The sequence below is a fragment of the Manacus candei genome, unplaced genomic scaffold, assembly GCF_025592945.1.
Source record: "Manacus candei isolate 608988 ecotype Guabito, Panama unplaced genomic scaffold, ASM2559294v1 h1tg000011l, whole genome shotgun sequence".
Taxonomy (NCBI): domain Eukaryota; kingdom Metazoa; phylum Chordata; class Aves; order Passeriformes; family Pipridae; genus Manacus; species Manacus candei.
Window position 1 is genome coordinate 10039742 of NW_026138059.1, and position 144179 is coordinate 10183920.

Genomic DNA, 144179 nt, shown 5'->3' on the forward strand with positions numbered 1-144179 from the left:
CAAAATGCACCAGGAAAAAGAATTTTGCTATGCACAAGGCCTTTAAATGTTTTCTAAAAATTTCTATCCATGTCCATGGATTTTATATTTAACATATCTATAAAATCATAATAAAAATTTCCAAAAACCATGTGAAAAAATGTACACTCAGAATTAATCGTTCTAAACCTTGCTGAGAATTGGATAAATGGACTGCCACAGAGTTCTCCTTTGTGTAATAGAATGGTCCCAAGAACCATGCAGAAATCTAGAGGCGACTTCAAATAAAATATTGCTTTTATTTCTTCCTCCTTATCAGGAAAAAAAAACCCAAAACAACAACAACACAGCAACAACAAACACCAAGAAAATGAACCTGAAATTTGCACAGCTTTTTCAGGACTGCTTTTAGTAGTAGACTGGCACTGAATTTAACTATAAAGTGTAAAACTTCAGTTGCATATATGCAGTTACTTTTCCTCCGTATAATCAAGGTGATTCATTTCCTTTGAAATAAAGGTCAAAATCCTCCTTTACTCCCTTGGGGGTTGGATGGCACTTAAGGAAGGCTGTCACACAAAGTGGTGTTCCTATTAATACAGTAAGTAGAGAACAAATAACCAAATGCAAAAAGTTTAACCCACAAACCTTACTGGACAAACTCACCAAAAAAAAAAAAAAAAAGACTGATTCTTCAGTAGGAAATGTGAATTTAGGGATTACAATTACATGGTGAGCAAGACTATAAATAATAATCCCAGAAGTATATTGTCCTGTTTTTTCACAAAATACATTATTTTTTTAAGACTTCCTCTGTTTAGTGCTTTCAAAGTGAAGTCTTTACTACCACAGATCACACTGGATTACAAATCATGAGGATTATTAATGATGAGGCATAGAATTACTGATCATGTATTAATCTCTGATATCTTTAGAATAGTTAAATTAGTTGTAAATATACAATGGATGGACCATATATTATAGAGTAACCTCTATAGCAGTCAACCTTCAGGTTTTTGTTTTCTTCATTAGAATCACTTACATTTGCATCTTTCCAAGAAAGGATAAATTTATTCTGAACCCATCATTCCAATACCTTAACAACTAAAGGCTTTGGCAGCTTCCTTGCTGTTTCACCTCTGGGTCAGATTGGCTGTCCATTGGTGTCACTGTCATTCAGCAGCACTGCAAATTACTTTATTGAAAACAAACAGCATTATGTTACTTATAATCAAAATTTATATCTCAAAAAAAAGTCTAGTAGACAAGCTTACATGTGCACAAAAACTAGATAAAAACACTAATTTCCAGCTGCTGAAGGTGGTTCATTTTAAATATGACAGTGACTCCCTCTGGCCAAAGCCATGAAAAGCCTGAGCTCAGGAGTGAACAAGGGCTTTGAAGCAAAAGCCACCACAACTCAGAACCTCCTGGGAAAGGAGATTCTGTTTTTATTTCAGCATCTCCTCTACCTCCTTGTGCCACTATCTCATTCCAGCCTCTTTCTTGTCTTCACGTTGTCATGAATTGCTTGAACACAAGATGTGGAAACTGAAAACTACAAAACCTTGAGAAATTAAACATTCAGTTTGACATGCAGAATTTACTGGAGAAAAATTACCAAGAAGAGAAGAAGATTTTCCAGTTCTGAAAATAACATATGCATAGTATCAAAGTAGTTGAAGTAAGAAATTGGTTAGCTTGTTTTAGAAATTTCTCTGGGGTCTCTTATGCCAGTGGAAAGACACTTGGTCTTTAACAAACTTCAAGCAGAATTTTTATTGTACAAGACCTTTTCTTTTTCCTTACTATGCAGCTTCAGTTCTCTTTAGAAAACAAAGCTGGAACAGGACATTTAGTAAGCCAGAAACACATTTCTTTGACACCACTGAGCTAAAGTGCAGTAACTCAGTGCAACTGTAAAACAAGAATATAATTATTTTTAACTTGAATTAATAAAGTTAGGATTCTGCATCCCATGTAGATGAAAAACTTAGATTAAAATGTGTTTGTTGGCTTCCATTAAGATTTTGACAAATCAGAAAGCCTGATTTGATTCTCACACTTCCATAAACCCCAACATAAATTGACTAACACAATTATTATTTATGGGTGTTTCATCTGTATGAAAAAGTATATATAAAAGCTAAGTAAGCTTCAGTCTTGGCTTTTTTTTCTTTCAGTATACTTTCTTTTTTTATTTCCTCACTGGTCAGCTATATCCAAATAATGCTGCTATGATATCAGATACAGCTTCTGCTGTTGAGGTAAAAACAGTTACTGATCACACTAGTAATTGAGTTTGTTTTATGCAACTCCATTAAGTCACGGTTATATCATAGGCACAGCTAAATGAGATAGAAGCACACTATGGACAGATGTTTTAATTATGAGTAGATACAAAAAAGGTCTCTAGGGAATTCCATTCTGTTTTTCAGACCACTTCTCCAAGGTCATTTTTAATTCTTAGCATATTTTTCCACATTCTTCCAGTTTCCTACCAGCTATCAATTTGACATGCATATTCTTTATTCCAGCTCACTAAAGAGATTATGTTAATATCAAATTTTTCCACCAGAAGCTATTTAAATTTACAAATTATAATTGATTGTGTGTATTTTTCCTTTTTTTTTTTTTAAATAGTTGCTGTATTTGGCCTTTTGCAGTTCTGTCACACTTCTCCAATCCTCTATATGTTTTCCAGCAGAACTGCTGGTAACTCAATTTATCAGGTCCAGCCAAACTGATTAACATCTAATTTCTCTAAACGGTCCAGCTATCATTCTCTTTCTCTTTCAACCCATATTTGTCTCTGGAAACTTACCCTTTGCATCTAGCACTTCTGTCAGCCATCTCCTTTAGCTGAGCATTTTAATAAACAGCAGGGAATTTCATTTTGTAGAACGGCATACTAATAGTTTAGTTATTTTCTTATTCTTCTCAGTATCTCTAGTAGTTTGCATTCAGTTCCCTGCAGTCAGATTCAACTATATCAAATAGTTGAATCTTCCTCTACTGATTAAGCTTCTCTGTAAAATTAGATTTCTTTGTTCCAATTCTCGCTCTGAGAAAAGCTGAGAGAAACAAGAGAGAAAAAGAAGAGAGAATCTTTCTCCTTTAGCAGTTAGATATCTTCTCATTTACAGATTAATTTTATCTCTATTTTAATTATCACGACATTGTCTTCAGTTTCAATCCATTTTTAACTTGAGCAGTATGTCCCCAGCTTTTGCTGCAGTAATCACTTTCTCTTAGAAACATATTTGAAACCACTAATCCAAATGAATTTATAGGTTCTATGGATGCATAACAAATATAGTGAAAACAGATGGCAACTTACCAATATGGGAAAACAAACCCCAAATTGGGGTTTGTTCTGATTAAAGGTTTCAAAAAGATTAGAAAACCTCTCACCATCCCTCAGCAGCAAAAAAGCCATGAACCTCCCTTTGGTAATACCAATTTCTGTAGCTTGGATTGCCATGAAATTCCACTCCATACTGGAAATTCCTAAACTAATTAATTTTCTTTCTTAGTTATCTTTCTCTAATATAAGCCAGATCATATTTCTTGAAAAATGAAAATCTCTTCTCCAAACCATAGTTTTGAGCTCACATTTCCCCTATTGTGAATGAGTTAGTTGCCATATCCAACTTGTCATTGATCAAATGGTGCAATTTCTGTTGGTGTCCCAGCACTTTCAATTAAAGATTTGTTTCAAGATACGGTACATGCTGTTTTTCAGATTGTTTCTCTGGAGTTATCTAAAATCATGTTTTTTACTGCCACTCTGAAACTGCTTCTATTTCTCCCTTAACATTATTTCCCAGCAAACTGTTACTGATCTTTTCTCTAGAATAATTGTTTTCAAAATTCTTTGCCCTATGCTACATACTGTTTGTTCCAACCAAAATAAACCTGGTTTTACTTTCAACAGCAAATTATTATAGAAGAAAACACCTTTCACACTAAAATTCTGCAACCAGCACTGATTTTCTGAAAATAATTACTTATCTGAATGTAGTTGTTAATAACCCACTGTATATCTGTGAATTCTTTTTTCACAAAGCTCCTATACAATGTTTCTCTTCATAAAGTCTTTCCATTCCCCATGGTCTTGTTAAATATCACAAAATTTTTAGACATTTAGAATGAAACCTCATATACACTAAGTCTTATAATAAGTGGGTCTGTACTAAAAAAAAAAATTAAAAAATCACATTCTCCCTGCTCCCTTTATTGTATAATTAATATAAATATGCTGAAGCCAGCAGGTGAAATATTGTAATAGCTAGGCATGAGTAGCAGTGATCCTGTGTGTGTTCTCAAAGGAGACAGCTGCATTATAGATGGTGTGTCTCCAGACCTCCTGATTGGAGGCCAGAGTAGACCAGTTATGGTGATCAGTATGGCCAAGGCTGAGATGTTGTTTCAGGGAGTCCCTGTATCTTTTCTTCAGGGCTCGTCTCTTGAGGCAGCCCGTGGCAAGTTCACCATAAAGCAAGATCTTAGGGAGGTGGTGGTCCTTCATCCTGGAGACGTGCCCTGCCCATCACAGCTGTGTTCTCAGCAACATGGCCTCAATACTTGTGACTGCTGCTTGTTCTAGAACAGATGTATTGGTCACATAATCTTACACAACTGTAGTTTCCCTAACACACTTAAATATTTATCTTCTCATATTGAGGAGAGTAATAAACCTAATGAAGGAAGAGGAGCAGTATTACCTCGTTTTGACAGTGTTGATGATAAATATTTAGAAAAAAACTATGCCAACCACAAAAGAAACTTCTGAAGAACTGTGTAATACACTGAAAATCACACATTAAGTAATATTTAGGACACTGAGGCTTTTCTCCAAGGGTTGTTGGGGTTTTTTTACAGGTTGTGAGTTTTTTCCTGAAAAAATGAAACTATAAGCAACTGGCTCCTTGGGAAAAGGCCAACTGTTTGGATTATGTGTTCTTTCCCATTTTTATTTTACTTATTAAATGAGTTTTGTCTTCACTGTTACCATGAGCTCCCTTCTGCTATCTAATGATTTTATTGCTGCTGCATCACTTTCCTGTTTCTTTTTGTTAGCATTAAATGTTGCTAAGTAACTGAATCTGGATGTGGTATTCTTTGGCAGAACTGTTCTGTTCTTTGAAATATGCATAGAAATTACTCAGCAAAATGAAAACTACTCTCCCAAAGGAAAGAAGGCCATTTGCATGTACCATAACCCTCATTTTCAGATGATTTTTCAGAAAAAATTGAAAGTGATTCCTATAAAAATAATGCATATTTCCAAACCAGGTAGTTAAGGAAATATGAATATTCATGAAAAATTGCTTTTCCTTCTCGATGAGGTTATCTTTAGCTACACCAAATAACACCATTCATTTTGCTTTTTAATAATGTGTCTCAGCTCTTACAAGCTAAGTAACTTAAAGGCAAAATAGCTTGGTTTCCCATCAGTGCAAGCTCATTTAGAGAACTCACCTTTGCTGTGAATTATTAAATAGAAATCCTATTAAGTAATTTAGTAGCAAAGAAATGGGAAAGATGGAATTTACCATTTTATCTAGGTATCCTAATTTCATGTTAACGTGGCAGTGACCTAGTGTCTCATCTGTGCACTCACATGGACCTGCAATCAGCAGTAAGGGTAACTATCCCAGCTGCAAAACTCATTAAGGTTTAATGCAATTTTCACTTTACATCTTTCCAAAACAATCAAAAACACTAACAGTCACACTGCAGACCAGTTTGTTCGATTTCCGCTGTAAAGGTTTAAACCGTTTTAGTACTAAATAAAACATAATAGAGGACTGTGACACCAGAATAAGAAAATTACCATAGAACTTTATGAAGAATGTCTGAAACAGAACAGTGTCAATCATTATTAAATTATTCAAGAACTGCTCGATCTGCTCTGTGTTGAGTAGAATAGTCTTAAAAGCTTCCACGTTCTATTTTGCTATTTTAGAGTTTCAAATCCCCCCAAAGTGAACAACGTGTTTTCTTTTGTACATTTTTAATAAATACATCTTTGAATACTTAACAAATACTTGGAATGAATAAAAAATATTTTAAAATAAATTTCACAGTCATAGATGAATTTTTTATAGGTCAGAGCTTAGACTATCAAGATAGCAACTGTACATGGGAAATATCTCTAAATTTGCTCATTTGAAAATTTATCATATTTTTTAAAAAAAAGGCAGACGGACAGGCATGATAAACATTAAATAGAAAAATGACTTCATAAACATTAAATAGAAAAACTATTTTGGTTATGAAGTACAGAGATATAAAATTAGGTTTGCAAGAGAGGATGGTTCAGTACTAACTATGGGCAACAACCACTTTACATCCGCTTGTTAAATATCATAAGATTTTTAGACATTTAGAATGAAACCTCATATACACTAAGTCTTATAATAAGTGGGTCTGTACTAAAAAAAAAAAAAATTTAAAAAATCACATTCTCCCTGCTCCCTTTATTGTATAATTAATATAAATATGCTGAAGCCAACAGGTGAAATATTGTAATAGCTAGGCATGAGTAGCAGTGAATATGCAGGAAAGAGAGTTGTCACAGAAAATCCAATTACTTACATACCTTAGCTATTAATAATTTTATTAAATTTGAAGCACAAGTCGAAAAGTGTGACTGCCCAAGCTGGGAAGGCACACTTGTCCTTGTCCTTCTAGAACCTATATCAGAAAAAAAGAAAAAAGCTACAGGAAACACATTACTTTCTCTGCGTCCTCCTTCCCTATTGTATCCTTCCTAAAGTGTAATGTATTCACCCAGGTAATATTCCCTAGATTGGCTTCATACCAGCAGGTATGACCAGCAGGTGGAGGGAGGTGATTCTGCCTCTCAACTCCTCTCTCATGAGACCCCACCTGGAGAGCTGCATCCAGCTCTGGGGAGCCCCAGAATAAGGACATGCAGCAAGTCCAAAGAAGGGCCACAAAGATGCTCTGAGGGCTGGAGCACCTCTCCCATGAAGACAGGCTGAGAGAATTGGGGTTGTTCATCCAGGAGGAGGCTTCAGGGAGACTTTCTACACCTATAAATACTTGAAGGGGGCTTACAAGAAAACCAGAGAGGGGCTTTTTACTAGGGCATGTAGTGATAGGACAAGGGGGAATGGCCTTGAACTGAAGAAGGGTAAGTTTAGGATACATATTAGGAAGAAATTCTTCCCTGTGAGGGTGGTGAGACACTGGAACAGGCTGCCCAGAGAAGCTGTGGATCCCCCATCCCTGGAGGTGTTCAAGGCCAGGCTGGATGGAGGTTTGAGCAACTTGGTCTACTGGAAGGTGTCCCTGCCCATGGCAGGGGGGGTTGGAACTAGATGACCTTCAAAGATCCTTTTCAACCCAAACCATTCTATGATAATTAAGGAAGTGTGGTGGGTTGACCTTGGCTGGCTGCCATGTGTCCACCCTGCTGCTCTCTCACTCTTCCCCTTCAGCAGGATGGTGGGGAAAAAAAAGACAAAAAAGTTCATGGGTCCAGAAATGGACAGAGAGATTTTTCACCAATTACCATCACAGGTAAAGCAGACTCTACTCAGGGAAAATTATTTTAATTTATTGTGAATTAAAATTAGGGTATTTTTAAAATAGGAAAGAGAGAAACTAAAATAAAACAAAATCTACCTTTTCCTAAATCCCCTTTTCTTCACAAACTCAACTCCGCTCTTTGTTCTTGACTTTTCTTCCCCCCCCTGCCCTGCACAAGTGTCACAGGGAGATGGGGAACAGGGGTTGGGGTCAGTTCATAACAGTCTACGCCACTCCTTCCTTCTCGTGCTATTGCCCTGCTCCAGCAGGGAGTCCCTGTCATAGGACAAAGTCCTCCGCAAACTGCTCCAATGCAAGTCCTTCTCAAAAGGCTGCACTTTTTCAAGAAGCAATCCCCTGGTTACTGCCCCTCAAGGTTTTAGTGCTGCTTAGTCCTCAGATAAACACAAGAGAACTGCATAACTTTTTCTGAACTGTATCACTTTTGGATTAGACGCCTCACTCATGATGTTTTTCTACTCAAATCCTACCTGCTCTAAAGGATCAACCTCGCCAGAGCTATGAGGTAACATTTATGTCCACACATGACAGGATACCTCAAAGGCAGAGAGAAAGTATAGAAAGAACCTAGAGACAAAAGGATTTTTGCCACATTATGAAGTAATTTTGTAGATTTCCATGCCAAAGAGTAAAAAAGACCCTTTAATGGGCTGGAAAAGGAGCTTTACAAGTTCCTGATAGTGTGATAGAACTATTAATATTGACTTATATCCTTTTTCAATGTGAGGCTGTGGCCTATAGCCTTTTGCTATGTAAAGGCAGCACCTTTGTCTTAGATGTCAGGACAACGGGGTCTTGAAAAAGATTATGGTACTGTATTTTTTTCTCTTTTCATTACAAGAAAGGAATCCAATTTGTAAATTTGTAAATTTGTAGTTTAATTATTAAGTGACATACTGATAGCACAATGAATCTCAGGCAAAAAATAAGTACTCATGTAATTTTTTCAAGACCAAAGACTGAAAAGAAGCCCTTCCAATGCGAGCCTGCACCTAATTCTGTGCTCTTACAGAGCTGAAATTATTTTATAAGACCAAAACCTCCAGTTTCTTATGGCTAAGACTGGCAAAAGGATTAGGGAATGCTTTCTGAAGGGGACAAGTTTCAGTAATTGCAGTATCCTCAATACCAAGCATTCAGATAATTGAAAGTCTACAGCATATGTTCTACAGCATAAAATTTAAGACTGATTACCATGCCTGAAATCACAATTTTAATTTTCTTTTTAGCTCCTTGACCTTCTATTTTTTAATCTTCTCTACATTCATATGAGGGAAAATGACTGATTTTAAGTGAAATCTGAAATGTTTATACAATCACATATTAATGACTTAAAGTTTAAACAAGGCACTCCATGAGTTTGGTTTTCCGGACACACCAGCACACCCAGGGCACAGAGGGACAGACCGGCAGATCACCCGGGGGTACATGGGGCACACCAGAGCACACAGGGACACACTGGTCACACCGGGAGGGGGTCTCACCGGGAGGGTCACACTGGGTCATACTGGTGGGGTCACATGGAGGAACCACATGAGGGGGTCACACCAAGGCACACTGCTCACAGCAAGGGGTGTCACAGCGGGGAGGGGTCACACCAGGCATACCGGAAGGTCACACTGCAGAGATCACGCCAGAGGTGGAGTCACACGGGAGCACATGGTGTCACATCGGGTGGTCACACTGCAGGGAGTGGGAGGGGGTGTCACACCAGGCACACCGGTCAGCCTGGGGGGGTCACGCCGGTGGGATCATACGGGGGGTGGGGGGGGAAATCACACTAGTGGGGGAAAGGGTCAAACTGGGGTACATCAGGTCACACCGCGGGGTCACACCGGGGTGACGTCACACACTCAGGGGTCACCCGGGGGAGTCACCCGAGGCACGCCCCGCCCCGCGCGCGCCACGCGACCCGCCCCCGCCGACCAAAACATTGGCACGTGCGCGCCGCGCCCGCCGGTCACGTGACGCTCCGGGCCAGCGGTGGGCGGGGCCAGAGCCGCCGCTCTCGGCCAATGGCGGCCCGTGCTGCCGGGTAGCAACAGGCGCGGCAGGAGGGGACCAATCAGCGCTGCGTGGGCGGGCCCGGCGCGGCCCATGGTACTTCCGGAAACAGCGCCGGGCCCGGTCCGAGCGCCGGGCGGGGAGAGGCGCTGCTGGGAGGGGAGGTGAGTGAGGGGATCCCGGCCGGGAATGGTGCTCGGCTCTGCGTGTGAGCCCCGCCGGCACGGGGCTTTGAGGCTGAGCGTGGACAGTCGTGGCTTGGGGGGTTGGGGACTCGCTCTTAGGGGCATGTGGAGCTGAAGGAGTTTGGGACTAGCTGTTGGAGTCAGGATGAGCTGATGGGCCTGGGGCAAGGGGCGGGACCGAAGGGTGTGGAGTGTGCCTGGAGGAGTGAGGTGTTGGGATCTCAATAGGGTGCGTGAGGATGGGAGCCAGCGTGGCTTTGCTAAGGGCAAATCCTGCCTGACAAATTTGGTGGCCTTCTACGGTGGGGATACAGCGTTGGTGGATGAGGGAAGAGCAACTGATGTCATCTAACTGAACTTGTGAAAAGCATTTGATGCTGTCCCACACAACTTCCTTGTCTCTAAGCTGGAGAGACATGGATTTGATGAATGAATCACTCAGTGGGTAAGGAATTGACTGGGTATTTGCACTCAAAGAGTTGAGGTCAATGGCTCAATGTCGAAGTGGAGATCTGTGATGAGCCATGTTCCTCAGGGGTTGATATTGGGACTGTTTAGCACCCTTGTCAGGGACATGAAGAATGGGATTGAGTGATGAAGAATGGGATTGAGTGCACACTCAGCAAGTTTGTGGATGACAAGCTGGATGGTGCAGCTGACATGCTGAAAGGAAGGGATGTGACCCAGAGACACCTTGACAGGACAGAGGTGGGCCCATGTGAATGTCATGAAGTTCAACAAGGCCAAGTGCAAGGTCCTGCAGCTGGGTGGGGCAGTCCCAAGCACAAATACAGGCTGGGTGGAGAATGGATTGAGAACAGCCCTGAGAATGACTCAGGGGTGTTGGTTGACAAGAAGCTCAATGAGCCAGCAAAGTACACTTGCAGCTCAGAAAGCCAAATGTGTTCTGGGCTCCATCAAAAGAAGTGTGGCCAGTGGATCAGGGGAGGCGATTCTCCCCCTGTACTCCACTCTCCTGATACCCCACCTGCAGTGTCGTATCCAGCTCTGGGACCTACAGCATAAGAAGAATGTCAGTCTGTTAGAGTAACTCCAGAGGAGGGCCATGAAGATGCTCAGAGCACTGGAGCACCTCTGCTATGAACGCAGGCTGAGAGGTGGCATTGTTCATCCAGGAGAAGAGAAGGCTCTGGGGAGACCTTTAGGGCAGGCTTCCAGTAGCTGAGGGGGGGCTACAAGAAAGCTGGAGAGGTACTTTTGAATGGCATCAAACTGAAAGAGGATACGTTTAGATTGGGTTTTAGTAAGAAATTCTTTACTGTGAGAGTGAAGAGGCACTAGCACAGGTTGCCCAGAGGAGCAGTGGGTATCCCATCCCTGTCAGTGTTCAAGCCCAAGCTGGATGAGGCTTTGAGCAACATGGTCTAGCGGAAGGTATCTATACTCATGGCAGGGGGGGTGTAACTAGGTGATCTTTAAGGTTGTTTCCAACCCAAACCATTCTGTGATCAGTCAATGTGAGGGGAGTTGAAAACAACTTGGAAAAAAAGTATGTTGTGTTCATATTACTCCTAGGAAGCAATACAAGGATTGGAAAAGCAGATAGGCATGAATGGGGTTTGTGGTAACTGGGGGAAAGGATGTGGTAAATTTTGGAGAAGGTTCTTGTTAGATGCAGAGGAAGGCTGAGTTATGAGTAGGAAGGGGACTTTAGTCAATGCTGAGGCCTAGACAATGCACTTTGTTTTGTGTAGTGAACAGATTTTTAATTAAAGAAAAACTCAGCTGGCTCACTCAATTTGTATTTCTTCTGGCTTTTTATGTGCCTGTGCCCTCTCCTGTTGTAACTAATATATTGGGCAGATGCTGGTCAAGAGTGCAAATGGGTAAATAAATTCAAAGTGATGCTTGACTGATGTGGCCTAATATTTTTTTCAATTTGGAAAAGTATTAGAAAATGCACACTGGTTAGGACCAAAGCTGTTCGTATTATATATTAACATTGTTTCAAATATGATAATGTTACCTTTCCTCTATAGCCTGCATGTGAAATCTCTTGTTAAACTAAGGAGCAACATGTTTGTGTGACTAATGGGAAGAAGACGGCAAAAGCTGGCAAGGTCATACTCTTCAAAGTATAGAAAACTGCTTTGTTCACATTCTTAATGTGTCAGAAGTGAATCTCACTTTTGAAAAAACGTAGCAGAACACTCTTTGAATGACATACCTTGCATCTGTTTGCAGAGATTTTTGGGAGACATGTCACAATGGACTTTATGTTGCAGTCTTCTTTTGTGCTGGTATCTGGTCAATAGCCTGGTGTGGGAGGTGACCTTCAACAACAAGTGAAAAAATGTTTGGGAAAATGAAAATTCCCTTACTGAAACATCACTATACAGTGTAGCACAAACTCAGTATATATAAGCCTTAGAAAAAAATAAAAGGATTAACACTGAATTTGTGGGCTCTCAATCTCTTTAACAACCATTTATTAGTCATGTATAAAAATCAGTAATCTGTTTGGTCATGGCAGAGCAGATTACACAGGATACAAGTTTGCTTCTTTTGGAATAATTTTTTTCCTGGACTACCATTCTTTTCCTGTTCTCTAAAGAACTAGGTAGGAAACGTACCTTGATCTAATAAATGCTTAAAGACAGGAAGAATGAGGTTAGAGAATAAAAAATATACTTAAACCACTGAATCTGTTTCTTTAAAGGATATTCTACAGAGAACTTTAGTCAAGGTATATTTTTTTTAAGGTTAAACAGAAAGCTGAAATAATGGCAAGAAGTTTTGCAACTTTTATTAATAAATAATACACAAGGAATCTCTTCTTGCTGCTTATAGAGAAACATGCCATTTTTGGGCCAAGACTGGAGATCCCCTGGATGGAGATGGGTTAAAACAGAAGATGGATGGAAACGATGTGAGCCCTTTACTCCTGCACTTGAGGATGGGAATAATCAGCTGAATGATATCAGCCACACTGTGTAAGTTAAAAAAAGAAGTAATTCTGTGTGAGTTAATGGCAGGTGGGAAGGCAACAGAGTGCAACTGTTTGTGGTAGCTGATATCTTCTGTATACAAATGCATCCATGTATTTTGTTTAGTTAGGCAGACAGGAAACCCTTATGGATATTGTCTGTCTTTTGTCATTGCTTCCTGAGTTGCTTATTGTAGGCAGCCAGATCCCTTCTTACGTTCTAGGTCTTTAAAAATAACAAAATAAAAAATATGTAAAAAAACCCCAAAGCAAACCAACCGACCAAACAAACAATCAAAAAACCACCCCAAAACAACAACCAAAAAAACCCCAAAAACAAATGAGAAAAACAAACCAGAAAAACAACAAACCAAAAAACCCCACCACAACAACAACAAAATCCCAACAAAAAAACCCAAACCAAAACAAAAAAAGAAAAAAACCTGTCTAGTACTATTTGAAGATAAAAGTAATACATATAAATTGCAAGTGCAACAGGCATATTGAACTGTTACCAGGAAGTGAATGAAGACTTTCTGGTGAGTAGGCGTTGGATTAGTTCTGTTTATAGCAGTCATATAAGACCTTTGCTCCAAATATACAATCAGTAGTAGCTTAATGCTCATTCTCTTTTATACAATATATGTCTGTATGTGCTCCTGTAAAACGGGTGGGAAAGAGATTAGATAAATAAAATAATACTTGTGGCAAATGCCCACAGACTGGTGTGATATAAATAGCTTTGTCAAAACAAATTTCTACTCGGTTTCTCCACAAAGAAGTAATTCTGAGGGATAGCATTCTTGGTCAAAAATTCCATCATAATGTGCTCATAGTCCAATAAATGATATGATAACTCATCTGATTTAGAGGGAATTTACTGACAAGCTGGGGCTTGCTGTAGTCATACACCTGTTTTTTTCTATTTGTGAAATAATCCTCAAGGGAGTTATTAAGCAGTGAAGAATTATTATTAAGCTTGTCTCGACCTATTGTTTTCTTAATGCCCTTTTCCCTTTTGTGCTCATCTGTCACCGATCATATTCGGGCTTCTTTTTTCACACAGTCTGGCCATTGTGGATACCAAACACTGGAAGAATGTTCAGTAAACCTCCAACATAAAAGTTTCCTTAAATACCTTTGCAAAAAAATCTTTTCTTTCCTCTTTCATACCTTTAATAATATACTTGGCAAATTAGAGGAAATCTAATTTATTTTTGAAGCTATTTACACAGTTGCTAAATAATTACATCTTGTGCATTGCTTTAATTAATATTGCTTGACAAGTATGAAATAAATTATCATTGTCTTTGTGAATACCATTAAGACTTCTGCTCTTCTGCTTGTAATTGTATGTCTATATTTATATATCTTTTCTCCAGAGAGCAAGGTGAGGTATTTTTATTGCTTCTTTGAGCGAAAATGCTGGATTTTTAAAGTTCAGGACTAAAATAAATACTTCAGTTTGAAGGGACTGGCCATGAAATGCATTAAGGACGCAAATATTTTCCATGCAATCTGCATGTCTCATGATTTGGGTTTCTTAGTCTAGCTTGCCAATTTGTCAGAATCTCAGACTTAGGGGCCAGCTTAGTCTGCAGCAGGCATCCTCATCTGCAATGGTTCTCCATCTTCATCTTAAACATCTCCTACTTAGCAAAGCCAAACTTTGCAGCTTTAATTTTTTTTTTTTAATTCTACTTCTGTCTATTCAGTTAAAAATGCGTGTTGTCCAAATTTAGACTAAGGAATTCAAGTTGATACTTCTTGGCATAGTAACACTACTTTGGAACAATTTCACTACACCTTGAACTTTGAATCTGACTGCAGCTTGAACTATTTGTCTGTGAGTTAACTTCTGCTGCTAAGCAGCAATTAATGTCTATTTGCACAACTTTATAGAACAATTTAGGGTGTAAATGACCTCTGGGTGCCATCTGGTCCAAACACATATCCAAAGCAAGGTCAACCTTTGCCCAGTTCAGCTTTGCCCAGTTCAGCGTTGTGTATTTCCAAGAATGGAAATTCTTCTCTGGGCTCCTGTTTTAAGTTCTGTTACTCTCAAAGTTATTTTTTTGTTTGCTGTTGTCCTGTCCCAAGTTGTGTCATCCCTTCTTGCCCCCCCTTCAGTCTAGTAAGAATGTCTTATCACAGATTGTGTCCGTTACCACTTGACTTAGCACTGCCCACTTTGCCATACCTTACAGTCCAGCTCTATCTTATTTATACCCTCATATTAGAAGTTGACAGCAATCAGATTTCCCTCCACCACCAGCTCTTAACACTGAACAAGGTCAGTTCTCTTACCCTCAGGCATCATGTGCTCCAGTACCTTGGTAACTCTCCACTGGACTTATTCCAGTATGACAATGTTTTTATTGCATTGGGGAGCCCCAAACTAGACAGTACTCCAGATGCAGTTTCTCATGCCAAATAAAGAGGGATGATTACTTCTTCCAGTCTGCAGGATACACTTTCGTTGACTCAAACCAGGGTGCAGTTGGCCTAATACAACACAAGGGCACACTGCTGACCTGTTTTCAGCTACTTTTCCACAAGACATCTGGCTCCTTTCCTGCAAAACTGCTTCCTATCCAGTCTGTACCCAGCATATACCCAGGCTTGGGGTTCTCCTATGGCATGTGCAGGCCTTCATATTGTGGTACGCAGTGTAAAATATTTTGGCAAATACATTGTCATGTTATTTGGTGCAGATGCTTATTTCAGAATTTGCCATGCATGGTCAAGCTGTAACTGGCTTTGAGTCTCTTGTAAAGCACTTAGTGTGTCTCTGTATGTAATTGCGTGACTTGAGGGCCGTGTGAAAAGAAGCAAGGGGATAAGGAAGAATAGCTGGAGCTCAGATAGCCCTGTCATATGTTCCATCATTTAAGTGTCATACCCAAAAGGTTATTTAAATACTGATATGAAATTATTTTTTTTTTTGAAAAAGCTGAAGTTCTTACATGCTTTATCTAAAATATTATAGTTCTAAGAACAGCAGATAGTTTGCTTTTAGAAGCTTTAGAATAATTTTTTTGAAGTGCATCATCAAGACAAGAAAGTAAGAATAGCTGTAAATTGGCAGTATTATGTATGTATTTAAATCCTTCCAGGTGCACGCAGATGTCATGGGCAGTATTATAATAAAAACATTTCATTAAGGCTTCTGTTACACCATATGGCACGTGCAGCTTTTGATTTGGTTTATTGTATCTTAGCTTGGTGTTTGAAGGGGGCAGGGGTTGCTTTTGTGATGGTAGAGCACCTTTATTACTCGCCAAGCAGCTCTGCAGGTTTCTGGAAGGAATGGACGCTCGTAGTCACTGGGGAACTGCCTCTGTTTCTGTCCCATTCTTCCAATGTCTGTAGGACTCTTGCTTTTATTCCTTGCTTTCAGACTTAAGGTTTGTCAAGAAGAGTGGTGGTGTTTACAGATAAGTAGGGAAAGACTCTCCACATGAAATGGGACAAAACATGAGGAAATTAACCATCATATCAGGAGATCCTCAGAAGGAAGAGTCCAATTTGTCTTTTCTCTAAAAAGACGTGAAGAATTCCAGGAACATCACAGGCAAACCTTATATTCTGTGCAGGTTTGGGCACTGCAATATAAGAAAGATATCAAGCTACTGGAGAGTGTCCAAAGGAGGGCAAGGAAGATGGTGAAGGGCCTTGAGGGGAAGCTGTATGAGGAGCAGCTGAGATTGCTTGGTCTGTTCAGCCTGGAGAAGAGGAGACTGAGGGGAGACATCATTGCAGCTGCAATTTTTTTGTGAGAGGAATAGGAGGGGCAGGCACTGATCTCTTCTCTGTGGTGACTGGTGACAGGACCTGTCACCTGGAATGGCCTGAAGTTCTGTCAGGGGAGGTTTAGGTTGGATATTAGATAAAGGTTCTTCACCCAGAGGATGCTTGGGCACTGGAACAGGCTCCCCAGGGAAGTGGTTACAGCACCAAGCCTGACAGAGGTCAAGAAACGTTTGGACAATCCTCTCAGGCACATGGTGTGACTCTTGGGGTTGTCCTGTGCAGGGCTAAGGGTTGGACTCAATGATCCTTGTGGTCCCTTCCAACTCAGTGTATTTTATGATTCTGTGATTTATTAACTGTACTTAATCTGCCTTGCTTGTTTATCTGATGCTTGAGGAATTCTCTGTTGTTGGAAGGCAGGAGTGGGCTTTAAATCACTTCAGGTATGTTACTGGTCTAAATTGCTTTCTAGGGATGCTTCCTCTCCAGGAGCAAAAGAAGGAATCTCTACAGTTTAACTATCCTCTTCAAGATAGGCCTTCAGGAATACAGCCTCCCATACTCTCCTTAATGCTTTCCCTGGGTCAATGGGAATGAGTGAGTTTCTGTGCTGCCTGGATTATGTTGCAAAGTATCAGGACATATCTCTCTAGTCTTCTGTCTGTTGTTAGGATGATAAAGCTCTGGGAGTATTGGCCTCTATTTCTGATTCTGCAGCAACTCTTCAGATTCTGCAGTAACCTCTCACATGACATGGCGATGCAGCCAGTATGTTGAAACATAATTAAATTAATTTTTAGTGATCTTAAAAAGAGATTTCCTTTATGAAAGCTTTGGAAAAAAAACCCAAACCTGATGGATTGGAGTGCTACGTAATCACATAACTTGGTGTTGATGTTGTGCTTTTGTCAGTTGCTTTGCTTTTGCCTGTTGGTGATTTCTTCTCTCTGAACTCTTGCTGTTTGACCAGAGGTGATATTTGGCACTGTTGCATAGAATATTGAAGGTGTTGAATCTTTATCCTCTGCTTTAAATATATTAAGGCATGAACTAAGGTCCTGACCTTGGATTGAGCAGTATCTGAATGCAGTGATATGTTAGGTTTAAATACCAGAAGAGAAAAGCTAAGATGAAACTAACTTTTGATTTCTGAGTCTTCTCAACTTGTGTATCTTTAAGCTGAACTAGCATTTACTGATAGGAGCAATCAAAAATCCAGAGCTTTTTACAGTGTTGTTTAGTTATCCTCCCTAACAGATGGTTCAGGCCTGAAAACTGTATAAGCTAGTAGCAATAAACTAAAATAATTTAAATTTTGCCACTTAATGGCCAAATAGAGGTTATTTTTTAATAAACTGATGTCATTCATTTTATAGTGTTCTGTTTTTTTAATTTGGAGTTCAAACTGACGTTGATAAATAGCTTCATCTGGCAAACTGAGATTAAAAACAGTAACAAATGTGAGGGGTTTTGTATTCAACTTTGTTGTCAAAGAACAGTAATGGGGAAATAAAATAGTCTTACAGTTAAACTTCACTACCACATATCCTTCATTATTCTGGTTATCTGGGCAAGACCATAGCCTTCATATGAAGTATCTTCCTTCTCAGTGCTAGAAAAATGAACACCCATTCTTATCTGTCTTGCTGGTCCTTACAGATATCTGCAAAAATGGAAAGAAAATTTTATGAAACTGTGTAGACTCCCTGTAGCATGGGCAGTTTTTAAATGTATGTAAATTTTAGAAAGGTTACTTTATCAAAAAACCCTATTTTAATAGTTTATTGTCCGTATATTTTTTTATGTATATTCACATTGTCTGTGCACTATATACATAATTATTTGGTATAGTCCTCAGTGTTGGGTTACATAGTTATCTGTCAGAAGTGACATAGATATAATTGAGTCTCTCTGGCAGAGACAGACCACTTGGTCCTTGATGCTGTACAAATCATGTACAGCATGACACCTATACCATGGCACCTATATTATGTACAGTGTTGTGGTTCAAGCATTTGTTAAAAGAAAGACTTTCTTTCCCTCAAAAGTGACAGCAGTAAGAGATGTCTTTCTTTGCTGGCTTTCTGCCTATGCAAGGGTATGAAACAATTCTGCACTGACTTTTATACCTGTGTGCAGTTTTTCAAGGTTCGGTCCATTTCAAATAATGAGTTCTTGTACACCAGAGCTTTGGAGAGCTTTGCAGTTGTCCAACTGGTACTGACTTCTTAGTAGTCCTTCCTAAATGTCAGTAATGACTTAGAAGATACCTTTAGGTATCCCAAAGATACTGTTGTGTACTTAATCACTTTGACACAAAATTCAACTGCACTGGGAAGAAAAGAATACGACAGCTTCTCTCAAGACACACATTGCTATAGACAATCAGGTAGAGGATCTTGATTAAGAACATGGTGGGTTTTTTTCAGCTGGTAGACTTTAATGCAGAAAATTGTAAGCTGTATGCATCTTAAATATTTAATCACTGCTGTTCTAATTAGATTTTTTTATTTCAGCATCATAACTGGGGATGATGAGAAAGAAGTATACAGTACTGAAGACTGTGAGTTTGCAGCCAAGAAAAGGAAAAAGGATCATTTTAGGAATAACACGGATTCACAATGTACGCCTGAGTTTTCTCATTTATTTTAGAAGACTCATGTAGCTTCAGAAAAATGTTGCTATAGTTGTTCATTTATATTCACCCATAGAATAGCCTTCCAAATTATGTTTACTTCTGTATTGGTAACAAATTCTCATGTCAAAAGTGATATGTCTCAATTGAAGCTGTGGTATTGATCACTTCTTGGTTTTTTTTCAAAGATCCAAAGGTAATTCACTCCTGTGTTTTTTGTTTTTTGATTTTTTTTAATTATATAACTCTTCCCTTATTTTCTTGAAGTACGTAACTTGTAAAAAATTTTAGTCATCCTTTTCAGCCTTTATAAACTTTCTTCATTAAAACTGTTCTGCCATCTCTCCTATCTTATGAAGCATTTTATTGTCTGTTTAGTTCAATTTCTTTCTAGAAGGCATTAACTAATGTGGAAGCCTAAAATCCTTGTATTTTGATTTTATTTTAGGTTTTTATCGTGAAAAGTGGATTTATGTTCATAAAGAAAGCACCAAGGAAGTAAGTCTGCATGCTCTGGGTCAATTCCTGCGATATTTGTGCATCTTAATTGACAGACTGTATATTGAAAAACAGTGTTTGTGCTGTGTGTCTTAGGGGTTGTATTTAACTCTTCACTGGCAACATAGCACACCTGTATGTGGTGAGGCAAAGGCAGCTGGCAAAGTGGGAACTTGCAAGGATGGACATACAGTTCACTACTTATCCAAGCCCATCTGTCTTTGTACTGTCTGTCTTTGAACTAAAATCGAAAGTGCAAAACCAGATAATTGTCTCCAAAGAAGGTGCTTGCAGGCAGTTACCTGATATTTTGGAATTTTGGTGTACATTTGAATGTAAGTAAGTAAAATTTCAGTTTCAAACTTTACAAAGAGGACCTTTATATTCAGTGCTTTCCATTTGGGATATAAACTGTATCATGCAACTGTAAAAGGAACATGAAAGATCTTGGAATGAACCCTTGGAAAGCCATCCATTTTATGTAGAGATAAACTGTCTTGAAGTTTGAGATTCATTCCTATATTGATTCCTGTGGTTATCTGGGATGGGTGGAACTTGAACACTAGTAAGGATGTTTTGCATCCACATAGTAATGCCATGGAGAGAAGGAAGCAGGTGAGTGTAATGACTGCAGTCATGCAGGCAAAATTTGGCTTTGCATTTATGAGCTAAGAGAGACCATACAGAACTTTGTACTCAGGAAGACCGTGGTATTGTGGAGAGAGCTTAGGTAGAGGACACACCAAAAGACTTCACCTTGTAGATCAGTGACCCAGAGACTGCCTTTCTACATCTGAAGGTAATTGTAAAGCCTTTCACCAGATTCAAAGCCCTCTTTCTGCTCTGTCTTCTTGATAAGGTTACTTACACGGGTCTACAAAAGTCTCAAGCATGCTCTTTCCCTTGGTGCCATCTCAAATTTAGGGTAAGAAGGAAGGGGAGATGACAGATTGTCACCAATCATTATGGTGTTTTGAATGATAAGGTTGTTAGGCTGAGTTTTCAGACTACATTCAGGCCAAACCACAAATTTCCTAAAATCTCTCACTGCTGTCCTTCATAACCTATATGTTGGGATTACTTTTTCTGCTACTCCTGTAGAAGTTGGTGTACTAGTGATGTGTGGTATTTGCTTGGATTTCTTGTCCATTAAGAGAGTGAAAAAAATATTTTGGTTGTCTTCTAATATTTGACCATTGACTTTCCTAGGGTTTTGGGGGGGGGGTGTTATAAAAAACTAACCAGAGATTGTTAGAATTAATCACTAATCTTTTCAAGAAATTCTTCATGTAAATTCAAAAGCTTATACTAAAAAGTTAAAAAAAGTAGCAGAATCAAAAAGTAGCAATAGCAAGGAATAAGCACAGCTGAACAAAAGAATTCAGAACAATTTAAGCTAATCTAAAACATAATTTACAGAAGCTCTAATTTTTCTTACAAGTTGTAATCTTACTTGATTTTGAAATTGCTGTCTCACAACCAGGAAACATTTTTTTCTAAACTGGATACAGCTTTTTAGGGCAAAATGACAAGAGTAGGAAGGTATTGATAAGAAACCTATGAAACATGCCATAGGAGAGCACTGAAAATAAAGAAAGCCAAAACAAGTGCAGGTGTGTAGCTGAAATGAAGCAGGGGATGCTTTTTGAGTAATTTTGTCATGATGGTGCATTGGGAAAGGCAGAGCTTTCATAGAAATCCGTTTCCAGCTGTTCAAGGAAATGGGTCTCTCATGTTAATGTATTTAAGCTGACCTTTTGATAACTCTTTAGCCAGAGAATTATGTCTGTCTCGTATTGGCCTCATTAGCCACCAGCATACCTGTAATAAATGTGGATAGAGCCTTCCTTAATCTTCATTCACAAAGCCCAGCCATGATGATGGTGAGGCAGAGAATAGACACAAATACTTAAATTTCAACAAAAGTTTTGTTGTCTGTAAGTGTTAATTTACTGCAATTAGCCAACAAAGGTGTGCACATTGGGAATTGTGCAGCACACTTGGATCTGAGATGTATGAACTGGATTAGCAAACAGTACAATCCCAAATTTGGTCACTAACCAATAGGTAATAATTACCACCACTCTGCAGCAAGTAGATAACTGTCCCCTGTCCCACTGGGATGCACCCGGGGTAAGCTTTGTTTGGGTCACAAAAAGGAATATTAATTTGTACTGCCATCTTGTCACCATCACATAATTCACCAAGGAAGTCTGTCTAGGAATGAATTTCAAATAATTATTTATCCTTCTCCTTCCTGGGCTAATAAACCATACTAGCACACTGCTCTGCAAAACTCTCTTTTCAGTTAGGGGGTTGGGTTTTTTTCTAGTATCATATTTTGTTCTAGGCTCCCATGTGGCTTTGTGGTTCTAAATGTGCTCAGCTTATGTGATCACACGTCATTTTGGGCTGCTACTGACACCTTAAGTAGTTCACAACACCCTCTGAAACTTCCATATTTACCTTAAGATACCTATGGAGAAATACCAAAAGAAAATGCAAGCTCATGCTTTTGGGACATAAAAAAAAGGTACCTAAGCTTTTAGCACCTGGAAAATAAATTTTAGATGTTGACACCATTTGTTCTTCCAATCCTAGGAGCAACTACCTGTGCTCTTACCCTCAGATGTGAATCAGATAATTCTGGTTGTAGGCTCAGACTGCTGTGCAACTTGTGCTGAGGCAAATGGGGAGTGTGATATCCATGAGAGGGTGCCAACATCATGGCCGTGCAAGAATGGAGTAGATTCCCAGGGCACTCAAATACCAGTGATTCCAGACTGCATGATTAGTATGAATTGAAAGGCCTTGGTTATGTACCTGTTAGTTCCAGACAGCGTATCTGTTTTCATTTGTTCTACAAGAAAGTAAATAACTCTTCAGTCCAGATACATGGTATTTTCAGGGAGCATGGCATCCATGCTCAATTTTGTCTGTTTGTTTCTTTCCACTTAAAGTGTGTTTTTTCTTCTCAGAGACACGGCTATTGCACCTTGGGAGAAGCTTTTAACCGCTTGGATTTTTCAAGTGCAATTCAGGACATCAGAAGGTTCAATTACGTGGTCAAAGTAAGCTCTTTATTTTGTGTTCATATTATAAAAATGCATTTGCTGGTGTGCCTGTGTGTACAAAAGAAATATTTTTGCACTGAACAGATGATTTGTAACTGTATAAATATCATGTTCCTATGTTATTTATACTGCATGAAGCAACCTTAAACTGCGTAATCTTTATTTGGTGAAAACTCATTATAGTGCTGTATGAAAGCCTCTAGCTTGAGGAGGATGGTGATGGCCAGTGTGCTGTGTATTTAGAGGGAAACACTGATGGTAGTTTCAACTGCTGTTCATCAGTCTGGTTAGTGAACTTTCTTTAAAGGCAAAATAATTTCTCTACAACCAAAACCAGCAAAGTGTAATTCATCACAAATATTCTTTGCTATATCTTAAATATGCTTAAAATAGTGATTTCCAGAAGAATATTTGATGTGTAAATCTTTTGCGGTTTCTGTTTCTTCTGCAACTTCTTAACAGTCCTGTGATTCATTGCACACTTTTTTTTTTTTTAATTTTGGACAAGATATCTATGCAATTATCTTTGTTAACAACCCTTAAAACTTGAGACTCCAGCCTTAATTTCCTTAATGACTAACCAGCTGCCCACTTGGAAATGCCTGTTCTGGGCGATACTGATCTTCTTTTAGCCTCAGGGGTTTTTTTCATCTAACTTGAGATAGTAAAGTTCTTGTCCCCACTCCTAGGGAAGCTCAAAATGAGTCATATCAGGACTAGAGTTCAGCTCAGCGGTGAGGCTGTTCACAAATAATGTAGTGGTTGGAATGCACCCAGAACTTTAAAAGACACGAATCAAAATTAAATAAACATACCAGGAGAACACCCTTACCACTAGGCTATGGAGTATTTGGAGAGAAAACATGTTCTATCCATCCTTGTGAAGTTGAGGCAATGTATTATACTCCCAGAAAAACAAGAGATGTGAAAACAAAGCAAAAAGGATTTGTTTCCAGGCTAGTGGTTAGGGTAGTTGCCTGGTTTATTCCCCTTGCAGCTTTAGGGTTTTTTGTATGTGTGTGTTGTGGTTTAGAGCATTACTTTTTAGTGCTGTTTTGGGAGCAGAATCAGGAATCCTACCCAAGACTTTTCAGCCTTGAACAGTAGGAAGAAAAAAAAGCATCTAAAAAAGGTGATTTTTGTTATAAATGGTGTCAACCTTGAGTGCCTTACTTGAATGGCAAACAGGTAGAATGAATGCAAATCTAGAATTCTACGCATTTTTTAAATGCTGCAGTGCCTAAGCTGGATTGCTTAAAACAGTTGGTTGGAACAAAGTGCAAAGTCTAACATAAGCACATTGACCAGTTTTTCTTCTGTTCACCAAAGAATATAAAATGCTGGTGTAGTCGTCCAGGCTTAAGATCATTGAGAAAGCACTACTTTAAAATTCAGAAATTTGACTTTGCAATCCAAACCATTGCTCTAGTAATGGTAGATCCTAAACAATCAGGGTGAAATTAAAATAGTGGGCGTTTTAACATTTTATAATTTATTTGAAATTTTTAACATTTAGAATTGTTTTACAGATGCAAAGGTACAATTAAATTTTCGTATCAGTTCCTCTGAGGTGGTAGAGGCAAACTGACTTTTATCAACAGGTACAGAAGACCTCAAAAGTTACCAAGACACTAATAAACATGATTGATATGAGTGACAGCTGCTGCTCATTCTTTAGCCATAGAACTTGTGGACTTGAGAAACATATGTGGTGTTCTGTCTAACAAATGAAAACATCTGAGCAGATCTCAGTAATATGTGAAGTTGCCACAGACTTTTAAGAACAATGTTTAATCTACTCTCTCAGATTTTAAACCAGTCTGCAACTCAGACCTAACAAAAGAAGCAGTTCATTCCATGCCTATCTGCTTTAAATGAGTTCTCATTTACTTTCCTGAAATTTCTAATGATGGCAATACTTTGTGTAGAGCTCATTTAATGCAGTGTAGCCGTTCCTATTTCTTCTTCTCTAAGGATTATTTCTAGTTATGCATGAACACAGTTATGATTACTTTTATGTGTGCTGTTCTGCCTCTTCCATTTAAAGATAGCAAAGTATAAATCAGGAATACTTTTTCTAAAGCCCTACTAGGTAGCTTTTCTTTGATCCCAGACCATGAGAATGATCCATTTTGATTCTCCAACTAACTAAAAATCTGCTAAGCATTATTTAAAGTTAATATAGATGTCTGTCCAGGATCCTTTTGGTGTGGGCAGTGAGAAGGAGAAGGTAGGATAAGCTGTTCTTCTGTACTTGTTTGTGCTGTAGTAGATTGATAATTTTGTAGCTGTTAAATGCTGATACATTGAGTTTGATATGGGGTTTTTTCCACATATTTTCATTTAAGTAAACAGATGATCCATTCAAAGTTATGATCTCTAGTAGACAACATAAGCCATGGCTTTACACACATCCATAAGACTGAACTTGTGTGTCAGATCCTTGTACTCATGCTACCTTACTTCTGCTAAAATTGCCTTAGTCCTTGCATATTAAGTTTAACTGAAATTGGAAACTTCCTTAAAATAAGTTAGGTGGAATCTGTTTCTTCGATTTGATCTCCAAACTGAGTAACGTAACTGAATTTTTTTAAATAAATCAAGAGAAATATACATACTTGCTTGAACTGGCAAACTACCAGAGACCTCTAGGTGTGTTCTAAATTATTAATCAAACTAAAAGGCTTTGAAAATGCCAAGAAAGAGATCCTTTTTATACCGTTTTTGAGACTAGATTGCTTGTATTTAAGTACAACAAGAAAATTATTTCCTCTTTTCATAGCACATAGTGTCTTGTCAGGGATCGTACAGAGAAGACAGAAGGAACATTATTAAATCAGGGAGAGAACAGGTGTAGTCCCTCTTTCCAAAAGAAAATTAATGTTGAGCGAAGTGCCAATTTGGTGTTTTAGAAATGAAGATACAATATAATATTTGGCAGGCTTAGTCTTTATTCTCCTTCTGTGCCAACACTTGATGCTTTCCTATACCAGCAGGGCTCTGCAGGTTAGTCTTGAGAGTGCTCTGCAGGGAATCCTGGCTTCTGCTCCCTGCTTTTGCTTTCCAGTGTGTTGAGAACACTTGTTCTGAACTAGCCATTATAAAGTGCAATTGAAAAGCTCAGGGCCACACTTCTAAACATTGTAATACTGTCACAACATTAAAGTCATATTTCATACTGAGACCATTTTTTGTTGAAAAGGCAATGGTTCTTACCAGCTACAAAACTGAATCTAAAGTGTAAAAGCAAAGGTGCCATAATGGAGCAAGGGCTGCCCCTAGTAGCTGTAGCTTGGCATTTACATGCACCAAGAATTTAAGCTGTTCTGATTACTTTGCCCTAAACCATTCCCACTGTTCTTGCCACTCTTCTGCTCACAGGGTTTTCAGAGAGAGATGTGTGAACAGCTAGATCCTTGCTATTTAGTTAAGGGAAAGTTACTCATATGTTTTGTGCACTGCTCATTATTAGATCACTGTTGTTTATTCTACCAGGGACCTCAATGTAGGAGTAATGTAGAAATTTTTTTCCTCTAGTTTAGGTAAAATATGGTATTTCTTCTCCATGAGTAGAAAATATTGCACTAAATTCATCACAGTTCAGTTTGACCAGTACAATACTTTCACTCAGAAATTGGAACTTTGGTAAGCAGGTATCAGTTCAGAGTGATGTTCCTGGCCAGCAAATCTCTCAGGAGTTTCAGGACCCAACCACACTGAAGTTCATGTTTGTATTTGTGAGCCTCCAAAATAGACTCTCTTCATTGCTTCACTACAGCTCCTAAAGTCCATATGTCATGTGTTCTGTCAGAGATAAACACTACTATCCATATAGTATTTTGAAAATGTACATCCTTCAGGAGTTGTTCATGGTATGCTAGTGGGGATGCCTAAAGCTTTCCATGTTTGTCTTACTTTCTCTGAACTCTATATTTTCACAAAATGCCGTTGTGTGATCTGGGGTGTTGTAGGTGAGTGTATGCACTGAAAGTGTGTATTTAAAACCATCCTTTACTTCTGTCATTCTTCTGAATTTTAATTTTTTTGTCCTAGCTTTTGCAGCTAATTGCAAAATCCCAGTTAACTTCACTAAGTGGTGCAGCACAGAAGAACTACTTTAACATTTTGGATAAAATTGTGCGGAAGGGTAAGACCTAAGGTTTTGTGATCTGCTTCATCAGATTTAGTTGCTGTGACTAAGGTATCAGTTGATTTATTGCAAGGTTTCATACCTCCCATCCCACAGTTGCAATAAGTTGTTTTCTCTTGGTCCTTGAATAATGTCTATTGAAGCAGGTTGGTGGAATTTAGACAATTAGATTCTATTCAGAAACTGTTGGTTACTACTAAATTATACTCTTCATGAAATGTGAATGCTTTTAGATTAATAAAGTGTTTGGCTTTAAGTTTGTGTGATGTACTGAAACTTGAAATCTATATCTGTTCTTTTTGTTTAAAAGCTATTACATAATACTGATTTATTTTTCCTTCTGGTAATCCCACTAAATGGAGCTGTAATACTATCCACCTTGAAGAGAAGAAATTGGATTTATAACTTGTTTAGCATTAGGTTTATTAAATGTGTAGCATGAAATGTTGCATCAAATTTACCTGTGGAATTGTTAATTATTGATCTTGCATGTATGGAACAACATTAGTGAATGTCATAGTGGGAATTAGGGCAGCTATTTGTATGCAAACAGTTGAGTTTTAATTAGTTCATCTAAAAAAAGTGTTGATTACTTTGAGCTAACTGTTAGCTTGGTTAACTCAGCCAAAATTGTATTTGGTTTGTTGTGTTTTCCAGTCATGGAAGACCAGTATAATCCACGATTAATCAAAGATCTTCTACAGGATCTGAGTTCTACTCTCTGTATACTGATTAGGGGAGTAGGAAAATCTGTGTTGGTAGGGAACATCAACATTTGGATTTGCCGATTAGAAACTATCCTTCTGTGGCAGCAGCAATTAAAAAACCTTCAGATGAACAAGGTATGTTATTAAATCATGTTAAATAAAATTTGGGGGAGGGGATTCCAAATACATTTTAAACAGTTTTACTTATTTTCTTTGTTTTTAAAGAAGTAGTATGAAACCAATGAAATGGAATCAACTTACTTTTCTAATTTTTAATAGCTGTGTACTGCTGGTTTGTGGTAGAGATGTATAGATATAATGTTTTTTCTCACTTAAATGAATTTCAAAATGTTTGTCTCTAGATTGTCAGATGGAAATGGAAAAAATACCAATTTTTAATTCCAAAGTAAATTTTCTACAACTGAAGAAATAAAAATCTAAAAGGCATTTTAGAGGTGTATCAAGGAAGAAAATATTCAAGTAGTTATTTTGCAGAAGCACAGTTGCTTTTTGTAAAAAAAAAGGAAAGCTAAAAAAAGGAAGTATAATGACTTCAGCATCTGGATTTCTGGATTCTCATCATGTTCAAAGCATGTGGTATGCAGTGGTCCAGGGTTTTATAGTGGAAACTTCTGATGATAAGCAGGCAATTTTTTTTAATCAGACTGGATTACTCCTGGAGAAAGAAATGCTGCAAGATATTGCTCACAGTAAAATCATACAAGTGTTTCACCTATTGGCTGTCAGCTATGAAATCTTGAAGTAGTCCTTTTTGTGTGTGCTGGGTATCTGAATAAGCCAGCTACTTTTGGAACAGAAAGGAGAAATGGGGAACCCGGTCTCAGCAGTTTTTATATGCCAGGCAACCACAGCACAGACACTGCAGTTACTGCTGCGCTGGTTTCTTTCCAGTGCAACACGTCCCTCGGAGCTGTTTGACATTGGCTGGAACCACCAGTGTGAAATCTTGCACTGTAGTACTCACATATTCCTCCACAGAACGATAGTCCCAAGGTGTTTATAACAGATGACACTATGGAAAATCTAGTCTGTGAGATGGGTGGCTGTGAAATAAGCCGATAGAAGCAAGAGCCCGCTGAAGCACAGCTGCTCTGCTGCCAGTGCCCTCTGCTGGGGCAGCTCTGCTGGGTGGGGCTGGCACTGCCCATGCTCTCTCCCTCCCCAGCTGGGACACTGCCTCCAGCCTCTTGGGTTTTGTGCCACCTGGCACTGTGGGCTCCAGGGTTATTCGTATATGAGCTGTGCCGTAGGTTACCCCGTTCAAGTTCCCAGAGGTGTACAGTCCCAGTGAAAACTTTCTCAGTGCTTTATTCAAACACCCCTGCAGAACTTCTCATGTATGTATAAGGGGAACTATCTCCAGACTTCAGAAATTATCCTGCTTGCTCTCTTCTTCCTCTGATTCCAAAATGCTTTCATTCCATATTTCTGCATTCTGTATTCTCTTCTGTACTCTAGTTGTCTTAAGGCAAATTGAGATGTGCTTTGTTTCTTAATAAAAATTGAGAAACTGTAGTGATCCTACAGATTAGACAAAATTGGTTCATATCTTTATTATAGTTAGGGCTTTAGCACACTTATCTCAAAGGTGGAATTGAATATATCTATATACATATTGAAAATATGTAGTTTTCAAGATTGCATGCTATTATTTTGTAAGAAGTGTTTTTAAAATTATTTGAACTTTAAATAAATAATTTAGGATATGTTTGTTTTAACTGTAGAAAAGCTATAAGTTACAAAGCTACAGTCTGTAGCTCCTTCTGTACCTCTAATCATTAAAGTTTTCAACAACAGCAGTTAAAGAATAATGGTAGGCAAGACTTAACCATAGATTTTACTCAATGTTTTCGAACAACTAAGACCTGAGACACCTTTAAAGTAAGAATCTTATTTGCACCTTATACTGTCAAGGTTTTGTAGCTAAAAGTCTTCAACTCTTATTTCCAGCAAGTCAACAATGGTCTTACGCTTATGGATCTCCCTCTCCATATGCTGAATAACATCTTATACAGGTTCTCTGATGGCTGGGACATTATTACTCTGGGTCAAGTGACCCCAACTTTGTACATGCTCAGTGAAGACAGACAGTTGTGGAAAAAACTCTGCCAGTACCATTTTGCGGAAAAGCAGGTAATAAACTCTGCCATTTGTATAAATGCAGCCTTTGTGCTATGGTGTACCCATAATGAAGTGTGAACTCACAGTTTTTGAGGTAAGTGTGACATTGTGGAGTAATAGTGAAGGGGTTCTTTTTGGGGGCCTTGGTTGCTGCTAACTATGATATTCAGCATGTCTGTGAGTTTAGGATAACTATTGGGCTGTTTCCTTGCATTATTTTAAAAACTGTTTTTTCGAAAGATGTTTCTTTAAAAACTGCACAATCCCCAGCAAGTACAGTAAGAGACCTCTAAGGTGTTCCTAATTTTAGTACCTAAAGTAGAACTTATTTTACTAACCAAGGTAGTCAGATTGCTTGAACTTTTAGGCTACATGAATAGTCTGGTGAAGCCAAAATTGGATTTCTGCAAAAAAGAATAGAACAAATGCTTGAGATTTTGAAATTAATAACAAAAAAAGAAACGGTGCTTTTCTGTCACTTCCTCATAAAGAGCATTAAATTAATCTAGGAATGACTCCAGAACTGTCTTAATTTTCTGGCAATAATAAATGCTGTGATAAAATCAGTTTAGGTGAAAATAGACCTATGAAAGTAGTAGTTATGTCAGAAGTGGAGGAAGAACTTTCAAATCCTGGTACATTCCAGAATGGAGGAAGCAAAAGTGCCCGTTCTTAAATCTGACAGGTTGAAGTGGCACCATTTGGTTGGTGATTAAGTTTCATTATAACAGAAAAGAAAGAAGTGAAGATCAATTAACCCAAATAAGAATTTTATGTGAGATGAAAGGCTTTAAAATTAAGTTCCTGGAGAAAATAAACGGACAAAAGCAAACTGAAAAACCTTCCTTCAGAAGCTGAGAAGAATGCAATGTGAAGTTATGAGGATAAGAAATTTAAGCTTAGGTAGCAGTTGAGTGTATTTTGAGGGTAGATGAACAAAGCTCTTTTGAACAGTGACAAAACTGGTAGGAGAGGAAGCTGTTTTACTAAGGTAATGCTGGAAGATCTCTTCAGTATTTCAGTAGAATTAACTATCCCTGTGCCTCATAAAGAACACTTGTACAGTGTGTTCCTGAATGTTCACATTCAATTTCTTGCTAAGTAATTAATGATAGGAATCTAATGATTTTATTTATTTTCCCATATCTGCTGCTCAAAAATTCTGCTTCTTCTGTTTACAAGTATACTGCCTTAATAAGCTACAGAATCATGTTAGGTTGTTTTTTCTGTGCTCTTCAGTGTATTTGTTGAACCATTGAAACAACCACAAAAACATACTTGACATCTGAAGAGCACTTTTGGAAAAGATGAGACCTTCAAACAGGGAAGTTACTGTGAAACCAAGTGTAGCTGAAATCAGAAAGGCAGTGCTATTCGCCCCATCTAGGAGCTGTCTTCTGAAAGAAGAAAGCCCTCACTATATTAGCATTAGTCCACTCTGAGTGGAACAGAAGCCTTTTATAAATACATGCTTAATAAACCTTGGCTGTATTAAGCAGGGGAGAAATAGCTGTTGTGCATCAGCTGAGCTTTACATGGAGATTAGGTCCCCAAGAAGTACAACAATCACTGATTATTGCTATCCTTCTAGAAAGATCACCAAATGTGAAAAAAATCATGTATATGCTTTTAAAATTAAAAAAACCCATTATTTAAATCCATAGTTAATGTTTTAACAGAAAACCATGATCTGTAATGCATGATCATGTTTTTAAATCTCATTCCTCATTTTTTTTAAAAAAGTATAAAATTAATTACTTACAGCTCTAAATACTGTTTTTGTTAAATGGTTCTTAACTATAATTATAATCATTTTGAGACAGTAGAGTTAGATCAGCTATGTATGGCCTACTTTTTCTTGGCAAATATGCACCCTCCTATTTTTAGTATTTCCCATCCATCTTTTTTCTTTTTTTTTTGTGGCCAGGTCTCTCTCACTGCTTTGCAGAGATGTATGATGTCAGAATATTGTCTTCAAAGAATTCTAGTTACAAAACTTCAGTTTAACTACCTTTTCCCCATCTTCCCCCATCCTTTACCTGATTTGATTACAATTTTAAAAGAAGGTATTAATTTTATGTCTAGTTTTGTAGGCATTTGATTCTATCAGAGAAAGGTCACATTGACTGGAAGTTGATGTACTTTGCACTTCAGAAATATTACCCAATAAAGGAACAGTACGGGGACACCTTGCATTTCTGTCGACACTGTAGTATTCTGTTTTGGAAGGTAAGAGCTTTGAAACAGATAATCAGAAATATGTTCTAACAGCTAGTGGTCATCACCTGAAAAGAAAAATATCAAGATCATCTTCTTGGGTTTCTCATGAAAAATATGATTGGATAACTAGTATCTAACTTTAAAATAATATATAAAACTTCCACATAAAATCAGTATTCAATTCTAAAGTTGTTCTTTATCTTGTGTTCTTATCTCTTGATACCTGATAACCTCCATACTTAGAATTACAATGAAAAGTGGCATGTGGAAAAGAGTTGCACTCTGTCTTTTATCTATTTAACCTTATAGAAAGTTATTAGGGAGTAGTCTGAAGTTAGGATTCGCTGATGATGACATGGTAATCAATACATCTCTAATGAGAACTAATTACTACAGTATTCCTACCACATTGGTGTAAAGCTCTGTATTTTTATAGTCTTGCTTCTGTCCCATATGAAGCTTGCAGGAATATTTGAAACTTCATTTAAAATGTGTGTTATATTGATTTTTATGTTTACAATGAAGCACATGCTGAGTTACAGGATAATTTTAACTTCAGTAGGGCATTTTCTTGTTTAACTTGTGTGTGATTTCATAGTCCTGCTTTTACTTTGGGTTGCACCATAACATTGCCTTCCAGTTAGTGAGACTTCTTTAATTTTGCAGCTGAAAGATCAGACAGATATGGGTAGTGTTCAGTAGACAGCAAAGAGCAAGAAATGTTTGAGAAATCTTAGGGAAAAAATCATATTACTCATGTTTTAATTAACAGAAATTAGTTGTTCTTGTTTCATCTTTCTGTGATGTTTAAGAGGAGTTGTATGTCAGTGTGAGGCTTTTTTACTTTAAAAAACCTAAGTCATTTAACAGGATAAGCTGGCTTTCATAGAAATAGCATGTTACTTAATGATGTTATCTAGAATTTTAGTATTCTTGATATCATGGAGCCCTTCCAGGTACTAATGTTTTGCTAAATTAATAGTAGGAAAGCAGATAGCCAGAATTGGCTTCTGCTGTGAAAAGCCTGGGCATTTATTGAAAGATCTGTGTCAAGAATGTCTAAGAACTTTCATTACAGTGGAATAACTCTTTGACATCTGGCCCAATATGCAGGGTAAAGTTTTCTCTTTGAAAGGGGAAGTTTCAAAGACTTTCATGCATGCAGGTGGGCATTTGTGGTATCAGATTTCTTTGGATTGTCTGCCTTGGCTGTGTAAAGGGTAAATGCTTCCTACAGTTAGTTTCTCTCATTCCAATCTTGGTATAATTGAATGTATAACTCTAATACTAGAAATTACTAAAATGTGTTTGGCATTAAATATTTAACTTCAGAGATGGTATGTGACAGTAAGGGGCAGTGAACCTGTGCAGGGAGATGTCTTGTTACCTTGACTACTCCAATCTACTACCAGAATAATAGGTCTCATTTTGGGCTTTTATATTTTTAGTGAAACACAGCACAGTAAGTTCTAAAGATAATGTGGATTAATGAGCAGTACATACTACATCACCATTTCAGTGCTGACTGCCTCATTCTGGAGATTTGAGCAAGTCTTAAAGAGATGGTGCAGTTATAGATAAGTTGCATGCTTCTGCATTAAAACTCTACATCAAATGTTTGGGATCAGCTGTTTTAACAAGAGCACAGTCAGCAGGTTGAGGAAAGCCATTATCCCTTTCCATGCAGCACTCATTAGACTGCATCTGGGATACTGCATCCAGGACACTGCATCCAGCTGGGGTCCCAATACAAAAAAGATACTGATAAACTGGATGAAGTTCAGGTGAGACTCAAATAATCAGGGAGGCTTGAGGACTTGCCCTGTGAGGAGAGGCTGGAGAAGACTTCTTCAGAGGAACCTAAAAGCCACGAGGACAGCCAAGCAAGGGAACAGTTTACTGTAGGGTTGATGCAGTTTCCATCCTTGGATGTGTTCAGGACCTGACTGAAAAAAGCTCAGAGCAACCTGGTCTGATCCCACAGTTTACCCTGCTTTGAGCAGGAGGCTGAGCTGGAGACCTCCTGAGGTGCCTTCCAGCCTGTGAGCTTGCATTCCAGTTTTCCTTCTCTAGGTCTTGGTATCTAAGCCTTGTCCCTGTCTTAAAATAAACATTTGATCAGGCTGAAAAAGATTAATTGAATTGATTTATGCACAATTGTCACCCTTATTTGCAGGGACACTGAGACCTTAATCTTTGGTCTGAAAAACCATCCCTCTCTTTACAGGGCAATGTGGGTCAAGTAGTGCTGATCACTGAGTTATGGGGGGCGGGGGGAAATAGTTCTGCTTTCTTGTTCAGGCACTTGTATCTATACCCTTTCCCAAGCTTTCTCAAGAGAGGTGAGAAGCAAAGCAGAGGTAGGGGGCAGAGGGAGAGGAGGTAGGTTATTAATTCCATGCTAAGTGAAAATATTTCTTAATCAGAAGGAACTTTTATCAGGTTTTGGCAATTCATTCAAGCTTCAGCATCGTACTTGATTAGACAAATTGTTAAATTACATATGTATATCAGTGGTTGACATACTATTATACGTTTTTGTTCTCAACTAAAGCTTTTACTCTGACTAATTCTATTGGGTGTATGGCAAAAAAAAAAAAGCCAACAAAAAAAACCAGAAAAAAACATCACCAAGCCCAAACTTTAAAAGAGAAATCACAGTTACTTTACAGAGGAAAATCATAGAATCATCAAGGTTGGAAGAGACCTTTAAGATCATTAAGTACAACTGTCAATGTAGCACTACCATTGAAAAGTACAAGTGTTTGAATGAAACAAGTAATTTTGGGTAAACACACTGAGAGTTAAGAGTTTCTAATAACCAAAGCCACAAGGTTCTAAAATAGCCCCAAGGTACAGACCTAACTAGTGATGAGAAGAATTTTCATCAGTGTATGAAATTAGTAATCTAACATAATTGCTGGCAATGTGAGAGGCCTACACACAGGAAGTTATTGCAGTCCTGCATTTTGTGCCCTTTTCAAAGAAGGCCTTGCAGAAGAAGGGACTGATGGCTCCTGAGTTGAATTAGCAAACTGTTGAAGTAGGGAAATGACTTTTCACTCTTTCAGTATGCTATAATAACCATAGTGTTTCTTTTAACAAGTTTAAAGAGCTTTTTGAGAAGAGGCATTTGTATTCTTGTATTTGTCTAAAGCCTGTGACCAAAGTAATGTTAAATATAGTATGTAAGAGACTCCTAAATCATTGTTAGAATTACAGTGACTCTAGTACTCTTCTGTGTTAGAGGAGGGAATGATTATAAGAAACTTTTCATATTGAATGACTGTTTTCAGAAGTGACTTTTTGGTAAAAGATATGTATGTCCATGATGAAACTGAGAAAAATACATAATTTCAGTAGTGCAAAAGTAATGACAAACTAATTGTCGACTGATGCCTCTGTGACTGCTTTTTGAGTATATTATTTCTTCTGTTCAACTGAGGATCAATGCAGTTGTGACAGGTCTTTTCTTTAGCACACTATGTAGCACTTTTTAGTTACCCCAGATATGGCCACAGAAGCTGAAATACCTTTTCTTCTTTCAGTATCCAAGGCTTTATGAAAACAGTGCAAACATTTTGCAGAAGTGGTATGCTTCACATTTGGTCTTAGTCTTCCTGGGTCTTGTGCTGGTATAGGTTCTCACAAACCTGCTTGTGATTTGCCACAAGAATAAAAGACTTTTTCTAAATGGCATATGAACCTTAGCTCAAATAAACCTTAACTCTGCTTCTTTTACTTTACTGCTCTCCTTCCCGCTTCCTTCTTCATGATCTCAAAAGGACTACCACCTTGCTTTGTTACTCCAGGTATTGCCTGTGTCTCATCTGTTTTCATTGGTAACTGTTCTGTAATGTTGAAGTGAATAGTGTGTTCATTTCTAATTGTCTGATACTCTTTGGTTTGATTTTTTTTTCCCCACATTAGTTTAGAAGCAGGAATACTTCAGGATTTTTCTCTGTTAGGTAAAGGTAGTGATGACTTTCCATCTCACTTTTTTGTCAGTTTTGTCTTTCATTATTGCCATATTCCCTGTTAATGCCATTTAAACTAGGGACTCTAATTCAAATTCTAACAAACATAGGGGCAGTGGTTTTAGTGAGATCAGCCAGATTTTGCTAAGAAATAGGTTTCTCTGCACTCAGTGTTATAAACTATTCCTGCACTGCCTTATGTATTTAATTCAGTACTTAAATCTGAAAAGAATAACATGTACTTCAATAACTTTCCTTAATGCAAATAAAATTGATTTTACTCCACTTGGAATGCTGTAGTCCTGTATACCTTTTTGAAAGGGAAATTCCCAGAACAGGCTGCATGTAACTTGGGAGAGTTGGGGGAGGCAATTATATCATTGTTTTCTGAATGAAGAAATGGTGAAAATACTTACACAGAGGTTCTTAATGTCCAACTGTGATAAAGTTTGAGGAGAACAACTACATTTGACAGTAAATGCTCCTCCTGGGGAATTATCATTTTACCTTAAAAGAAATCTGTTTTAGCTTTGATACACTGAAAATCAATATGATTTGAACACATTAATAAATGTAGTTCCAATGAAAATATATTTCTCTTAGAGGGAGGAATACTCATTACAGGAAAGTTATGATTCTTCTTTTTTTCGCTGTAAAATTTCTGTCTATGTTGGTTCAATAACTAAGAACTGACCTCTGAGATTTTTATTGGACCTGTAATTCCTGACTAGGCAGTCAGGAAAACACAAAAGTGTTTTTATAACGATGTGCAGAGAAAGCAGATAGCACGTTACAAATTCTAAAATATTCAGGAGTATAAATAAGTACTAAAAGAGGACAAGCCCTACCGTCTTTCCCAGAATTACAATTCTGATGGTGTGTTTTCCTGGAAGCATGACACTGACACAGCAAGGGGTAGAGAAGACAATAGGCCATCAGCAACTACCTTTGAGAGTGTTTGCTGATGTGGTGTAGCTCTTCCTTGTAGATGTCATCTCAAGATGAAGGTGTTAAGTTTAACACCTCTGCTTTTGGTCTTGGTCATCTGTTCTTGCTCATCTGCAGCCTCCCCCAGTAGGCAGTTCTACCTGGGTCTCTTTGTTTGTTTTTCCCCTCTGTGTCATGAATCTAACAACTGTTTCTAACCTGTTTCTTAGGTGATGTTAAAGCAATTATTAAAAAAGTGGGAGGATGAGGAGGTGATACCACATGGTATATTCACATAGTCATCTATAGACGCAATGGGAAAACACAAACAATATATCAATAGAGTAGCAAGTTTAACTGGAAAAGCTGCATAGTATTTAGAACATGAAGCTGAGTAGCATTCAGAATGTGTTTCACCTACTGCACTTTGGTGCTGCAAAGACTTTGGGTGGGAATGTGGCAGTGAGGAAAAAAATTGACTTACAGGTTTCCTTCTACTAACTGAATTGCATGTAACTTCACTTCCTATGGAGACAAAAGCAATGGAGACCACAGTAGTCTCTGATCTACTTGCCATATATTTATCTAGTTTTCTTGCCTCACATGGTGTATTCATCAACACTGGTGGAAAAGGGAGAGAAACCCCTTAAAACCTGGTGAGGGCAGGTTCTGAGCCTTACAACAATATTGAACCAGTTGTTTAACTTCTCCATTGAACTGTCTGGGGCCTTCTTCTGCATTTCCTTCCCTTGGGGAGTTCTAATAAGGTGCAAAACGGAACTTTGAATTCAAAGACCAATTTGAATCTTAAATAATCAGACAGTTCTGCTGAGGTAAAGTTTCAAGTAATGTGAAAGAAAACACTGCAGGCTTAGTGAATTTGTAATGGCAAAGCCTTTCCTGTCTGACTTAAATAGTCCTAACTTGCCTGGGTGCTCACTTCTGTTTTAAGGCAATGCTTTCAGGTGGGGAAAAGGTAGGAATGCAAGAGGAAAGAAGGATATTGGGTGAAAAATAGCAAAGTAGAAAAACTTTTAAGACTGGGATTTCAAACATGATGTTCAGGTTTTTTGAGGAAGTGTCTGCTGCCCTTCACTTTCAAAGAAAGGGGCTAATTTTTCCCTAGAGGAATAATTTACTTCAGCTTTTGATTAGACTGATAATTCAAGTTCAACAAAGCAGTTGCCTTTTTGCCTTTTTATTACATTTATCAAAATATAATGGATAAGGAAGATGATACTTTTTCAAGAGCTCCAACTAAGGTTCTGTTTTGCTAGGAGGAGAGAATTTTTCCCCTTTTTTTTTTTTTCCTGAATTGGGGGTGAAGTATGGAAAGAGAACTTACTTTTTTTTCTCCTTCATTTTGCAGGATACAGGACATCCCTGCACAGCCAGTGATCCAAACACCTGTCTCATGCCAGTATCTCCTCAGCATTTCATTGATCTATTCAAATTTTGAGGTGTTCAGTAGCTGTTCTCCTGTGTTTGTGGCCATTTTTGTGAAGAGTCAGGCAGGATATGTTATGCTTTTTGTGCAATATATTTAAGTGTAATGTTTTATTGTAGTTTAAAAAAATGTGTGGGGAAGATTATCAGACAGGTTTATTTGGTGTATTGCTTTTGTGCAGAAAAGACAGGAGGAGAAGGAGATGCATTAAGAAAATTTCTTTGTCAGGAAATCTGCAGTGGACTTTTTTTTAAGTCCAAGAAAGACCACTTAAATCTCAACTTTAAATCCATGCTTTTGACGCCTTAATAGTTGGTTAAAATTATGTGGGGGAGTTTTGAAAATTTCATGGAAGAATTAAACTACTCTTGCAGGGACCAAAGGAGGGGTTTTTTTGTTAATCCTTCTTTCTTTAAGCCACAGTTTTCAAAACACCTCCATATAATTTGCACTATTATAAAGAATAGGCCAATATTCTCTTAGACTCTTACTACATTGCTACCAGGGTGACATTAATCATTGTGAGGTAGTGAATAAAATATAACTGTGGTTATATCTGCTGTTGAACCTATATGAATGAAGGAAATCAACCAATCTTTGTACATACATTATGCAAATATATTTATTTTTCTTAAGGACTTTATTAAACATATATAACCTATCTCAGCACATCCCGCAGAACTCGACACCAATCTGGGGCTACTGGAAATCTCATTTTTCTGGTGGTAGCTACAGCCTTCATTTATACTGTTTGGAATGTCTACAAATGCAACTGCATTAATTCATCTTCTAAGAAGAAGAAATTATTGAAATTTAAGCAGAATGGAGTTGCTCATTCTGGTACAGTGGCAGAAGCCCATGCTGCCAACCGAGGTTCTAACCTCGGGGGTTTGAAGCTATGGGGAACGCTGACGGTCAGTTTGAGCTCAAGCACCTTCTGCCACATTAATCAGATGATAAATTCTGAAGGAAGTTATTTTCATCTATCCTGTAGAACAAACTAAATTGCTTGGCTTAGGCAGGTAAAGGAAAAATTAGGGAAGTTTTGGGTTTGTCAGTGAAATTTAAAAATATGTAATGTACAGAAAAAATAAATTATGTACCATATTCTGCACTTGCCTGTTCTGAATCTAGTTTTGTACAGTGTAATAAATCATGGTTTTATCTGTTATTTCTAGAAGTCTCCAGTGCACAGAGATGAATCAATTTGTATTTTGTAAGATCTTTCTATAACCTGTTCTCTGTAGTAATTGGTCATGGAATGAGAAGCTTACAACCAGTCCAAGTGACACTGCTTTTCAGTAACTGGTTGTATTAGCACTTTTTTTTAATAGGATAGTTGGGCTGTTAATAGGCTGCACAAGAAGAGGAGAATATTTATTTCCTCAAAAGATAGTTTAACTTTAATCTTGGTAATATACCAACCTTATCCATTGATTTTGCTGATAGGTGGATTTTTCAATACAGGGTTTTGTGGATTTCTTTTCTTTCTTTCAATTCAGGTGTTGACCATGGCTATGGTAGTGATCAGGTGTGGAGCAAGGACATCCATTCTTATTCCTCTTCATTCAGAACATTGCTGCAAGCCCTGCTTTCCCAGCCCAAGCACTGCTGTAGCCACTGGATTTGTTAAGGAACCGGCAGCCCTTCTTTAACAACATTTTGCACCCCATTATTTAACTCATGTAAGAGTTGCTGATGTGCTTTCCCCTGTATGTGACCTGAGTAACCTTGACAGAGGTTGCTGATGGCTGACATCCATTAATCACTCCTTTTGCTACCCTTCATGAAACTGTGTCTAAATACATGGATGCTACCTGCTTTCTCTGAGAGCTTGAAAGAAAGGTTTTAATACTGCTGCGAGCTCTTCCCCCATTGTGCTGACCAAAGGTCTCTGATCAGGGACTGTGTGGAACCATCTGCAGACAGAATGCAAGTTCATAAGGGACCCACTGTTACCTGGGAGCTGCCCATCACTGAAGAGACAAATGTGACAACTGGGGAAAGGTATTAAGAGAGCTGTAAGAGACCTCCCCTAGCCATTGAATTGAGGAGGGAGAGAAATTACTTAAAATGGCTTGTAAGAACTTAAAGATAGGTTTGGAAAAATCAGTATCGGTAATAATTAATTTTCAGTTCTCTTAGAAATGTCAAGTGACAGCACTTTCTCTTTCCCCACTTGCTGTCTTGCTCTACCTTCTGTAGCAAAAAGCCTTTGACAGGCTGAATGTTTTGTTCTGAGACACGTTCCTGTGCAGGCCATTCAGGATAACCAGGCCATCCCACAGGTCTGAGGTGGCAGTAGACAAGATGACAAAAACCAGGATTCTGCCTTGTATTCTTCATTCTACATTCACAGGTTGGTTGAGGGTGGAAGGGACCCTGTTAAGCAGGGCTTAACAAGCTGATTGTCCAGGACTTTGTCGAGAACCATGGCCACATGGCTTTTGAGTATCTCCAAGGAAGGAGACTCTACAGCCTCTTTGGGCAGCCTGTGCCAATGCTTGGTTACCCTCACAGTAACTGATGTTCAGATGGCACCTCTGTGTTACAACTTGTGCCCCTTGCCTCTGGTCATTTCAGTGGTTTCCAGTGACAAGAACTTGGCTGCCTTCTCCTCCCACCCTCCCTTCAGGTATTTATAGACATTGATGAGATCCCCCTGAGCCTTCTCTTCTCCAGACTGAACAGTTCCAGCTCTCTCAGCTTTTCCTCACAGAACAGATGCTCCAGTCCCTTCATGATCTGTATGACCCTTCACTTGACTCCCTTCAGCAGGTCCATGCAGCCCATTAACCTTATCTGTGTTGCAGCCCATTAACCTTATTGTGTCAAGGGCACACTTCTTGGCTCATGTTCAGCTTGGTGCCCACCAGGATGCCCAGGTCCAAAAACCAGCAGCCTTTTAAACCTCTCATTCAGGTTAACAAAAAAAAAAAGGGGGGGGGAGGAGAGAAAAGATGTGCATACATGCTCTGAGAAGCATTTCAGTGCAGGGCTATTAATTATTTTTTATATCTTAAAGACCTTGAGTGCAGAATCACACTGTCATGAGCAGTGTTACAAGCTTTTAACACTCAGCAAAACTGAGCTTTGTGAATAGTTCCCCTAGCTAGTTAAATATTTAGTGAATGCATTTCTTAGACTAGGCAAAATACTAGAGCTTGATTAAGAGTGACTACATGATATGAAGTCATTGGCTGCATAAGAAGATAGCTTTTAATTGTGTCACCTACCAAAAAAGCTAAGGCAGTGATTATGATCAATATGGCTTGTGTTGTCTTATTTCGTTTTGGTTGGGGTTTTTTTTATATCTCAAAGAGATAGAAAGGGGAGAGGATTTCACCTTTAGGATAACAATCATGTTAATACCTCACCTGAAGTAAAGAATATATTTTGACAGCCTGAATTCATCTCATTTTCCTTTACATCAGTACTTACTCATGTAACCTAAAGTATTGTAACCCAGGAGAAAGTCATTCCTTAAAACATCTGCTCTCTGGCCTCCTGTGTGCTGGCTATCCCATGCACAGGTGCTGTTCCCTAAAGCAGAAAAAGTGCCTTGAAACGTGTACTAAATCTCTACAGCACACGTTTCTTTTGCTCCCCAGCTTTTGTCCCCAGACCTGGATCTGTTTACAGATTTTGCAGTGGCAATGGTAAGAAATCATGTCCTAACTGTGGCCCCTACATGATCACATCACAAGTTCAGGTGATCTGCGTTTTATTGAATTCTACTCCTGAAAAAACAATACTGATTCAAAGGCAACCAGGATGTTCTCTGCCACAGTGCAAAATGAGCTTGAAATTGTAATTTTGAAAAACAGGATCTTCTTTCCCCCTCCCCAACACCTGCCCCAGTCACTGCCTCCTGTCTCTGAGAGACTCCTTGCTTGTTTTGTTACATTCTCTCCCAACAGTTTTATTCACCTTTTTCTGGGAGAAGACATTCTGCCATGGACCTATTCCAAAGGCACTGAGTGAGCCTTTCTCTTTGGATGTCAGATAGGATCGAGGCAGAGTAGCAGAGGAGCTGGACCTTCCTCTTTTCCTTCCCCTGCTCCCCATCCCTGGGTAATGCATAAACTTGATTTTGGAGAATGAAGAAGCTGAAGTTCAAGAAAACATTTAGCTCAAACCAAAACATATCCACTAGGAATAGGACTGAAAGACTAGTGGCATTTTTGTGGTCTAGAAGGCAGCAGCAATGAGGGCTAGCAGAAAGGAGAGGGTGGAATAGGGAACAGTAGCACAAACTTTTGGATCTCCTGATGTACAAATTAGCATATTTACAGATCAATCATTGGTGAAGAAGTTAGAGGAAGGCTAGATGCTTAATATCCAACTAAGGTTGCTTGAATTGGCATAGAGCTAGAGAGATACCAGCACTAAATAAATCAAACAATAACAAATGTTTGGATACAGTTGCTAAATTACAGTTCAGAACATTGAAGCATTAGCTAATTATGGTATTCATTTGTACTGTTTCTATGCTTTCAGCTCCAAGGCTCAGTTCCAACCCCTTCAAAGACATTGGAACGTAATTCCCAGCAAAATTCCTATGAAGTTCAGTAGGATAAGGGTTACCTTTAATTCTTAAAATGTCTGTATGGAAGGACATGATAGATAAGTGAATTCAGAACATGAGAAGTGAGAGAAAAGCTGGGTGTCTTTTCTTTCAATTCCCATGGGCTGTTCTCTGTGCCACACACAGATCTCTCCCTCTGCCTGTCAGACATGCTGGTAATGCTTAATGAACCTTCTGCAGGTTTATGTGTACATTCTTCTACAAATATGAATAAAACATGTTCAGCTTTATATTTGTTGCTCTTTACAGTCACTGCGCCTTCAGCTGAAAGTTCTAATAATTTTCAAGGCACACACAAACAGCTGCCACTTAGTTCTACATTTACTTATTTAATTTTTATATGCTCTTTCCATTTGAATGCTGTTTTTCTGTAGTATTTATAGCAGACCAATAATGGAAGAATAATTTATTTGCTGAAATCAGTTGTCATCCCCACACAATGCTGAGATTATGGAACAAAGTTCTGCATGCTGGGAGCACCTCTTCACAGTGTTTTGGTCCCCGTTATTCTTCAGACATAGCAGTTATTTTTAGCTTTTTTCCTACTGTTGACTTTTAAAGCTGGAAACCTGTACTCGCCTTCTTAATTCAATGGTATCCCTTTAGAACTTGGTGAATTTATAAAAGCAATACTTTTCATTACATTTTCATGACCATAATGCAGCCGCTCCAGCAGTAGCATTTCCCACTCTGTACCTCTGAACCCCATCTCAGGTAGACCAAATACATTCATCCACTAAAAGAGGAAAAAAGTATCCTGATACTAAAGTGGAATCATCAGGGATCTCAGAGAAGAAAGGGATGGATGGAGAAAGCTCTTAAGAGATCTCAGAAATCTGGTAAAAGAGCAGAGAATGGGAGGAGGCTGAAAGTACAGTATTTGAAGAATCAGGATACTAGATGGAGCTGTTCAGTTCAACTAAAACTTCAATAAATTTATCACACCACCACTTAAGTTCCTGCTGCAAGCTGGCCATATGCCTTCTGCTGATCCTTTGTTTAAGGGTACAGTCTTCTACCACCTGCACTCACCTTCTACATTTTTGGTCAATTAAGCTAAATTTATAGGCATAGTAATATGATATAGATCTGGAGAAGTGTTTGCTGCAAGTTAGAGCACTGATGTTACAAGCATCCAGAACTTTCTGTCTGTACCTGTGCACATGGAACATTCTTTTCAATTGCTCATCACAGCCAAAAATCCTGGTCTTGAATAGGATAACGAGGAAAAAACACCAGGAAAGAGGACTGTCTGTGTGTTAGTTCTGATTCTCCAACACTAAAACCCTGGCTTATTAGTAAATATTGATACTAACACCCCTAGGAACATTCTCAGATGTTCTGGACTTCTCTTTATAGTGTGCTTATGCCTTGATGCTCCTTTACGTGTCTTGAAAACCTTCCCCCATCCCCAGTGCAGCCAGTTCTCACGGCACAGGTCAGGAACTCAGACTTTCCACCGTGTCTTCAGCTGCCAACAGGCCCATCCACCTTGGCTACAACAGTTTGGTCAACTCACACTTGCTCTCCTGCAGGGCACAGCAGGACAGCCACGCTCTGCAGACAGGTTGACACTCTTCAGGAGACATATAAGTTTATAAAATGGAAAAAAAAAAGAGCAAGTATATATTTCATTAAGTCTCTTAATTTTCAAAATAACCCTAAAGTGCAGCATTACTCTATATGTAGTAGGACTTCTGGGAATCTTGTGCTCCATCCTATCAAACAATGGTTTACTTCCTAATGGGAAATGATGCTTGACTTGTTTTCCTTTGTTTTTCCTATCAAATGTTGGTTGCCAAGTTTCTGTCCAAATGTTCAAAAGATAAACTGTTTACAGGCACTAACTGAGGCAAGTCAGACTAAAAGGGGGGTGTCAGTCATGCAAGTAATAGCAGAGAGTAGGTCTTCATGTAATCAGGATGTTTTTGCATATGTGACTCCCCCCCCCCGAAAAAAAAAGCTAATATGGGACAAGTACAAAAATAAAATGAATCAAAGAATAATTAATATTAATCATCTTGCACATTAGAAAACTTTGGCAGAAAAAAATAATATGCCAAGTGCAGTACTTGGTCTCATGATACATTGGTCTCCCTTTCTCCAGCACAAACACATGCACCAGTGTTTCCACTGTCTCTCAGATACCAGAAGCATTTAGCAGTGTGACCTTGTGGAGAATCCATGACTCCTGGACAAACAAGATGGTCAAGTCAACAGCATTCGGGGGTTTCAAGGAAAAAGGTAGAAGACAAGAAAGGCCAAAAGACATTGGTAACTTAAAGGAATGAATCTGACCTGTTTTGCCACACAAACTCAAATAATTAAACCAGCCAATTCTCTGAAAAATTACTTAGCTGTTCAGGTGGTCTCCTCAGTACAAGAGCTTGGAGCAACTGGAAAGCAAAACATCACATGGTTATTTTCAGCAGTGGACAAACCCATCTTAGAAAATACAGCTGTGAGTTTTTCTCTGCAGAGCGTAATTCTTTTTCAATAGCAAACTCACAGTTCAAAATGTGTTATTAAGCTTCCACTAGTGTTATTTGGGTCTCAACAGCATAAAACTTTAAGTGCCAGCCAAGCTTTTACCAGATTATTATGGACTTGAAAAGAATATACCCACTTTCTTGCATTTTTTAGTAAATACTAGACACAGAATAGGAAAAATTTCTTCCCAAATATAGAGCAGGTATTTCTTTTTTCATTACCTGTGATAACTGTTGGTAAATATCATTTGAAAAACCATCTTCTCCCTACACTTTGTTTGCTATTATATATTTCATAAAATTTTCTATTATTTATATCCCTATTTTCTGATTGTTTTCATATTCTTTATTGCTTTGTAACTATAGAAGAAGCATTATTTTCTGCTATTTTACTGGTTGCACTTACAATAAATGTAATTGTCTCCTTTCAATTTCTAAACTGGATTTGTTGCCTATATATCTGATTTCCTATCTTGTACAGTACAAAGCAGTCACTCCATAACAAATTTTTGAGAGTCTGACAAACATCTAATGATACACATCTTTGCAAACTATCACCAGTGACTAAGCCTTTTGGAAATTATTTTTCTTCTTCTCAGTAGTGGTTTCATTTCCCTGATACATCAGAAACAAACTAACAGGCACTCAGGAAAAAAAAATAAATTTAGCAAGAACAGTTTAGATATGCAAGAAACAGCTAAATAACATGCACATTCATGTTTTCAAATTGCACAGAGATAGGACCTACAGTTTTGTCATCTAACATCCCCATACATTAACAAGCATTTCAAAAAGTTTTGGAAATGAGACAGATGCCAGGCTGAATTCACCTGGGCTGTGGGAACATCTGTGCTCAAAATCTGGCAGGGTCCTTGTCTACCCCAGGTCTGGAAATGCAGGTCCCTCCACTCCCTTTCACCTGCCTTGATGTGCACCTGACCCACCTGGGTCTAGTCAGAGCCATCTCAATACAGGATTTCCTTCCCCTAAGAACGCAACTTTTATTAATAAAATTTTCTGTTCTGCCTAGTCCCCACACTACAACATGAAACAGCTTGCCTAAACGTTCCCTGCTAAGTCTATGTAGGCAACCACAAAGCCAGCAAAGAGTGGAAGAATGAGATGCTGACAATACACTTCCCTCTGTAGCTGATCCACTGGTATCAGTGGCTGCACCTCACGTGTCGCAGTCCAGGACGTGCAGGTCTCACCTCGTTATGGGGCCAGTATGTGCAAAAGCATTCCAGGTCCTCCAGTTTACATGTAGCTGGTGAAATATTTAGGGAAAGAATGCTGCTCTGCCCAAGCTTTCATAACAGCCAATAAATTAAAAAACAAAACAAAACAAAAAGTTTAAATCAAATACCAGTAAAGCAAAATATTTGTAGTTTGCTAAAACCAGTTAATTCTTCCCACTGTGAAAGCAATGTGTGATGCTTTAAATCTAGGATGCTGCAGCTTCCAAGATGGCATGATTCATGGAGTTTGGACAAACATCACTGTCACTTCCTTGGCCACCCTCTACAATGATACAACTAACGTCCACACAGATGGAAACAAACTCACATGACAAATAAAATGGAACCAAAAAAATGTCAGAGAAGGAGGCATTTCAGTTCAAACTAAATCTTTATTCATATGGAAAATACTACTTTTCTTTTTTTGCAAATGATGCTAATAAATAAAAATACTCAGAAAGAACTTTGCTCAGTTAAGTGACTAGGAACAGCCACACAAAGCTTTTAATTCCCATTAAAACCACGCCAACAATCATGCAGATTGGCTACGAGAAAGCAATATAAACTATATTTTATTTTGTGCAATCTTATCGTACAATCTTAATGCTACCTTCTTCTAAACCATTTCACACCATTTGAAATGCAATTTCAAAACAAATTTTAAGGAACATATTCTACATTTATTCCACATATGGAGCTGTGGATAGCTTAAGCCCATAAATGTATAATGTAGCTAAGCATCTAATGAAGGTAAAAGAAGAAAGGACCCCATTCTGAAAATTCAGACACATTTATAAACATAAGAGAAGGAAAGCTCACACCGTGAGTTCTTAACAGACAAATAGATTATTAAAGCATAACAATAAATTATATTAAATTTGATAACATTGATCCTTAGAATGGTTATTTCTGAGGAAATATCACTTAAAAAGCACACCAAAATTTTCATCACTAGGAATGAAACTGAAATTTTACATATCTCAATTTCCCACTTGGATGCAATTTTGTTTTATAATAGGCTTCAGATTTGTGAGCATATTCTTTATCATACATCTAAAAACAAATTGAAAAAAGGTTGCAGTTAAGCTGTGCATCAAACACGTCATCAAGGTGAGAAACAGGCACTTGACAGTATAATGTGCAAGGCAAAATCTTTACTGGTCACAGTATAAATAGTTTCTTCAGGAGTGAAATGAAAAGTTCTCAGCCCGTCTTTAAGAGCTGCTAACAGATCTTTTTCTGTTCTTTTAAGTCAGCACCAACAACCAAACTAAATACTAGCTCATGCCTTAAAGGGTATTCCATAAACTATAAAATGCAGCATACTTTACCCAAGAATACTAACTCTTTCCTATAATTAACCTCAGTGTATGTATTTGCCCAAGGCAAATACAGAGTTTACTCACAGACTAAATGATGCAATATAAATGCTAACCTTTTCTCTATTAGTATTTTTTCAATAACTAATGCCAGTTTTACAAATATATTTGCCAGTTGTTGCAAGATCCGGTTTTGTAGCAGAAAAAATCAATGTTCTTTTATATAAACTTAAGAACAATGTCTTTTAATATCCTATTAATAGCAGGAAAAAAAAAAACCAACCCAAACCATTTTGTTACAGTTTCCCTTCAGGCACATCTCAGCAGGAATCTCCAAAAAATAGCTATGTAGGAACTGTAAGCCAGAAAACTCTACATGAACTGGAGGGAGGAGAAAAAGAGAGCTAAGGAAGGAGTAATGTGGCAGTAACAGAAACAAGGTACAAGCTTAGAAAAAAATGGCATGCATCCCTTTCCATCAGCATAAGCTTCTTGCAAAAATATGTTTACAAGACATCTGTTATATAAAGGCATATACTTTCTTGTAAAAATGCTGATTTTCTCTGACATGCTAGCTTGATCTTCCAGCTGTACTGGCCATATCGCTAGGCAGTCAAGTTTTCAGTTCAGTTCAACAATCAGGAGAGAGAAAAGGCCTACTGTTCATTTCCTAGGAACTTTTGGTTTGATTTTTACCCATGAATGTTAAAGTAGCATTTATGTGGATCATATAAACAAAATAGAAACCAACTTTGGATCTGGCACCAGCTGCACCGCTAACGAGAGACAATAAGCTAAAAAGAGGCACTTTTATTAGTCATATATACATTTCAAATCTCAAGTTTAACACTTCACCTACTTTTACCAAAAAAATCAAAATATCAGTAGCTAATAAAGCGGAGCTTTATAACAAAAATGCTTCAGAAGTTGTGTGTATGCACACACTTGCAATGGCTCAGTTACTCTGCTACCCTGAAAATGCCAGAGTATAATTCGGTCATTGCTTATGGGGTGGGGGGGAAGTAACAACACAGCAAAGAACAAAAAAGTTGTGTCTAGAACAAGGATCAGCTATTGTAAAAAAATGAGAACATATGCCCTTCCATAAGAAGCAACTTATACCTAGATCCAGATTCAATATCCCCCCAGAATATCAAGATCATCTTATGCTCTACTCACTGCCGCTTTCCAAATTTTCAATCATTTTTATTTTTGGCATAACATGCATCTTAAAAACTGAAAAAATTAGAATTGTCAAAAAAAATAATTCAATATTAAAAGAAAAGCAAAAACCAAACCAAAAACACCCCCAAACCAAACAAAAACTCCACCAAAAACCAACACAAAAAAAACCCCAAAACCAAACGAAACCAAACCAAAAACAAACAAAAAACCCCAAAACAAACAAACCAGAAAAAAAACCCAAATGCTCACTCCCCCCTCAAACAAACAGGAAAAAAACCCACCAAAATCCCCCCCCCCCAAATTCTGGAAGACCCATTTGACCTGACTATTGGTGACAATATTCTAATGGAAGGAACTACATTAGAATAGTATTTTTCCACTTCATACACAGTATAGCACATTGTGACAGTAATCATCTTGTGTGCACAAGCTGAAGCATATGCTGAGGCTGAAGATTTGGAAAACAGTCTACTAAGTACAAGCATTCTCCCTGCAAGCAACAGGTCAGTATTCTTGGTTAAAAAGGGACAGCATCAAAACTAAAATTTTGAGTGACCCTCAAACATCATAAAAGAAACAGGACTCGAGCTAGTGGAACTTCCTACATAAGGCAGTCAAATTTACAACCAGTGTATACATTCACTAAGGAATTACTTTTTTTTTGGTAAAACCAACAATCCAACATACTGCAAAGTCTGAATGTGAAATATAGGCACAAAATAGATTCTCTACTTTTTTTTCAGAGTGGAAAACATAGCTATTTAACAATGTAATAAGAAAATTTACTATCAGGTGAGCAAAAATTTGTAACAATCTGAATAAAACAAAGTACTGTATAAAGGTGCAAGATCGAGCAGATTTGATTTTGGTTTAAACATATGAGTAAATCATGGAATCTTTCTCTTCTTATCTATAAAGTATTTCATGTTACCAGTATCATTCCAGCTCTTCCCAGTTGTCAGTAAGGTTACCTTTGCTTTGACGTCTAATACTAACCAGCTTTCCCGCTGATTTGATACTCCACCGGGAACTGTTTCCTGAGCTGGCCAGGTTTGTGTATTTTGTGGAGCCTTTGGTTTCATCTTCCCAGCCTGACCAGGCTGCATAGTCACTTAAAGGAGTTGCTGCATTGCTGGTAGAGTCAGCAGTGCTAATCTGTGGTGGTTCCCATCCCTCAATCTCATCTGGTTTCCTAGGTGGAACATTCTGCTTTATCACCAAACTGTCCCAAAAACCTGGCTTCTTTTCAGACTTCATCTCTTCCTTTAACTTTAGATTTGTTCTAAAAAAAAACAACAGTGCGGTGATAAATTTCTTCATTTTACAATATATGTAGTAGTTATTAATAAGCATTCAATTAATTTATATATTTTACAGTCAGGGATGCTAATGAGTTGTCTAATTATCCATTACTGTCAACTTCAGGAAAAACACCATCATATGCATGTAAGCCTAAACACTGCAGAATCTTGCAGTGATAAATCAGAGGAGGACTGAGTGTGGTCATTTCCTACTATAAAAGAACTTACATACATACCATCACCCCCACCAACACCCCCCAGGGGTGAATTACACAGAACTGCCTTTGGAAATGTACCAAGTATTTTAGGATGCATTATAACTATTTAGGACTTTAACAAAACAAAACAGTACAAAACAAATAAACAAAAAACAAACCAAAACAAAAAAAATCTCCAGAGGTAGGCTAATGGAAGGAATATGAAAATGTCCTTTCTGACACCAGCTTTAACACTCACTCACTATGTCCCTCAGTTTCATATTCCTGTCTCCCCCTTGCCAGTTAAACCTTATACCCTAAAATAGTTGATGTACTGTTAGGACAGTATTAGGACTTTAAAGATACCAGCTGTATCTACACAATATTATGAAAACAGCTGGTTTGTACTTCTGGTAAGAACTCCCAAAATCTCCCTCCCAAACCCAAGAAATAACAACCTTTACTGTAACTTCTCTCTCAAAGAGACATTTGTAAGGCTACTCATATTACTTTTCTTATCCCATTAAGAATCTTCAGTCTTAATAATTTCATAATTGCAGCTGGAATATTTAAGTTACAGAAATGTCAAATGTTTACAGTTAATTTTCTATGCAGGGTTATGTACATAATCATATAATGGGCCACAAGGATAGGCTGAACACCAGTGGTGAAACACACAACCTTCAGGGTTCAATGAGCTAAACAGCAAATTGAAAACATTATCCACTAGTAGCATATAAATTCCTTAGCCACAACTAAACCCACTACTAAATCTTCTTCTAATATTTCTATTAAAAGAGCTTTTTTCCATCCATGAAATCTTTGCTCCCTCATATTTAAATAGAAGCAACTCAATCAATACCTTTAAAATTACTTTTCCTTTACTGAATTTTGAATTTATGATTACTCAGAATTTTCATCATGCTAAAAACAGTCACATATTCCAAACACTTTTCTTGTATTTCGTAAGCAGTGCACTTGAAAAGTTCCATTTTTCTTTAAAAGTAAAGTAAAAAATGTGGTATACAGTTAAAGAAAAATATCCTAAACTTAAAAAACAGGCAGTTTTCATAATAATACCAAAATAGCTTTCCACATCTGTGGTAACTCTGTTTAAATACTTTTGCTCTCTTCACTGTGTTACTTGATTCTTATATTCAGCATCAATTGCAAGCATCATTAGAGGAGCCTAGCATCTTAGTAACACCCGTAAAAGTGGACATGGATAGCTGGGAACTTTTGTGAAGTTTTATTGAACAGGCTCAAATGGAAGTGGAAATATATGCTTTTATATTCTATGTTGTTTATTTATATGCAAACACCCCCTACATGCAGGTCTATACCCTTGCATTTTAAAACACATATATTTCAAAGTAAACTGGAAACAAAGCATACTACAGAAAGTCTTATCAAAGCTAATATTTGGCTGGAACAGATCTACTGACATGTGGCACACTTGGTTTGTACCCAGTGTAGTTAGGTAGCACATGAAGGTAAAACCTACATATATTTGTAACAGCAAAATAGTCTGTTCTGGGAAGAGATCTGTTCTGTTCAGAGAACAGCTCCAATCATGTCAGCAGCAGAACTGCCCCAAGTAACCACCTCAGCTCCGACAAGGAAGACTTGCAGATCCTAGTATAGCTACCCCACTTAACCTTTTTAGGTGTAGTAAGACTTCAAAAGAGAAAGTAGGGCATGTAAAAAAAGGAATTTGTAAACTCAACCATAATTAATCTTTAAGAGGAAAGACAGAGGGTAAGAACAACCCTTTTACTCAGAAGCCTTTACTCCTTTTCTACAGTAAAAAAATTATTATGCAGCTAAATTCCCTTTTCTTCCTGACAAACCTAAAAATGTTAACAACATCTGTCCTTTCCAAATACAGCATGCCTTATTCATTGTAAGCCTAACATATACATAACTCTGAAATGCACCTAAACCTTTCTTTGCTGATTTGACTTCCAGGAGTTGAACACTACTGTCCTCAGTGTCTAGCTTCATTACTTTGCACAGCTATTTTCTGTTACAGTGAGTGCATTTTAATAGCAGATAGACCACTTGGTTTTACTTACCCTTTGGATTTTGGAGACTTGCATCCTGCTAGCAATTGCTGTTCATCATCTTTATTGAACATAGACGTCACTTCCTTCCAACCCCGGAAACTTGCACCTTGAACCTATACAGAGAAGTAAACATTCTCATAAATGTGAATCAGACCTACAAGCACAGAGTACGACTGCCACTGCTGGCTCTGGGTGGCTGATGGGCAGCAGCCCTATCTCCTGTCTCCGTGTGGTGCTGCTGGGAGCACAGCGGCTCGGTACAGCTGCAGAGAATGGCCATGCTTTGGAAAAGAGCTGGTTGGGTTACTGCAGCAAGAGTTCCTTCCTGCTAAGAAGAGAATATAAAACATTGATGATTTTGTGATGTCAGTGAGTACAGCTGGGCTACTGAATGTTCTGCAGCAGGAGCTGCTTGGCTCCATTTTAGTATATCACGGTAAGAAGGGAATCTAGGAAGCTTCTAAGACAGTCTAAAGAGCTTCAGTAGACAGGAATGAAATAAACTGTCACTGCTAGAAGGGGTCACAACAGACAGGACAGCCACATGAATTATGAAACTCTTAAGATTTAACCCCAAAACTACAGCTTCTGGACCTGCAAGCAAAAAGGGTAAGAGCATTAGCTCACCAGTGACATGTAACATGTGACACTAGTGCACTACAGTGGGTTCCCTAAATTTCCTGGGACCGTTAAGCATGCAGCATAAATTACTTTTTCAACTTTATTAAAGGTCTGAACCTCTCTCCCCAGTATGAAATAAAGAGGTATAGGTTATTTTTACTTTGATAGCATGCTTATAAAAAATGCATGCACAGAATTTGAAAGCTGTTGTTCTTCCTCACAGAGTCCAGTAAGAATGGTAGTGCCAGTCAGTCAGTGTTACCTGATTACATTGAAATAGTTGTCAACACAAGCAAAGGCTAATTCATCACCTATTATTATGCTTCATCTTGCTTCATCCTTTTTGCAGAACTCAGAGGTGCAAATTAGTATCAATTTGCCATTTAGGTTTTAACTGATTATAGTTTAACTGGTATGTCCACATAGGCCTTAAAACATGTAAGATGTCACCTACCAGTTGAGCACAAAAATCAGACAGGAAAATACTGGTACTGCCAACTCCTCACCTTTCAGAAACCCACAGGCTCTACCATTCACAGGATTAACACAGCACCCTTGTTACAACATGCTAGTCATGGAGTATTTCCATACCTTGTTCTCCTGTTTTACTGTGTCCTGTGCTTTCACTTCTCACCCACCTTCCCTACTCACATCTGAACTGCTTCATCTACTCCAACTCAGAGGCACAGCAGGTCTGTTTTAGGATCAGGAGGAAGGTCTAGCCTAGCCTCTGTCACTTTGGAAAGATACAAACATGGATCCAGCTATGGGCAAAGCACTGGAGAACTCTGAAGAGGGAAGGCTGAGCAAGCCCAGAGCAGTTTCAAGCTCTTGTTTATGGGATATGGACAGACCTGGTACACAAGAGCCAGGTTCACCACAACTCACCTCTTCCTACATCCATGCCTAATCTTACTGTAAACCACAGCATTCCTCATGGCTTCATAAAATAAAACAACAGCTTCTACATATATTTTTTTCCCACTCTGACAATAAAATTAATAAAGCTTATAATAAGCAAACCCTCATGTTTAATTTAAACATACACTTTTATTTTTATTAAGTTAAAAATATGTAGATACTACATAAAAATATGTAGCATAAAATAAAACCAGGCAAGCTGCAGATGATACCTTCAGATACCTTGCTATTCAAAATCCTCGTGTTTAACTATCAGCCTCTTCAAGCAGTACTCAACATTTAAAGTTTCTGTGGTGCAAATGATGGTCTAAGCATTCAATTTTAGTCAATGAAGGCCTAATACTCTTACTTGTTTTAGTTGTTCAAGTAAATTCTCTAAAAAAATTCACGTGAGGATTTGTTACTCTGACTGGGCTTCCTCTCACTGCACAGTACTTTGTCCACAACAAACTTCCATAAAAACGAAGAATTTCAGGAAGTCGACTGTTGAAGGAAGTAATCCATTTTAAAACAAGAAAGAACAAAACAAAACAAAATAAAACAAAAATTTAAAAGACAGAAAAACTTGAGAAAGCACTTAGCTTTTCATAGGTTAAAAATATCCTTCATCTTCCTTGAGTCCGTAGGTCCTGAGGGAACTGGCAGAGGAAGTAGCTAAGACACTATTCATCATATTTGAAAAGTTGTGACAGTCCAGTGAAGTTCCCACTGAGTGGAAAAGGGGAAATATAACCCCCAATTTTAAAAAACAGAAATAAGGAAGACTGGGGAACTACAGGCCAGTCAGTCTCACCTCTTTGCCCACCAAGATCACGAAGCAGATCCTCCTGGAAAGTATGCTACAGCACATGGAAAATAAGGAGGGAATTGGTGACAGCCAATATGGCTTCACTAGGGGCAAATTCTGCCTTTCAAATCTGATGGCCTTCTATGACTGGGTTACAGCAGTGCTGGCTGAGGGGAGAGCAAATGTCCTCTACACAGACTTCAGCAAAGCATTTGACACAGTCCTGCACAATATTTTTGTCTCTAAACTGGAGACACACGGATTTGATGGATGAATCACTCAGTGGATAAGGAATTGACTGGATGTTTGCACTCGAAGAGTTGCAGTCAACGGCCCAATGTCCAAGAGGAGACCAGTGATGAGTGACATTCCTCAGGGGTTGGTACTGGGACTGGCACTGTTTAATATCTTTGTCAGGGACATGAACAGGGGGATTGAGTGCACTCTCAGCAAGTTTGTGGATGACACCAGGTGGGGTGTCATTGACACGCTGGAGGGAAGGGATGTCATTCAGAGGGACCTTGACAGGACAGAGGTGGGCCTCATGAACCTCATGAAATTCAACAAGGCCAAGTGCAAGGTCCTGCAGCTGGGTGGGGCAGTCCTAATCACAAATACAGGATGGGTGGAGAACAGATTGTGAACAGCCTTGAGAAGAAGGACTCAGGGGTGTTGGGTGACAGCAAGCTCAACATGACTTGGCAATGTGTGCTGGCAACTCAAAAAGCCAAAGGCATCCTGGGCTGTATCAAAAGCAGTGTGGCCAGCAGGTCAGGGGAGGTGATTCTCCTCCTCTACTCTGCTCTCATGAGACCCCACCTGGAGTGCTGTGCCCAGCTCTGGGGCCCTTGACATAATAAGGATGTGAACCTACTGGAACAGGTCCAGAGGAGGCCACAAAGATGCTCAGAGGGCTGGAGCACCTCTGCCATGAACACAGGTTAAGAGAGCTAAGGCTGTTCAGCATAGAGAAGAGAAGGCTCCAGGGAGACCTTAGAATACCTCCAGTACCTAAAGGGGGGACTATAAAAAAACCAAAGAGGGACTTTGGATAAGGGCATGTAGAGAGAGGACAAGGAGGAATGGCCTTAAGCTGAAGGAGGGTAGGTTTAGATTAAATATTAGGAAGAAATTCTTTACTGTGAGAGCCACGAGGCACTGGAACAGGTTGCCCAAAGAAGGTGTGGATGCCCCATCCCTGGAATCATTCAAAGTGAGGTTGGATGGGGCTTTGACCAGCAACCTGATCTAGTGGAACGTGTCACTCCCAGGGCAGGAGGGTTGTAACAAGATGAACTTTAAGGTCTCTCCCAACCAAAACCATTCTGTGATTCTATCATCTTCTGTTATCTTACTCAAACTCTGCTATTTCATGCCTTTTGGGGAGGAACCTTTGCTACCATAGGCAAATTCACTACGTTTGTTGCACTTAAAAACTCTCACTGCCCTTTAAATTGGAAAAAGACTCAAATATATCTCAGTGATGTAATTTGTATATGTTTGTCTTTTTTTCATTAATGATGTTTCATCAAGCCATTTCCACTTAATAAATTTGATGATTAAGAAAAAATAAACCCACCTTGTTACCAGTTTTCAGATAGCAATTTAATACTTAGAACTGGGTTAACTTAAATTATATGTACCTTTAAAGAACAACATTGATGAAAGACTACTTGGAGAGAAGCATTTATATGCATAGGTTCAATGTAAAAAAAAGGATATACCTATACATACACCTTCTTTAATCTAGAACATCATACATACTCCACCGAAGAATGCCAACCTTTGCTACCCTGTTTGGATACTCAAGCAATCCTATAGCCAAAAAAACAAAAGTACCAATATCCAGCCCAAAGCTTTCCATATTTTTTAACTAGATTTTTTAAAATTTAATTTCATTAGTCCAATTCTGATTTACACATAACTTTAAGAACAATTATGAGAAAAGTTCTATTCAGTGTCAATCAGATGGCATGTGCAGGCCTTCAGGTAAAAGCTCTGCACTTTCTACCTGTATGTAAATCACTGTCTATGTACACATTCCTTCAATATTTTCATATCCATGGCATTTGGTAGGTACAAACAAGGCTAAAACCATGTAGCAGATTGTAACTAATTTATTCTTCTCTCAACTAGGCCTTAGGAGAAATGTACACAAAACATTTAAGATATATTTCCAGCACTTACTTATTTGATGTTTCCAAAGGAAACACTGCCAGGATAATCTACATAAGAGTACCAATGTCCAAGTAGACCATATTTTGCCAGTATGTGATAAAAGTAATTGCAAAAGCCTATTATACATTAAACAAACTAGGCTTAAAGAAACCACATAAATGCAAGAGAAAAACCAGAACCTCTGCCTACAACACCTAAGCCTCCTCTTCTACACCTGCCCTGCACCACCACTGACTTCCTGACACATCTTTTCTCCCAACTGAACAGGAGTCAGCTCAGTCTTGATCGTCTTCTCAGTGGCAGCATATTGAAGAATTTAAACCTTAGCAAAGGAGGAGGTCAAATACTTATTTCATACTTTCAGAAGCTTCTTTGTAACTACTGAACTGTTTTTAAGACCACAATTCTGTTTTTTGACTACTGCTGTCATGTAGCTGTCACATACTAAAGAAATCCCTCAGGATTGTCTGCTGCATTTCTGTATATCTTTCCCAAGTTCTTTAATGACTTTAAACCTACTGACAAGTGCCACCACCAATGCAGCTGGAACAGTTACAGCTGCATCTGCTGGCAGGTACAGCTCAGGAAGGAGATATTGAAGTCAGCATTCTCTGGAACCAACAGTTTGACATTCAGTAGCTGTATAGCCAAAAATCCTGAGAACCATCAGAAAGGAGATCCATAAATCAATACCCCCTATTTAGAGAGATGCACCCTCTAATACTCAAAACAATGATTCTTGATGTTAGGGGTAAAGGCCCTAGACACTAGCCAAGTTATGTTCTCCCTGAACACCATCTCCTGTTGCCACAGGCACAGACAGACTGCCAGAATACATGGGCCACTCTCTGAATCAGCTGGGAATTTCTTACAATTTAACAGAGCACCTGGAAAACGACCCAGATCCCAGAACAATTGAATTCCTTGCAATGGATGTCAAAGGAAGGTCAGTAAGCAAGATGACACTTCAGTAAGCTGACTCCTCACCACACTGGAGACATATTTTATGTAAAACTATTGAAGTTATGCAAAGTATGAAAACACAGTACTGATATGGTCTTAAAGCATCAATCCTCTTGTGAAGCTCTGTATCTCATTTTTATGATGTAATTGTCTACACAAAACTCAAAAGTGTACTACTAAAAAATTTTCAAAAAGGTTTATAAATGTAACTAAGTAGCTTATATTCTCAAACCTTTAAAGTATTTTTCCATGTGTCCGTGGAAAAAGAAATAACTCAACATCCAGAGTTCACAGAATCACACAGCTTTTACAGCTGGAAGGGACCTCTGGAGACCATCCGGTGCAACCACACTGCTCAAAACAGGGTCAGCTTCAGCAGATTGCCAAGGATCATGTACAGCCAGGTTTTGAATATCTCCACAGCTGGAGAATCCACAACCTCCTGGGGTAATCTGTTCCAGGGTTTGACTGCCCTCATAGTGAAAACATTTTTTTCTTACGTTTAAATTATATTTCTTTTATTTCAGTTTGCGTCCATTGCCCCTTGCCCATTCACTAAGCACCCTGAGAAGAGTCAGACTCTTTACACTCTCTCTGTTGCTGGCGTACATGCAAAAGCCTTTCTTGTTGCTCTTCATTTTTCTCACCAGATTTAACTCTCGGTAGGTTTAACCCTTCCTAACCCCATCCCTGCATGCTCATATTCTCCTCAGGTCACTTGACCCTGCTTCCACCTCTTGTATGCTTCCCCTTTATGCTTGAGGTTTTTCAGGAACATCTTGTTCATGCCTCCTGCCACCTTCACTTCTTTCTCTGCTTGCTAAGCTGGGCTATTCTTGAGCTTGGAGAAGTTCATCTTTGAAAATCAAAGTTAACTGATACCACTGGAATAGAACCAGGTGTACAGTCAAAACTGTAGTAAAAAAAAAATCAGTGAAATGCTTATGGGATTGCTAAAAAAAGATAGCACTATTAAGGACTACAATTGTAACATCAGATGTTAAAAAGTTAAAAGCTTTAGAAACCAGGTTGGATGCCACAGCCTACTATGTTTCAAATATGTCAATGAAAAACAAAGAAGAAACTTCTCAAGATGCCATCTCAGTGTTTTCTGAAGTAGGAATACAGACTGGTCTCATACCAGTTTGGCTATGACAGCACAGAGTATGCCTACCAGAACAGCAATTAATAAAGTTTCTCCCATATCTTCCACTTTAGGTTGTGAAAGCCTTTGCAGAAATCCCCTGTGCAGTCACCTGAAATGTAAAAAGTGGCAGACTACTGAAAGCCATCATCATCATCTGTCCCAACAGGCATCTAAAGTGCTCAAGCCAGAGCACAGATTCTTTTCCTTCAGTAGAGGAAACTCCAGCTAATGAAGTACTCTTTTTTCCCCATGAGAAAGACGTCTTTTAATTAGAGTATCATCTGAAACCAAGAGTACAAGCAGTCACTTCTAGAACATCATGTAAAGGATGCAGTCTGTATACCTACTCAAACTGTCTGCCGTTTCTCTCCCCCAGTCCCCTCCCCTCTGCTTTGCCAATGCTTCAGTATCAGTGCCCATCTGTCAGACAGATTCCCAGAGAAAAGTCTCACAAGGTGACAAATCTGGTTTATCAGACACTGCTGCTAAAAAGGGTCAACCCAGTCCATTGCCTGTGTGATGCTGTGGAAAACCAGTTCAACTCACTAAGCCAGCAGAAATCTAAATCACTCATTTTTTACAGTCTTTTAGGTTAATGCTATGAATCAGCTCATTAAAAGATGTCTCCGAAGCACGTGGAATTTAGGGGCAAAAGCACCTTTTTTTGCAGCAGCAACTATTATAACAGCTGAAGCACCCTCTGAAAATTGCAGTCACCTATCAACTTTCTTCCATACATACAGCTTTGTACATACAGTATGGCTTCCCCAAACTCACCCCCTAAGCTTCACTCTGTAAACTCAACCTTCACAGTAAGGCTTCTGTTTTGTTACCTGTATTGATTCAAGTGAATCAACTGTACATAAATTGTATATGTTGACTACAATTTTCTTTCTTTAGATAAAACAGGGAGCAAATGTTTACTGATAGTTAACTTTATAAAATGCCCCAGAATGGAACAGGTCCTCTTAAATTGGAAGTCTCCTACAAAATTGATAAGCATTATTACCAAAAATTAGTTTAAGGACACCATTTTTCACCACATCAAAAAATTCTGATGTTTAAATGATTCTTCATCTCATAATAGGTAAACAAGCAATGAGTAATAAATGAACAATCAAAGAATCCACTGGGAAACAGTAAAGCATCACAAAGAAGACACTTCAGTTAATTTTACTGTGAAAGACAAACAGTTGATAATTAGAACTCTGCTAGAGGGCAAGAAGGTTCATGAAAAATTGGGCTAAAATGCAACAAACCAGGAATGCTAGCAGCTGGGTATAAACTAAATAAGTAGTTCAGGCCTTAAAGCAATTTTTAAAAGTAAATTACACAAAAAGTATGCAGATATAGATGAACATATACTAAACAGGACAATTGTGTAAATTTAACTGAAAACAGGTAAATTCACGCATCAGATGGATGGGTTTAATATATGTGAACTTCTTATTCACACAGAATCCAATCAATTCAAAGAATAACAACAAGATTTGGAACACCAGGTTAGAGGTACAAGACAAGCAGTTTACAGTTCAAAGCAAGAAATTCAAGTATGTTTGAATATTACTCTGACTGCACTATGAGTGGGTACCCGTACTTTGAATATATTCCTGTTAAGACTTTTCTACTTCCCGACTGCCTGGCCAGCAGGGCTCTGGAGCACAGAAGTCCTTCTCTGCAGGCTAGAACAAGCCACATGACAGTCTTAGCAACCAAAAAGAGCAATTACAAGGGATTCTTGCTGTATACCTGCGGTGAGAATCAGCATGTTCAATGCCATTGTGTAGTTAAGCAGCTAATCCCTAAAAAGTCACTGCTCAGCAGGTACGAAATGAGATTTACAGAAATTTATATTTGGGCAATGTTTTAGCAGACCTTCACAAGTATTTTCACAGAGGATTGACAACTGGTGAATCAAAACTCTCCAGCAAAGTAGAGGCACTCTACAAAATGCTTGCAGATTTTTTTTTTATAAATACAAACAAAAAGAACAGATTTTCCTCTTGACCTTGACTGAGGAGAAACAATTATTTGTTCTACAGCTCCCCTCACTCCTCCCCTGGAAAAAAAAAAAACCTAAAATAAAAAAGCTAGAGATGAAATTTTCTGTATAAGTACCTTATAGTTCAATAAAGTTACAACTAAGTGTTTAACAATAAAAAAAAAATAAATCAGCTTGAACTAAAGTGTTGTTCCCACATTATAGGAAACCCATTCATAACATACAAGAAGCCAAATAAGAGAAATGTAAAAAACCACTCCTCTCCAAATTTGTCTTACAGATATTAAAGCATTGGGTGGTAGGAGGGCAAGAGGTGTGTTTCAAGTCAGCCAGCCTCTGGTGTGCAGATCAGCAGTTACTCTATCCTGTGGCATGCAAAAAATGAAGCTCCAGGATCTAGCCCCATCAGGGTTGACAGTGACCAGCCTGCAATTCCTTGGTCTTCTTTATTTCCCTTTCTTAAATTGAGAGTTATACTTCTTCTTTTCCAGTCAGTGGGAACTTCCCCAGACTGCCACAACTTCTCAAGAATGATGGATGGTGAGTTAGCCACTACCTCCACCTCAGGACCCACAGATGTATCTCATCAGGTTCCTGGATTTGTGCACATTCAGGTTCCTTAGATGGTTTCAAACATGATCTATTTTGTTACTCAAAACTCTTTGTCTCTTTTCAAAATCTAGCCTAAAACCAACTGTAGATGAAGTCTCTGCTGTACTTTTAACTCAGAAGCTCAGCACATAGGTGAGACCCCCCAAGATTAGTTTTGCAGAGGCCAAATCACAGACTTATTAAGTTTGGAAAAGACCTCCCAGATCATCAAGTCTAGCATTGACTGAACACCACTATGTCAAATAAACCATAGCACTAATTTCCATGTCCAGTGATTTCTTGAACACTTCCAGGGATGGTGACTCCACCACCCTCCCTGGGCAGCTTGTTCCAATGCTTAGCCACGCTTCCTGATGTCCAATCTGAACCTCTCCTGGTGCAGCTTGAGGCCACTTCCTCTTGTCCTGTTACTAATGCCTGGGAGAAGAGGTCAACCTCCATCTGGCTACAACCTCCTTTGAAGTAGTTGTAGAGAGTCATGAGGTCTCCTCTGAACCTCCTTTTCCCCAGGCTAAACACCCCCAGCTCCCTCAGCTGCTCCTCATGATTTGCTCTTTAAGTCATATGTCCAGGCACAGTGTGAACACAAGTTCCAGATTCCTGCATTTTGCAGAGCACCACTAGAGGGTTCACAGTTCCTCACTTTCAGATGTCACAAGGCTTTTTAATCAGCTATACTTGCCTTTCAAGAGAGCTGTTGAGAGGGAACTAGAGAAATTCAGCACTGCAATTAGCCTGTCCTCACTGCTCAGTGGGCAGCCTCCTGCAACAGCAGGATCTAAGACTGTTTTCCAACTCCATCTGTAGCCATTAGGACTAGCTCCTACTTTAAACCTCCAAACTTAGGTCAAAGGCAAATGGGCATCAGCACTGTCTTAAAATTCAGGCTTTAAGAGACCAGGAAGGCTGTTTCTCTACAAAGCAGATACATTTTTTATCCACTACCACCTTCTTCCAGAACTTTGTTGTTCTTCACCATAGTGCTTCAACACGGAGACTATTTTATTCATGATATGTGCATACCAAAAAGGCCACACATGTAATTCATCAGCCTTTTATTAACGTATTAAAGATTTTAGAACTTCTCGAGTATCACTGTACTGAGTGCTTCTAAGACAACAAAACAAGCAAATAAAATACAGAATCGCTTTCAGAAAGAGAAGATAAGGATAAGGTGCTTTCTTGTGAATACATTTTTAAGACAAGAGGGTTTTATTTTAAAACAAAAAGTACTGCAGCTCAGTAGTTTGCCTGGTGACATATTTGTTGGGATTTTTTTTAAGTCAAAGCACACACTTATCAAGCCTTCCTGAAAGAAGGAGCAAAAAAGTTTCAATATAAAACAGTTTTAGGAGTCTCTCCCTAAACATTTATCATCTGGTATAAAATATATGGCATTATATGTTTTCATTAAAAAATTATATTTTTTCAAAAGGGTAGGAAAAGGTATAATACAATCTAACTACTATTTTCAATGAAAATCATGCTGCATCTGAAGTAGAACAAAAAGAAATAACAGAGACAGATGTTCAGTTTATACATATTAATGTAAAGTATCCTGTTACGCTAATGAACCTATTTTAAAATACTTTTCTCTATACCTATGGAATTTCAAAACAAGCTCTAGCATATCATAATAACTTCCAGTTCTTTCATCTCCCACTAATGTATTTTAAGAACATTAAAGAAGATTCTTGGACACATATCAAGGTAAAAAAAAATTAACTTGCATGCCTACTTCTCTTTCCTGAAAGAGATACGGAATAAAATTCTTAACCTCTTGTGGTCATAGAGGCAGCTGAGCTACATATAATGGAATAAGTAACAGAGATCTCTTCTACTTTTCATGTTGTCTTTGGCAGTTGCAGCTAGATTTTAGTGCTTCTTTAGACTTCAGTTATTCCTGTGTCTTTTTTTCATTTTGTGCTCTAATATCTATCATGTGGAAGAAAAAAAAATTAGGATACCTTTCCCTCCCCATTAATGAAAGAAAATAAGGCAGCTTTCCAACTAATACTGCACTGCTAATATTACTTCAATGAGAACCCCATGACCAAGGATCATACATAATTATAAAATCATCAATGAAGTATATAAATATCCTCCTTAATCAGATGTCCATGAAAAACTGGTAACTAGCATACAGTGACTGAAATATATACAAAATGTTACACTTTCAAAGAACAGGTATTTACCTTTATAGCAAGATGTGACACTGAAGATGACACTTCATCATGAAGAAACTGGCCTTTATTCTCAAAAAATGATAAAGATAAAAAAGGCCAATAGTCAGTTTTGGTTTGGCAATCAGCACTGACACATTTTAGACTATTCATAAATGCTTTTATTTTATTCAGGCCATCATAAAATTGACAAAACATGATCACAATGCAAAATTAAGTGAACACCACTAATAAAATAAGACATGTGAACAAAACTACTTATAATGATGAAAAATATTGTACCAGATGTAAAAAACCAGATCAAACCCTTAAAAAACCAAAAACCCCGTACCACAAAGAGAGATCAAGAACACCCTTCTATCATAACAAATTTAGTACAATTAAAAATAAAAATTTATTTTGATCTTAATGATTGTTTCTCTGTTTTTTGGATCACCACTGATTTTCTAAATATCATACTGGGTGATGGTCTATGCAGTGTCTGTGGCCTGGAGGAAGAGGAATGTCCCAAGACATTTTCCTCCTTCACATTAAAAAGTTCTACATTTCTTTGACCCAAGGACAGACTTTCACCCCCATTCCCCTCCATTTGTAACTGTTGATTTCAGAAGAAAATTAGAGTGCTAAAAATGCTTGTGAAGGTTATTCAGTAGGGAAGCATTTCTGTCCATCTCTGAATTAAACTCCTGTCAGGCCATCCTGTTACTATCAATGTTCTCTTCAAGACAAGGCAAGTAAGATCATTGTTGAGAGTACTTTAGAGGCTGAATATATAGGAAGTGGGATATAGAATTCAGGAAATATGCAATTTTCATTTTCTTCACTCTGTGTTTTAATGAGAAATTTATTACGTTTTTTTTTCTCTATATATGACTCCAAATACAAACAGTCACAAGTACAAAACCAGAACAGCTGTGTATAACTGTAAATATTTAACTCCAGTTTCAAAAAAACCCTCAGAATTAAACCAGAACACATCTTTTATGGAAAGTGCCTTCAAAGTGGCAGTTTCACATAACCTGCAGTGTTCACTTTGGTCCATATTTTGCTTACATCAGACACTCACTGTTTCAAAAATCAAAGTTATCACTCCTTCCTTTTCAACTAAAGTAAATGCTAAGGAGTTGATACGCTCATTGCTCTATAAGTTTAGTTTTTGGTTTTGGTAACTTCACACACACATATCCCAAGACACCCAAAACACTCAATATCCCAGCTTCTATACATTACCAAAGACCTCCTTCACTTTGCTAACAGCATCAGAAAGAGGTGAGAAAGCCAGCATAAAAGTGCTACATATTTCTAGTCATGTGGGGGCCCAGATGTATCAGCTTCATTTTGAGAGACCAGCTTCAAATCCCAGGCATTTTTATTTATTTATTTATTTGCATACTACTGTTTCTATCTACTTTACAGGCAATACTTTATATTATACAAGGGACAAGGATGGAGCATTTCTAGAATTGAGTATGAAGACCATAATGCTACAGTTCAATAGTAATTGTGTGTTGGAATAGAGCAAGTTGTAGATAGCCAGCTTTAGTTGTTGGGGCAGAACACAAAGTCAGGAACTCATATTATCATTCAAAATGAGAATATTACTTCCTGTGGATCTCAACAAGTTATTTAATTTCCAGGTTTCAGTTGGCTGTCTAACACAGGAGGACATTATTGCAGATAGGATACCAAAAAATTACAAAGTTAAGATTTGTCTCGTACTCTCAAATTAAATTTAATTACTTCCCCCCCTTTTGGGTTTTTCTTTTCCCTCCTTTAAAGAAAAACATTAGCAATATTTTAAATGGAAATGCCTCACACATACCATTTCAGAAGTCTACCTGTTTCCTCTCAGCACTCCCAGCTCTCAAGCTTTTGGATGAGGTCTTAGACTTAACATGATGGCATCTCTCCTTGGACACGGTACAAGCTAGAGAATACCTCAGCGGATTTGTCCAAATTTTTCCCAAGAAGAAAAAAAAAATTAACAAGAACTAGGAAAGCCCCAAGGGGAAATACAGTAAGAGAAAAAATTATTTCAGACATCCAGAGCTGGCAGAGCTACCAGTTTCAACAACCAACAATACCGTCTCCATAAGTAACAGGACACTGTTAGTACCTTCCAAAGAAATAAAACCTCTTATTTTAATTCTTCCAGCTCTCCAAGTATCTTAGGAAGGATAATAAAAATATTAAAGTGCATACAGAGACATCATGTTCTACTAGAGAAGAGAAAAAACGGAAGTGTGAAGGCATACACCCTCTAGCAAGCCTGAACACAAGGAAGCAAGGGTGCAAGGCATTTTCACAGTGAAAGTTTTTAGGGGAAAACCATGAGATGCAACGAGCACCTCATAGAGCCAGGGAGTCAGCATAATAAAATGTGAATACCATTGTCAACCAACGATGTAATTCACAATAAGTAGTAGACAAAAGGATGTATTTGCTTCTCTAAATGAGGGACAGCTAGGCCCATGTTGCTGTGTTAATACACTGTTACTACTCACAGACATACAGAGTGCTACCTCGTACGGAATGAGACACAAGTTTGCAGCAACTATACTCATGCAGCAGAGGCTGATGGTTAGAGGACAACACCAAGTTTATAGATACGAAATACAAAGATTAAAAGATATGACACCCTCAAGAAAAAGAATGGTGAGAATCTAATACATAAAACACATTTTTGGGGGTGGAAGACCTAACAAGTATCCAAAGCATCCTTTTAAGATACACTGCTGAAGGAAAGGAGACTTGGACAATGGCAGTGTGGTCGTGACGTCCATCCATATATCCCATGGATTGATAGAAACAGCCTGTAAATTTGAGTTCAGCAGTCTCCAGCAAACTAGATTTCAAAATGTTTTGTGGAAAATCCACCCTTATGAAAAGCAGAGGGGAGACTAATGCTGCATGGTGGGAAGAGAGCGCAAGAGGAGCAAGTATAGGAGTTCAGAACCATCCATGGCCCACATTGCAGGGAGGGACCTGCACACTGTACAGTAGGAATGGGTTGTGTATAAAAAAAAAATAAAATAAAAATAAACAGAGGGAAAGAGCAGAGGGAGGGAAGGGACCTGTGCCACCACTAGGAAGAACCGAGGAAAAAAGATGAGAAGCCACATACAACCCATCTTCACTTGTTACCCACAGAATAATTTGTATTTTTAAAGTGATACACATTAGTACACCCTTCTTCTGATACATATTCTCTACTTGCATTACCATTCTGAGATCAGAGAGCTTACGATTTGTTTTTTCAAGTTTTCTTCAGAGGACAATCTACTGTGCCACTACATGTAAAGAGTGAAGATGAGCTTTCTTTATCATGCTGCATAACACACATTGATGCTGAACGCTTATAAACTATTTTATCTGCACAGGTTAGAGTTATGACAATTCACTTTTTACTTCAATTTAAAAGAAAAACATAGACCCCAATTACAGTATTTAGATACTAATAGGTGACTAAATGCTAATGATAGTGAGAAATGCTGATCAGCAACTTGAATAGCCCTCCATTTCTGGCACGGGAAGGTTGGTATGTGCAGTGTGTTTTCACAAGGAAACAAGTGCCCTTTTGTTGGACATACTGCAAACCATAAGGTACTCAAGGGACTAATTCAACTTGCACACAAACCTTTTTGTACAGAGATCAAAATCATAATCTACTTCCCGCAGCTTCCTTTGTGGTAAAGTAATTAATTAGTCTCTTTAGATCATTCACTTTCATAATTCAGGCCAAGATGAGGAATGCTAGACACTGAAGAGTTAAGGCAAATAATAGCATCATCTCACTCTGTATGCTCTTCTTTTGCTTTAGCACATAAAATGGTAGATTATTGATTTTCTCTACCCATTTATGGAACCTTCCTATGGTACACACACACACTCACTGTCAGAGCTGAGCACAGATAAGAGTAAACAACATACTGTTAACAGAGTAGGTCCTTTTGGTGCAAATTCTCACCCTTCTACTGACTTATTGAATCCCCTCTGCCTATCATCACACCTCACCAAGGACTGAGCATAATATAAAGTCTAGATTATCATGCCTGTGAGTGTGAATTAGATTATGTACCACAGAAGTACCATTTAAGTGGAAAAAAAATCCCAAAATAAAGAGATACACCTCAAGAGATACGTTCCAGAGAAGAATTTAACATAATCTCCAGTACTCCACAAACCCTACTAAATAATTTAGTGATAGGAGAGGGGAAGGTTAAAAAAAATAGTTTAAAAAAATTACTCAGGAAATCACAAACCTGAAAGTTAACCTCTGAAGCTGGAAAGATTCCAAAAACACTGATTACAAACCAAACAATTGAACAACTGTATATACACAGCCTAACCAGAAACAGCACAGATTGGGAAGAAGAGATCACCATCTTAAAATACAGCTAACAAAAGAAAATATTTCCTTGGGTTTGAGAAGGATCTTACTATTATAGTGTAAAATGAAACGAACAAGACTAAAGCTGATTATTAATGTGAAAGTCACTCTGCTTATCTGAGTTTAGAACTGAATAAAATCCAAAGCAAAATACACTCAAACATAAGTAAGAAGAAAGTTATCAGCAGCAGATCAGTGGTATTTGGCCTCATTTTCCTTGCTGCACCTATAACATACACCTGGAAAAATTCAGTGGATGGATATATGCTTTGTGTCAGGAAACTGATGCAACAGTGATCAAATGTAAATGGGCACTGAAACAACTACACATATTCCTTTAACACAGCTGAAAACCAAAGCTGAACTGTACCTGAATACCCACACAAAACTAAACATGCCTTTAAAGAGATATAAGGCTTGCAATTTTAACAAATAGAGGCTGCATTACCCAGTCATACACAGCTTTCTTCTCGGACATGTGGCTATGTGTTCAGACGTTCCCCCAGTGCTGAACCACGAACTGCCTCTGCTCCTTTCTGGCAGAGATAGCCTAGACTGAGATCAAGATAATTTGATCAGCCTTGCCCATATTTCATCTACTGTTAGATCTCAATCTTCCATTTGTATGTCCCTAAGGCAAGTGAGTGAATCAAACAAGCTATCTGGGCAGGTGATATAAATTGAAAATTGCCTGTTAATGTCACCAAGGAAAAGTATTCACCTAGGCATTTCTAAAGTCTTGCTCAAGAGTAATTTGGCATTTTAAATTCATTTTTCTCTTCTATAAACAATACTTTTCCACTCCAGAGTGCTCACTACACTTAGAAAAAACATCTACATTATGACAATAAATCATTTAATATGCCACTGTAACTAAATAGTGACAGTGACTGCTATCCTGCAAATCTCTGACAGTGTTCAGCAAAACTGAAAATTAAAAAAATGAAAATGTAAAAAATCTAAGTCTGTTAAAGCATTATACTTTATTTTATGAATATATTTACTAGACAACACTAATCTGGAAATATGCTTTTAAAATATAATTCATCAGACCAATTATAGAATAACTTATTTCACTCCACTTACTTTAAAGTCTGGGTAACTACTTCATATAAAGAAGACAACCCATAAAACATATTTAAAACTGTTTCCATCTTCTAGTCTTTCATAACCACCTATTAGTCCCCAGACCAACTGGAAGGTGAAAGCATAGGAAAACTGGTTTCCATATTTCGAATAATTTTAATTTACTCAGTATTAATAATAAAGATGATGCTCCTTTCTTCAGCATCCAGCTGTTAAGAACTTGTTTAGCATTTTCACAAACTCTGTTTCATTTAATTACTTCAGTTATTGTTTCATATTCCATTACATTTTACAACAGAATATCTAAATTATTTCTATACTTTTACTGCCAATTGATATAAATGGCCAAAGGTACCAAAGAATAATCTCAGAATGTAAGTATTTACATAAGAATACTTCTGTAGCTCTGCATTTTATTGGCATTACAAACAGAAACATTGGAACACCAGATTCCTGTTCTCTCTATTCTTACATCAATACACAAGGTTATTCTATTAATTGTTCAGATTACTGGGCATCTCTGTACTAAGTGGTTATAACACATCTTATTCAAACTTTGCTTCTCTGAAATATTTTTGGAATAATATTAAAGAGTGAACACCTTGAAAATATTAGAAAAGTTTATATGTCATTAAGAATTTAGTTTTGCCTAATTTAAAATATTTCAAATATGTTTCACAAAATTAAAACAGCTGTATTAAGATCAAAATACCATCAGTGTCAAAGCTGAAACAAGGAAGGTCAGATAATCAATTTTAATTCAATTTCTGCAGCAATTCAAAAACGTCAGTGAAGTTTTCAATTTTGCTGAAATTTCCGACTAAAAATTCGTCAATTATTTTTAACAACTTAGCCATAGCAAAAGTTTATGTTTGATTTTCATGATCCAGAAAACAAACCAACAGGGTGAATGCATCCTTTTTTGCTACAGTGTTCACCAGCACATGCATTGCTTCCTTTTGACATATGGCTTTTATCAACCTTGGGGTGTAAACACAGACCTGTCCTAGAGCTCCTCACAAAGAGCCAGAGGCAAAACTTGTTAGAAATGTACCTCTGATGATGACAGAACTGAAAGATAGTGTACCTGGTAAAGTGTTCAGTAACTTCTAGTAACTCCACTTATGTTATGGATGTCCTCACGCAGTCTGGCAAATAGTTTCTATAAAAGTGAGGGGAAAAATTATAAACCTAATTTACCACTAAATAATTAAAATGATTCATTCTTTCTCAAAACCTGTTATATTCTAGTTTGTATATTGATGGTAGGAAGTTCAGCACCAGTAGGAGAGTATGGCTCCAGAAACCTCACAAAGCTCCGTGAAGATACAACAAATAAATTAGGGAAAGTAGATCTCAAGCAATGATGTAGAGGAGAAGATGACAGTGGTTTTATGGATCGGTGAAATGGGATAATTCTGTATTAGGCAGGAGGGGAGGAAGACAGACAAGGCAGCTGCTGGCAAACAGAGGCAAAAGAGTCAGTAAAGTAGAACTGGCTTGAGGAAAGATACAAGTGATAAAAATGAAAAACGGGGGAGAGGAAGGGCCTGTACTAAGAAAAACCCTGAAAGCAAGGACAGAGACTTAAATGTAAATTTCCTGAAACAAAGACAGGCCAGCTGAAGAAAGTGAATCTGAAGGATGAGGAGAACTTAAACTTTATGCCATAAGCAACAACATTAATATCACCAATGGGATTTGCAGGGACTAGGAGATGGGAAAACATAGCATAGGTATTAGAAGCTGCAGAGGAAGTAATCACCATCAGGATGGGAAGCGAGGGTCTGCACAAGAATTTCAGCTGTCTAGACAGAAAGAAAAATAATAATTTAAAAAAATACTACAAAAGCAGACTTGATGTAGACTTCATAGAGAAAACAACAGTAAAGTCCAGGACACAAATTCTCTTTTGCACAATAGATAAAAATCACCAACAACCTTCACCTTATAGGCTTGACTGAAAGAAAAGATACATACTGATGGCATCTATAGTAGGACACCAACCAGGCAATATGTGCTTTGTGGGCTTCTAAGAGTCAGAATAAGCCAACAGAAAGGGGATAAGAGGTGAGAAGCATATCTGATCCCAGTCAACTGTGTAAAAAATGACAGTATAAATAAAAATTTGAAGCACCTTAGAAAAGAAAAGGATTTTAAAAAAAGAAAGCCTAAAGCCCCAAAAGGCACTGTCTGCTCTATAGAGCTCCAGGAAGATTGTAAGGAAACAGGACCCACTCCAGAAGCTGCTGAAAGACGGTGTGTGACAAGAAGGAGGAAAAGGAAGAAAGGCAGGCCAAGGAAAGGCTCAGGAAAGTCTTTTCTGACAGTCCCACAATCTAACATTCAAGAATGATGACAGAATACAGGTGATGGATTTTAGCCAGGAAAAATATCACTGCAATGTCACAAGAACAACTTCAATGAAAAGAAAAAAACAGGCTAGCAGAGAGGAGAATGTATGTCAGAATTATTAGACTACTGCAGGCAAAGCCTGAGACACCTTCTAGCCTGAAATGGCTAGAAAGTGAAGGAAAGGCATTAGCTGGATTAGCACTGACTGCTTTATTATTTTTTTTAATTAAAAAATACCTTATTCTACGTATTAGTAGAATGTAAGAAATGCTGCTCAGCTCCCACCCATTCCTGCAGGGCCTGTCTGAGTTTGACTCACTTCAAGATGAAAGCTCATATTAAAATCGTACCAAAGACCTTAACATCTTCATTAAAATATATAACTCAAATTCTGTATACCCAACTTCCAAACATCCTGAGCAAGTCCAAACAAAATTCAGCATAAAACATGTTTTTGCACATATTCTCTTTGAACATAACAAAAAATACAATCAGAGAGAACAGATCAAGGCTAAGGTCCTGAAGTATTTTCATATGAAAGATAAGAGTTGCATTAGATAATACAGACCAGCCTGATACCCATCCACTGCCCTAATATATAGATGTGTTTTGAAGCTGAGTGCCATTTTACGTCAGAGTTACATGTGATATTGACACAGCATTGACACCTCTGAGCACTGATTAGATGACAGCAGGACTGAATCAAAGAGAACTCAGCAAAACTGCCAAAACAGCGCCTTCCAGAAGTCAAAACCCAGCATTTTTCCCTTTCCAAAAATAAAACTACAGTTTGAAACATAATGACTATATTACAAACTGGACACAAGTTTGGCACCACTATGTACATTTCTAGCATATTTTCAGAGAGACACATAAAAAGCACATTAATTTCATTTTATAAGTGTTTACTATTTACGCATGTTAAGTTGTCTAAATGCATTAATTATAATCTAAATGAACAAAGCACCTTCATTATATAAATTAAAAATACTTATGCCTCAAAGTATAAATTAAAATTAACTTCTAAGATTCAGTCTAAAACTGTCCGGTTTAAAAAAAATAAAGAATACAATAATCCATACATTTATTTACACAAGTTTCAAAATTTACTTGTCTTTCTTATCTCAGGAAACACCCTACTATTTTAAATAAGTGTTAAGAATTCAAAGTACTTGAATATATGCAGAAACTTTTACTAAAAAGTGGCCAGAGGCTGACAGTTCCCTCCCTTGCAATTTTCATGTTCTAAAATTTGTTTTTGTTCTCCCCTGGAACAAAATCAAACCACTCCATATAACACAAAACCAGAACTGTCAAAACTCCTCTTTACAGATCAAACTAAGCTTTCCTATTTAAGAACTATGAACTTCTACAAATTCAAATGTCTGCTTGAGTAAGCCCAGATCAGGCTTCCATATCTAAAGAGGATGATTAAAATTGCTCCAGAGTAACAAAGGGTTTTTTTGTGTTAGGTTTTTTTTTGTTTATTTACTTTTAACTTATAGTAGCCTAATTCTTTGTTACTGTCTGCTAATGAAATGTCCTAATTATTAGGTTGCACAGTGAGAAGTCCTTCACTCTTTCTCAGCTTTAAAGAAACAACATACAGCACCAACATTTCATTACACTGGAATACTTTCAACCTGGTCTGCTTTAATGACATAGATGAGACTACCAATTTCTTGTCTTTGAAGTAAAAAGTTTCAGCCTTATTTATAGCATGAATGGTAGAAGCTTAAGGATTTTCTTGTCACTTGCTTATTAAAACTGAAAATAAAGACAAAAGACAGTTGTTGGGAAAAACAAGATGTCATAAATCAAAGTCAAAATATGATGACGCCAGTTCATCTTCTCTTTTACCAAATGATTTATCAGAAAAGAACCTAGAGGAAATAAAATCTAACAGTCAACTTTCTGTTGCATGAAATCTATTGCTGGGCTTCTTAATTTACTAAAAGGCACTCAAACTAATTATCTGGATTTTGGCCCTAAAGAAAAAAAAATTAGTGAAGTCCTGGATTCTCTTCTTCTTGATAAGGTAATCCTTCATTCACAGCAGGCTGTACTGCAACAACAGAGCTGAGGAAGACTGACATTCTCATGCACAGCTAGGGTACCACGAGAACTGTCCCCATAACTCCTCCAAGCTCCAATGGGGCTCCCTCCAAAGTCAGGGAGTTGGGTGTTGCACATCAGGACGTTGCAGGGGCCAAGTGCAGACCACTACCAAATCCCCCTACACATTACTGGATTTCATTGCCTTGAAATCATATTACTGGGAGAAAGAACAGGTTCTGATGAAACATCAAAAATGTCAAACACTAAAAGCAGGACACATAAACCAGATCAGCTACAACAAGCTGAACAAGTGCATTTAGTTACCTCACACTTTCCCCTTGACACCTGTCTAAGCCGTGTTTTAGACACATTGTACCTATAGCTGATCTAGAAGCTGCCTTGATCATGAGAATTACAAAGTTAATCAATTGGTAATAGTTGTCCATACAGTCTATCCTTCCTTAAAGTGCACATAAACTCTAAAATAAATACAGTTAAATATTGTGGGAGGAGTGTTGCGTTTCTTTCGAGACATTTTGATTTTAACAGGCAAAAAAACTAATAGCTTATGGTCTTCACTTCATTCTCTGGGCCAAGCTACACCACAGTTGCACTAACCTTACTGAATCCTTGATTTTCAAGACTATTTCATTTAGTGACTTAGAATAATTTATTTTTCATCTTCCACCTCCCAAAATCAGCTTCTTTTATTCCAGTGCCCCTAGGACTTGAAAAGGATTTTTCCTAAAATTGATGAAAATGCAAACCATTTGCACCAGAAATCATCATCACCATTATAACTTGAGATTGCTACTAAAGGAACAGAAGCCCAGGATAGTAAAAGACAATTGGACTGGACAAAAAGAAAACCAAAACCCACAAACAAAAAAACCCCAAAACCAGTAAAAAAACAAACTCCAGCCTCTGTTGCTAAGTAGAGGACTGGGAGAATTGTCTGGACAGAAGGCTGAAGAATCATCTTCTGACTGGGAGGCCATAGTCAAGGGTCTAAAACGGGGTTTGGAGCATTTATGGTAAAGAAGAAAAGTAGTTAAGAGTCAGTTGCATTTACTGGAAGCTTTCAGTGACCTTTGGTGTTTGAGGAAGATTTTCAGGAGCTAAGCAAGTCTAGGAGGGCTACAACAGCACAAGCTAACAGCTTAAGGAAAACAGTGGAAGTTTCCAAGCACCTGAGGATAGGATCTGTAGGAGGGAGAGGTTATGTGTTGCATGAGAGGTTGTGGGAGATACTTCAGGTTACCTCCAACCCCACAATCCCCCTTCCTCCCACAAAGGGGGTCTCCAAAATGACTGACTGTTCTCCCACAGGAAAAGATGCTATTCATCCATATGAATCTTCACAGCTGCTATCAAACTAGTAGCAAGAGCTAGGGCTCTTCTGTTTACAGTGCAGGGGAAAAGGCAAGGCAAGACTAAACTGGTGATTTTGGCTACTGGAAGATAGAGAGAATAACTGCTGTGACTGGGAGAGGCTGCTCTTCAGCAGTAGCCACACATGTTGACAACCCATAGCACTTGTCAACCACGAACTCAAGCAGAGAGTAGTTTATCCAAACACTCCAGCTCTTCCAGCAAGCCAAGCAAGACAAACACGGGGTGGGAAGTTGAGTGGGCTTTTGTACCTTCCTTTGAATAGAAACCTCACTAGTGTGCAACCCCGGGCAACTGCTTACTTCAGATATGCAGGTGTCCTGCAACCTCTCATACAACATCTAAAGATAATCTGTGGCAACAGAAGATCAGTTCAGCAACAAAGCTGTATCACGCAGTGTAACAGGCTTCTGAGCTGGACGGATGCCTAATTACTACCAAGTTTTTGAAAGCAAGTCAACAAACATTTTTTCAGTTGTTTTGCCTGATATTCAACGGATACCCTTCCTTTCAGGTTGTATTTGTTAGGCGACCAATACTTTGAGAAGGTCACTTGGTATTTAACTCATTATTTAACAATGAAAGCTTTCAAACAACATTGCGGCTGATTAAGGATAGCCAGCTACTATTACTGAAACCATAGAAAAAAAGCAATCGTGCCAAAATATCAGTGCTCTACACAAACACGAAAATGAAGGTATGTTCTTAAACATCCCTGTTTAATGTATTATGCTTTACAGATGGGTTGCAGTACCCCTGGCTAGGGCCGGGAGAGAAAGTACCCTGTGGTATGAAGCCACTGGAATGAAGGACAGCAAGTCCCAGCAATGCCGGAGGCCGGCTGCTGGAAGGAAACAGAGGTGGATAGGCCACTCAGCACCCCAAAAATCGGGTGACAGTCGCACGATCCGCGCAAACACCCCCAGCTCGACCAGGGCCAGGCTGCCGGCACATCCAAAGTGGGAAAAGTGATTACTCATGCCGCCGGAGAGGAGGGCAGCGGGAGCGGGGCCGAGCCTCCCGACCCCTCCGAGCCGGGCTCCGCGCTCCTACCTGGGGGGCCGCGAAGGCGGCGGCGGCGGCGGGCGGCGGCCCGCGGGGATGCGTCTCCTCCTCCTCGGGCGAGTCGTCCAGCAGAACTTTGCTGCTCTTGTTGAGCTTCCACATGGCGGGCGCGGGGGCGGCGGCTCCCGCCCCGCTGGTCCCGGCAGCGAGCGGGCCGAGGGGGAGCGGCGCTGCCTCCGCAGCCCCGGCCGGGGCGGCTGCGCTCGGCAGGGCTGTCACCCCGCCGGGGGCTCCCGGGCCGGGAGGAGGGAGGAGCTGCTGGCGGCGCCGGGAGCCCGCCCCTCACCGCCGGCCTGCCGATGGAGCCGGGAGCGCGGACAGTCCGTCCGCGGCGGGGCGGGCGGGGCAGGGCAGGGCAGGGCCGGGCCGGGCCGGGGAGCCGTGTCCCCTCCCCGCCACGCCGCTCCTCACCTGCCGCCGCTCCCCGCCGGGGCCGCCGCCGCCGCTGCCATGTTTGCGGGGCGGGGGCACGGGCAGGGGCGGCTGCCCGTCATCACCGCGGCAACCGCACCGGGCCCGCCGGCCGAACCCGCGCCCTGGCCCCGCAGCCTCCCGCGGGCACGGCAGGGGGTCCCGGGAATAAGGACCGTCCTAGCTCCGGCGGGTGTTGTGGAGGGTGCGGATGGCGCTGCCCGAGCAGCGGGGGCCGCAGGGTGTTCGTCAGGGCAACGCCGGGCACTTTGAGGTGAAATCCGACCTCTCTGGGTTCTGGGGGTAGGGGCACCCGCAGAGCGCCATAGATGGCCCAACATCACTGGGTATGGTCCTGGCGTACCCACCCGTGTACCCACCCGTGTACCTACCAGTTTACTCACCCGTGTACCCGCCAATGTACCTGCCCTTCTACCTGCCAGTTTACCTATTCACGTACCTGCCAGTTTACCCACCGGGCTTCCATCAACGCTGCCTCCGTACAATCTTAAACCTCCTCTGGTCAGATTTTGTGACCAATACATCTGTTCTTGAGCAAGCAGCAGTCACAAGTATAGAGGCCATGCTGATGAGATGCAATGGGCAGGGCACGTCTCAAGGATGAAGGACCACCACCTCCCTAAGATCTTGGTCTATGGTGAACTTGCCACTGGCTGCCGCAAGAGAGGAGCCCCAAAGAAAAGATATAAGGACTCCCTGAAACAACATCTCAGCCTTGGCCATATTGATCACCATAACTGGTCTACTCTGGCCTCAAATCGGGAGGCCTGGAGACACACCATCTATAACGCAGCTGTCTCCTTTGAGAACACACGCAGGATCACTCTCGAGGAGAAAAGGCAACGCAGAAAGAACCGTGTTTTGCAGAATATACCATCCAAAGAGTCTTTCTGCTGTGCCTTTTGCAATTGGATATGTCTATCTCGTATTTGCCTCATAAGTCACCAACGTGCCTGTAACAAATGTGGATAGAGCCTTCCCAAATCTTCGTTCGCGAAGCCCAGCCATGCAAATGCATGCAAACCTGGCAGGGTATCTGCGGGTTTGCCCACCCATGTACCCACCAGTGTAACGACCAGTGAACCCCCACGAGTCTCCCAGGGTGCCTCTCAGTAAGGGCAGGCTCCACAACCATACCCTACAGCCTGGACCACATGCCTTCTTCCCTTGTCCAGCAGAGCCCTGCAGCCAGGGTGGAAAAGCCTGGTGGAGTCCATTGAGTACTAGGAGCTCCCAGTTTTATGGCTGAATGATCCAGATTTAGTGCCCTATGTACCTGCTGCTATGTTCATCAGTTCTTAGTTTTCAGACAGATGTGCTAGGATACTTTTCCACTAAAATCTCCATCCTTTATCTATTTTTTTGATCAATGAGTTAGGGTCAGATGTCCAAAGAACTGGGAAACACAATTTTTTGTTGTTCTGCTTGATTAACATTGCTGTGATTTCACTAGTGAAAGGCCATAACCCTCAAGGACCCCTCATGACAGACTTGCAAGTCTTGCTTTGACTGCCTGATCTCCTCGGGGCCTGGCAGCAGCAATGCCTTGCTGAGGGTGGTTTTGGCTGCAATGTGCTCCTACCTGCTTAACTGGAAAAAGGCTCACCCCGGGGCTGGAACAGCAGCTCCTTCGGGCCAGCTGGTCCATGTGCTGTCTGCTGCCTTTAACTTCCAGCATGTGGACACCCACAGAGTGGAGATTTGCAAATCAATGAAAAAAATAGTTTTTCTGTCATAAAACGTCCTTATCTATAATCACTAACTTCAGAGGCATCATGGTTTTAACTACAAACTCACTTTTGTATTGATTGAGGATTTCTGTAATCACTTAGGAATGCTGTGTAGCTAACTATAATTTATTAGCTAACTGCACAAAAGACACATTCACTTGAACCTGAAATCATGGAATTCACACCAGTGCAATTTTAACCCTCTGTCTTGAAAATGAGCTTCACAAAATTATATCGATGTGCATAAAGCAAGTGCACAAGTGTTTGGAGGACTGTAAAAGCCTTTAGTTTTGCAATAAGTTTTCAAACAAAATCTTCTTTATCTCATTTATCTATCCCTTCTCTTGCAAGACTAAAAGCTACTAAAATGTGAAGCACTGAATTTCCTTTCACATCTTGCATTAATATTAACCAAATCTCAAGAGGGTAGGAGACAAAAAGCATTCTCAAAGACAGATCAAGTTTAGCATGGGTTTCCCCTAGAAGACCAAGTCAGTTTTGTAACTAGTTCTTTAACCTCTCATTCCTTCAAATGTATAAACAAAAATAATCTAATTTACTTTGCCACATTTGGGCAACTCTAATTAGTAACTGACCCATTTATTTGATTTGAGTTCTGTATTTAAACCTTGAAAAGACCAAATAAGTTGTCAGTCACTACGCGACCCTACCATTTTAATCCAATGCCTTCTTTATGCTATTTTCTTATGATTATCTGAAACACCAGCTCTACCATTAGGCTTAAATCCCACAAATACTTATGATTCTGCTCAGTTTTAGTCTCTTTAAGAAATCCACAAAGCATTCCCAATACACACAAAATTAACTACATGCCTTTGGTCTTTTTTATTTTTATTCATTTTGATTTTTTTTTCCCCTTAGGTTTTCTCCTAAGATCTTGAACTTTGGTGTGAAATCCTGGCTTTACTTCGGTCACTGAAAATCAGTCCAGTTGACTTCAAAGAGGTGAGAATCTCAGTTCAGATTTTCTATTGGTCTTCAAGCCCCCAGGGCATGGCTGAGCACTATCTCTTGTTCTTTAGAGAAGAGTGTTATTTTCTGCTGATCTGTTCTATAGACTTTGGGCTTACAAATTTATTATTTCCTTTTAAAATTAATTATATTCATCTAATCAAAAGAGGTTTTTTTCCAGATTCAGAAACGGACATCCGCTGACTGGATCTGCCTAGGGTGAAGAAGAACACACAACACTTAAATACAAAGCTTCTTCCTCTAAGTAACTACACTGTCATGTATCCCTAAGTTATATGCAGGGGAAGGCTCTGAAACCCTGTTTGAGAAGCTTCTTGCATAGTATTTAAAATGTTATGAACATCTTTATAAATATCATTATGAGGAAAAATTGATGATTCTACTTCTGAACTCTGATCCCATCTCCCTTAAGGGAGCACAAACAGAGCTGGAGGAAAAAAGATTGAGCGAAGTAACAGAAAATGCAGCCTTTGTCTGTGACTGCCATGGAAGACTAAGCTGTTTCGAAAGTAAAGCCAGACAACACAGCTTTAGCAGCCACTTCATGACCTGGCAAAGCATTATGCTACTGAAAAACTTGTTTCTCCTTTGCTCTTTTACTCCAGGCTCTCACCCAGGAAAGAAAAGGGTGGAGTTCTTTTACTGGACTAAAGCAGACTCAGGAGACAGAGAGCAAAAATGGGAAAGGTAAAGGGCAGTACAGAGATGATACCAAGTAACTCCATGACACTTAGTGACTTTAGCATGCTTTAGTGACTCCAGGCTGCAGGACCTTTGGATGTGGCCATGCTTTCAGGTACACACATAATCACACACAATCAATTAGATTGGAAAAGACCTCTGAGATCATCAAGTCCGACCTATGACTAAACTCCACACTGTCAACTAGACCATGGCACTAAGTGCCACATCCAGTCTTTCCTTAAACATCTCCAGGGACGGTGAGTCCACCACCTCCCTGGGAAGCCCATTCCAATATGTAATCACTCTTTCTGTGAAGAAATTCTTCCTAATGTCCAACCTAAACCTCCCCTGGTGCAGCTTAAGACTGTGTCTTCTTGTCCTGTTGCCTGTGAGGAGCGGCTGACCCCTACCTGGCTACAGCCTCCTTTAATGTAGTTGTAGAGAGCAGTAAGGTCACCCCTGAGCCTTTTCTTCCCCAGGCTAAACAACACCAGCTAAACAACATCAGCTGCTCCTCAAAAGATTTGTGCTCCAGACCCTCCACCAGCTTCGTTAACCTTCCTGGGCAATGATTTCAGGTACCAAATCCATCCCAACAGCTCTCAGCATTTGCCTTTCAAATCCCTGTTGCTGTTCATGGCATCCCTCACTCATCTGTGCCACAGTCAGTATCTCATGCAAGGTGTCTGTCGCTCTTCCCTGACAGACTAACCTTGCTATGACTGCCTGGACACAGCTGCAGTACTGCTGCTCTAATAAGCAAAATGAAACTTGCTTTGGGCTGGAGATCACACGCCCACCACTGATGCAACCATTGGCAACCTTCTTAGCTGCACTTGGTACCGAGAGTAACCAAGCTGTTGGAGACCATTGCTAGCAAGACAAGGTTCACCCCTTCCCAGCAGCATTAGGCATGCACCACGAGCATTAGAGAGACATCCTTCTCCTCCTGCCATGGTCCATTGCTAGCCATGTTACAGTAAAAACTGTCTTTATAGCACTGTGCCAGAACATACCATAGGTGCCATAGTATCCACATATCCTTTCTGCATTTCTATCCCCAAGTGGTTTTCACTTTCCAAACACTGATAGTGCCAGAGTCCCAGTCTGGTGTTTATCTCATGAAATGTTAAATGCCTAGATGTCTAATCTCAGTTATTCTCCCTTTCTGATTGGTGGGGAGAAATACTGTGTGGTTTTGTCTCTTTATCTTAACTTTCTTGGGTGTTTCCTGTGGACATCTAGCTATAGCCATATCAAAGTTCACAAAAATAAGCAACACAAGGGCTGTATCTTCTGAACTGCAAAAGGGGAGGAAGGTTAAGCAACTAGTAATAACAGAGTCCAGGGAGATCAAGACTTTCTTCTTCATGTTTCCCCCATACTTCTGAGCAGTTCCCTAACAAACTTTAAGCTAAAACATATGTAATATATATTTTATGAATATGAATTCTGGATGACATGAGTTCTACAAGTCATCACAATGTCCAAGCTCATTCAAATGAAATACTTTTATTTCATTTATATATATACATGTGCATAAATCACATTTACTAGAGACAATCTGTTCTAGAGCAATTCAAAGAAGGTTGCATACTACTTTCTTGGGACTTAAGTGTAATTCCCATTTAAAACACAATGTAAAATATAGCTGTTTTACAAGCCACTTAACTTTTGTATGACTATTTTAAGCCTTACCAATGGAAAGGTGTCCACCCCTATAAGGGTAAGGAAATCTTCTGTCTGTAACCAAACTCCATTCTTACTCTAACAGAATCAATTTGATTTGAAATACTAACATGTATAGGAAAGCTTTGTGGCTTGGCATGTAACCTATTCAATGTGGCCTTTAGTCCGAAGAAAATGTGTGAGATACAAAAGCAAAATACTTTTGAAAATACATTTATTAAAAAAATTGACAGCTGGTTGAATAAACTGTAAGTCAGCTCAAGAAATACGAACAGTCTTAGAGGAAGCAGATTATTGCGTGCAAATGCATGCTAAATTAATTTATACTTTGTCATTACGATTTATTATAGAGGTTTTATGTCCCCAGGGGTGACATAGCAAAAATAGAAGAAGGCCAGAACTGATGACAAAGACTCTTAGACATGGAAAAATACTGTTATGAAGATAGATTAATACTGTACTTTAAACCAGACATAAGTATGAGGAAGTGGAATGAACGTACACAGGAAAAAACTGGGAAGGTGGATAGAACTAATAGAATTGCCTCTTCTCATCAGATATAAACAAGGAAACATCCATTTAGTCAAAAGATAATGCATTTATAACTGAAAAAGGAAATAGATTTTTTCAACTGTGTAATTACACACTGTGTGAATTCATTTCTGAAGAATGTAATTGAAGCTGTATTCAAGAGATAGGAACTTCATTGGGGTAACAAGAACATCAGGTAACACAAGTAAACCCAAAAAATCTAATATGATGTATAAGGCTCAGATTTCAAAGAATGTGCTAATTTTCACAAGCTAGATTTTAATAGCATGAGAATATATTCCATTATTTTCTACTGCAGGATTTCTTTCTGCAATGAACATCAAATTGGCAGTGACCTCTACTGCAAATAGAATATTAGATAAAGCACACCACTACCTAACCTTTCTGATCTTACATCCCTTTTCTCTTCCACAAGTATTTTCAAAAATTTTCCCTAGACACAAAAGAATTTAAATAAAGTGACCTGAAACAGTGCTGTTCTCTGAAATACGTACATTGGTTAGAAGTGCACTCAGAAGATTGTAAGTACTAAAGTTTCGTTGTCTTCAGGAAAGAAATGTCATAATCTGAAGTGGGCGCAGTTCTCAATTTTTTGAGATTTTTTGTATTTTCTATTTTATTGTTCAGAAACACTTTTTCAAGAAATCTAATGCATTTACAGTTTTGGATTACCAAAATCTAATGAAGATGAAAAATTGGGAGATTAGGTTAGAATACTTAAGCCACAGAGTACATGTGTTTTTCTCATGAGAGTGCTTGCCCAGACTGACACAAGAACAGTAAACATAATCAAATATGCATCATCTTCTGGACTACTTAGTGATCTGCTTTGCAAGAGAAACAGTAAAGAGTTAAATTTAATGAAACCTCCCCAGCATTTTATTTAAATCAACAGTAAAACTTTGATTTCAGATTCAGGCCTTCTCTGCCTGGCGAACTGAAGATCTCAGCCTGGAATATTTTCACAGATAATACTCCATGAGGTTGTAGCCAGGTGGGCGTTGGCCTCTTCTCCCAGGCAACCAGCAGTAGGACAAGAGGGCATGGTCTTAAGCTGAGCCAGGGGAGGTTTAGGTTGCATATTAGGAAGAAATTTTTTACAGAAAGAGTAATCAGACATTGGAATGGGCTTCCCAGGGAGGTGGTGGATTCTCCGTCCCTGGAGGTTTTTAAGCTGAGACTGGATGTGGCACTTAGTGCCATGGCTTAGTAACCACGGTGATAGTGGATCAAGGGTTGGACTTGATGATCTCAGAGGGCTTTTCCAACCCAGTTGATTCTATGACTCTATGATTCTATGTGCTCCAAGCAGGCAAAGCCCTCCATGTAGGGCCCTTTGTTTTGTAGTTCCACCATTATATGAGAAAAACAAAGTGTACTGAGGGGAAAAAAAGGGGACTGATTTGCCCACACAGCTTTTCACCAGTGCAGCAGTTCTGAACCAAAAGTGACATCTTTGCACTACAGAGGTATGCCAGGCTATAGCAGAGATGGCCACAGCTTTCTTTGGAGACTCAATTCTTACCTACAGTTTTGATCCAAATTTACTGCACAAAGATTCTGAAGAGTGCAAGGCTCACCTCCACATTCTGTCCTTGCTCAGAGCATTGTGAGAATATTTCTCACCAAAAAAAAAAATCCCTGAAAAGACAGACAGGAAAAAGGGATTGGCAAAGAAAAATATTCCAGAAACATTCCAGTTCAGTGCTTGTTCTGCTGGTTAACATCAGCAGTGGGAAGATAACAAAGGGAACTACTCAGTGTGAAGGGGGAATCTCAAGGCACCAGTATATGACTGTCCTGGGGCCAATTATTCTTCAAGTATTTCTCAGTGATATAGTGAGCACATAAGCTCCCACTAGACCATGCAGGAAGGAGCTAAAAAGTTTTAATTAAGTCCTGTTTAAACCACATCAGTTGTCTTTCCCTCTTTAGAGGCAGGTGCTAGCCCAACCGTAACCAAACCTTCAACCCCTCTGAGCAGAAAGGGCTGGAGGAAAAAAGAAATACAAGGAGAACAAGAGATTACAGAGGACAAAAAAGGGTTAAAAGAAAAGTGTGTGAGTGTCAAGAACTCAAAAATAGATTGATGGGTACTGGAGGAGGGCAGCCCCCAACAACATCAGTCACTCCTGGGATGTTGCTGTCCACCAGCAGCATGAGAAGATGAGGGACTAGAAGCAGATGCTGCGGTTGGCAGGATCCCCTCATTGAGTTTGTCTCTACTGGTGGCATGAAAGGCCACTTTGACTGTAACTGGCAGGAGACTGATGAATAGGTCTTGTGTTTACTGTCCATTGTGTTACAAACATCTCAAGTGATCATTAATGAAAATGTGTTTGAGGAATAAATATTCTTTAATCTAGGAAAGAGTGAAAATACTTTTCTGCAGTGAGGAAGCCTGCTTTTTTATATGTCATGTGTGGTTTGAGACAGAATTTTGTTTATTTGTAACTTCTATTCTTTCCTGACATTTAAAATGTTCTTTATTTGCTATACTAATAATGGACTTTGGATGTGAGAAAACAAATTGCATACTTTGCAGTGCAACTTCAGTGCAATGATCTGAAAGTACTCACTTACATATTAATGAATTAATCCTGACAAGATATTGCTCAAATAACATCTTCATAGCTAGAAACTCCATGTAATCTTTTTTTTCCCCCCTCATTTTCAGTGTTTGCTATTACTGGAATCAAACAGCAAAACATGATTAATAATAAAGTGCTATATATGCTGAAAGCCAAAATACACAGATTCTTCTAGCAAGCTCTGTCAAAGCTGTTACTAAGCAAGCAGCAATGTCCTGACTTCACATTCTTGTTGTTTACCAACTAGCCCACTTTCTTTTCCAATTCCACATCTACACTACCATGCATTGTTGCAGAACTGTCAAGCAGTCTGCATTGTGTGTCTACAAATACATTTTTTAAGAGGTGAAAACTTTAAATTATTTTCATTTGAGCAATACAACTTTCCCAAAGCCACAGAAGCTTTTATCAAGCCTATGGAAGAACAGGAACATAGATGTTGCCTAATTTATATTTTTCCTATAATCCTCCAGTTCCACAAGGCTCTGTTCCCTCAAAGCAATTGTCCCATTGTGGTTTTTATTTCTATTGCTTTGCATTGATCCATGTGATATGAAAGCTTCATATTTGAGAAATACTTTTTATTTTCTCCACTGCTAGCCCAAATTGCAGGCAGGCAGTCATTGCCTTACATAAATTGTGAAGACACTTAAACACCAAACTTCTGGCTGCAGAGAAAGAGTAAGAGTATGAATCTCCTCACACCAAAGAGGAGGGAATGTGTAAGGCTATTTATTGTGCAGCTGTAGCAACGGCCATGTTTGTAAACAATAGAGAAGATGCAAACCAAGGAATGAGAAGCAATATTGCTAAAAGACAAACATCCTTCTGGAAAAAAAAGGATGCTTGTTTCAGTATGTCTGAATCAGACCAAAAGTCCATTTACCACAGCATCTTCTCTCTGACAGTGGTCTTTAAGAAAAGAAACAAGGCAAAGAGCAAGTTCTGCATTTCCCCTGGAATATCCTGCCAAGCATCAGCTTCCTATTCTAGAGACCGTATCAGTGTCTTTGTTTTTAATAAAACCTGACAGACTTTTCTTCCTTGATTTTCCACTATGGATTCAACTTCTTCCAGTGATTCCAGTGTTCCATAAAATATATTTCCTTTTTTTTTTTCTTTTTCCTTTTTTTGTAATGAAAAACAAAACCACACAGAGAACCCTTTCGTTTCCACCCACCTCTGCACACAGCCAGAGTGCCCAGCACTCAGGTGTGAGTTTCCTCTAGCAAAGATTTTCAGAGGGTGATGGAACTTACAGTAATTTAACTTTCTATTCCTGGTAAAGGATAAAGGTCTAGTCCAAACAGCCCATTAAGCATCTCAAATGTTATTGTTATTATACAATACAGACACATAATCTCCAGCCCTTTTAAACATTTGGCAATCTATAATCTGTGACTGTGAGAATGCCTGTGGAGTCCAGAATATGAGAAATGTCCTTGGTTTCTAATGTAAAGAAGTACAGAACTGTACATAGTATAAAAGCATACTGTGGAGGTATAGAATGTTAATTAAAAAAAATTAATGCAATCAAATGCACTGAGAAACAAAAAGATTGAATGGCATTGGGAAAAGTAACAATATGCTGTCTAAGCAACAAAACTGAGCCAATTGTGTGACAGATGGAGTTAGAGTTATGGCTCATGAAATTGTGCCCATATATTTTCCATAGAATTCTGTAGAAAAAACCCCTGTTATTCATGGAAGTTGTAAATTCAAAATAATTTTAAAGCAAGTTATTATCACCTCACTAAAACTGCATGTGAATCTGTTATTCGGGACAAAGAATTTTGCAATTAAGAGTTTTGCTTACTATAGTTTGTAAGTCTTTAAAAATTGGATTAAGTTATATTTACTCCTCCCATATGTAGTCCTAGTCTTGATTTGAGTCTTTGATTTCAGTTTGTTTACTTCTGAAATATGCAAAATTAAATTAGAAGTGCTTTAATTCTGAAGCAGTGTCCACATCAGATTAAAGGTAGTTTTATTAATACACTTCAAAGTCACACCTGTAGCTGATTCAGATCAGTTTGCTGAATCCTCCTACATAATCAAGGCTAGTGTGACATGTAAATATGGGAAACTCCTTTGTAGCCCTGGATAATGACAGAGTCTGGAAGAGAGCTATAAATATTTCTGCAGAAGTCATTACTCAGTTTTGATTATAAATTGGTTTTCTAGTGAAGTATGCAGGAGTCAGTGGCATTTGCTTAAATTTGCCTAGAGTATTTGCCATTCCTATTATTTTTCTTTAGCATGAAAAAAAATGTTCCCATGCACAGGTTGGTGATGCAAGACTGTGTTGGTTTTTATTTCTATGCTTAGGCCAAGTTGCTGAAATCTTGGCCTCATTGTTGTCATTGATAAAAGTTTTCTGTGCCTTTAGCAGAGGTGTATTTTGATTCAAAATATCTTCATACAGAAGGGAGAGGAAAAAACCTGCTTATATGCAGTGTGGAAATATCAATGTAATCTAAACAGGTATTTTACCAGATTAGCTCTTGTTAAAACTTTTCTCTATGGATAGGTCATGATATTCCTAATCTGAGGTTTCCTAATCTGTTAATAAAAGCACTAATAATACACCCAAGTAGTTTTATTCTCTCTTATGCCTTTGAGATATATATTAGAAATGAGACTTTGTTAAGCAGTTAAATTTCACAAGAGAAAGATTCACTTCCGTTGGTTCAAAACCTAGTTAAAGGAATGATTTTTTTTTTCATCTCTTTTCCCTGTTGAACATGGCAGTACACAACCTGAAAGGAGACCTTGGGTTAGCCCCATTTCTTCTGACAGAGATTTACCTAAAATGTTTCTGAACAAATATTTTAAATTAAGGGCATAAGAAATCTAGTAGATGTTGGACTAGGCTCTTAAATTCTATTTTGATATTATTTATCCAATTATGTAGATGATTTATATTTAGGAAACTTAGATAACAGTGTATGTGCCTGAGTCTTGTCAGATTTCACAGAATCATAGAATCATTAAGGTTTTCTTGTCTCTAACCTCCCCTTCACTGACAGTAATTTTCTCAGCATTTAGCTATTCCAGAACCAGAACTGAAATACAAAGTTCTTCCAAAATCATCAAGTTTTCACCAATGAGTTGTTGTCTGTCTCCATTCTCAATGCACTAGCATGGAAAGCCAGTGTCAATCACCGAGGAAACTGGCAGCTTGCTACTTTACAATTTTCTTTGTGTATCCCCAGTGAGACATAAATGTACAGTAATCTAGAATTTCCACCTTTTTTACGTCACTTAAAAGTTTAGATCCAAATTTTTCCCCAGGTGTTCACTAATAATATGCTCAGTTTTGCTTAACAAAAGGTCTACTGTAAAGCAGATACAGGTGAGAAAGTTACTTTCTGAAAGCTTATAGTATTTTGTGTATATTATGCTTAATGTAGGTCAGGTAACAGAGACTGTGTCCCTTACATTTGGGAGTTAGGGAACATAAAGCTTGCTTGAGCCACAAGGGGATAATTCCAATCTAGGAATTCAGTTTAGGCTAAAGCTGCAGAGATTTATACTGGCTGAGAATTTGCTTATGCTTTAAGAAGCTTACTTTGATTTAGAAAGTTCAGAGATTTTAGCAAAGACTTCAATTAGAAGAGTTTATCTTCTGTGAGTAAATATGCATACCAGTACTTTACTTCTCGTAAGAATTTTGTAACTTAAATTTGCATAGTTTTTATTTAGATTTAAAATAATGCAATTTTTTTCATAGTTCTCCCTGCCTTTATTTCATCCAGTATTGATGAGTTTACATGTTCACATATTACAGTTATGCTTCTTTGGAATTCCACTGTATCCTACTCCTGGACTTATTGGATTCAATATGTACTTTACATAAATCCTTTTGCTTTTAATACCATGATACTTTACTATATAGCATAGTTTTCTACTTGGTCAGGAACTTGTATCTATTGCAAACAGCAAAAAGCAAAAAACCCTATCAGTTACTTGGGCCTGAGAAATTCAGTTTCAGGAAAGGTTAAGACTGATATCAAAAATAGTAAGCTTATATTTCCAATGAGGACCAATGTTTAGATTTACAATAGGCATACCTGCTGTGTCTTGAATTGCATCTGTTGTGTTGTTGTATAGCGCTGTAACCTCATAATCCTGCCTCCGTAAAACCGTTTTTAAAACTTCGTGTCAGATTTGGCAACTCCGCATTGATCCTGATGTTGGTCTTGAAGGTAAGCAGCCATTACGTGTGTGTGCCTCAGTCATCCTGCATTTTACTTAAGAAATACCTAGTAAGTAAAGTCACCTTTGAATTTCAAAGCAAAAAAACATCTGGTTTAGTCATCCTGTGCAAGGTTTCTGGATGAGTTCAGCAGTGTAAGAGCCTGCAGTTGATCAGTTTGCCCCTGCCTTTAAAGGCAAATATTGAACTGTTTCAGATGGCACAGGATAACTCAACTATCAAACCACCCAATTAATCAACTTGTATATGATAGATTTTAATAGTCTTCTTTTGGGTTTTTTTGCAAAGAAAGGCTTGGCATCTTGATACAGTATTTCACCACATCTTTCTTGTGTAAGCTGATGAAAAGCTGTCAGTGAGGTAATTTCAGAGAGAAGGAAGGAAGCATATCCCATTAACTCGTCTTGGGATCTAGGTACCTGCTGTTCAGCTAAATCTTGGTTTGCAATCCAGAAATACAGCTTTCATCACTGTTTAAACAGGGCCTAACCACAGGCCCTGCAAGTTCCCTGCACTGCAGTGTCCCTGGGTTTAGCAGAGCATGGTTGACAGGCTGGCACTTGCCTTGCCTCCTCATCAGCCCAGTGTTAAGAAGAAAACAATCTTATTTTTGCTAAGCTCTCTCAAAGAGGTTTTGTTTGCCTGGACCTCAGTAAATCTTTTCAGTCTGCACAGATGCAGCAAAGGTGATGCCCTCTGATGGGTGACTCAACATGGAGACCCAGTGTTGATACATCAATTCCCAGTTTGTTCAGTGACCAGTGTGCCCAACCTAACCCACTGCAAGTATTCCTCATGCCCTGCAACAGGCAGGACCTGAGCCCACAAAAATGAGGAATTCCTCCTGTGATCGTTCTACAAACATCTGGCTGCTGCCTAGCAGAGGTCATGTGCCTCTGCACCACCACTGCAAGAAAGAATGAGAATTCCTTAGGAGGCATGTACTTGAATATACAAAATGGTGCATATTTTTCTTTAATTGTTTGATCCTTCTGTTCTGCAGAGATCTGGAGGCATAATTTTACTGTGTAATTTTTGAAGACTTGGCCATTATAATATTCCTGACAATAAGTATAACAACAACTAGGCAAACAAAATGAAAGTTCTTAACCTAATTACATAAAAGTTAAAAAAATTCTGCTAGTCATACATATATGCAGAGATTTTCTCCATTAGTGAGCCTGCAGGGAAATACCTAAGTAAACAAGTGAATTACATCAGCATATGAATCAATCAATTTAGTCAATAAAAATAAACATCCTAGTGCTGACCCCCTTCTATGAAAAAAGTCACTGGTGTTTCTCCTGAGGGTCTGTGGAAAAATGAATGCAACATTAATAAAGCCTAGCTTTTGCCTTTCAGTACTATCCCAAGCAGGGGTTATAATGCATGGCGTGAGTCATGGAATAGCTCACATGCCTCATGCCCAAAAGATATTTGGGCTTTTTGTTTGCTCATGGATTTTTTTTTTTATTGCTTTCTGAAGGCAGAAGAAGTTAATAAAGTTGCATAATCTTAGATGAGAAGCACCAATTGTGCAAACACAGCTTAGGTGATGACTACTCCTTATCCACCCATATTGGTAGGGCAGCTGCATTTCTAATGGGTACTTCCTAGTTATGCTTACTAGAGATGCAAGTTATGATGAATTGCACTCCAGAAATTCAGTACAGTCTAAATGAGTATGGGTTCCTTGTGGTTCCACTGCTGACATGATGTTCATATGGAGAAGTTCCTAATTTTTCCTGTACGGGTACACTGACTTTTCTCTGCAGGCAGTCATTACTCACAAAGTTAGATCAGCAGCGGGGTAAATGTTAATTTTTACCAGCTTAACTAGTAAAAAACAGTGGTTTTGCCAGTAAATTTCCTTATCTTGACAAAGTGATACATGGCAGTTTAGTTCAGTGCATTGGTTGATAGCATGAGTAACACCCATAGCACCAACATGTATACCAGGATAAGACACCAGTTTCACTTCCTACTCCAACTCTGCAACTGTAAGATAATAAAGATCTATGATTGCAGTGATCTATAATTTCAACTTCAGAATGAACAAGACTAGACTACTGTCCCTAGTAAAAGCAAAGAAGTCACAGTTTCTATTTAATGGAACATTTATTAGGGTTTTTTATGTATTTGTCAAAATGACTGCTAGTGGTATTGTGCTAGAAATGTATATGCTGATAAGTTTAAAATAATCTATAAGAAATCTTTCACCATTACTAATATCTATCACCCTTTTTATCTGCTGTCTTAAATTTCCCACCTGTGAATGACTGAGGTATCTATGAGTAAGTAATGTTATGAAAAGCATAAATACTCAAAGAAAATAGTTTTGTACTATGTCTTCCTGTAGTATTTGCCTCCTAGAAGATGGAGTTTTTTAACTTTGGCATGGAAGAATGATTTACCATGCCTTAAAAAATGCAGTTTCTAACAGAATGAAGATGTTCTCATCACAGAAAAGCACTGGTATTCAAAACGTTCTTGCTGATTCCCTCAACCACTTCTCATAAGACATTTCATTGTAAACTGTTGTATAGAAATCTAAAGCTTATGACCTAGCACTGCCAGTGGCTGTGCTAATGATACCAGGCTGCTGCAACACAACATTTTAGTCCTTCAGGGAGGTTTGCAAGTTGTGTCTTGAAGCTATGACATTGTAGATGAAAACTGATTTGAAGCTTAGTGAGTTCTTACTGAACTTGCATTGCTGAAAAGATTGTGGCTGATAATAATTTAGCCTATGGTATAATAAAGCAGACAAAAAAGGTTATGACATGACCTAAAGAAAGCAAAAAAAGTGAAAAGTTGAATGTTATATTCAGTGTGTGGTGTACAATGTGACATCCAAAGTGCTTAGCATTACTCGGTGAGCTAAAAATTTTGTTATATTCAAGTACAGTGTACCAGAGCAAGGTGAAAATGTCAAAATTGTAGATTGTAGAGCTCTCTGTGGCCCCATTTTTCCTTAAATGTTGATCTGTGTATGGAACAGCATGGGATTATAGGAAAAAAATCTCATTAAAAAAACCTACATAGATGAGCCATTTTTATATGTATATTGTGCTGTAGAATCACTCAATTAGTAAAAAAAATACATTCTTTTCTAGTGATAAAAGCTACTTCATTCGTCTTTTTATTTGTTTGATTGGTTTGTTTCATCCTTGGAAATACTAGAAGAATGGAGAATCTGACTTTTCTAAAGGTCAACTGGGCAAGGTCTGCAAAGCAGAAGTCTTGACCTCCAATATTTTATAGTGGATCTGAGCTGCTCACCCCAGAGTTATGCACCAGGCACACCTTCCCTTTGCTTCTGTTCCCACAGAAAGCATCCCCATACCTGCAGGCTGTAAGGCAGTCACAACATGGCCCAGGAGAATTCCCTACAGTGTCCCCCTGAGTATTACACCTGGCAGCACATGGAGACACAGACTTTCAGGGGCAGAACACAAGCACAAGACAAGTGAAAAGGGGAAAAAAAGAACCTGAAAAAAAAATGATAATTGAAACCAAAGCTAGAGAAAAGCAATGCAATCTGATCCTCAGTATTATAAAGCACCTCATTCTGCTCCCTTACAAAGCTGGAGCAAAAGAGAGATCTAAATCTAATCAAGGCTTGAAGAATGTTTGTCTTAGTCCTGGGAAGAGGGAAGAAAGCAGATCAAATAAACAAACATCAGAGAATGAGAAGTTCAGACGACAAAAACAAAATACAAAGTATTTATTTATTTGTTATTACTGCAGTCATTTATCTCCAGTTTAAATTTGGGGTTTTTTCTGTGACTTACCAAATCTCAGTTCATTCACTTGCAAAACTGGTATACTACTTACCTAGGAGTAGCCTTCCAAAGATGACTATGTGGGTTACATTTGTTACTTGGCTCAATTTTCCAGAAGTGCTTTTTGAAATTCCTGAGTAACAGGCACGGGAGAACTATAAAGTATTGTTGTTACTATTACTCTGAGCTTTGGTGAGATCATGTATTAGTAGCCTGACATAATGGAAATAATGACAGTGACCCCCTTCAATCAAATTCTATATTTCTTATTTGAGAAGAGTTTTGACTGAGAACTTGCAGGCTTTATCCATAAATGTGAGCTCAAGAGAGGACTATTTTAGCATATTTAAGGAGGGAAAGAAGAATGATGAATATCTTAAGATCTAGATATTAATTTATTTTTTATTTTTTATAATCCATGCTTAGACACCTAAGGGGGATGGAATTTAAAGCTGCTGAACAATTCCAGATGTCCCCATCTTCAAAGAATGCTGGGAATAGTGCAGCCCCTCAGCACCAGGAAAGAACTGGCCTGATACTTAACTATGGATTCAAGTAATCCCAGATATTCAGTTTTGAAGATGCTGTCTGAAACTTCTGGATATCTGGAACACCCTCTCAAATTCTCTATTAGTAGCAGTTAGCCTTTTTTAGACCTTGGAAGATCTATGTGACAGCTTTCAGTGAATCATAGTAAACCCATGTTTTCTTCTTTTCTGTGTGGTGAAATAACTCCCTAAATCTCATTCTTTTGGATCAGCTGTTGGCAACACTCTGGCAGAAATACTAACTGCCAACATAAAAATGTTGGGCTGTAGTCAGCAGACCCATTACACTGTAAATGTTGAAGCTTGCGGAAAGAAATGAAGTGTGGGAGTAACTTTTTACTCCCTTCTGCATATTTGTGGGGGCTCTCTGCCCTTTTGCACGGTTGTAAGCAGTTGAACATAAAGCAAAGTGCTGTTGAAGGCTGTGGAGCAATGCTGGAAGTGGAGCAGAGCAGGTGACTCCATTTGCTTTGCTGCCAAATAGTTTAAAGGGTACCTTTACCCACAGTGTGTGGGGTGGGCATTAAATGAGGCCTCTGTTTGCACTGCCCAGGGTATGACTGAGTGAGGATGCTGAGTGACTAATGATGCAAGGTGGAGGCTTTTCTGCCCTCCAGAGACCCCATACCACCCTTTAACCACAGCAGAGACAGCCTGGGTTGAGGCACACATCCATGCTGGGTCAGGCAGAGGTGCTCAAATTAGCTTTCAGAAAACCTTGTATACAGGAGGCATCAGAACTAGTGCAAACGTCAGAACATCAGACACTCCCTGAGATTTATATACCAACACACAGAAGATACTCTCCTGCCTCACAAGTATGTCTGAGATTTAGTCCTTCTCTTCAAGACTTAATAGTCTTTGGAGAACAAAAGAGCCAGTGAAGTACTTACTACCTTCTCTTCAGTGCCTGATAGCTGGTGATTGAAGCAGATGACACCAACTCAGTGAGCCCATTGTATCTTCCTGCACGAACTGAATTAACAGCAGTAATAACACATCACACACATTCATTTCCTTCCAACTCAACAAGGAAATTATATGCATTTTTTGTAGATTAAAATACCATAGCAAGCCAAGCCAAGTGGATCACCACATTATCCCAAACACCAGTACAATGTTTTTCCCTTGTGCTGTCAGATCCCCTTGGGTTTAGCCTTTCTCTGTTTTTGTGGGGTTTGTTGGTAGAGCTAAATGTCATTTCCCAAATGCAAAAAGGTGGGAAAAAATGTATCATGATTTTTTTTCAGTATAATTTGCTGATATAATTGTGTAAGTCTTAAAAACAGCACTCCTAGTCAGTATTACCAGAGCACAGTGTTTTCTAGGTTCAGGTTTAGCCTTTTGTGGGCAACTAAGAAACAACAGCAGCTTTGGCCTCACTGGCATTTCTGCAGCTCCACCTGGGGCGTTCCTGAGGGAATAGGACATCTTCCTCTTGCAGTGCCAGCCAACAGAACTGTTCTGGTGTCTTTGAACATACACCAAAAGGGGATTAAAACTTTCAAAGTGAGTACGTTTGATGACACAAACCAACAAGGCGTGTTGGTTGTTGTTCTCTGTGTGAAGCTAGTTAAGAGTTTCAGTGGAGGTATAGAACTGTTTTGTATTTGAATTGCAGTAAAGCCTGAAAGAGCATCCTACTTTGTACAAAAGGTTCAGTTTCATCCAGGAACAAAAGAAAATAAAAGGTTTGGATTTTTTTTTTACAAAATAAAATGTTTTTCTCATTTTGGGGTTTTTTTGAGGTGGAGTTTTTTTTAAAGGTCTACAGGATATCCTCCAGGGAAAACCAAAAGCAGAGATAAATGAGTGTTTAGAACACTGAGTGTGGTTTTACAGCAGGATGAGGAAAAGAAAAAGATATATTCAGAGCATACTGATAATTAGTGCTGGATAGGAAAAAGCAGAACATTAAAAAAAAATCCACTCTGTATTCACATTCCTGTTCTCCCAGAGCTCATGAAGTCTCCCTCTACCACCAAAAAGTGTCTTTGTCCCTGAAGGACCGAAGAGACGTCATATCCAGATGAGCTTCAGGGCACTGGGGGGCGACTCTAAGCAACGGTGACAAAGAGAGAGATTTCTTACCCATCCAAGGTGGTGGCTTGACCACTATCCCAGCTGGGAAGAGGTGGTTCTCTGATCATGAGTGGCTCTGTGAAGTTTGAATATTCAAGGTCACTGAGCTGAACTCCAAACCTCAGTGATCAGAGCTCTCCCCTGATCTGAAAGGAAGTAGTAATCATCCCATCCACTTTACAGGGCTCTTTCCTTTCCCACTGTCCCACGAAATATATATTAAAAAATTGGTTTTTTGACTGGGCAGATACCTTCTATTCTTCTGAAAACTCTGGAAAAACAAATATCCCTAAAACCTTTGCTATCCCATATCTCCAAGACAGATGGCATGAAACACAGTGGCTGTTCTCCATGCAATTTCAGGCAATCATTGGGCCATATTTCCACACATGCACACACTTAGACATACTTTATAAAGGTTTGTATTGTGTCTGCACATTTTGTCTCTGCACTAGAACTATATTGCTTTGATAAGTGCACTGAAACACCACCCCTACGATGGTGTTGCCATCTTGTGTTTTCAAAATGAGCACTTAGTTGTGCCCTGTGTGAAATATGGTGTGAAATCCCTCTGAAAACACAGGCATGTGCAAAAGCAATGGAGGGAAGGAGTGCCACAGTCCAGCAATGTAAGAGATGCCTGAGGGTTTAAAAGCTTTTTGTTAGCTGATGTACCATCTCCCCCACAATTTCCAATATCTGCCATCCTCAGGATCAGGTAAAGGGACTTGGAAAATTAGGATAAGCATAAAATTTGAAGAATAGATCTTATAGTTTCTTTATTAAACTTGAAAAGAATGAGTTGTACCAGAGACACTGAGATTCCCTTTCTACTGATAGTTATATGTGCAATAACAGCAGTAGGACCTTTGCTTTCCATAGACTCACATGGGGCCAACTTTGGGTAAACTTACAAAAGAAAAATGTGGAGTTTTCCTCACCATATTTAATATAGGTGAGCTTTCTGTGGTTGCCTCAAAACCGACTTATTATTTTGAAATTATTCTGAAGCATCTGTTTCCCTTTTAGTGATCCTATGTTACAGAATGTGGCAGAATCTAAAGAATTTTTTCTGCAGCAAAGATTTGGTCAGCCATCAATGAAAAGCAGATTTTCATCACAAAGATAAGGGCAGCTACAGTGAGTCACACCAAAGATCTGCCTTTCTGCTGGCTCACAACAGCTGGTAGCTGTTCCTCAGGGAAAAATATTACAATACAGAGCAGTGTTTCTCTAAGTACACCTTCCATGTAACTTCCACTAATCTCCTACTTAGTGAAACTATTAATCCTTGACAGTCTTTCCTGTCCTGAAACAATACATGTTTACATTTCTGTTTTCCAGGGCACAAAAAAAGTGTTTTCATCTTTTTTATTTCAAAACTGATGATTTGAGTGGATGCTCCCTAACTATTATATTCATGCTCTCCATGGTTTTAAAGACTTTCCTTAAATCTGGCATTACTCTTGTTTTTTTCAAGGTAATGAGTCAAAGTCCCTTCACATGCTTTGCCTTCAATTCTTGCTTTCTATAACATCATCATGACCATGGTCAGACATCATCAGACATCATCTGCTGTATCAAGTTCTGTTTCACTGTATAAGGTGGGAAAAGAAAATAGCATATGGTATTCAAGATGCAGTTACAACATGAGTTTCTGTAATGGCATAATATTTTCTAACTTGCTCTCTAGTTGTTTCCTAGCGAATGCTAATTTGCATTTCTGCCTCATACTTTGTTACCATTATCTAACAGTCTTACAAACACCATCAGCAAACAATCCTAGCTGCTTCCTTTCAGCTTCCAAACATTCAGCTAGGGTTTGGTCGGATTTGCTCAGGTGCTTGTGGCAGGAGATCCTACCCCATAAGACCTAAAATCCAATCAGAGAATGCATACAATGCAAGCCATCATGCAAGGGTGCTGTCTTAGTGTTGATTATGCTAAAACCATCCTGGTTCACCAGGCTTTGAATACACATCCTGCTTTTGAAACAGAATTTGACAGATAAGCGGGTCACTGGCCTGTAAATGTGTGACTAGCAGTCAGTCACTTTGTACTATAAAAGTCCATTTCCCTCTCCTGCAGTCAGGTTCTTCTGACATAACCCTTCTTGGGGTGTACGTGTGGTGATTCCTCCCCTGGGTGGACTACTTCTAGTTTTAGTATTTATATTGTGCAGTAAATCTGATTGAGAAATTTTGTCTGATCATCTATAATAATAAATGATTCGTTTTATATAAATATTCTCATTTTGCCAATCATTAAAACCTGCGGGACAAAAGTGATTCCATCACACCTCTGTAATTCCATAAATTTAAACTGTTGACATGATCTGAGGCTAAGATTGGATTCAGCCACACCCAGATTCCTCTCTGAGAAGGGGTTCAGAAGGAAAGGGAATCCTTTCTGCATGTTGTGACCCAATGGCAGGGCTTTTTAATATACTTTGTCTAAGCCTTCTACTCCCACCCATGACAGGGCTCCTGAGATGTTTTTGTTTGACTGGGAACTGGTCAGGCCCTGGGGGGAGCACATGCCACAGGGCTGCCCCAAGAGCAGAACCAGCATGAAATCCCCCCTCACCTGTGTGGGACTGGTGTCACCTCACCCACCCAAAGGACACTCCAGCATCATCATATGTCATCAGCCATTGGGTCAGCTCTGCCTGCCTGTGTTTAGGGTTGCAAGGAGGCTACTGGGCTCCTATTAAGCAAGAGAGATACAAATTCTAGAAGAAAATGTGTAGAAGTTCAAAATTTGCCAGAAATATCTTCCAGAACATTGGAAATATGGAAATATTAGAAATATCTGAAATAGCTACATGCTTACCAAAACCACATTTTATCAAATTTTTCAGACATAATATGTATCTTGTAGATATGAAATGAACTGGTGGATATTATATAGATTAAAAAAACCCTCTATACATCTTTAAAAATTAAGTATATTTTTATTTTGGTTTATATTATTTATATTTATTGATTGGTTTATATATTTTATACTTTGTTTTGTATTCATAGCTATAAGGAACCTAAAGTTACTTACATATATACCCTACTTGCTAATATGTGTCTGCAACAAGAGGAAAATAATGGGAACAGTTAGAACAAGGCATGGCTGTTGACTCACTAGCAAAAAGGAAAGCTATAATTGTATATGTAAATAGACTGCAATGCAATAGAGGGGGAAATTGTATTTCTGTAAAAGAAGCTAGGAAAATGAATATGCACATGTTTTATACTTTCATTTATACATTCATTATGCTGTAAATGAAACTCAGAAAATTGTCTCATTGTACAGTCCAAGAAAAAATGTTTCACATGGAAGTCTTATTTCAATCTTTCTTCAGATCTCTGTGACAAGTGAGGAAAGAGAAGAGGAATGGGAAAAGAAAAACAATTTTTCTCTGAGAACTTTCCTCTTTTTCCAGACTCATAGACCTGTTTGGGACACCCCTGCTCTTAGTTCTTTCAAAAAAAAAAAAAAAATCATTAAGGTAAACCCTCCTGAGTGAATAGTGAGGAGAAGATACCATACTTAATTTTGGCCTCACAAAAAGAGATGCAGAGGAGTTCTTTAAAGGTAAGGCATTGTAGAGCAAATAAAAAGCAGAAATTAAAATGCATATTTTCAGTATATTCAGTGTGTATTTGGGCTAACTCTATAAGAATAACTGCCAAAACACAAGAGACAGAGGAGGTCAAGCTAAAATATCCTGGCAGGACTGATGGACATAGGCCTATTCAGTATCATATGTAGGCAGATCTGTGAGCTGGGAGATGTGTGTTTATAGACAAGATCTGTTTCTGCACACACCAAACCTCTCCAGGAGCTCCATGAAGGTCTGGTGGTGGCAGCTTTCCCTGCTCTGCCCTAGTTTTCACAGCAATGCAAAACTTGGCCACCCTGACACTGCTGGAAGACCTTGGATTGCCTGTCCTCAGGGCTCCTCAGTGCTTGGAAAGTCTCTGAAATAGCTATTCCAGAATATTACTTGGACATACATCCTCTCTGGATGCTCCTATTTCAGAACAGGAATGCTTTTTCGATCTGACTCTAATCCTTATTCACAACTAATTCACAAACCGTGTGGCTGCACAGAGACTTAAATCAGAATAGCTATTAAAAAGATTATTCTGGAATAATAGTCACAGTTCTCATTTCTGCATCAGATACAGTTAATTGGGAATACCTCTTCCAGTGTATTTCCACATGCAGGTGAGCCCTGAGTGTTCCAGCACCTGTGTTTTCCTCAATCAGGTAAAGAAAAAGCTTTTTGCTGAAGTTCTGAGTAATAAAATGAAAACCCTTTGAAATGAAATGCTGTTCTAAAGTGCAGTTATTTTGACAATGGATCAATCAAAGGTATCACACTTTATTTATGTGCCTGAAGAGATGAATTCTGAGCTGTAGTTTCTGTTGCATCATTGAGTTACTCATTGTCTTAAACTTAAAGATGATTCATGGGCAATTAAAAAATGGCAAGGAAGAGAAATGCCAGCTTAGTGTGAGCCAGCAGGCTTGTCAGGTGGAGAAACTCAGTCAGCAGGTAGGTGTTGTCTCAAACGCAGTCTCACCAGCATGGATGCAACCAGTTCAAACCACACTGTTCAGCTCTTATCCCCTTGCTTGGGAACAATATGCTGAATTTCTACAGCAGTCTCCAGGCAGTACAAAGCAGACAGAGTCAGCTCTGTACCCTTATGCCCAAAGGACACTGCCCAGGAGGCCCTTTGTAGCTTTTGTTTATCATGTTTCCCCCACACAGCTCCCCATTGAGATGCCAGCTGGAACAGAAATGCTGCTGGACTGAAGGAGTCAACCAGTGGTTTATTGTATACATTACAGTAAGGACCACTATCAATTTAATACATTTGCTAGTAATCAAACAGGTTTAGATTGGATATAAGAAAAATTTCTTCACTGAAAGGGTGGTCAAGCATTGTAACAGGCTGTCCAGGGAAGTGGTGGTGCTCAAAAAGCGTGTAGATATAGTGCGTAGGGACATGGCTTAGTGGTCGACTTGGCAATGTTAGGTTAGTGGTTGGGCTCAGTGATCCTAGAGATCTTTCCCAACCTTAATTATTCTATGATTTCAGGTGTTTGAAAGCACAGGAGGAAAAGCATCGATGCTGTGAACATATGAACTTGGGCAGCTGCTGTTTCTCCACAGTCAGCAGTCTCTTGAAGGACAAGTCAGAGCAAGAGCTGAGCTGAGGTGGTCTGAAGTGCTCTCTAGAAGAGACTTTCTCTCCACTGGCTTTACAGGAAGACCACCTGGCTCTCAAACAGGTGCTCTTAGAGGGTGTGTTGTTAGCAGCTCTCCTAATATTTAGGTGTGTAGTAAAATTATAGCATACAGCAACAATGGGAAGCCTGAGCTTTACCTAAATCAGAGCTCAAGACCAAAAAGGTAAGACACTAAAACTGTCAAAAGATAGTTGGACCTCTCAAAATTACAGCTAGAAGACTGACAAGTAAAAAATAACCATAAAGTCAGTCTATTAATTTCTTTACTAGGGCTGGCCAAAAATAGGCCATTGCTATTTATAGCAGAGAGATAAATACTGAATGAGTACAGAGAAATAAATTGCTGTTGTGGATTAGGAGTTAATGGGTGTTGAAAATTAATAAATTATAGATATTAAGTAATTATGCAAATTATATTCCTTCATCCAGTCATTTATTTAGTGGAAACACACAGTATCTTTGCAGAGTGACTGCATGGTGGAAACAGTCCTGTTGATGTATAACCTGAAGCATTAGAAGTAAATAAACTTCTGTTATAAATGGTATTGTCTTCTTTTCAGGAACCTCAAGGTTTTTCATCATTTTAAACAATGTCTTAAGGTGGTCCTCGGAAATACAGGGATGGGTAATCTGAGGCACAAAACTGGCAAGAGAAGTAAGATCAGGGTTTTCTTCTTCTTAAGTTCCATGTACCAGTTTCACTGCAGATGGCAATGCTTGGCTTAATATGTTCCCATGCCCATCACCCCAACCTAAGCCATCCAGTGGCTTTGGCCTTGCGGTGCTCCTTGGGTATATCTGCATGGTTGCTCATAGGACAATTTCCACACAAGAGATTAACATTTTTATTAAAAAAAAAAAAAAGTGCTTTAAATAGCATTTTTTAAATTATTTTACTTTTGCAGAGTCTCTCCTTTTTATTTTTCTTTTTAATTACACAGCTGCCTTGGTGAGAATAGATGGTGGCAGGAGCAAGCAGCAGCAGCAGCAGTGCTGGGGACAGTGTCAGCCCCCCAGGTGCTGTAGGATGAAGAAGTGGTGAGGGGATCCTTGCTCTCCACACAAGAGACTCATTGTACCTTCCCCTTAGCCTGGAAGATGGCAGCTCCCCTCTGCATGCACTGCTGAAGCATTGTTTTGCAGGCAACTGGGTGAAATCCAGCAAATATGTCTTTGTTTTTCAAGCTGGTCACATACAATTCTCACTGGGTTTTATGGTTACGCTGGCTGCTCTCTCTTCAGACTAAATGAGCAAACAATTAACTATCCCACTGCTCAGCCAGACCTAAAGCAATGGTAGTGACTGCCAAGGATCAGACTGAATATAAACACTAACACTGGGAATTAATTAATTTGGGGTTTGTGTGTGTGTGTGACTTATAGACCAGGCAGAATTTCAGCAGATAGCCATGCAGACAGGAAAAGTTACATTTGTTAGTCACAAAGAAAACCAGAAGGCCACTTTTTGGACAGAATGCTAGCTGAAGGCCAGAGTTGGAAGTATAAAATGGGAAATTGGCTCTGTATGATCTTTGTGCTTAAGAGAACATTATTTGCCAATAAACATAGTCTTATCCAAGAAATAGCTGACTGCCTTCATATTCTCCTATGGAGCAGGGTGCACAGATCACTGCACACAAGGCAAATTCTTGCAATGGAAAAAATGAAAATATGAGAACTGATCTGATGAATTTGAGGGCTCTACTTGGGTATTTAAAAGTTGCCCATTAACTTGAAATCAGAAAACTTTGATATCCAAATTATGAGTTCTGCTGAAATCATCTGTAGTTCCTGCAGAAGTTTGGCAGTGATGACATAGCCTTCAATGCAGCCTAGGCCAAGGCACAGCCTTACTCATCATACGTCCAGCAGAAGCTCTTAAACTCTTCTTTTGCTGGAAGATGCAGTGTGAAGCATCTGTTGCTGCCACATGGCATTTTTAGGTGTATTTCTTACTTGTTGAAATGAAACCATAGTTCATACCAAAAGCTTTTGTAAGAAACTGGGAGAAGGTAACTTGAAAATAGGATGATTTCACTGTCTTACCAAATGTCCTGCCAACACCTGTAGCATTCCAGTCATGCACATATAGAAGATAATGGGAATAAAAGTGTAGGTAACATAGGACTTTACTGGCTGTAGAGACAGGAGCACCCTCCCCCATCCTGAAGTACAAGTGAAGAACCATCTGTCAAGATCCTGTCTACGCACCAAGAGGAATGATACCCAACCCTTGGCTTTTTGATCCATTTAATCATAAATGTAAGTTACCAAATCACTAACAGATTATTGTATTTTGCTATGCTTGTATGCAAAGGGTGATTGTTAACAGAGACTTCAAGTGTCCTTGCCTCTGTCATCCACAGACATCTTTATCTCATAAAAGGACAACTTGTCTTGCAATGATTTCTTTCCCACAGGACTAGCTTGAGGTTAAGTACTAGTTTTCAGTGTATTGAGAAATAAACAGTTTTCAGTGGGTTAAATTTCTGTTGGTAACTACTGCTCCTCAGTTTCAGAATGCTACATGTGCCTAAGTGTCTTCCTCAGCAAGTGACCACTGTTTCTATTAATGTATGGCATTAACATTAAGTAATCAGACTGTTGAAGTTATTAAGGTATTACTCTGCTCTCCATTGCTGGCAAAATCCTGGCAAGAATACTTTTGAACAGACTAATACCCGCTATAGCAGAAGAACTTCTACCTGAAAGCCAATGTGGTTTCAGAGCCAACAGGAGTACCACAGACATGGTATTTGTTCTCAGATAACTGCAAGACAAGTGTAGGGAACAGAACAAAGGTCTCTATGTAACCTTTGTTGATCTCACCAAGGCTTTCAATACTGTGAGCAGAAAAGGTCTGTGGCAGATTTTGGAACATTTAGGATGTTCCCCCAAGTTCCTTAAAATGATCATCTCACTCCATGAGGATCAGCACGGCCAAGTCAGATATAGCAATGCACTTTCTGAGCCTTTTCTGATAACCAATGGTGTGAAACAAGGCTGCGTTCTTGCACCAACCCTATTCACAATCTTTTTCAACACGATGCTCCATAGGGCCACTGCAGACCTCGATGATCAGGATGGTATCTACATTCGATATCGTACTGATGGAAGCCTATTCAACCTAAGGCTACTGAAGGCCCACACCAAGACCTTAAACCATCTTGTCCGGGAGCTGCTTTATGCTGATGATGCCGCCCTTGTTGCCCACACAGAAGCAGCTCTGCAGCGTTTAACATCCTGCTTTACAGATGCTGCTGAGCTTTTTGGGCTGGAAGTCAGCTTAAAGAAGACAGAAGTTTTCTATCAGCCTGCACCTCAGGAAGTCTTCCATCATCCCCACATCACCATTGGTGAATCAGAGCTCAAATCAGTCCAACAGTTTAATTACCTAGGTAGCCTCATCTCCTCGGATGGTAAGATTGACGGGGAGATAGACAACAGGTTAGCAAAGGCATATAGTGCTTTTGGAAAACTCCATAAAAGAGTTTGGCGAAATAAACACCAGAAGAAAAGTACCAAGATCAGTGTTTACAGAGCCATAGTGCTGTCTACTCTCTTATATGGGTCCGAATCATGGGTCATCTACCGCCACCACCTGCGACTCCCAGAACGCTTCCATCAACGCTGCCTCCGAACAATCCTAAACATCCACCAGTCAGATCATGTGACCAATACATCTGTTCTAGAACAAGCAGCAGTCACAAGTATTGAGGCCATGTTGCTGAGAACACAGCTGCGCTGGGCAGGGCACGTCTCCAGGATGAAGGACCACCGCCTCCCCAAGATCGTGAACTTGCCACCGGCTGCCGCAAGAGAGGAGCCCCGAAGAGGAGATACAAGGACTCCCTGAAACAACATCTCAGCCTTGGCCAATTGATCATCATCACTGGTCTACTCTGGCCTCCAATTGAGAGGTCTGGAGACACACCATCTATAACACTGCTGCTTCTTTTGAGAACGCCCACAGGATCACTCTCGAGGAGAAAAGACAACGCAGAAAGAATCGTGTCTTGCTCATACCATCCAAGGAGTCTTTCTGCTGTGCCTTTTGCAACCGGATTTGTCTATCTCGCATTGGCCTTTTTAGCCACCAGCGTGCTTGTAACAAATGTGGGTAGAGCCCTTCCCAAATCTTCATTCGCGAAGCCCAGCTATGAAAAAAAAAAAAGAATGATGGCTGAATTGTTTTCACTGAAATGTAATTAACACAGAGGATGCATGTGAATGCGGAATGAATAAGCAGCAAATCTTAAAGTAATCCCTGGAACAAGTGTGGCCATGCAGAGGCTTTCCTTTTCTCTTTCATACTCCCAAATCTACTTATGTTTTTCCAGTTTTCCTCCCTTCTTTTCCCCAATTCATGCTCTCTTTTCTCTCTATCATTCCTGCTTAAAACTTTCTGCTTCTTTGCACATTTTCTTTCAACAAAGTGGAAAGAAATCATGTAGTCTTGCATTTTACTGCTCCTTCATAACAAAATCAGGAGAAAATACAACACAGAAGGAAACAGAAGCACTCTTACATTTTTGCTAACAACTGTTGTTGCTGACATTTACATTTGTTTGATTTACACACATTCTAATTAACACAAGTAGTAAAGGGGAGAGCTCTGCAGTGAAGCTACAAAAGTCTACAAGTTGCTTTCACGTGTTTATTACTTTGCTAAAACCCAGACCCCTAATCAGCTTCACAGATTATTCCTTGCATTCACAATGTTATGCTGACTATGAAATGTAAACAAGCTCCTGCAATGGAAGAGGTAAAATCTGTAAAATTAGTCATACAGACAAAAAAATAAATCCTCAAATATTATCATTTGAGGAAAAAAAATATCAAAGCATCAAACAGCATAAAAAAATATTAGCATAAGGAATAGGAGTCCAGAAGAGCTCTCCTACAACCCCTAATATGGCCCGGGAGCTGTAAAGGGAATACACTCACAATATAAAGAAGAAGAAACTTCACTGCATGACACTTCTCTTCTGTGATTAAAAAGGGGGATTCTTTTTTCTTTTATCCCAAGAAAGACGGTATTCAGAAAAGCTGGCTATTTTTGCAGCTTTTAATCTAAATTACTTTTTTTCCCCCTATCTGCTATTTATGATAAGCTCACAGTATTTTTTTATCTGTACACAACACATTGGATCATCAGAGAGTACTGAGCATCACAGGGAAGACAATCCTACTTTCACCTAGACACGGTGCAGGGTAAAGGTAGATCTTGCCTCAAATTAGATCCTGTACTCCTCCTGTGGTCCAGCTCCACTATAAGCTGGTTTTGGGTGGAATCCACCCACAGAAACTTGATCATCTAGCCCAGAGATGATCTCTCTTCAGTCAGCATTTGCAGGAATCAAGCCAAACTTGTCAAATAGACTGCAGGGTTTCAAGGCAAAAGAGCACACAAGAGTTGGCCAGACTGCACCTGCAGGTGCTCTGCTGTTTTGTCAATTAAACATGCAAAAAGAACATGTGCATTTTATCAGTTCCTTGTAAGTCATTAGGCTTTTCTCTGTCCTTACCAGTTCATACCACAATCAAAAATTTTGAAGCAAGTAAACATTCCTCAATAACTACCAGCTGTAAGAAATGGGTCTCAGAAGGATACCATCATCTATTCTGAGTTCTTGAGCCTGAACAACAAGTTTAATTTGTTATACATCAAAGATTGCAAGGCAGTCCAGGCTGCTGTAGGGAATTCCATAACAGGAGGAATTGATATGTATTCAAATAAAAACATCTTTAGTCTATTGGGCAGTCAAGGAAGGCAAAGCCTATTTATCATAGTCTCCTGATATTAGTTCAAAAGGCCATCACATTACAGACAGAAATATATAGCCTGTTTTCTCATCACCACCTGTCAACAGCAATGACAGCCTGACTGACAGATAATTTGAATGTTCTCCTGAGCCCTCCATCCTGAAACCAATATTTCATGGGTTCAGCACATCTACTGCAGCAATAGAAGGAAATATCCTGAGTTTATTCAAGGGCACTTTCCAATGTCAACACTTTTGTTCAAAAAGTGGTCCTAGCACAGGCTGGTTTACAGCAGCTTTCCCATCATGTCACACTAGTAGCTGAAGCCTATGGCTTTTCACTGACCTTCTTTCTCCCTAAAGGCATATCTGCCATCAGGAATGCAGGCAGTCTGATCTTTATGGCTCTTTGTAAGAGGATGTGACTGGTTAACACATCTCTTCTAGGTGTCTAATCTAACGTGATTAGATTTGATCTAATGTAACAGGTTAGATTAAATAAGATTATATCACTCCTGTGCTCTAAAGGAACTGTGCCACAGAACGAGCATCAGGGTCTTCATCGAGATCTGGTGGTCTTCCATTAGACAGCACAGTGCTGGCTTGGGCAAAAGCACCTATTTTCTGAATTTTTCTGAAATTACCCTCCTGTGTGATACTTCTTTATGGAGTACAACAGCTAAACAGCAGAGTGCAGGCCAAAACACTGGGCCACGTAGGAAGGCTTAAGTAGGAATTAATTTAGGCAGAGTACTATTTGGATCTAATCCCAAATGCAGGAGTTTGGGTATTTAATCATAGTGAAGTTGTTTATATCACTGTGCCAGAAGAAAAAAAGCACCAAGGAGGCTGAAAGAGAGGAGCAGTATGGCCTCATGGGATAGCACAAGGAAGAGAGGGATGTTTTTGGAAGTCATTTGTATAGTCCTTCTGTGATTGGAAAAAATAACAATTTGTAGTTGTCACTCCTGCGCTAATTCACTTCTTCATTCTTGACTGCAAAAGACAAGAAGGAGTGTACATCCCTCCTCTTGTGTCTGCTCACTGGAAACAAGGGCAACACTGAAGCAGCTCCCAGTTCACATCGTGGCAACAACAAGGCCTGGTTAAACACTTCAGCCCAAGGCAAACACAACAGTATGCTTTAAGGCAGCAAGATACTAGTGCTTCTCTTCAGATCAGACTGTGCTCCCAAAAGCTGATTTCACCTGTCATCCTCAAGGGAACTAGTCCTGATTCACGCAAATGTAGCTGAGCACATCAACACACCAGGGACTGACAAGCCACTTCCATTCAACTGCTTAACAATAATTGCCCAAATAGGTCTCTTACTGATGGAAAACAAAGGGCAACTCCTGATATCTACTGAGAGTTAGACATATTTCCCATGGAGTAAAACTGTTGCAGGGCTGTAGCTAACATATTAAATTCAAAGGATATCTTGCCTACAGGTCCATAATCATGAGAGCAACATCAAGCTCAAAGGCCTGAGGAAACAACAGGAACAGCTTATTCAATAATTAATTTTAATTAGGATTTCAATCAGAATGGACAAAGGTAATAAATAACCAACAATCTTATGCTAAGGAATCAGGATAATTAAGTTTGCATTTGTTTGTATATTTAGAAAACCTCTGCAGCTGTGTCGGGTGAGGAGGTTATGCTGTCTTGCATGAATTCATTAATTTAAGAAAAAACATACCTTGAAAGACTTTTTTACTAGATAAATGGAGAAATTGCCAGTGAACCCAGGTGGTTCTGTGATGCAACTGCTTTCCTGCTGAGAGCAGGAATAACAGAGAAGACAGAAAAGGTTCCCAGCTTCCTTCACTTCTTGGCTATGCCTGAAAGTTCCTTTTATTTCTTCCTCTTGAGTCTTACTCTAGTTCCTGTTTTGACTTTGGTTTCTCTAGGCTCAGTGTGCTGGTGTTTTTTCCTGCTTCCCTTTAGAAAGGCGCAGTTCACCGACTCTCTCCACATGTGGCTGCCCTGCCTGTGCCTTGGAGTTGTGGGCTTCTGCTGAGAGTGCTCTGGTTTCTGCCATAGCAGTCCATTGAGTACCTTTGCTTTGTCTCATGAGTTCATTAAATACAAGAGAGTTGCAGCTCAAGCACATCTGGATGTTGGGTGGTTTCATTGATTCTGGGGGGAGGTTGCTTTTCTGTTTTTGTTGGTAGCTCCAAATCCTCATCACATGGCACCTTGCTTGCATTTCTGCTGACAGTCTTAGAAAGAAACTGGGATTCCATTTTGAGGTTTTATATATTGATGTATAGCTATAAACCAAAATAATTATATATTTGTATACCTTCCAGGAGCTTTGTATCAGAGCTGTTGTTGATTTCCTGAGGTTCTGGATAAATAGCGCATGGACAGTGCTCAGGAAGAGAATCCATAAACCTGTAACCTTGGAGTGCTGAGCCCACTGTCATTTCACCTTTCTGACTCAGCACAGTGGCTCCTTCCTCAGAGTACCTTGAGGAAGGATGTGTTATCTGTGAAGCCCTGAGTAAAATTAAGTTGCAAGTTGCTATCAGATCTTCAGCTGCCTTTTACATAAGCGCTATCAGGTGAAGAAGAGGCTCTATAAGGTAAAGCAATCAGTGCTATAAGAAGCTATGAGCTCTGTAATTGTATATTAACATTTATAAGAAGCTTTACAGAAATGTTATAAGGTGAAGAAACTGGTGAGGAAGTCACACATGAAAAGATTTTCATTTCCTGTTGGTCAGAAGTAAAAAATACTGAATAGTTTTATGACCCTAAGTTGCATCAACTGCATTGCTGGTTTTTTTTGTAATAGGTATTAAATGTCCAAAAGCAAAAGTTAGCCTAAGGTGAATGGTAAGAAACATAATCAGTGTCCCTAGTGAAAGACTATTTCCAAAGATTTAAATGGGGCAATCCTGACTCCTCCAACAGGATGACGGGAGCTTGAAGACCATGACATTGAAATAGAACACTTTGGCAAAATCTGTTGCAAATCATTGAAAGGGTTTGTTGTTTGGGGTTTTTTTTAACACAATAATGCATAAAAATAAGAAAGTGAACTTTTTGCCTCAAAATGTGGCCCAGGCTGCCTCTGGCTCTGTCTGTCACAGAGCAAAGACAGGGCTGTGCTGACTGGCCTCTAGAATGGCCCCAGGACCCACATGGCTGGCAATGCTTTGTCTATCCCAGAGCCCTCATGCAGTGCAGGCAGGCAGATGTCCTGTGTGCTGTGTGGGGACAGACTGGGTCTTGGTCCAGGCTGGCTGGCTGTCTGCTGCCTGAGCTCGGCAGCAGAGTTGGAGGGATCAGACCATGGGATGATCTGTAAAAAGCTAAGCTGGACGAGAGGTCACTGCAGAAGACAGAGAGATGGCAGCAGGTCTCCAATGCAGCAAGAGGACCAGGAATCTGGAGCCCACTTGTAGGCCCTCTGACAGTTTGACCTACATCCTGTGAAGTCAGAGGCTGCAATTGTTTTCCTTAGGTTTGTACACAGTTGTGAGGTGTTGGCTGCTTTCCACTTGCTTTTCCACTGGCATTGGTGGTGTTGGTGGGGGGATAGAGTCCCAACAAGCTGATGATTAGGGGCAGGGGGCTTGGTGTGGCTGAGAAGCAAGGGTTGTGCAGAAACACAGCTGCTGCTGCTGCCACCGTGGAGATGTGGGACCAGACAAGGCCCTGGGCAGCAGCGACGGGGAGCTGGTGTGTGTCTTCCTCCTGCCACCCCACACCTGGAGGAAATGCAATGGGGTGCACCTTAGTGGGAACCCATAAATGCACAGTGATAACAGTAACAATAATAATAACAGTAATAAATATAGTTAAATAATTCTCTGTTTATAACCCATATAAATACACTGATTAATAATATATCTGCAATCATATATAGTAAATACATGTACATATTTTGTATATCAATTATATGAAGCATATAAGAATAGATAAATATATGTATATATTTTATCGTGTAAATAACACTATATATATATATATATATAAGAATAGCTACTTAATGATCTATTGTTATATAAAGATATGCTATGGTATATAATCCACAGTATATATGCAATATAGTTTATATAATATATGTAACAAATACATATAGAATGCTTACATAATATACATGTAATAGAATAGATGAATATTACTCTATTTTATATTTGTAAATTTTACATAATACATATACATATAACATAGAGCATATGCATTATATGCATTGTATGTACATAATACAATATTTGTATTGTTATTGTTAGACATAACATTATATGTATACATAAACCCCTCAGATGAAATACATGAGCCAGGTTTGATTTGTACCTTTGCAGTGACAGGCAGTTTTGTTACTGACTGGAAAGAGTGCAGAGTGACTCCTGAAGAGGAGGCATAAGGAGAGCAGAGGTGCCCTAGCATGCCTTCAAAATGAGAAATAACACTGTGGTGTCCAGCTCTCACTTCTCTTCATTTTAATACTGGTTTTCCACTGATTGCATTTGCAACCTAAATATATTGGCAGCAGTGAAAGCATTATGTAGCAGCCGTTTTAAAGTCACCCCACTGCTGCAGGACATCCCTGCCCCGACATATTTGCCCAGATGTTTATTATTTTCTTTTTATGGATTGTGTTTAATTCCCAGGAAATAACTCAGACAAAAATGAAATACTGAGTAAAGATTTCAGAAGATGGCTTCTACCCTGAGAGTGCTGGCCAGTAGGAGATTTCCCAAAGAGTGGTGAGATTTATGTCCTGGGATAAAGACAATGCACATCACTTTTCAGAGTTGTGAGGCAGCCTCAATCTGAATAGCTGATTATCTGAAGTGCTCAGAAACTATTAATTGTGCAAATATGCTCTTTAATACTTTCAAGATAATGCCTACCATTGTAGTCACTTCTCACAGGAACAAATTATTCAGGATTCTCTAGAAAAAAGGAAGTGATAGTTATTACACAAAGGACAGTGAGGTGGCAGAGAATTTTGAGAAACAGCTTTGGGCAACTAGGCATGGGAAGAAATGTGTAGAGACAGCCAAGAACAGTGATTGATCTCCCAGTCTCCAACCACACCAACATTCATCTGATCACACTGGTCTTTACTGATTTGTTTATTTATTTATTTATTTACTGTGTGTATATTTTCCTCTGTGCTGTTCCACAGAACTGCTTTCAGCTGGATTTTATGACAGATCTTCTAGTTTCTTCATTTAAATTGGCAGGAGTATTTTGTTTCATATTATGAAAGTTCATACTCTTAGAAGGGTAAGGTAATAATGGTACATAAAATATGGGCTGCTAAATAACGTCCCTAATTTCTTCATTACTGATATTCAGAAACACCTCTACAACATAAGAAGATATCCATCTGGAGGATACAATGGTTAAACACAAAATTATGGGGTTTGTGATGTTGATTTGATGGCAGATTTGCATGAATTTAGATCCTAATCCAAACCCAATAAAGTCAGCCCCAGGACAGTCATGGCCAGCAGACTTTGGCCAGCAGACCACAGGCCAGCCTGTGGAGTGCTGAGGTACAAGAGAGGAAAAAACTTAAATCAGTTTCGATGCCGAAGGACTACCTTGTCAAATCATTCCCTCCAGTACCTCTGCAAGGTACCAGCAAATTCAGGGGAGTTGAATCAATGTGAGTAAAATCTGAATATTTCAAAACTGATAGAGCAATGCTGGAGCTATGTAGGATTGGGGGTTTTGAGATACCTTGTAGCATCCATCCCACAAACTGAACTGCTTTCTGCTTTATATTCCGTGACGTAATTCAGCTATTCCTTCAAAGGGTTTCTACTTATTTACAGTTTCCAAGCCCCCAAGTTATGATGTCTCATAGAGTCACACTTCATTTTAGTGTTTCTCTCTGACAATCTGCTAGTAAAGAGAAAGCATTCATCTGCTTATAGTTTAATTACAGTGTATTCCCATGTATCACCCTACCCTGTCCCACAGGGTATACCAGTAAGTGTAAAAAAAGCCCTTCTTGATGGGTCATATATATATATATGTTATATACTTAGTATACCACTAAGTATATAGAAACACTTCTCAATGGGGCTAAGTTTTTTTACCTTGAATCCTTCCTATAACAACCACCCATCCATATGTTGCCAGTAGGTTTGACTGTGTGAGGATATGTTTGTTGTACAGGGGCAGATCTTGGCTTGCAGTGCTGCTCTGGGACCACCTGAGTGAAGGGGGTTGTTGTGGTAGATGCCATGCTGGCTCTTCTCCCTGAATACACACCAAAACCTCCCAATGATTTTGTAAGCTGTCTGTGAAATGAGGACACTCCTCTGGCAGCAGGAGCAACACAAGTGAGCACGTGGTCCATCCCGTGGCAGGGCTGCAGTACCCAGGACACATGGGGAGGGTGTACATGGCATTTGCAGGCAGTCCCAGCCATAACACGGCAAATAACATCTCTCACTTGCAGTTTTAATACCATGAGTTTGGCACACAGAGCTGCCAACAAATCTTGCTGGGGACCGTCTTACGGACAGTGCATGGTGTGGTTCTGACAAAAGAAGCTTCTCTGTGGAGAAGACTTGAATGCAGATATGATGTCCCACTGCAGCACCTGAGACTTTTTATGTTAACCCAATGAATCCCCTTTTAGTTCCCGTGTTGTTTCAACACAGAGGAATTTATAAAACTTCTGCTTCCACAAGGGACATTACAGAGGAAGATATCTGAACTGCTAGAAATGTTTCAGGCAGCTAAAGAAACATATTGGTGGCATAAACGTATGCACTTAAATCAGGACTTAGCTACATACACTAAATCTAAATGTCCAAAATTGGAATGAGGGCCCAGAGTCATGGGAAAAACCAGCTCCCACACCCTACATAGAAGTACTTCAAGTGCAAATCCACCCCAGAAATCCCCTATCATGCATATTTTACGAAGTAGGCTTTGGTCTACGGCACTCGCATATGGATGGGATTTGCAAAGCTGCCCCCCACAACTCTAGCCTTGTTGTGATTTCAGTTTCCATATACTTTAAAGTAGACCACTACAAAAAGCTTGGCCCCCACATTTGTCCCCCCGCATTTCCTATGGTGGGAGTTATTCCCCATGTTCCACCGTACTCTCTCTGAAGATATGTTGGCAAGCAGGATGTGTTACAAGCAGAATCAATGTGGAAGACCACAGCACACCAGAAGGACCCTCACCCAGGAGCTTTTGCATCGATTTGATAGCCTCTACCTTCTTTAAAGATACTTAGAGCTGTTTCAAAGAAACAAACATTACCTTATTTCCTACAAGGTGTTCCACAGATGAGGCAGTTTTTGGCAGGGTGAGAAAGACTATTCATTTGTCTAAACCACTCGGCCTTGTTGTGTGCTCAGCTGGTAAATGGCAGTCACACCCAGGCAGGCTCCCAAAAAAGATAATACCTCATCCCTTGTCAAAAGGAGGAAAAGTTAAATTCGCTGACACTACAATTTTCATGGGACTTAAAAGGATAAACAGCTGGGGCTAAGAGGTGATTTATTCTCATTTTCAGCACTCTCTTCCACATATTCCTTTATCTTTTAAGCACAGATGCAAGGAGCTGACCGAATCCTCACTTGTTCCTGCCTTCAGAAAGTTTTCTGATTTGGCAAAAATAATTATGCATTAAAAAAAAAAGTTTTTGTAAACAGAGGAGTTTGCACAGGTGGATTTGTGAACATGTGCATGTCACAGGGATGATTTAGGATCTTGTCTGGAAATCTGCCCTCAAATGCCTTTCAGTGATGGATATTCAGATTGAGTTGTTTCAAAGAGCAAGGCTACGAGGCACCAGAGATTACTTAAAATGAACCATGAACATAATTTTTCAGAAGAGCCTCAGTAGGCAACGTGGAAAAATGATGTACAGTGAATCAAAATAGATCCTAAGGACCAGAGCTCCAGGCCCACTTTCTTTCCCAGCATGCTGCTGCTGGCTGTAGGATAGCCGTGCTCACTCAGAGAGCTCATTTATACTGCCTTAATGTTTTGGTGAGGGCTTGCACAGACGAAATCACCTTCACCAGGGCAAGGGCGTTGACTGACTATGATAAAATGATGCCAGTTTTGACAGCAACTTACTAAATTTAAACCCCTCTGCATGTCCAACTGAAAAAGGCTGCCAATATTTTCAGAACATTGTCAAAAATAGTTTTGGTTTGACGTTTGCCCAAGTCCATTGAGTTGTCCTAAAGCTGGTCAAAAGAAGAGCTAGATTTCAACAGGAGATAAACAGCGAAATCAAAGTTTTCACTAAATTTTTTAATCTTCTTTTTACTTGCATGTAAATTTCTGAAAGAAACATAATTTTTCTGCTATATTGATTTTCATGCTTCCCCCATGGTGGTGCCATAGGAACAGTTAAAGTAAACTTGCAATAACATGTTGTCTCTTGATGATCAATAGCATATGAAATAAAAGCTCCACTCCTAAAAATAAGCTAGGGATTCTGCTATCCATTAACTTTACTTTACCTTAGGCATATAAACTGTTACTAGGGTTGCATGATATTGAATAGTTGATATAAAAAAATAAATCAGGCTGGTGAATTGGACCATGTGCAACAATGAGAATAATGAAAGAAATCACATGTATTTAAAATCAAACACTAGAACCGGGCATAATATGGACACATAGAAAGAGTGAAAACTCCAGAATAGGAGAAAAACAGTACTGAAAAGAGCAGATATTTGCATAAAATTATTATGCTGTTACCAAAAAAAGAACATCTGGGTGCACGGTTTATGATGTTTCATAGTACAGCAGTTATATTACAAGTCACAGACAGCTTTCCTCCTCCCACTTGGTGTGTTAAATGTCAGAGAAATGAATATCCTATGTACCTGAAGCGGGGCTCCTGCACCAAAAGTGGAAACCATCTTCACCTTCAAGTCAGCAGGGCAAAGTGGGGCTCATACGACAGAGATCTCAGAGATGTACCTGAAGTGCCTAGGGAAATGTGGATGTGCAGCTGTGACCTTTGAGTCCAACATTAAAGATTTGTCATGGCTCCAGCAACCCCACATCTTTGGAACAGGGAGAGGCGACCGTAGATGTGAGACTGCTGCCTCTATCCACCTGTGTGATGGCAGACTTGCCAAAGCGAGCAATCCTGCCATGTGTGACTCATTTGGATACTCGACTGGGTATGGTACTAGAGATAACTGAGGTTGTTTACCATTTGCAAACAATCTTCTGCAGAGCACAGACAAGATCATGGATCTGTCTCAGAACTTATAACAGAAAGGAGAATTGATGAAATTTGATGCTGCAGTTCAATCAGTCTGTTCTTGGTGCTTAATTACATGTGTTTCTGGAAGAGCAGGGCAGGTGCTAAGAGATCTGTGGTTCAAAGTTTTTGGCATCCTTTCCATGTTAGCTGTTCATCTACAGCTGTGCTCCTGCTCCCTCGGTGTCCTCATGCCCAGCTGCGCTGCAGAAAGGACCTGCCTCATCTCCAGGCCTGCTTCTGGGAGAACCTCGTGGGGCTGGGAGGTGGCCAGAGCTGTGGACACAGACCTCCTGGCCATGAGATTGGTGCCACATCCATCTGAGACAGGTGCTTTGACTACTGGACTCTTTGGGATGAATGCGTGACACTGTTGGCTCTCCTCCAGCTGTGTGTCCAGAGGCACCAGCTGTTGATGGATGCGTGTGTTGGGAAAAGGTTTCCACTGGCTGGTGGGTCCTGACCCACTGGCTGGTGGGTCCAGGACTGTCCAAGCACTGATGGAGGCTCAGTACAAAGGAGGGGAATGAAGATGGTGAAGGGCCTTGAGAGGAAGCCATATGAGGAGCAGCTGAGGTCACATGGTCTGTTCAGCCTGGAGAAGAGGAGACTGAGGGGAGACCTCATTGCAGTTACAACTTCCTTGTGAAGGCAACAGAAGGGGCAGACACTGATCTCTTCTCTCTGGTGACCAGTGACAGGATCTGAGGGAATGGCCTGAAGTTGTGGCAGGAGAGGTTTAGGTTGGATATTGGAAAAAGATTCTTCACCCAGAAGATTATTGAGCACTGGAACAGGCTCCTCAGGGAGGTCACAGCATCAAGCCTGAGAGAATTCAAGCATTTGGCAACACTCTCAGGCACATGGTGTGACTCTTGAGGATGGTCCTGTGCAGGGCCAGGAATTGGACTCAATGATCCTTTTGGGTCTCTTCCAACTCAGCATATTCTGTGATACTGTGATTTTGAAGTAGCTGCCTCAGCAGGAACTGGTATGCTGCGGACTCACCGAGCTGCTCTTCAGTCTCTCTTCTTCCACCTGCCACCACGGGGAGCAGAGGTTACCCTCCTGGCATGGTACAGCTCATTTCCATGAGATTGAACTTTGTGGTACCTAAAGAAAGGCACCTGAAATAGTAAGCCATGACTTTTTAATCAGTGCCTTTACAAATCTAAGCCCAACTTTCTTTTTTCTCCTCCCAGTATTATGGACACTTTCCCAGTCAGAATGAGCAGTACAGCAGGAGATCAACTTTGCTGGAGCATCCTTTACTAAATAAAACTGAAAACAAAACACCCATTCCCAGCACTGCTCCCATACCAGAAAACCCTTGGTAGCACTTGGCAGTGCAGCCATCCACATCAGTGTCCCAGGATGCCAACCTGTTGGACAAAAAAGTTCTATGGTGGCTCATCCCTATTTGCATGTTTGAAGGCACCTTCCCTCTGGTGATCCTGTAGTATTAAGTGTTTGTTGGTGTGTTGGCAGCTTCCAGGATAAGTGAGCACCCCTGAGCTTCCTGTCCAAATCAGCTGTCTTCAGCATAATTTTGTGGCACAGAGTGTGTATTATGGATCCACTAAGGCATGGTGAAGCAGGGTGGCCTTGGCTTTGCAAAGCGCTGTAACACAGAACGTTACAGGTAGGTCAGAAAAAGAGAACACCTGCTATTTGTGGGTCAGCAGAGGTGCCTTCTACAGGCACAGTGTCCACTGCCAGTGCTGCCAGGGGGATAGTTGGGTCCGTGGCATTTATTCACCTTCCCCTCTCCAGGCTACCAGTTTGATCAGTCTTTCTGTGCAGGTCACACTTTCTGCACTTCTTACTTTTGTAACTTTCTTCTGAGCTCTCTTCACTTGGTCCACATCTTCCTTGAAGGACGGTGGCCAAAACGAGACACAGAAGTCATGCCAAGCCTTCACCATTAATGTGCAAAGTAGGAGGACCCCTTCACATGCCTTGCAGCCTGCACTCCCATCTTCACCTCCCCATGAGGCTGCTTCCCACCTCTGCAAGAGTTTGACACTGCTGCCTAGTGCTGTGATTCACTCCATCGATCTTGAGTTGCTCCTCACCCATCAAACTTTTTGTGCTTGTCCTTCTTGAATCCCACAGCTGATTTTGGAGCACTTGGCAGATTTTTAGATCATTGTGAATTCTGCTCCTGTCTTTCGGTGCCTGCAGACCTTCTGAGGTTGATGTTTTATGCATTCCCACTCACATAACATGAGTCATTAGTAAAAATATCAGGCAGCCCCCGTTCACAGCAGTGTGCAGCAGCCCATTCTGTACTTTTTTCCCAGACACTCAGAGAATACTCTTCATTCTTTGTAGGTTTTTCGACAAGACCTGTAATCTCATTACTGCAGTTCATTTAAGAATGTTTTCTCCCAGCTTGTGTGTTAGAATATCATTTGTCACCACATTATGGAAGTCATGCATTACACTGCTTGCTCACCTGCTTGTAATGTCACCTAAGAAGGAAACCAGGTTGGTTGCACAACTTGTTCCTGGTAAACACATTAGCTGCTTTTTATCCTCTTATTTTTCTGTAGGTTTGCAGATAGCTCTGATTAGTTGTCAAGTACCGTTGAATGTTTTTTAAGTATTATTGAGTGATGATCCTGAGCTTTTCCATCTGAAAGATATTTGCCATTTTTTCAGTCTTCTGGGACCTGCCCAATCCTTCAGGAACCACAGCTATAACCACTAATGGCTCTCAAACTCCTTCAGCCAGATCCTCAAGTACTCCTAAGCGAATTTCCTCAGGTCCACCTGGTAATAGCATAGTTATTAGGTGAATGTTTGATCTGTGGCTGCAGCATCTCTCAGGTAATGGAAGTAAATGGGTTCTGATACTAAAATATTCCTTTAAATAACCATATACTGGTTATATTAATTAAATATCACTGTTTCAGACTTGGCAAGTACAAAGCATCTGAGACATTGGCATAACTCCTTTTCAACACTATCTAGTGAAGAACAAACATTTTCAGTGAGACTGATGGTCTGAGCAACACAGTTGTTTCCTTGTTCTCACCATGCAAGCACATTGGTACTTTTCCTTCTCATTTTATTGGCAAAAATCTGGAAAAAATTTCTACTGCTCACTTTTGACTTTTCATGAAGACTAATAGGTCTTCAGAGTGATCCAACAAACTTTACATCTTGTACATTTTCATAGAAAGCAAAGTGGGGCAGGAAATGATGTTTAGGGTTGGTATATGCCCAGCACAGTAGGGACATCCCAGAGGGCTCTCAAAGCATCTGCAACAATAGTAGATGCTCATTCATCATGGGCTGCTACCACCCCTGGCTTTAGGACACTGCACATGCTACTTGTGCAGCTGGAGGAAGGGAAGACTGCTGAGTCAGTTGCAGATGCATGTGAAGCCAGATGACTTAAGATCTTGGCAGGCTTGTTAGTTTGGTTGGTTTTTTCTCAGGAGAGTACCTTAAGCACCCAGGAGGCCATCATTTTATTCAAGAGGTTGCTTTATATCTTTTAAAGCCACAGGCCAATTTTTCTTCTCTTTTATCCTGACCTGTGGCAGCAACTCATGCAAAGACCAAGGCTCTTCAGGCAAGTGCCTGATGGTATCAGGCAACAGAGGGGGCTGCAGTCCATCGGAGTCACTTGCTGGGAACAGGTACCCAGAGCACATGCTGCCTGCATGGAGAGGGCAACCACCAGCCACTCTCCTGCTGCCATAGGCAAAGCAGAAAAGTGAGAAAAAGGAAATATTGTTACCTGCTTGTGCAGATGAGGAACTGAAACAACTGCTGGAGTCACTAATCAGATTCAAATGTAAAACTTGAGCCATATTCTCCATATATCCTCTCCTTTTCTCAACCTCTCTTGGTAAAGTGGATGATTTCAGGTTCTTGGCACGGGCTCAGATCAGAGAGTGCAAAGCACACCCAGCACTTTATTTACAGTGCAGCACAGATCTGCAGATAATTCAGCCTCAGCAATATTACGCAATTACTTATCGACGCCTGTGTTGAAAATAAATGAAAATTATTATTTATTGAGAACTTCTCAGCAGGGCCTGGGATTAAAGTGTACAATAACTGGTAACATTTTATGTTAAACATTTTGTTAAGGGAAATAACACTTTAGTATAGGTATTGGCAAAAGAATATTTCATTTAAAGGGCTGTTAGACTACAATGAGTACAGCAAGTCCTTTAAAGGAACCATGAAGATCGAGGTACAGCACAACTCACTTTTTAATCAAATCTCAAGGATGACAGTGAAGCTCTAACTCTGAAGGTCCCCTCCCACTCAAATCATCCTGTGATTCTGTGATGCTGTTCATGAGTGACTATGTCTTTGTTGCTTGGGAAAACCAAGTGTCAAGAACCATGGTTAGCAATCCCTGTAAGAGCAAGTTGCTTGACCTTTGGCAGTGGGAGATTTGACTTAAGCAGATTGATTTTGGCTTGGATTCATCCTAGCTAGCTATGGGAACGCAAATGAGACACCTAAATTAGGAGCACATTAGGCTCCCTCCACAATCAGTGGAAAGAAATAGCTGCCTCTGGAAGGTTGACTGGCTCGCCCAAGAACAGAGTAGCATTTATTTCTCTCCAGTGACAACAGGAAGAACCTGAAGTAATTGCACTCCTAGTTTAAATACCTCAGATATTTTATGTTATGTCAGTTGTTCGCTCAGCTCAGGTAGCAAAATGATGATGAACTAAATAAGATTCAAGACAGTATTTGAAGCATATTTTACACAGAGCTGCAGAGTTTTGAGCTGGATTTTTTTTTTGGTTGTTTGGTTGTTTGGTTGGGTTTTTTGTTTGCAGATTACAGTCCTTACACAGAAATGATTAATTTGATAAATTTTCAGCTGTTCCTTCTTAACTTACATAAAAGATTAAGCAACTTCTTAAATTGCATTTGAATGCCAACTGAAATTAATCAATAAAGTGGCCACCATGGGATTGTTGCAGCACATGGGCACCTCCTACTTTGGCCACAACTAATGCCCGGGGGCCAGCAGAAGGCTCTGGTGGCCACTGGGCTTCACCGTGGCCCTCACTCCACCTCCAACCTGCAGCCTGCAGGCAGTGGCTACACCTCTGTTTCAGGGGAGACAGAAGGTGAGCCATCTCCCACCAACTCATTGCTGATGAGGGTCATTTCTCTGAAAGGCCACCCAGAGAGGTGGTGCTGGAAAGGAAAAGAGTGACCAGACTGTTCCCATAATGGGGAGATGGAAGGGAGCAGCTGGTGGGGTTGTGAATGGGCCTCATGCTGGATCCTTCAGCACTGTTGCAGTTTTCTGGGTGCCTGAAAGCTGCTCTGCAGAGGGCATCCTACCGCCTCTGGGAAGGATGGTCAGCAGATACACGACGAACACCTGTTTAGTGACTCCTGTTGTAGCCCAATGACAGTGCACACGTAGTGGGGAGGGCTTCACCTCCCAAGGAAACACAGAATGCCCTTCGTGACCTTTTATTTCCCATGAGGATGCCTGGATCTGTGCATCTTCATTGCTTAGTTTCTTAATGTTACTTAGCCCTGGTACTGTGACAGGCACCGGTACATTCACCTCTCCAGGGCAAGCATGTGTATACTTCAGTGCTGCTTCTGAGGCTTCCAGGTGCCTCCATATGAGAGATGAGCCACAGTGGGGCTGTCTTAGCTGGTCACTGCCCACGCTCTGCTCTCCTGGCCCCAGAGACAGCACCCTGCAGCTCAGTGACTCCCTCTGAAAGGTACCCAGATCCTGAAAATTGTGCCTCTGAAGTCACAATCTGCCTCAGTGTCTGTCTTCAATGGGAAACTGCTATTATTGGAATAGAATGTTTTTGTAGGGGTAGGGATTATTTGTCTCTGCTACCCTGAGCTTCTGAAAGCGAGATGTCCAGCCCTAGTCAATACAGGGAGAAGCACTCATTCTGAGGGGGGGGATTTGGTCCACCTTTTCTAGACACTTCCTGAAGGGGATGAATTTTCTCTGGAGGTGTTAATTTTTTTCACTCACTATGGAAAGAACCTATGGAAAATATTCTTTCTGAATATTTCACGAACTAAAGTTCAGTGAGATAAAGGTGCAGCATCGTACTCCCATATTGATATCCTCAAGCAAACTCTGGGCTTTTTAATGCACTGCTCTGCAAGGAGCTATTTAATATGGGGGAGCAATGATGAAGTGGAATTCAGAATGTATGACTAAAATCAAACAAAAAGTCTGTTAGTGACCCACTAAAAATGGGTTTTCTTACATTTATCAGCCTGTCACTTTGGCACAAACCTGTACTGAGGCAGTTGCACAGCTAAACCACAGCTACAAGTACCCAGAGCCTGAGCGAGTCCCCAGCTTTGCTGAATGCTTGCAGGAGCATTGGCTCATTAAAGCCGCCCTGGGCTCAGCGTGATCTTGGGCTCCCTGCGTGGCCGCTGGTTGAGATTTACAGCCCTTCTCACCCGGTGGGAGGGATGCTTGTTCTGCTTCTCTTGTTCTTTGCTGAGTGATGCCTCTCCTCCCATCCCATGCTGTTCTGAAAGATGGGGTCAGCTGAGGCCTCCAGGCCTTTCTGCTTGGCAAGGAAAAGGCAGGGAGATGTAGGGACACACACACAATAGCAAATTTATGGGAAACTTCACAATAAGGAAGAAAGTGGCAAAAAACATTGCAGGTACTTTTTCAGTGCAAACACTCACAGTGTTTATTTAGTTTCTCCTCTTGATACTATGCTATCAAATTAACAGTTGAATTCAGCAGGGGATAAAGCATTACAAATAATCCCTCAGGTGAGCTCTGGGGCTAATGAACAGGACATAACTGGCAAGCGAGTGAAAAGGGGACTCAGAGTTACCTGAGGAAAGAGCTTCCTGCCAGTGCTGTGCTGCAGATGAAAGCTAAGGCCCAGTGGGAGACTGCATGTTGCTCAGGGAAGATTCAGGGATTTGCACAAACCATCGATGCAGTGAGGCATCCCTCCTCATCCCTCTTCGGTGTTCACCACCTCCTGCACCTGATGGCCAGATCCTGCTCCTGCCCTCTCACCCTTATGTGCACAGACAGACAGAGAGGCACAGAGGGTCAGGCACAGCTCCATAAGCTTCAGAGGCTCCAGAAAGCAGCTCTGGGAGCAGGAGACAGCAGGGACAGGGATGGGGACCCTCACCAAAAGCTAAGCCATTCTCTGGCTGCGTTGACCCAAAGCAGCAGCCGAGGGGCTCTTCTGCCATTGGAGGGTCATGGTGAAGCAAATTTTTTGGTTCCGTTCCTCTGCCCTTCCTCTCCTCAGGGATCTATCACAGGGCAGCCGAAGACCCCTAGGGGAGCAGAGCACAGCTTTCTTTTCCCTTAAGGCAAAGCTTGCATTTTAAAAGGAAATATGGCTCAGCTATGACAGGGAAGACACATAGTGTTTGAGCTATTCCTGGCCAGTGATGATTCTGTCCAAGCTTTCAGCAGTTTTGGCTTTACGTGCCACAATCCCTGTTGGGCCAAAAGTTCCAAGTTCCTGTAATCCATTACTGAAGAACAGAGAGTGAAGGACAAACTAATTTGTCATTTGCTTTTTTAAAAAAGATTAAAAATATTTCTCAGCAGCAGGGTCACTCTGACTCTGTATTTATTCCTTACTCTGGTTTAAATAACAGCAATGAGATACAGCCCTTTCCCCCAGTGAGGAAAATTACAGAAAAATTATAGAACCCCCAAACACCAAGTACTTTGACATGTAAGGAAACCATCCACATTCCTTCAGCTCATTGTGAAGCAGCTTCAAGCTGCTGCCAGGTGCCAGGGTGTCGGTGGCCTCACCAGGACCTGCCTCTACTCTGTGTAGTGGGAGTTAAGAGTGCTCACAGACTTTTCCAAACTTTCCATTGTTCATGTCAGCTGAGCTGGTTCTCTGATCTTTCTTAGGAAAATACACGGAAGCACTCACTGAGAGTTAATTCAAGCCCTCACCCTGCATGGCATCAGACAGCTCCTTTGATTACTCTGACTGCAGTGTCTCCCTTGTAGGATGGACCTCATCAGTGTGGTGCTGTGGATCACATGAAGTTCCTAAAAGTTTTCAAAAAGGTATGGATTATTGCTTTTAGTCACTTTGTGTTCTTAAAAACGTCACTTGCAAGAATGCTGCTAAGGAGGGGAAGAAACATGTCTTTCTGGGCCCTTTGGGGCTGTTTTTATGCTTACAAACACATGCACTGCAGAGACAGGGGCACTGATTAAAAGACGGTGACACTCCATAGCTCATGGTTATACACTTAGTTAAAAGCTGAAGTGAATGTAGCCCCAGGAACCTTATTAATCTGCTGTTTGATTAAACTACCTTTCAGCTACCTTATTAAATTGTGATAGTTTTAGAAGAATAACAAGAAAGTCATATGAAAGACAATACTTCTTTAGGGTGTTATTTTGTGTTCTCATTGACTACTCATAACTAAGAGGGGAAAAGGCCTTTTATCCAAGGTTGGAAAAGATGTGACAAGCATTAATGTCTTCTTCTGTTTGTTTTTTTACTAACATATCCATATGCAAGCACCATTGCACTGCACAGGTAAAACTATTTCTCTGTTAAGTCTCTGTGGCCACGTTCAACTGAGGCCAGGGAAGTGAATTAACACTGGCATACAGCTTTGCCACTGATAAACCCACTGCACAATTTGCAGTTGAAAAGGTGATTTCAGACACAGAACATCTCAAGAAGGAAGCTCCCATGCAGCATCGGTGCCCCAGTTTTATTTCTTAATTTATTAATTTGCTAATTACCACTATGGCAGCACCTGAAACCTCAGCTGAGGCCAGACTTCCATGCATCTAGCACTAGCAAAAATGCATGGTCTAAAATGAAGGGTTTCTCAGCTTGTTTGCCTTCTGTTCTTAGTTTGATACACAAATTAGGGGTTCAGTAGCATGATGACACTACCTCTACCTAGGAGGTGATGGAGCTTCCACTCACTGTTAAGGCAAACTCAAGTTTGTCTTCTTGGTCTGTGATATATCAGGAGATGCACAATCTGCAGCTCTAACTTTAGAGATAAGTAATGCTCTAGAGCAGTAATTTTCATGCAGAAAAATAATTTCCAGGAGATGCATGAAAATATGTCAGACACTGCCTTTATTTTATACTTCCCTGACTAGTAGATGAGTGCTACCTTGAGTGACTGTCCTTGGTTGCCTGTCCTGATGGAAGAAGACAGAAATCCTGCTTTAGATAACTGAGTATATATGTGAAAGGGAGCTTGAATGCTCTGTGATATTCACTAGCAATGCCATTTATCGCAAACAAGTCTCCAGTCTATGCTACATCTATTTGAAGAGAATATAAACTATGTTTGAGTTTCTGATTATTTAATACTTTCATTTCACTTGCCTTTAGGAAGTGGACTCAGGCATAAGAATCAAACAGCTACAAAATCTCTTGTGATTCCTTCTCAAAGAATAAAATAACTAACTTGATATATCAAGACATAATTCAGGCTAGAGAAGTTACTGCTGCTAGAAGTGGATTAGTTGAGTTACCATTGTTCAGCATCAAGAGATATTGACCTATATTTGTCTGATATTAGAGGTAAAACCAACATAATAATTTTTATTAAATGGCTTTTAAGTGTATTTATAAAGAAAGTCTAATATTTACTAGCTTAAATAGTGCTTCTATTTAAATATTTTTACAAGCTAGGGTAGGTAAAAAGTAATTCCTGGAGCCTAAGTCCTCAAACATAATTTATATGCCAAATGAAATCCATTGCTGCTGTTTCTTAAAACTAAATAATGCAGCATTAACCTCTCCAAGCTCACCAGGCTCCTGACTCTCATCAGCATTCAGTTGTTGATGAATTGCCAACATTTTTGATGTAAAAGCCATATAAACAAAAGTGCAAATATATTTAAAATGTAAATACTTTTTGGGGGGAGATCAAGGAAGAGATTAAATACCTCAGTCTGGCAAAGGATGTGAGGATGTTCCTTAAACCCTCTTTGACTTCAATAGGACATAAACATATGCTTGAGGTTTGGCATGCTCAGAGCTTTGAAGAGAACATTCACAGGCACATCTGGGAATTGCAACACAGAGTGGTATCCTACTCAGATTTTGGGAGACCAGCCACATACTGAGCCTGGAGGCTTGAGTTAGATGTCTATAAACATGGCAAACACAGGTAAAGTCCAAACCCCTGGTACACCAAGTGCAGGGAGGGGGCAAACAGCTAACAGGCAATTAGGAGGATAAAGTTTTAGTTTATCCTAATTGCCTGTTTGGGCCCCCTGCTGTAGGGGATGCAGAGCAGGGACAGGTTCCTAGAGCTAGCCTGCTTTAGGAGCTGGGACCCCATGGGACCACACTGATCCTTCAGAAGAACATGAGGAGGGAAGGTACAGTGCCACAGGCTCCTTTGTGGGAGATCTGTGCAGCTGCCTTACCTTCCTCTGCCAAAGAGTATTTGCTCTGACCAACAGCAGGAGATGTTAGCTTCCAGTCATATTCTGGGCAGCCTCCAGTCCATCACTATGCTTCCAGCCACAGGAAGGATGAGAAGATGGGCATGTTGTTGCCACCCCACAAGGTTTTGATGTCTGGGTGCTAATCACACCCCAGCCTCACCTGGCTGAGGGGAAGGCTGAAAGCAGATCTTCCAGGGAGCCACAGCAGCAAAAGGGAAGGGCACGTGGATGTCTGTTGTGCTTGGCATTAGTTGACAGCTGAACTTCAGAAAATTGACATATTAGGTGTAGATTTCTGCAGGAACAGACAGGTTAGATACCTGTGCCTACATCTTCTGCTGGATGCAGTGCCAACTTTTCACCTGAAGTTGATTTTCAGCCCAAGCCAAATTCACCATCAGCAAGTTTAAATGTGTTTTGTAAATAATTTCAGTTACATCTCCCTGGTGCTTCACTGTATTTTCCCGAGGCTCCTATGGCTCATACCTTTATTGAGTCTCTCCACACTCAATGTACCTATTGCCTGTGTTGTCCTCTGGCCATTTTCCCTGGTACTAAATAAAGCTTTCAAAACTATCCAAAGCAATTCTCGTGGAAAAAGTACACATACCTTATGAGCATCATTTCTAATTAGAACATCTCACAGCCAAGTTATCATTTATTTTATTCTAGTGTATCTTCTTAAAATGATGTTGTTATTGCACTTAGCCTTCATCTAACAGAAGAGTTTTGCATTAGCATAGTAATGGCCCTGAAAACAGCTAATGGTCTTACCTTTGTGTTGAATGGGAGCAGGAGATCAGTTAACAGAACTGCAGCTGCCCAATATCATATAAATAGATTAAAAAGCCATAACTGTGGCATACTGAGGGTGCTGGTGGGGGTCACACTGTGTAATGTAAGTCTATGTGACTGAATGTTTTTCAGAGGTATCATTTTTACTTTTGTCAAGGGGTTCAAGTATTTTGTTTCATTTCTTGTAGGGGAAGGCAGAAGTTGGAATATTGCATTATATGATTTTTTAAATATAAACAGAAGTCTATACAAGATGCAGGTAATTTGTGACCTGGTACATTGGAAAAAATGACCTTGTAAATGCTGATTTTCTCATCATTTTCAGTTTACAAGAGCTGTGGGAGAGGAGAGACATTTCTTGGAGGGGATGAGAAAAAAGGATACAGAGGAAACAACAGTTTAAAAAAAAAAGTAAAAATTTCAGCCTGATTCAATTTGTGGTTTGTAATGTTGGAATGAGCAACCTGAAGAGTTCAAAATATTCAGCTGTGTAGGATGCCCCTTAGTGGTTGAATATATACACTGTTGACAGATGCAATAATTTTAAACACTAAAAAACCGCAAATAATATTTGTATTTAGTAACTGAGAACAAAGGATTTTAAATGCTAACATATGTACAGAAGAGCCCACAAAGCTATGTTTACATAAAACATCAGAAACAGTTGGAAAAATGCAAACCAATAGTAAAAGAGCATTCTTGAATAAGCTATTGCACCAAGTGAGAAAAAAAACACGGAGAAGGAGGGGAAAAAAGCTTAATCTCTATTTTAATCAAAATGTATATTATGGGATGAGTTGGCTTTGCAGAGGAATTTGATCAGATGTGTAACTTCACAGTGAAACCCAACACAATATTTTTACTGATACTTTCTAGAACAGAGAGTTACTGTACAGAGTTATGAAGTTATCTGGTCTGGAGCCATGGGCCTTTCCCAGCACCATATGGCTGGTGTAGCCTGTGGCCATCTCTGCTGTGGCAGAAGACTACCAGCTTGTGTTACATACACAGACATTGCTACTCAAAAGGCATCAGGAAATGTTTAAGATTCAATAAAAAAGGCTAGAGTGCACAAATTCTGTAATACACACAAATGTACATATCTAGTTAGATAGAATAGTGAAGAGAGTCAATGGGAGATTACTTTCATTCGTTCTAACTCTTATTAGAGGAATATGTTGCCTTTAACTTCTTTTCAAAACCAGTCTTTGCATCAGAGTCAATTTGCAAAAGCTGCAATGCAGTGCAATTCTCCTGAAGCACGGCACCCCCATCAACCTGTTTACACCTACTCTGAATGTAACCACATGTTTATACCTTTAGGTCTCTCTCTGTGTATACACTGGATAACAAAAGAAGTCCATTGTATTTTCAGACGGTTTTTGTTATTTGGAAATCTGATGATTCTGATAGCAGTTTTTTTCTTTCTTGAAGATGTCTGGAATTCTTCCATCTTTTTAACTTTGCACGTAGAAGTCACGACTGCAAAGTGTCTCATTACCTCCACACTGGTAACTGAGGCAGAAAAGCCACTCATCAGCAGTACTGACATAAGCCTGGACTTCTTGGGTCACATCCCAACACAGCTTAAGGGGTCAAGGGGAATCTCTTTGTTTGAGTTAGCTGATGAGTGCTGTAGCTGGATATACTGATCCCAAACACTCCCAGGAGGAACGCCGCCCGTTGCAGTGCTGTGTCTGATGGGTTGATAACAATTTTTGCTGCAGCTTGAGTCTGTGGGAGAAACAGGGCAAGTTACATGCTGATTCAGCTGAGTGCAACACAAAAGAAGGTCTTTGGAACCTACAAAGCACTTCTTTCTTCTCCATGCCATTTAACATAGTACGATTCTGCTTTCTGCTGAAGAGTATTTGTCACAAACTATTGCATGTTTTGGACGGCCTCCCATTTTATCAGTTTGCAAAAGAAAGGACACATTTCTGATACGATTTTTCTTTCAATTGCAACTGTTGATTTTGGTGACTTTAATGGGGTTCCACGTGGCTACCGTGCTGAGAGGGAGAGATGAATCAAGTGTGGAGGCTTAGGCATAAAGGAGAAGGAACTTTCTTGTTCAGCAAAGTGCAAAGATTTCTTCCTTCCCACAGATTAGCTGCTAACACAGAGATGCTCCCTTGAACGTTAGGTATTAATTCAGGAAAGCAAGGCTAAAAGGGACTACGAACACCGCTCATGAGCTCTAGAAGTAAGACTAGACCAAGCAGACAAGTTTTAACACAGTCACTTTGTCAAGTACAACCAAGACACAAAGTCTTCGTTCAAGACAATCAAAGTAAAGATTAAAAAAAAATCAATTACCTATTATCTGAAAAACAATCAGAAAAGAAATTAAGTTACTGTTGCTTGCCTAGTGCATATGATACACTAACCAAGAAGCAGAAACACTGTTGCATGGACTCTCTAGAGAGCAAAATACAAATTCCAATACACACTAGTTCTTCAAGTTAAAACATATCATGTGTCTTTCTAGTTGGTGCATTTTGTTTTTGTACATGAAAAGAGGACTAGGCCTCAAATAATGTTTTTAATGATTTCCCTTGCAATCCGTGAACAGAAAGCATGGATGGCACCACTGAGAGGAGCAAGAGATTCCAAGGAGCCTGATTTTCACTTCCATATTCCAGTTTTTATAGAGCTTAAAGAATCAGAGCTGAGTGCTCTGATCTTGATCAATGTATCTAGCTAGGGTTTCTTCAGCAGTAGAATAAAGACAGTGGAAATTCCAAACAGAATTACTACGTAGGGTGATACCAAAAGATATACAGGGAAGTATGAAAGAAATTCACTGCTAGGTCTGAAACACAGTATCTTTAGCTCAGCCTCTCAACTACTCAATCATCATCCCTCAGCTACTATAGCCTATGATTCTGGATGCAGATCACATTTTTAAGAGCTGTGACATTTTCCACAGAAAGGATAGATGCACTGTAAATATCAAAATATGTAGTAAAATAAGGAAGATGTTCTACTTTGGTATACATATGTATATATATGTATATATATATATATACTTGGCTGCTTTAGTCTCAATTATTCAGTTGTTTTAAAGCATTTTCTATGCTTGCTTTTATTTTTTTTTCATATAATGATTGAATGTCCCCCTGTGTTCCAGAGTGCATCACTGACTGAGGTTTCTTTATCACAGCCATGGAAGCTGGCTGAAGTGTTTCACTGACAGCTCATCTGAGTTGATGAGGAAGCCATCATCCTTCTTCCCATTAACATTTTCCTGCTGCTCCAAATACACAAAGCCATTGAAAGAGAAAATTATGGAGAAGCAGTTTCTGTTTTAGCACTGCAGAAGCATAAACTCCTTCCAAGTATTCTGCATTTGGTATTCCACCATGATACCAATTATCAAGATATATCATAATTCAATTGCCTTTCAGCAGAGGCTTAATTAAGCCTTCTTTGTGTTGTTATGTAAGTTAGCCCACAAGAAACAAGTCTTCCCTTGGGTTGGTCATGCAATAATTTGAAATAAAATCAGGCTGGTCAAGAGAAACAGAGGTACTTTGAAGATCAATTAAAAGCAGAAAAAAACCCCAAACCCACATAATTTCATACCTGCAACAACCTTATATACCCAGGTGTCATTCTCCGGAGAGGAATCATCATGATTTCTGAGTCTTCGTAGAATTTCAGCCCCTTCAATTCTAGAACACACAAATCATTACTAAATCCCACGGACTTACTACAAATCGACCTCTTAATGAAGCATAAGATTAAGCCTAATATTGTTTGCTACAATGCCAAAAGTACCCCAAGAAGCACAGCATGCAAACATCTTTTCCTCACCTGATGCTCTTCTCCCTCGAGCCCTTTACATGCTTTGGGTCCCGGGGCATATAAAGCCCAGCTCAGTTACATAACCTGTCACATGGGATCTGTCTGCACCACTTAGGTGTTGGCAGAGCCATAACTGTCCTGCCTGGGGCCAGGTATGTCTTGCAATATTGCAAGACTCTCTGGGAATGCTTAAAGCTCATTAAGAGTGCTGACCTCCTTAACAAGAAAAGGACCTAAGCCTGTTTTATACATAGCACTGGACAAACTAAAAGGAGGTCATTATAGCATTTCGTGTCATAGAGTGACAATGCAAATAGGATTGGATGGTGTAGGATTGGATGGTGTTTACATAACTTAAAGCATATATTTATACCCACAGGTTGACCTGACTGGGTAGGAACCTTAATGCAGCCATGACCCGAGTTGAAAGGATGTGCTAATATTACATGGCTATTTGGAGGCATATTTAAAAATAAATTATTTCTTTCCCAAGAGTGTTCTCTTTTACTCAGCATTATGCATGTTCTTGCTTACTTCTCTACTGCTAAATCTTTACCACTAAAAATACCTAATCTGATACTGTTATTACTGCTTTCTGTTAACGGTGATCTCTTTTCACTGGATTCAGTTCTGTTCCTGGAGTCATATAGTACACTGTGTGAGAAATGGCGGTAAAATCTAATTTACAAAATTATTTTCTCCATCTTTTAGGAGTGTCCATGGACAGATTGTGTTGAGAAAGCTCCCTTTTTTTCATTATCAATATGTTCAACCTTGAATGTGGATAGCGAGGCAGAATTTGACTCCAGGTGCAGTCCTACTTGCAAGGTAAAAATTTCAGGTGGTGTAAGTCAATATAGCACCAGTGAGCACATTGAACCCACATCAGTTTTCATCACAAGTGTTCCAGAGATCAGTGCTGATTTGCACCCCTATATTCTCTGCTACGGCAGCCTAAAGCTCTCTGAGAAATATTTCTGCTGTAAAAGAGCAGAAATATGTTTCTACTTGGAGAAGTACTCTATATTAGGTATTCCACAATGATACCACTTTTCAAGAATTCTCATAACTCATCTTCTTTTCAGCAGATGCCTAATTAATGTTATATAAAGGAACACTTCTGTTTGACTCTGAGGCTTTGGCTTACACAGCACACAGTGGCAGATCTCATTTTCCTTTTGCTGCACCATCTTTGTACCACATCAACCCTGTTGGCACCAGCAGAGTTATGTCTCATTCAAAAAAAAGTTAACTTGAGTAGAACTCATCCTATAGTGTCAGTCTAAATCACCATCAGCGAATCATCATAGAATGGTTTGGGTTGGCAAGGAGCTTTGAAGGTCATCTAGTTCCAACTCCCCTGCCATGGGCAGGGAAAACTTCCATTAGAGCAGGTTGCTCCAAGGCCCCATCCAACGTGGCTTTGAACATTTCCACAGCTTCTCTGGGCACTAAAAGCAAGAGTCTGGGAACCTGCCAATCTGTTGGTTCCTTTGTTTCATAATATGCAACTTGCACAGTGCCCCCACGTTAAACCTTAAGTGCTGTGTTCCTTAGCTATAAGAAATACTGTATTAACAGGAAACAATCAACATAAAATTGGGAGCCTACTGAAGTTAACAGGAAGCGTATCAGTATCTGCCAAAATGCATTTGAGATGAAAACCAGTACTATGAAAAATTCTTCTTACTGTATGTCCCATGCCAGCTTTCCTGAACAAGCAGGAAGCTGCCTGTGCCTGCTGCCCAGAGCAGGATAAGGCTAATGTTGCAGAGTCCACCTTTTTCTGGAAATACACAGAACACTGAGTTTTTCCTTTAAATTTCCAGCCTTGCCTACATTCAAAGAAAAACCTCCTTACTGCAGTATTGGAGTTCCAGGAGGTGCAAAAAAATGTATTACTACCTATTTCTGCCATTTTGTGTGTAACTCTCTCTATTTGGAGAATGGTAGTGAGATTCCTGTGGCATGGTATTCAGAATGGGAGAGCTTTCCAAACAAGTTTCTTTGTGCAGAAAATAAAAGGGAAAGAAAAGAATATGCTTTGACTACCACAGCTGTCTTTAAAAAGGATTTCTTGGCCATGCTCAACACAGCTGAATTACAGAACATCTTCTGTAATTGCAGGTGTTACCACAATCTGTATTAGTTGCCCAAGGGCTCTGAAAGAATAACCCTCATAGGCTGTTTCAGGTGAACTTTGAAGTTCAAGCCTCTGAAAATTAAGTCCTGACTGCCAGGATACAGAGATGAACCCTCCTGGGTAAGGGACTGGCCAACAAGCCACAAAGGCCTCTTTTGGCACATACACGGGGATCCCATGGGCTGTGCAGACTATTCACTTCATTCATCCACTAATGCCTTCACTGCTTGATGGGGGTACATGTCAATGCTATGCTGATATACTCCCGAAATTAAAGACAAGGAACATTTTGAATCTAGCTGTCAATATTCACCATCTTGTGCTTTATTTCCATTAAGAGGAGAAATTAATAATGAAATTATAAGTTCCTTCACTGTAATCCTGTGCCTTTGTCACCAGCAAGGGCTGCTTCCCCAAATGCAGCAGGAATTAATCAACAGAAATAAATCCTTTCCACACTGTTAGAAGCACCTTCTTGACTGGCACTCCCCAAAAAGCTCTCCATGTTGCCAGTGCTGCATGTCCCTGTCTCTCCAGAGCGCAGTGCACATGACATCACCCACCTCAGCTCAGTGCAAGCAGCAGGGAAAGCTCAGCAGCAGGGGGCTCAGGGCCCTGCTCTTTTGGCAGATTTTGCAGTCTCTGCTGTAAGCCACCCTGAGACAAATGCCTCAAACATTTAGGCAGTAATCATCCCTGGACCTGACACTTTCTCTCTATGCCTCAGACTTCACTGGTTTCTCTTTCACAGACCTCTGCTTCTCTTGACAGCTGGACTTTATGATCTTAGAGGTCTTTCCCAGATTTAATGATTCTAAGATTCTCCCATTATAAGAATGCACTTTCAGATCTTTAAATATGTTATCTCTTAATATCAGGCTCAACTTTCCAGTTTTCCTTACTTCCTGTGCTCCATACAATGATTCTGACTTCCCAGCTCATTTTCTCAGATACTTCTTAGCATATTCATTTTTATCCTGACAAAAGGGCAGTTACATCAATATTTCCATCTACACCAATACTTCAGCTTCTGGATTAGAAATTTCTCTTCAGGAAAGGGTCCCATACTGCTTTTTTCTCCTCGTCAGTTCTTGCCACTGGAGATCCCTGCAGGATTTGGAATAGCAATGGCCTACGTCACTTGAGACTCTGGATGGTAGCAGGCCCTGACTCTCACATGCACCACAGTCCATTGCCTACAACTATAAATGCTTTTTTTCCCCCTCACTGTTTTCTTTTTTTTTTTTTTAAATCTATTTCTAAAGAACTTTGTAGCCATCCTGCAGCAGAGTGAGGGAGGAAGGAGGTAAGCAGGTCAGGTGTGGGAGTTAAACCACAGGAAGAGGTGATGGAGGTGCCCAGGTGAGCAGGGTCCCCCCAGTGCAGCAGGGTTATCTCAGAAAGCCCCTTGCAAAAAGCACACAAGTCTCACTGGGACTTGCTCAGACTGCTGCTGGTGGTTCCTGCTTGCAATGCTGTTATTGCTGACTTGTGTGTGCTGACCCATGGGTATTATTTGAGCCCCAAGCAATGGTGGCAAAGGCAGGGCAAAGGCAGGTGATTCTCCCACTGCCACAGTCGCTTCCCATGGGAACCTGCCACAGCCACATTACTGGCTTTGGTGGGGCAAGGTCACGAGACTGACAATGTGAGAGCAAGAACATGAGCCCAAGGAGGGGATAATCCTGCCCCACAGGAGGCTGGGGTGACAGGCACCCCTCTCTGCTAGGGGAAGGCAGGCTGCACACCTGAAGACAGGAGGCTTTTGGCAGCCCCAAGGCACCTCAGGCAGGTGGCATGTGTGCATGTTGATGGGCAACAGTTTCTTGTGACCCACCATATGCTCAAGGGGTTGGGGCCGGTGTCTCCCACGGTGGTTTCTCCTACCTGAGGGGAACAGACTGCAGGCAGAACACTGCAGGGCACTGCCTATGTGCTGAACAATAAATGGTTTAAAGCAAGACTCCCTGCTGGCTTTGAGGATCATAAAGCTTGATTTACTCCAGGCCCTCCACACTGATACAAGGGCAAAATTTTACAAGAGGATTTCCCATAACACATTCACAATTTTCATTCTATACTTCAATGACAACCTGACATTTGGAAGTCATAATTTTGAAAACAATCCAGATATTTAACTAAAGAAGTACTTTCTAAAATTCATCATCCTTAAAGAGGCCAGGGTGGAGGAATACAGGGCAGGATTCTGAACTTACCTATGGCTTTCACTGCATCTGTTGTGCGGGATAGGAGCAAACACAAAGGTTTGTCTTTGCAGGTAAATCAATAAAATCAACCATATAAAGAAAACAAACCAGCAAATCTTCCTCTACACACAACTGTATGAGTAATCCTGAGCTTTTTGACTTCAACAGTTATTAGATCTGAGAGTATGTCCTTGCAAATCATTCTGTGCATTACTTAAAAATTAGAGCTAAGCTAAAAGGAATTTTGCCTAAGCCAAATGTAACTGTCAGAGTAACAGGACTGGGCACTGTCAGCTTACAGAAGGAAGAGATGGTCCTACCCCAAAGAACCTACAGTCTGTGGGGAGGCAGATGGCTGCCACCAATTGAAGAAGCCCAGGGAAACAAAGAGAACGTGTCGCTTGGCATGCGAGGCAATGTTCTCAGCTCGCTCACAGTCAGACTGTTTGCAAATTTTTTAGGCATTGCAGCAAAGCACAGAGCTAAGAAGGGATATGAGGGTGGTTAATGAATTTTAAGATGATGAGGCAGGCAAGGAACAGGAACAACATTAGTTGTATTGTTGCATCACACAGTAATATTTTTGTGAAGCACAAAATTAAGGAGATGCATTGGAATATATTGATGACAGAAGTAGGAAATACCATCAATAAAGAAGACTGCAGTGTTGTGTAGATGAGCTGAGGCATAGACTACAGAGAGTTCAGTCCTCAAAGTCATCTAAGGTTACAGATATACAGCAGCAAGAGATCTGTGTTGCTGAGGCTTATGGAGTTACCACTGAAGTAGCTTAAACTATCCATTTATTTCCTGCTGAGAATTGACTCCTGCACTTCCCACAGCTCCACTGCCAAGTGGTTATTCCTGTGTTTGCAGCCTGCCTACCCACAGTGCTTTGATGCCATTGAGGGATGAAAGAACAGAAGCTGACAAAAATGTAACAGCAAAAGAATAGCTGAAAATAAAGTTCATTTCTGCTATGGAGAAAGGAGAACTTCTTTCATGAAAGCAAAATTTGTCTTAAAATGCTGCAGGTTCTATCTGTTAGAAACTAGGGGGAAAAAAATCCGTAAGCATTTCCAAAGCAAAGGTAGGTAAGTGCTACTGCCACCAGCAAAGCACAAAGGTTCTACTAACAGAGCTTACCTGGAACCCAGTTCTGGTCAAGCAGGGCTGGATACCGCTCTCCTAGCTCCAGATAAGGCTAGCACAGATGTCAGCCTTGGAACTAGTTGCTCTAAACTCCCATTCTAATTTACCTATTTTAAATGTTTATGTTAAGCTTGGGGCAAGAATTGTTGCTAGTACAGTGAGTTGGTACAACTAGCACAGACAAAGACATCAACAGTGTAAATACAGCTAGTCACAAAAACTGCATCCCACTGATTAGAGCAGAAGAATTCAAAATGAACCTACTACAAGGTGTCATGAAGAACAGCTTTGAAGATGACCAAAGCAAATGAAAAGCATGTATTACAAGAAGAGGGTATGTTTAACCTCACAAAAGGAGGATCACAAAACCCTTCCTCTCCTCTTAGATATTGATAAGTGAGGATGTCCTTGAACACTGATTTTTACCTCATTCCCCAAATTCTGGATGTGGTCAGTAGCCAAGCTTCATCTCCCCTCACTCAGGGGAGGTCTTCATAGAGAGAAAGCAACACTAGTAACATTGAGTAGCCCACTACATGGGAAAGCAAGCACATGAGAAGTACTGAATTTAAGGCTCTGCATAAACAGTTACTGTCTGACCTGATACACAAATACATCATCACTGTGGGGACAACCTCCGATGTCCCAGCAGACAGTCACTGCCCTACAGAACTGACTGCTACTGTGAGCCATCAGTTGGGCATTAACAGAGAGCTATGAGATCTTGAAGGTCTAAAGACCTTCATGGAAACTAGCCCCTTTCAAAAACATGCTGCTATGTTCATGCCAATCACTGGCAACTCTGTGTTTGGGTCCACCTTAGTTTTGCAGAGTCTGTAGGTTGGACTGCAATAGAAAACTGTTCTTGCAGATATGGGCGGGGGGAGATTGCCTGTCTCTGCTGCGCAAGTGACACTGCATCACAGGCACTTCCCTGTTGTATCTTGCCTAATATCCACTCATGGAGAGCTGGTTGAGTTTAAAATGCATAGCAGAATTACAACTGTCTTTTTGGAGCAACAGCTTTATGCCTTGCTGTTTCTGAGGTGGGTTCAGAAGTCAACCAGCACAACTTGCTACCAGAGAAGCTGGAACACTTGGCCTGAGAGCTGTGCTCATTAACCTGAGAACTGTTCGGGTGCATTGGTGGACAGACTTATATCTATAGCCATTAGTCTGGGAAGGTTCATGTCTGGCAGGCAGTGGACAAACTTCCAGCAGAGGTCCAGAGTCCCAGTTAACCCTGGAAACACTTGGTAACAGAGGTCCCTCACAAGTGCGACGCACTGTCCTGAAATGATCCCAGTATTCAGAGTACACACCACTTAAGCAAGGTAGTGCACTGAAGGACACACAGTACAATCCTGACAGCTTGTGAAGAAGGTGGGTATCATCCTTTAACATAGTCATTTTTCAGCTACCAAGGCACTGCTGATCTGACTAGAGAAGCCTATGGCACCCCAATGGATATATCTGGATACATGAGCTGCGAGACACATCATCACTCCTGTGACTGTGTGTGCCACTTAGCTTCCATTAATCCATGAAAGTAGATTCTTTGTTCCTCTAAAAGAATGACGTACAATGGCTGCAGTTTTGCAAAGAAACAAGGCACTAGGCTCTTTCCTGTGAACAGCCTGAAATTTCCCTTCCGTTTAGAAGAGACTGAAGAAAGAGAGGAGAGTTTGTTAAGGAGCAAGGCATGTTTTCTCACTCTGCTCTGCTCCCCGAAGTCCACTATACCAAGACACCCACCAGATACAGGCTCCTGCACCAGGCTGAACATGTGTTCCTGGCTATCCAGTCCTCAGTGGGTGTTTTTCACTGTGAGAGTTGGTGTGAGAAATTTTATTACAATCTGTGATGAGAAAACTCTTCACGTTGTGTGCTTTGCTGCTTCTGTGGCTGATGAGACTAAAAGCTGGATTGTCAGACTCCATGTCCTCCTGGGCATCCCTCATTCCATTTACAGTGTTCAGATCAGGACAGGTTTCATCACAGCATCCCAGATATCTTCTGCATCTTGATACACAGTGTACAGATACACTGGCAGATATTACCTGTGTAACCATTGTAACTTGCCCACTGCACATATACACACAGGTCAGAGCCTTTGGAATTTGAACTTGTTTGTAAAAAGCTGGACAGATCACTCCCAGCAGTGCTGTACTGCTGCTGAGAAATCTTATCAGTAAAACTGTGCCCATGAGCAAATGGGCAACCAACTCTTGAGCAGGGTTCTTCCTCCTCCTGTATCTCCCACATTGCAACCCTGTTACACACATGCTAAATCTCTTCTGAGTCACACAAATGAGAGAGCTTAGGCAGCAGCCTTCTAACATCCAATTCCAGAAGTAGATATTTGGGTATGGCAGCTGAGGATAGGTCATGAGATCTCCTAAATGCCTGTGAATGACTGGATGGCTTGCAAAGAACTGCCACACTTTATGTGTGTGAAAGACCTTAACATACTGCATGCAGTGCTTTTCTGTAGCTAGGGACATTTTTCATTTGTTTTAGAGCATGTGAAAATATAGCTGCAGTGGGAATATTTGGGGTACCAGGACTCCAGAATAGAAAAGGATTCATTGTAAGATGACACAGATACATTGAAAGTATGACCACAAATTTGGTTCTAATTCCAAGGCTCTGATTTACAACAGAAGTACTCAGCTTCAGCCAGTCATTTCATTGCTACCTCTCTGCTCTTTTCAAACAAAATTTTCAGATAGTCAAAATGTGTGGGTGACTATATTCCATATGGTTTTATAAATTGTGAGTCATGAATCCTACAAAAGCACCTGTTCCACCTTCTAAACAATTCTGTACAATCTTCTTTTTGGAAGGGCTGAAACTTGTTCTACGTGTGATCACAGTTAAAATAATCTAGTGCTATTATCAAAATGTAGAATTTTACTGACATTTACCATTCCTGCATTAGCAAATGTGACTAAACATCCAGAGAATATGAAGTCTTCCTTAGTGGTCTCCTGGGAAAGTTTCTTACATTTAGCAGCAACGGATATCTAGATCTGTAAAATCCAAAAATGGTTTCTGATTTAGAAACTGTAAACGCTTTGATCCATCCTGAATATATTCTCCTGTATGCTGCATGTCTCCAATGCAACAGGCTAGTGAATTAATCCACTAAAACCAAAAAAGGTCTGTAAATTCTCTCGTAAGACTTTAAACTGAAGTATAAGAAGATATAAATTACTTGAGCTTTCCAAGTATGACAGAAAATCCTTCAAAACTTCAAATTAAATTACATAGCTTTAGTGGGAATCTTGCTAGCTGATTTTTTGTTCTTGCATGCTTTCTGATATGTTCCCTTGTTTTGGTTCCTTGCAATTGCCTTCACATCGCTGATTACACATAGTTCCCATCCCTTACTGTCTGTCTTCCAATTTAAATGTTCTAATCCCTTAAAGAGACTTCTATTATTTCTGGCATGTCACTGTGCCAGCACAATTGTGGTTATTTAACACTATTGATAGTCTATTTTTAGGCACAATCCCATGTAAAGGTACATGTCATGTTGTGAACTCTCTAGCTGAACACTGTAAAGATTCATCAACTTAAGAGGGTAAAACAATCTACACAATAAATATGAAATAAAGCATGAAAAATAGATTAATCCAAAGAACACAATTTCTGTAACATTTACTTTTTCATTAGATAGTCTTTATTCTGATGAAGTGTTGTTGACGTCTGACTGTAAGGTCAAGCAGAAATTACTAGAACAGAATTCAAATTCCATGGGAGTGGAAATCAAAACAAGAGGGGCAGAGCAGAGAGCATTTGCACTGAACTAAGATCCACTGGACTTAGCATGGAGTTCTCTCTTCAGAGATTGTATTTCCCACAACAAAACCCTAACAGCTCACTAGGGTCAGATGGAATTCACCCAAGAGCTCCAAACCAACCGAAGGATGAAATAACACAACCGTGAGCTGCAGTGTGTAACCTCTCACTGGGAATTTTGTGTGTCAGGGGTGGGAAGGTGGGGAAATGGCTAATTTTTACAAAGGATTTCAGGGGTGATCTGAGGAACTACAGATGAGTGGATATGATGTCCTTGTTCAGCAAGTCAGTAGGAACCATTGCAGGGAACAGAATGACCAGACACGTGGAAAAATATACTGGGATGCACTCCATTAAGCATCTGTAAAAGGAAGACACACTTCACAAGCCTATTGGCATTTTTTTTTAGGAATTGACAAATAAGCATACAAGATGTACTAAAGTGCGTTTTTAAAATTCGATGGAGGAAAAAAAAGCCCTTAAAAAGGAAGTCTCATGGGTTAAGAAGATCCTATTTGAATTAATAAGCAATTAAAAAATATGGAAGAAAAAGTACAAAAGTAGGAATACAACATATTCCCACCAGAAAGAAATCACTAACGCAATCCTACGGGATTTTTGTCAGGATCTGTGCTGCTCAGGAAAGTCTTAAATGACCTGGAAAAGGTGATGAATAATGGGAGAACAGAGACTGCTGATTTCACTACAGTTATCACAGGGACTAAAATCAAAAGCTGACTGTGCAAAGCTGCAGAAAAGCGCTACGACCAAAGACAACTTGTGATAAAATGGCAGATGAAATTCTGTGTAGGACATTGCAACATGGTGCACATAATTACTTAAACTGATAAGGACTGTTCAGGATTAAAATAATGATTCCGTGAAGATGTCAGCTCCATACCCAGTAAGGGGTCAAAAAAGCAACTGAATTATTTGGAAAGGACTAGAGAATTCATCAAAGCACACTTCAAAAAATCAGTGGTGAACCAGCATTTTTAATAACATGGGCAGTTTTTGTTCTCTCATCTCTGAAAGGATGAAGCAGACTTAGAAAGAAATGGGTATAAAGAAAAGTAGGAAGTGTTTCTTTATGAAGAATGTGCAAATGGGTCTCTTCAAGTTTCGTGTCCTTCTACTCTTCTTTCCTGCTTCCCTACCTCCTCTGTATGAATTCCTCTCTCATGTTACTATGTTCTTACCAACACTTCCACGGTCTTCCCAGACATGCAGACAAATGGAGGGTTTGAAATAAAAGCTGTTGGGATATTTTTTTTCCTCACTCAGAGTTAGAGGGAGGACTTCTTCCACTCTTCCCACATTCCTTCTCCAAGGCAGGAACTGCATAAGGATTCACTGCCATAATATACAAAGATTAAAAAAAACACAACCTTTTAGTTTTTTACCTCTTTCCTGCATCATAGCCTTGTCAACAAGGTTTTTACTGATTATCAGACATTGACTTGTCCAGTGTGCACTGCTTTCAGTGCAGAGTTGTGAACTGGGAACTGCAGTGACAGACTGTCCCACCTTGAAGTTAGTTTCAGAGTTGATTGTAAACTCCCATTTTACAGCTTATAGAAATCTATGCCTACTGCTTTTCCCTGATGGCGAGGTAATATTACTCTTTAAACACGTTTCAGTCTTACCCCTTCTTATGGGAAGCTGATGACACCTTTATTTGGAAACTGGAGCACAGGTACTACAATTGCCAGGGGGTGCAAATATCTGGACTGCTTAGTCTTAAAATTTATCTCTGACCTGTTTTGACTCTGATGGAAGTTCACTCCAACTTAAAAGATGTGTTCATGGATTTCCACTCATTTGAGCCAAAGACAGACACCCACTTACCAAAAAATGCACTGCTTCAGTCCTTGGTTCATATCACCTCAAAGACCTGTAAACCAAAGTTCACTTCATGAATGCGACTGACAGGCTGCAGGTTGGAAGATGACCTTTGTATAGGTTCTACGAAAACTTTCCATGAGGTGCAGATCAATTCATTCCTATGAACTTCTACACAGAAGTCTTTCCCTGCCAGAAATGATTTGTTTTTCACACTGCCTATAGGAAGTGTCCAATTATACAGATTACACAGAATTCTCCTTTGCTTGGTTCCCTACAGCCTGAAACACTCATCTTCATTAACTCAGTGTCGCATATTTTTGTGAGCATTAAAAACCCAATGGAAGGCTGAGCGTAGAACTGTGGAAAAAAGATTGCCAGTCACTATAAAAATGCAAAGCACAACCAAGAGAGGGTGCTTTAATTTCAGATAGACAGCTGTAAAATTGCTTAGCAAAGATAGTTGAAAATTTGCTTGTACTTCTTCTCAATTGCAATGCAGAGGTGAATGGCTGTGTACTGATAAAGCCATCTGTCTTGTGGGTGCCTGGAGGAAGCCTCTGCACCAAAGCAATATTGCCAGTTTTACAGTTAATATCCTGGTGCACAATACTCTTGAGCTGAGAGTTGGATCGCAGACATTTCCGCTGCCTTAGAGCATTCCAGAGAACAGCGTGCTTGGTTGTAATGACTTGCTCAAAAGCACAGGCTGTTGGATTGGGAAAGGGGATGAATAATGCTGCAGGGCATAACGGCAACGTGATCACGCCATCCCATGCACTGAGATAATACTCAGGTCCATGGACTCAGATTTGAATCCAGAGAAGAGAAAGAACAACTGTGAGTAGAATGCTTTTGCTGGGTAGGTTTTTCGGATGACATGCACGCCCTGGAGAGCTGGTTTTGGCTGGGGTAGGGTTAATTCACAGTAGCTGGCGTGGGGCTGTGTTTTGGATTTGCACTGAAAACAGGGTTGATAATTGTATTGGGTATGTGTGGCCAGGTTTTGGTAGTGAGGGGCTACAGGGGTGACTTCTGTGAGAAGCTGCCAGAAGCTTCCTCCATGTCCAGCAGAGCCAATGCCAGCCGGCTCTAGGATGGATCTGCCGCTGGCCAAGGCTGAGCCCATCAGGAGTGATAGTAATGGCTCTGTGATAACATATTTAAGAAGGAAAAAAAGGTAATTGAGCAGATGTAACTGCAGCCAGAGAAGAACAGAGTGAAAGTATATGAGAGGAACAACTCTGCAGGCACCAAGGTCAGTGGAGAGGGAGGGGGAGGAGTGCTCCAGGTGCCAGAGCTGAGGTTCCCCTGCAGCCTGTGGTGCAGACTATAGTGGAGCAGCTGTGCCTCTGCAGCCCATGGAAGTCAATGGGGATGCAGGGATCCACCTGCAGCCTGTGGAGGAGACCCACACTGGAGCAGATGGATGCCCAAGAGAAGGCTGTGAATCTGTAGGAAATCTGTGCTGTGGCAGGGTACTGGCAGAGACCTGCTGACATGTGGAGAGCCCACACTGCAGTAGGTTTTCCTGGTAGGACTTGTGGCCCTGTGGATGACCCATGCTGGAGCAGCCTGCGCCTGAAGGACTGCACCTGTGAGGAGTGACCCACTTTGCAGCACTTTGTGGAGAACTGTTGCCCATGGGATGGACTCATGCTGGAGAAGTTCATGGAGGACTGTCTCCCACAGGAATGATACCATGGGAGCATGGAAAGGACACCTCCCCCCGAGCAGCAGAAGAAACAACCTTTGATGAACTGAACACAACCCCCATTCCCCATCTCCCACCACTGCTGAGGAGGAGGAGGTAGAAATTGGGAAGCAAGGAGGGGTGCAGGGAAGGTGCTTTCAAGATTTATTTTACTTCTCATTATCCTGCTCTGATTTTGTTAGGAATAAATTTAACTAATATCCCCATTTTGAGTGTTTTGCCCATGACAGTAATCAGTGAGTGATCTCTCTTGGTCCTTATCTCAACTCCTCAACTCTCAACTCTCAACTCCTCAACTCCTGAACCCTTTGTTATATTTTCTCTCCCCTGTCCAATTGCAGAGGGCAGTGCTAGAGTGGCTTTGG

The 144179-nt window shown here is 39.8% G+C and overlaps 2 protein-coding genes and 2 long non-coding RNA genes across 8 annotated transcripts; 2 read left to right on the forward strand and 2 right to left on the reverse strand.

Annotated features, from left to right (window-relative positions):
• Positions 1-12477: 12477 nt before the first annotated feature.
• On the forward strand, positions 12478-41176 carry FBXO25 (F-box protein 25). 3 transcript variants are annotated; one of them, XM_051778121.1, is made up of 10 exons: positions 12493-12706; positions 18969-19075; positions 19536-19585; positions 22564-22656; positions 26713-26806; positions 27467-27651; positions 29488-29670; positions 31744-31887; positions 35664-35690; positions 38152-41176. In XM_051778121.1, the coding sequence occupies exons 1-10, from the start codon at positions 12570-12572 to the stop codon at positions 38239-38241; spliced, it is 1110 nt and encodes a 369-aa protein (XP_051634081.1). In that variant the 5' UTR covers positions 12493-12569; the 3' UTR covers positions 38242-41176. The 3 variants fall into 3 exon arrangements, with proteins under 3 accessions (XP_051634084.1, XP_051634081.1, XP_051634083.1); XM_051778123.1 differs by lacking the exon at positions 35664-35690 and having other exon boundaries at positions 12499-12706; positions 38152-39347; XM_051778124.1 differs by lacking the exons at positions 31744-31887; positions 35664-35690 and having other exon boundaries at positions 12478-12706.
• Positions 41177-46527: 5351 nt separating this feature from the next.
• TDRP (testis development related protein) lies at positions 46528-76745 on the reverse strand. Of its 2 annotated transcripts, XM_051778145.1 has the most exons (4): positions 76361-76745; positions 64039-64098; positions 52622-52725; positions 46528-50330 (listed from the first exon to the last, which is right to left on the reverse strand). In XM_051778145.1, exons 1-4 carry the CDS (start codon positions 76472-76474, stop codon positions 49985-49987), a joined length of 624 nt encoding a protein of 207 aa, XP_051634105.1. In that variant the 5' UTR covers positions 76475-76745; the 3' UTR covers positions 46528-49984. The 2 variants fall into 2 exon arrangements, with proteins under 2 accessions (XP_051634105.1, XP_051634104.1); XM_051778144.1 differs by lacking the exon at positions 64039-64098 and having other exon boundaries at positions 46529-50330; positions 76361-76742.
• A 20-nt stretch (positions 76746-76765) lies between these two features.
• Positions 76766-100882, forward strand: LOC127466831 (uncharacterized). 2 transcript variants are annotated; one of them, XR_007902874.1, is made up of 4 exons: positions 76766-77057; positions 79417-79500; positions 79688-80214; positions 100780-100882. It is a non-coding gene; the product is annotated as an uncharacterized LOC127466831 (long non-coding RNA). The 2 variants fall into 2 exon arrangements; XR_007902873.1 differs by lacking the exon at positions 100780-100882 and having other exon boundaries at positions 76852-77057; positions 79688-87707.
• Positions 100883-127905: 27023 nt separating this feature from the next.
• LOC127466839 (uncharacterized) lies at positions 127906-131889 on the reverse strand. The gene is made up of 3 exons (XR_007902882.1): positions 131533-131889; positions 130731-130819; positions 127906-128876 (listed from the first exon to the last, which is right to left on the reverse strand). It is a non-coding gene; the product is annotated as an uncharacterized LOC127466839 (long non-coding RNA).
• Between the last annotated feature and the right edge of the window lie 12290 nt (positions 131890-144179).

Bases quoted from the DNA above. Each gene is read 5' to 3' on its own strand.
- FBXO25 (XM_051778121.1), top strand. From the start codon at position 12,570: ATGCCATTTTTGGGCCAAGACTGGAGATCCCCTGGATGGAGATGGGTT. The intron at 19,076-19,535 runs GTACGCCTGAGT...ATTTTATTTTAG, and splicing joins GAATAACACGGATTCACAAT to GTTTTTATCGTGAAAAGTGG. The intron at 22,657-26,712 runs GTAAGCTCTTTA...TTTTTGTCCTAG, and splicing joins GGTTCAATTACGTGGTCAAA to CTTTTGCAGCTAATTGCAAA.
- TDRP (XM_051778145.1), bottom strand. From the start codon at position 76,474: ATGTGGAAGCTCAACAAGAGCAGCAAAGTTCTGCTGGACGACTCGCCC. The intron at 64,099-76,360 runs GTAGGAGCGCGG...TCATTTTTTGAG, and splicing joins CCGCCTTCGCGGCCCCCCAG to AATAAAGGCCAGTTTCTTCA. The intron at 50,331-52,621 runs GTAAGTAAAACC...GTTTTTTTTTAG, and splicing joins AAGTCTCCAAAATCCAAAGG to AACAAATCTAAAGTTAAAGG.